The 105,157-nt window shown below is 40.5% G+C and overlaps 2 protein-coding genes and 1 non-coding gene across 4 annotated transcripts; 2 read left to right on the forward strand and 1 right to left on the reverse strand.

The window, feature by feature from the left end:
• Positions 1 to 28,268: 28,268 nt before the first annotated feature.
• On the reverse strand, positions 28,269 to 38,206 carry Vim (vimentin). The gene is made up of 9 exons (XM_042685968.1): positions 37,383 to 38,206; positions 36,602 to 36,662; positions 32,882 to 32,977; positions 32,635 to 32,796; positions 32,118 to 32,243; positions 31,091 to 31,311; positions 30,624 to 30,667; positions 29,812 to 29,897; positions 28,269 to 28,640 (listed from the first exon to the last, which is right to left on the reverse strand). Exons 1-9 carry the CDS (start codon positions 37,943 to 37,945, stop codon positions 28,599 to 28,601), a joined length of 1,401 nt encoding a protein of 466 aa, XP_042541902.1. The 5' UTR covers positions 37,946 to 38,206; the 3' UTR covers positions 28,269 to 28,598.
• A 24,363-nt stretch (positions 38,207 to 62,569) lies between these two features.
• On the forward strand, positions 62,570 to 104,393 carry Trdmt1 (tRNA aspartic acid methyltransferase 1). Of its 2 annotated transcripts, XM_042686298.1 has the most exons (11): positions 62,570 to 62,692; positions 76,350 to 76,459; positions 83,309 to 83,385; positions 86,611 to 86,682; positions 87,289 to 87,354; positions 89,890 to 89,959; positions 91,007 to 91,090; positions 92,768 to 93,111; positions 96,131 to 96,188; positions 97,581 to 97,710; positions 104,281 to 104,393. In XM_042686298.1, exons 1-11 carry the CDS (start codon positions 62,629 to 62,631, stop codon positions 104,379 to 104,381), a joined length of 1,176 nt encoding a protein of 391 aa, XP_042542232.1. In that variant the 5' UTR covers positions 62,570 to 62,628; the 3' UTR covers positions 104,382 to 104,393. The 2 variants fall into 2 exon arrangements, with proteins under 2 accessions (XP_042542232.1, XP_042542233.1); XM_042686299.1 differs by lacking the exon at positions 86,611 to 86,682.
• On the forward strand, positions 78,929 to 79,075 carry LOC122113335. The gene has a single exon (XR_006148417.1). It is a non-coding gene; the product is annotated as a U4 spliceosomal RNA (small nuclear RNA).
• Positions 104,394 to 105,157: the final 764 nt, after the last annotated feature.

Raw genomic sequence — 105,157 nt, forward strand, 5'->3', positions numbered from 1 at the left:
CTCAAGTGGTAGAGTGCTAGCCTTGAGCAAAAGAAGCTCAGAGACAGCAACTAGCCCCCAGTTCAAGCCCCAGGACTGGCACCAAAAAAAATGTGCATAGAGAAAAGCAAGTTCAATAACAGAGAAAATGCTCAATTTCATACCAGGAGGAGTTTCCCATTAGAAAAATATTACTACTGTAGAGGAAAATCTTGACTTCTCTATAACACAAGTCTATATTTGACATGGTTGGGGCATTTCCAAGGAGAAATCAGACATGGATCCTATATTCAAGAACATGACAAGAAGTGAAGTAAGACATATAAGAAGATTTATAATAAATATATAATAATATATGTTATGTAACATATAATAAATAAGATATAGAATAAGTGAGATATATAATAATTCTAATAAAAGGGGGCTGGGAAGGTGGCTCAGTGGTAGAGTGCTTGCCTTACATGCATGAGGCCCTGGGTTCGATTCCTCAGCACCACGTAAGCAGGAAAAAAAAGCCGGAAGTGGCACTGTGGCTCAAGTGGTAGAGTGTTAGCCTTGAGCTGAAGAGCTGAGGGACAGCGCCCAGGCCCAGAGTTCAGGCCCCACGACCGGACCCCAAAAAAGAAATTCTAATAAAATCTGGAATTAAGCTATGGTATGTGAGGGAAGAAGAGGAGCGACAGGCATGTGGGTTATGTAGATCTTCCTCCCAGAGGGTACCCATTGTGGGAGTGACAATGGCTAAGATGCTCAGGACCCATTCACCATATACAGACCATCCAATCCTGCCCTGTGCAAGACCCTAAGAGGCAATCTTTTCCATAGTATTCTTCATGCGCATCGTAAGTCCTCCTCTACATCCCTCTTCCTTATGCCTCCCTCCGTGAGTATCAGATTCCTAGTATGCTGAAGGCTCTGCTCACCTACTTTCACTCCGCTCCCCCTCCCATTTTGTGGGTAATTACCACACTAAATCTCTCGTATGTCTAAGTCTATCTAACATCTCTTTGCTGGATGATCAGAACTAATGGTCAAGGTTAAAGTACCTAGAAGGTTCAGAAGACTGCTCGATGTGTCGATTCATTCTTAGGAGATAAGGCAATATTTGAGTTAGCCTCCCTATGTGCTAGTGTTGAGTAAATTAAACTCTTTGGCACATTTAAAACTGAATATAAAGCTGAGTGCTGGTGACTCATGCCCATAATTTTAGCTACTCAGAAAGCTGGGATCTGATGATCATGGTTTGAAGCTAGCCTTTGAGCAGGAAAGCCAGTGATGCTCTGATTTCCATTTAACCACCAAACAGTGGAGATGTGGCCCCAATGGAAGAGTGCTCATCTTGGGCAAAAAAGAAAAAAAATGCTTAGGGTTAGAGCCTAGACACTGAGTTCAAGCCCCAAGACTGGCACAAAACAATAACAACAACAACAAAAAAACAACAACAATATAAGCCTATTGAATGGCTCATGCCTGTGATTCCAGCTTCTTGGGCGTCAGAGGTAGGAGAAACATGGTCCCAGGTCTACCTGGATAAAAAAAAAAACACAAGACCCTATCTGAAAAACAAACTGAAAACGAAAGGGCTAGGACTTGGCTCCAGCAGTACAATGCCAGCAAATACAAAGCCCTGAGTTCAAACCTCAGTACTGAGAGAACAGAAAAAAGAAAAGAGCATAAAATGGCTTATGATAGTAAATGCTAATTCCACCCTGTGAGACTACCGTATGGAAGCTACATTTATTTCAGCACCGATTCTAGTAAGAATCATCACATCCCTTTCTGTCAGGTATTCCAGCAGATTCTTGCCATTACATTCCTCCCCTCCTCCCCTGCTCTGTAGATCAGGAAACTCCAAAGCTATGAACAAGCAACCTCATGACAAGTGAGGGAAAGATGTCCCACCCATGATCTCAGCCTTGAACTCTTTCACTTGCCACGCTGGGATTTGTCTTTGAGAAGACAAACCCTTAGTCTCTAGCACCTCAGTTCTACATTAATTTTCTTGAAGTATTTACCACTCAAAAACCTCCAGAGTGGCAGAAGCTCAGAAGTAGAGAACTTGCTTAGCATGAACAAATGGTCTGTATTCAATCCCCCAGCATGGCAAGGAAAAACAACAATAGATTTCCCTGGCTTTCCATTGCCTTATGAAAAAGCCAAAGAGTACTAAAAGTCTCAAAGTGCTCCCTATCACCCAAAAGGGTCAGAGGGTGAGAGATTCTATAATGTTTTGTTTTGTTTTGTTTTTTGGTTCCAGGCCTGGTAATTAAACTCAGGGCCTATACACTGTCTCTGAGCATTTTTGCTCAAGGGCGATGCGCTACCATTTGAGCCACAGCTCCACTATCTTTCTGGTGGTAAATTGGAGATAAGAATCACACAGACTTTCCTGCATGGGCTGGCTCTGAACCATGAACCACAGATCTCAGCCTCCTGAGTAACTAGATTACAGGTGTGAGCCACTGGTGCCCTGCTGATTCTGTGGTCTTTGTGTGTGTTGGGGTAGAGGAGTTGTAGGGCTTGAACTTAGGGCTAGGGGCTGTCCCTGAGCTCTTTTACTGAAAGTTAGCACTCTACCACTTTGAGCCACAGTTCCACTTCCGGTTTTTGAGTAGTTCATTGGAGATAAGAGTCTCACAAGGACTGTTCTTCGTGGGCTGGCTTCAAGGTACCATTCTCAGATCTCAGCCTTCTGAGTAGCTAGGATTACAGGTGTGAGCCACTGGCACCTGGCTGATTCTGTGTTTTAATAAGATCCAGAAACATTTTGCCATACCCTGTACACATGCCCAAGGTTGAGGTGCTTATAATGCTTATGAAATGAAGCTAAAAATTCCTAAAGTCAAAACTAGCTATTCACATTCATTTACTTCAGTGTTTCCCCAACTCATTTAGTTAAGGAGTTCTTAATTTAGCTATCCTAATACAGATCTTAGAAAATTAGTCATCTTCGAAAAAGAAAATTTTGTTAGAGAAACTAAAATTTACTGCACGCCCCATGTTTATGTATCATTTTTCTTTTATTTCAGAAAAGGTTTTTATTCCAATCCTAAAATAACATGTTACTTAGACTTCTGATATTGCAAAATGTACGAGAGCGTTCAAACGGCCATTTTGACACCATATAATTTTGGAGATGTCTTTTGATACCTATACACACAGAAAGCAAGCATAAATATCATACACAGTTAGTACTCAGTTTCTCTCCCTTCACTTTTTCCTTTCTTTCCTTTTCTCTCTTTGCTTTCCATCCTTTCCTTTCAAACACTGGCCTCTCTATCATCTTCATCTATCACCAACTGGGAGCCTAGCACCTCAGTGTTGTTATCATCTCTTTCTGCGCCTTGCTTGTGAGGACATTCGTGCAGCCTTGCAAGTCTGGCTGCCCAACCCTGCCCATTCCCACGAGAGCCCTGTCCACAGAACTGGCTCTTATCTTCCTTTTGGGAGATAAGCTCTGAGCTGATGGCCTAATCTACTTCCTCAAGGTTCCTGCGTGACTTTGACCTTGGGCCACGTGGTACAGGTTTAATCGATAGTTGTGCTAAGCTGGTGATTTCCAGTGAAGGCTCTGCACTCAGGGACTGAGGTCAGTCTTGCAGGCACTGAATGTATCTATTGACAGACTCCCTTGAAAAGCCCTAGACAGCAAGGCCCCAGTGAGCTGCAGTAATTGGTAATATTTTAAATGTGCTGTTTCACATAATTGCTGGGAAATTTAAAATGCATCTGAGTGGTTCCAGTGATAGAGGATGCTGGAAGACTGTATTTATTTGGTTTCTCCATGATATCACTTCATGGATATTTTTCCTTTTATTGGTTTTAATACATGCCTTTCCCCCCCAAAAAAACATGGCCATTGTAAGTACAATAGTTTTTCTGAGCTCTGTGAATCCAGGTTATAATCTTCCTCTGAGTGTAGATTTCACTGTGTCCCAGAGGTTCTAGAATATAATAGTCTTTCCTTTCTCTACTGTTTATATTCCATTTTTTTTCTCTTATGCAATATTTATTTCAACACAGACATTTTATCTGCTGAGTAAGAGAGGCAAAATTTTGTGAGGTTTGGGTTTTTGTCTAATTTTATTGGTTTAATTGCAAGGACTGCGATGAAGTTGCTTAATATTTTGACTCCTGAAAATGCATGTTTTTCTCTTTGTGGACAAGGAATCGCATAACCAAATGTGATTTCTTTACTATGACAGGGAAACAAGCTAAGATTCCTATCGATTTCAGAGCCCCCTCACACAGTACAAAGAAGATAACTTCAGAATGCTTTTCTTCTTACCTAGCTTCTACCTGTCCCCTCAAGCCGTAGGTCTCTCTGAATTTATAACTTGCAGCACAAGGCTGGTGTTTGCGTTTCACTTACAGTGTATGGAAGAGAGAAAGTTGAGCTGTATGAGCATCACATTGATGAGAGGCAGCTTGAGTCCCTTCTCTAGTTGTTGGAAAATGAACTGGTTTTATTTTTTTTTTAAAGGCTCTGAAAAGCAAGAGAACAAATACACAGCAGTAGACTCATTATCCAAAGGCCACAAAGTGTGCATTCTGGTTCTGTATGGCAGGTTGTTGATCACATAACCGATGAGTTCATTTACAGCTGAAGTGAGGAAAATCAAATCCCTTCAACAAACATTTTCAAACGCAGTGGTTAAGCCTGATTGTTAAATACATGTTTCTCACAAAGGAGTGCTTTTTTCCTCTTAATTGTAAAACTTAAGGGCATTGCTAACTGAATTAGGAGATAATTTAATATCCAAGACCAGGAATCTTTTCTAGCAAGTTTCTAGCATTGTTGGTTTGTCTATTGAAAATGCTTTCTGCTGAGGGGGGTGGGGGGTGTGACTCAAATAGTAAAAAGCCTATCTGACAAGCCCAAGGACTCCAGTTCAAATCCCAGTACCATCACAAAAAAGAAAGAAAAAAAAAGAAAGAGAAGTAATGTGTTATAGGGCACTAATTTTGACCAGATATGGATAGAGAAGATTCTAAAACTGTCAATTATTGAATCCTACTCTATGGAAAAATAAATCAAACAATGCCCCCCCTAAAGATGTCATAATCTCAAAACCTTCAGTAGGTTAAGTCTTATCACAAGAAGAAAATAAAAGTGTAAGCGGAATTAATTTACTGGTCAGATGACTGAAAAGGGATGATCCCCCTGGATTATCTGGATGGATCCAATGATCTCAAGAATCCTAACAAGTGTCAGGAAAAGGTAGGAAATTCAGAGACCCACAGGTATTAAATAGCTGCTATGTTGGCTTTTGAAGATGAAGGGAGAAGCCAAAACCCAAGGAATGTAGGCATCCTCTACAGGATGGAGTAGACAAGGAAGTGGATTTTCCTTAGAACTCCCTGAAGGATATCAGCTCTGCTGACAGTCTAACCTTGAGTCCAGCAAGACCCATTTTAGATATTTCATTTCCAGAATCAGAATACAGGCTGCTCTCCAACTCCTGATCCTCTTGCCTTTGCCTCCCATGGACTGGGGTTAAAGGTATGTATCACCACATCTGGCTGCCTCTTTATAAACGTTTTCTGGCTTGACTTTTCAAATATTCTCTTGCCATTTCCTAGCAAAATATCTCCACATTAGCCCTGGGATTTTTGCATTTATTATAACTGAGTTACTGACTGTTCTTTACTGGTATTTGTTTTGAGTTTTAGTGTCTAATTAAATTGTAAGTGTAGAGGTTGCTGGCAAAAAAGAAAGAAGAAGAAGAAGAAAAGAAGAAGAAGAAGAAGAAGAAGAAGAAGAAGAAGAAGAAGAAGAAGAAGAAGAAGAAGAAGAAGAAGAAGAAGAAGAAGAAGAAGAAGAAGAAGAAGAAGAAGAAGAAGAAGAAGAAGAAGAAGAAGAAGAAGAAGAAGAAGAAGAAGAAGAAGAAGAAGAAGAAGAAGAAGAAGAAGAAGAAGAAGAAGAAGAAGAAGAAGAAGAAGAGGCAAAACTGTGAGAGATTTTTACTTTCCCTGAACTATGTATGTTAAGGCGGCTTCTGCCTGAGGTAAAACAAACAAATTAGTAAGGATGACTAAAATGACCTAGAGTTTAAAACTAAGACTCTGCTAGAGGAAATATTGACTGGTTGTATATACAGTCATGTCTGAGACTTCCAATGGGGAATTAAAAAGCAACAAATCAAATTATGTAGTCTGGTACAGCATTTAAAATTTGGAATCTGTTTGTTAATTATAAGCCTCGCTCTATTTAGCAATAATTACTACTGACTTGAAAATTACATATGCAGTAATATTCTTTTTAAATGAAGGAAATGTTCTCGCAAATATCCTTTTCTAGCAAAAGCTTGTGTTGCCATGTGTGAAAATAGGTAAGAGTCATAGGGATATGTTTTAGGATACCAGCATGAAGAAAGATAGTAGCTTAAAAAATGAAGAAAACAGGGTCTGGGAAAGTGGTTCAGTGGTAGAGTGCTTGCCTTGCATGCATGAGGCCCTGGGTTCTATTCCTCAGCACCACATAAGCAAAAAGAAAAAAGCTGGAACTGGCACTGTGGCTCAAGTGGGAGAGTGCTAGCCTTGAGCTGAAGAGCTGAGGGACAGCACCCAGGCCCAGAGTTCAGGCCCCACAACCGGACCCCAGAAAAAAAAAAGAAGAAGAAAACTGACATCAAATGTTCTGGGAAGTGCCTTGGGCCTTGCCTGAATTAAAATGATAATGCTTATGTCAAGCAACTGCTTTGAAGGAAGGGTTATCACTCCTAAGCCAGGCATGGTGGGCTTAGACCTGTAATTCTAGCTATTCAGGAAGCTGAGATCTAAAGATCCTCAGTCAAAGCCAGCCCAGGCAGGAAAGGAAAGCCCAGGAGACTCTTATCTCCAATTAACCACACACACACACACACACACACACACACACACACACACACACACACACACACACACACAAAACACAGAAATGGGGCTGTGCTGTGGCTCAAGTAGTAGTGATAGCTTTGAGCACAAAAAGCTCAGGACAGCACATAAGGCCTTGAGTTCAAGCCCCAGAACTCACACACATACACACACACACACACACACACACACACACACACACAGAGTTGTAACTCCTATGAATTTCCCCTTCTGAGCCTGGCCCTGTCCCTCAGGTCTTCAGCTCAAGGCTAGTGCTCTACCACTTGAGCCATAACCCCACTTCTGGCTTTTTCTGCTTATGTGGTGTTAAGGAATTGAACCCAGGGCCTCATGCGTGTGAGGCAAGTGCTCTACCACTGAGCCACCTTCCCAGCTCATTATTTTACATTCTTATCCATAAAACTAGAATAGAACGGATTCAAAACCTGCTGCTATCTGATTTCTAGCTTTAAACCCATTGTGAGCTCCCAGGGGGACCCCAATTACATCTATGTAAATTTGAGGATCAAATAACCCCCACCCCAAGCCTCCAGAGAAGAAGTCTCTCCTTACTAGTGTAGGGTGCTAGTTTGAGACTGTTCAGGTTGACAAAAAAAATGCCAACGGATGGCCAATTGAACCAAAGCACACACTCTACCCCAGTTGGCCAGTAAGATACCCAGTAATAGTTTCTGTACTACCAACAGATATGTGCTCTGGGTATGGTTACTGTGGACTGGTTGTTTATCTCCTCAAAGGTTTGGTCTTCACTGCATCTGGCCAAGCTTCCTAGAAGGATCAATTATTCCCCACTCCTAGAGAGGCAAGAGATCATCAGGGAAGGAGATTGGACAGTTTTAGTTGTTTTCTTTTGGTCTTAGACCCTTGACTGTCGAGGACAGCGCTAACAGAGTCTTACAAGGAACCTCTCCAGGATGTGTCTTCTCAATGGATAATCATGTTCTCCATGTCCATGGGGGCTGAGGTCCATCCCAGCCAGAATGTGACCACACCAGAGCCTCTGAACTCTCTGCCACACAATTATAACAGTAATTTAATATACAGCAGAATATTTAATCTATCCCATCCCAATATTAGTTTTCCTGTATCCAGACTCAATTTCTGTGGTCTTTCTCAAACCCTTTACCTCCATTATGATTATGTTTATGAGTTCTTTGAGGGTTCATTGCATTTCTCCTCTCTCATGGGGGTGAACGTTGTATTTCTTTTTTTTTTTGGGTCCGGTCATGGGCCTGAACTCTGGGCCTGGGCGCTGTCCCTCAGCTCTTCAGCTCAAGACTAGCACTCTACCACTTGAGCCACAGCGCCACTTCCGGCTTTTTTCTTTTTGCTTATGTGGTGCTGAGGAAGCGAACCCAGGGCCTCGAGCATGCAAGGCAAGCGCTCTACCACTGAGCCACCTTCCCAGCCCCTGGACGTTGTATTTCTAGCGGGAATCATAGTGGCAAAAGGATTCATGACTTGAGATTGGAGTACTTTGGGAGATCTATGCCCATGACAGATCCCATTGAGACCCTGTCTAGGCCTCAGAACCAAGAATAATCACCTTATGGAACTCCTCTCTGTAATGGACAAGAACCTGAACCACCCCTCTGTAGGGCTTTAGGTTTGGGGTACAGAACTCCAGTCTATCATTCCTTCTGATAGGAAGAAAGAGCAATCTTGATTAGCTGTAATGAGTCTGACCTTATGCTGATGCTGAAAAAGCTGTGTTAATTATGAACAAGACTTGATATTCTTTCCAGGTGGGATCAAGTTTCTCTTCTTTCCAGGCTTCTGTGAGGATGAGAGACTCCAGGTTGGTAAGGGTAAGGTGGAACTCAACAAGGGGTTTAAGCCAAAAGGCCTTACAACCAAGAGCTTTGGCATAAGGATTGGATAGGAAATAATTCCCCTCTTTCCCAGCCTGGGATTTTATCTCCCTTCTGGGAAGCTTTATATGCCATGATCATGTGGAACTTTTGAGAGCCACCTAAAACTTTCCTTGAGCTTGAGAATCTCGCCCTCTTTAATTATTCAAACCACTATTATCCATTAATTTCCTTCTGTGAGATTTTTTTTTCCTTCCCATGGATTATAAATCAGAGTCCATTCTTTCTAACTTATTAGTCATCAATAATAATGAGACATTGGTAGATGGATGGAACTTTGTAACTTTCAAGTAATTTTGCAGATGTCATCACCCACATAGCCCAACTAGGAGCCCTTCCCGATTTCTTAGAGAGAAGCCATAGCTCAGTGCGGTTCGGTGGTCTACAAGGAGACCCCCACAGGTGCTGAGTGACAGTGCCAGAACCAAATGTTAGATTTCCAGCCTTGAGGCTTCTAGAGAGATCTTATTTTACATGCTGACTTCTTTTTCCTCCTCTTCTTCCTCTCCTCCTCCTCCTTCTCCTCTTCTCTTCCTCCTCCTCCTTCTTCCCCCTTCTCCTCCTCTTTCTTCTTCTTTTATTGTGCCAGTCTTGGGGCTTGAACTCAGGGCTTGGGCACTGTCCCCGAGATTCTTTTGCTCAAGGTTAGCATTCTACCACTTGAGCCACAGTAACAATCTGGTTTTTTCTGAATAGTTCGTTGGAGATAAGAGTTTCATGGCCTTTCCTGCCCAGACTGGCTTCAAATTTTGATCCTGAAATCTCAGCCGCCTGAGTAGCTGTGATTACAGGTGTGAGCCACCAGCGCCGGGCTACCTGCTGACCTTTTTTAGGAGCTCCATGATATGATGTCAGCGATAAATAACTGATGATAATCATCACAGATTTTGTAACAAATATTCTACTGCCAAGGATCACTGATTATACAGGAACTCATGTGAGTCACATGAGAGGGACTAGTTCACCTTTGCAAGTATCCCAAAAGATTTTTTTTTTTTTGGCGCTTGTAGGGCTTGAACTCTGGGCCTGGGTGTTGTCCCTCAGCTCTTCAGCACAAGGCTAGTGCTCTACCACTTGAGCCACAGCGCCACTTCAGGCTTTTTCTGCTTATGTGGTGCTGAGGAATCAAACCCAGGGCCTCATGCATGCTAGGCAAGCACTCTACCACTGAGTCACCTTCCCAGCCCTGCAAAAGACTCTTAAATCTTCATTCTAGGGAATCTCCAGGGCAAAGATACTAAAGGAAATCTGCCCTAAGGAGAGCCTACCAAGCCATTTGAAATATTTGTTTAGTTTCACTGGGCACTGGTGGCTCATCAGCCTGTCATCCTAGCTACTCAGGAGGCTGAGATCTGAGGATCAGAGTTTGAAGCCAAACCAGGAGGGGAAGTGTATGAGACTCTTATCTCCAATTAACCACCAGAAAACTGTGGACCTGTGGTGCAAAGTCATAGAGCACTAACCTTGAGCAAAGGAGTTCAGGGGCAGCACCCAGGCCCTGAGTTCAAGCCCCATAACCAACAAAAAAAATTTAAAAAGAAAGAGAGAACAAAGGAAGGAAGGAAGGAAGGTTAGTATAAAAGTACAATGGTACAACTTACTCACTTTTAGACTACCATATTAGCAGGCTAGGTACTAAGCACTACTTTCTACCACTGAAGTATTTGGTCCTCCACTGCTGTTAGATTTTCATTCACCTACTTTACCTTCTGTTTCTCCCAGTGTATGAATGATCCATTTCCTCTCTGGAAATAAAGCAGCCCATTTACCAATGATCCTCACGTTTCTTATGCTGGATTGTCTCATGAAAAGAGACCTGTCTCCTCCCACTGGAGTTCTTTACTTAAAGAGTTTTTAATCCCCCCCCCCCTCTCTCTCTCTTCCTATGTTGAACTGTGAAGTTTTGGAAGACTGTATCTGATGGAACATGAATTAAACTGAAAACACTCACCTTCCTACCTACCCTTCCTCCTCCATAGCTGTAACTTAGAACTGCCCTTGCTCCTGACCTTGCTCAATCATCTCTCATCTCCTTCCCACTCCCCAAACATATCCTGCAGCTGTAAAAGGGATAACCTAAGAACCAGAGGATCAAACCATTAGTTGGCACCTCTGCTAAAAACAGACACTGAAAAAAAAAAACCTTCCCTGTAACTCAAGATAAGATTCTATCTCTGTCCCAAGAGCCCCTTCCCCATTCCCACCCTGCCCCTATCCCATGACAAACTACCCCAGACTCCTTCCCCACCTGACTTCACTCTCCCTGCCTAATAAAAAAGAGAGCTTAGTTGTTAGGTAATTATGCCATTTCTTCTCCAGCCAGGCTGAAGAAAACATATAAATGCCCTTCTCAGGTTTGGAGTCCAATAAACATGTTGGCCTGTGAGTTTTCTTTCTGATCTTTTCTTTATTCAGACTCCTGCCTGGCACTTGAAGTATTTCTTAATATTTCCTTACATTTGGTGACTGGAAACCCAGGACTCAGAACATTTCCTTACAACTTCACATCATGGAAGGGTCCAGCCCATCTTCGTTCTTCACATTAGGATGCTCAGAAATGTTGGCTGCTGAGTGGTGATTAGCCCATCTCTTCAGCTCCTGCTGACAGGCCTCAACATAAGACAAGTGGTAGAGATTAAGAAGGAAAGAGGAGCTGGCTCAAATCGTAGAGCGCTCACCTTGAGCTGAAGAGCTGAGGGACAGTGCCCAGGCCCAGAGTTCAAGCCCCACGACCAACCAAAAAAGAGATTAAGAATTAGGAGGTCATCTCTCTGGAATCAACTCTGCTGTCCCAAGTTAAAGTCCAGAGTAACCCTCTTTATCTAAAATGCTGGTGTGTGTTTGTTGTTATTTATCCCCAGCTATTCTTTGTACAATGTGAGCATCCATTAGAGATGACGCTGCTTGATGTTCAGAAGTTGTGGAAGTACATGTCACAGAATGAATGTCTTGAAGTATCAAGACATATCAGCCCTGAAGCTGGCTATAACCCAGATTCCATAGAGTAAAACTAAAGTCAAAACAAAGGAACCCATGGGAGAAAGAATTCCCTAAGTAATCTCTATCATATGCCACCAGGCAAAGGCCCAAGTGAGCTTCCTCAGGACCAAACGGCCCTGAAGCTGAAGTTCAGACAATTAGTTTTATATTCTTGAGACTCCTTGGTGAAAGCAGAAAGGATGGGAAAATAGGCGGATGAGAAACAGTTTGGTAGTTTGTCCCAATAGAAACCATTCATACCTAATAGTTACTATAATCACTATCATGATGATGTTCCCTGCTGAAAAATCTGAAGATTAGAATTGTTTTAAACAAAATAACTGTTCTCTTCTGACAAAATCTGGGAACCACAGTGTAAAGAGACAAGTTTAGTGACAGATTGTTTTTAATCCTTCAGATTGCAATCATAGATTTTCACCAGCCTCATACGGAAAAAAAGAGGGAAGAGAATGAATGCCTAGAACCAGCCCTTGGGAAGGGCTTTTAAATGTGTGTGTGTGTGTGTGTGTGTGTGTGTGTGTGTGTGTGTGTGTGTGTTTAAAGTGGAGGGGATATGAAAGAGGACAGAAAGAAAAATTGACTTAGTGCAACCAGAGAACCAAACACCTATTTGAGTTTACAGTTTGACTCTATGGCAAGGTAAAAAAAAAAAAAAAAATATATATATATATATATATATATATATATATATATATATATAACGTTAAACTAGAGAACAATCTTTTATGCCCCCCTCCGCTAAAATGCAATTTCTATTTAAACAACTAATGATCCTTAAAATGTCTCATCAAGGAAGCTACAGAACATTTTCAAAACGTGGAGTTGTTTTACCTTTCTTATTCTTTTTCCAGGTAATAAGCACTTGACATTTAGGAAATGCAGTTTTACATTTACAAAGCACACAGCAGTGTTCAACAGTATTGCAAGCTGCCAGTCATATACATAAATTTATCAAGCAGGCTTTCAAAATGTGCTGGTTCTTTTGGGGTTTTTTTTTTTAGAAATTAGAGAATATTGCCTGGCTCACAGAGTATGAAATGATATTCAAATTAATATTTTTCAGAGAAGGATAACTACTTTTTAATTCCTTACTCTGCCTTCCTTACTGCTTCATGCTCCTTACACAATAATGAACACGAATTATTGGCAGCAGCTTAGTTGCTTTAGTAAGGAAGAAAATGCAAAGGGACTGCAAATCTCTAGCGTGGTTAGTCAGGGGCTTGGTGGCAAGCCAACAAAATCTAATCCTGTCTTGAGCATAGAAAGAATTTACCCCAATGCTATGGATGCCAGAGGACAAAGTTTGGAAAAAGCAACTAAAATTGCCATCCAGTAGCCAGGCACTGGTAGCTCACTCCTGTAATACTAGCTGCTCAGGAGGCTGAGATCTGAGATCACTATTTTTTTATTTAATTTTATTGTCAAGATGATGTACAGAGGGATTAGAGTTACATAGGTAAGGTAGTGAGTACATTTCTTGACGAACTTGTAATGAGGGGTGAGAATCACTATTTGAAGCCAGTCCACACAGAAAGGTTCAAGAGACACGAATTTCCAATTAAGCACCAAAGAGCTGGAAATGGAGGTATGGCTCAAGTGGTAGAGCACTATCCCTGAGCACAGAAGTTAAGAGAGAATGTGAGGTTGTGAGTTCAAGCCCCAGTACTGGGACAAAATTTAAAAGTAAAACAAAGTGAAAGAAAGTAAAATTGCAAACTAGTAATGATTGAAAGGATTAGAATGATTGAAGAAGACATTGTGTGTGAGCTTCCAAGATAAGTCCAAATCGTGACACTTTCTTCTGGTGATATTGTCAAACAATGTCTACTAGGAACTTCCCTTTATCTGTAAAGGGAAAATTTTGAGCTACATCGTAGCCAAGATTCTTGTTGTTCTATTAGTTGGATGGTGGTCATTGCCAAAAGAAGAGATAGAGAATAAAAGGTAAGCATATGTTATATTCTCTGTTTTGGATAAGCTTGTCCTTGAAACTAAGGGACATATGCTCCCCAAGGCATTGTCCAACATCCAAACTAACTTTCTATTGGCACCCAATAATTGTAATAATTTTAATACTGCAATATGCAATTTCATGGAGCATTTTTACTAGCTTACTGCTCTTTTTAAATGTTTTTGATGTTTTAACTGTTTTTGACTGGGGATTGAACTCGGGCCTCACATTGAGAGGCAGGTACTATACAATTTGAGCCATGCCTCCAGTTCTTTTTTGTCCATCTGTGGGGCTCGAACTCTGGGTTTGGGTGCTATCCCTCAGCTCTTCAGCTCAAGGCGAGCGCTCTACCGCTTGAGCCACAGCCCCACTTCCGATTTTCTAGTGGTTTATTGGAGATAAGAGTCTCACAGATTTTCCTGCCTGGGCTGGCTTTGAACCGTGATCCTCAGATGTCAGCCTCCTGAGTAGCTAGGATTACAGGTATGAGCCACCGGTGCCTGATGCGCCTTCAGTTCTTAAACAGAGCTTTGTATCGACAAAAACCCTGCCATAATTTTTGCAAGAGTGAAGAGACCTCAGTTTATTATCTGTCAACTCCAAGATCTTAAATATATTACCTAAATATTTTTGTTTTCTTGATTGTAAAATATGCAAATTGTTCTTATCCTATTCTTATCCTTCCTACCCTATCCCATTTTTTACAAAGTAACTATGTTCATGCATAAGGAAAGTATTTGTACAGTTTAAAGACTATGCATGCCAGGCACCAGTGGCTTGTAATCCTAGCTACTACAGCTGAGATCTGAGGATTATATTCAAAGCCAGCCCAGGCAGGAAGGTCTGTGAGACTCTTATCTTCAATAAACTACTCAAAAAAAGCCAGAAGTGGAACTGTGGCTCAAGTGGTAGCATGCTAGGCCTTGAGCACAAAGAGGCTCAGGGACAATGCTCAGGCCCTGAGTTCAAGCCCCAGAACTGACAGAAAAGAAAAAAAAGACTACACATGTAGCCATCATAGGTGGTTATGCTTATTATTTTAGCTACTCAGCAGGCTGAGATCTAGAGGTTTGAAAGGCAGTAAAACTCCTATCTCCAATTAACCAACAGAAAGTTGTTGAAAGTAGAGCTGTGGTTAAAGTGATAGAGCTCTAGCTTGAATGAAAAAGCTAACGGACTGTACCCAAGCCCTGAGTTCAAGCCCCAGTATTGACACACGCATACCCTCATGTGCATACACACACACACACACACACACCTTACACACTGAAAAACACAGGGCTCTAGGAAGGGATAGGATGGGAAGCTCCAGGAACCAATTTTCTGATTTAGAAAGCATATTATTGATATTAACCTTAAGAGAAACTGGGCTGGGAAGGTGGCTCAGTGGTAGAGCACTTGCCTTGCATGCCTGAGGCCCTGGGTTCGATTCCTCAGCACCACAAAAGCAAAAAGCAAAAAGCCAGAAGTGGCACTGTGGCTCAAGTGGTAGAACACTAGCCTTGAGCTGAAGAGCTGAGGGACAGCGCCCAGGCCTAGAGTTCATGCCCCACGACTGGAACCCCCCCCAAAAAGAGAGAAACTAATTTTGAATGCTGATTATGTATGAGTATCCCAAACATTCTCACACACAAATGCACCCTCTCCAAGTTAGTTTCGTTTCTCTGTAGAGCAGGTGGATACTGAAGCCAGAGGTGTTATATAACCTTGCCCCCAGCCAATCCTCATGGTGGAGAACTGGGATTTAGACTGCATTCTGCATCCTCAAGCAATGCCCCACTCTGTATGCCAGCTACCTTGTCCCCAAGGCCATAGTGCCAAAATAAAGGGAAATAAGAGCTCTGCTGGTATGTCTGAAAACCATTCCAATACTATCATTTGCTGAGCAGTATGTGTGCTAACATCTAACCAGTGTCATCTGTTTCAACTTTCAGAACATACTCTGGAAAATCTAAGGCCTAGGGGGAAAAAAAATCAAAGAAGTTAGGCTGAGAAGGTGGCTCCATGGCAGAGTGCTTGCCTTGCATGCATGAGGCCCTGGGTTCGATTCCTCAGCACCACATAAGCAGAAAAAGCTGGAAGTGGCGCTGTGGCTCAAGGGGTAGAGTGCTAGCCTTGAGCTGAAGAGCTGAGGGACAGCGCCCAGGCCCAGAGTTCAGGCCCCACGTCCAGAAAAAAAAAAAAAAATCAAAGAAGTTGCCTACAATTACTTAGGGAGTGAGCTTGAAAAACCAGAAGTACAAACTTGTCTGAGATTCCAAATCCCACCATCTTTGTTGGTCCCCATGACTGGGATTCCACAGAAAACTTAACTTTGCAAAAGAACAAAGCAACTGCTGATCTCTAATTTATCAAAATCCTCCTATAGGAGCGTCACTGATTTAGAACCCAAATATCTCATCTCTCTGCTGCTAAGTGTAATCCATAAATTGGAAAGGGATGAGAATGAAGTTTTCACTTTTTATACATTGACAAAATCTATTTTCCCTACAACTATCTTCCCTCCTTCCCTCCTTTCTTTCTTTTCTTCCTTTCTCTTTTCCTTCCTCCCTTCCTTCCTTCCTTCCTTCCTTCCTTCCTTCCTTCCTTCCTTCCTATTTGCTTATCTTTTCATTTAGGCCTTGAAATTGCAATCCTCCTGTTTCATCCTCTTGAGGAACTGGGATTAAAGGAGATCCATACTGCACTGAGCTCCTTGAAGTATTCTCGAGCACTCCTCATCCATATATGCATTGAAATGACTAAATCTTCAGAACCATTTAACCTCATTTAAAAAAAAAAAAAAGCCTTACCAAAGAAGTTAATTTACAGGAACTACCTCCAGGCTCTTGACCACTAGAGGGGGTAGAAACCCAACAGATTCCTGCTACTCAGTTCTATCCTGGACTAGTGGCATCAACCTCACCTGGGGAGTTCACAGGCAATGGGACAGGTCAGGCCCTCTCTGACTGTCTGAATGATAACTTCCATTGTTCTGAAATTCCCTGGTGACTCATGAGCAAATTAAAATTTGAAAAGCGCTCTCAGAAATCACCACTTGATCAGTCAGAAAGCAAATGGTTCTGGACTGCTTCTCTACATTAAATGTAATAACAAGCCCATTGTTGAGGGTTTAATGTGAACAATGAATTTTGTATCCATTGTGTAGAGTTATTGGTAGAGTCATTCAGAGGAATCTTTAATCCCCCTTTTCAGCTGAGAAAAAAAATGAGTTTCAAAAAGTCATCTCATAGGGGAAAAAAATCCAATAAATGGAAGTTGGTGGCTTTGTCCATAAATCTACTTTCTGGCTATGCAATAGTACTTCACATTGGTCTTGCTGCTTCTTTGAAGTATTGTTTCTGATGCATTAAGTTCTGGGGTAATAAAGAAAACAGAATTTTGTTTAGTTTCCTCTTCTTTAGACAATGCTGCTATTTCAAGGATAGGGTTTTAGTCATTATCTGTCTTCCTGGTAGGTGATAGGTTGTAATAAATAATGAAGAATAGCAGTCTTAGTGGTTACATAAGTTAATATTTTACTTAAAATAAGTCCTCAGGAAGGCTTTTAAAGCCATTAGATTTCCCCCAAATCTAAATATGGCCCTTGGAAAGGGCTTGTGCTTCCTGGACTTACCAGCAGATGTCAGCATTTCTTTGGGCACCATGGCCATACCACGCCTTCCTAAGATCCATGATGTGTGAAGGGCAGATGACTTCTTGTACAATTTCCTCTTAATTGGAACACTCTCTGAGGTAAATATTTTCAAGGAAGTTAGTAACCCATAAGTAATCTCTTTTTTTTTTTGAAGTGAGGGACAAGGGGAAAGTGTTGCTAATAGAATCTAGGGACTTTGTGCATGCTGAACATACCACTGAGACATATCTATAGTTCCAAAAGCAATTCCTTCCTTCCTTCCTTCTTTCCTTCCTTCCTTCCTTCCTTCCTTCCTTCCTTCCTTCCTTCCTTCCTTCCTTCCTTCCTTCCTTCCTTCCTTCCTTCCTTCTGTCTCTCACTCTCTCTTATGCACACACATATACACATGCTATTTTCTCATCTTCCCCTCCCTCTTTCCCTCCATTCCTCCTTCTCTACTGTCATTTCTTCTCTGTGTCTTTCTCTTCCTCTTTCTCTCCCTACCCCTCTGCCTAAATTCTTAACTCCAAACCCATGCTCACTTTTTTTTAAAAAAACTTAATGGTGACTTTCTCCCATGAAGATACTTCTGTGTAGGTATTTAAAAAATGTTTGAAACACTAAAGCCAGCTTTTATGAGGCCTTCCACCTGGTAAACCAGCAGACCCCTCCCTCTAGGAATTTGGCAATCCCCTAATGTTAACTGTCCATCCAAAAAGAAATACCCTTCAAAGAAAGAGAAGTATTCATCTGCAGGAATAGATGGCTCATTTTGAATCTCATGAGTTAAGCCAGGGTAAGACTTGGCTTCCCACCACTTTATTTCCCAAATAACATTTCTCATGCAAATATTTCCTAGGCCCTGTTTCAGAGCATTATTAAATTGCAAGGCAGATGAATAATTGATCAGGTTAACTGATGACTAGAATTTAAGTTGACGTGCATTTGATTTTAGATGCTACTGTCTGATTTGTGTGGCTTTTGTGTAAGCCTGCCAGCACTGATGTGCTAATAACAATTAAATTCTTCCCAACCGGGTGCTCTTTCTTGTTTGCTTTCCAGAATCATTCTGGAACTTCTGCTTTAGTTGAACCACATAAAAATCATTTGACAGATGTCTGAAGAGACTCACTTATCTGACAAATAAGGTTATTAGTAACTTCTCAGTGAGTGGAAAAGAAATCCTGAGAGGGATTAAATAAGAGAAACACTTTCTGAGCCATTAGATACTAGACAGGTTAAAGTACCAGAAAAAAAAAAAATACACTGTAGCAGACAATTTGGCTCTGGGTAATGATTTAATGGTTCTCTAGATTTCTAATATGCTGTGAGGAATGTGTGAGCTCGTCTAAGCCCTGATTAGCACAGTTTTACTTTGCATTGCCAAAGAGCACGTAATCAGTTTTAGCTTGAAAATGCAGAGGTGTTTCAGGATTATTTGCAATGCCTATTTTATAATTTACCAATTATGTAGATTGACGGAGAGAATCATGTTCAAGAAGTTTGGAAATTGAGTGCGTTAAGATTTCTTGGAACTTCAGCTATTTACAAGCTCTTGGTATTATGTTGTGGGGGATGGTATTGTTGTTTTGTTTGTTATGGCTTGGGTTTTTTGGGTTTTTTTTTTTGGGGGGGGGGTCCGGTCATGGGGCCTGAACTCTGGGCCTGGGCGCTGTCCCTCATCTCTTCAGCTCAAGGCTAGCGCTCTACCACTTGAGCCACAGTGCCACTTCTGGCTTTTTTTTTTATTTTGCTTATGTGGTGCTGAGGAATCGAACCCAGGGCCTCAGGCATGCAAGGCAAGTGCTCTACCTCTTCCCAGCCCCGGGTTTTTTTTTTTAATTAGTGGTTTATAGTAGTTGGTAGCACAAACTTTAGAACCGAAGTTATATGTAAGCTTTGCAATTTCTTAGCTGGATGGCCTGTCAATGATTCTTACCTTATGTTCACCTCACCTTTCCATTTGTGAAATAGGTATTCTAGTGTTTGATAGCCACAATGTTTGGTATCCACAATGAAACTAGGAGAATAGCTTTTTCCAATCCCCATTTCCAATCCATGGGAATCAGAACCTGCCTGAGATTTGATGTACATATTCAGTGCTCATCTACCTAGCACATACGGTACGTCAGGCAATATTTGCTGAAGGTTGAACTAGTGCCAGTAGACAGAACAAACAGAGAAGGTTCCCGAGCTCACACAGGTAACAAGATGGGGCCTGCAGGGGAAGGCTGATGGTAGGTGAGGCAGATACAGAGCTAAGCCTGGTTCCTAGGCTGAGAGGGGGTCATAGTGTCATATGAAGAAGCCAGGGAGCCACCAGCACCATAATGACTGACAAGACCAGAAGAGCATCCAATGCAGCTTAGATGACAGAAAGTTGTGAGATGAGTCACAAAACACAGTTTCCTGAGAGGCTATTCAGCCTAAATTAGTCTATGATGTGAAAGTGAGTCCCTGGAAGAAAGAGGTAGTACGTAGCTCCCATAAGACCCCAGTGCCACATAGACTCTCCAGTTCTGAATGAAGTCTAGGCCATCTGCAAAGAATAATGTCATGGAGGATCAGGTTCTACTACTGGGCTCTTGTGAGGATATAAACTGCATATCCAAAATGGAACCTGTGCAGTAGCGGAGAGTACAGGTGAGCCCCATGAGCGGGAGCCCTGGCTCCCTTATCATCCACCACAGAGGCATGAATAGCCCTTCTCTAACTCACATCTGGGGCAGTATGGAGAGAGATGCTGAAGGAGGAGACACTTGAACTTGGTTTCCATGCGGCTTGGCTCCGTTTGTGCACAGAGGCTGAAAATATCATTGTTATCACACACACACACACACACACACACACAAAGCGGCCTGCAAGACAATGGGGGTGGGCGGGGTGACTTCCCAGGGAGCAGGATGCACCTGGTATATTTGGCATCAAATGGAGAAGAAGCCTAAAACTCAGAGGATGCAGAGATTCCCCATAGGAGACCAGTTGGTCAGGTACCTAGAAAGAGACATATGTAGGCATGTAGGGGGATTTTAAAAAGAGTGACAATTTATCCAGAAAGCATTTCACCACAGCCACCCTGAGGCACCATTGTCATGGGCCACCATGACAGGGGAACAAGGTGTACAGAAGTGGAGTGGACATGTTCCCAGACTGGAGGCTGACTCCCCCTGCGACCAACAACATAGACCGCCATTTGCCCGAAACAGTCCAGCTACCTCTGAGTCTGATTAGTAAATTCAAGAAAGCCTGACCCTCATGGGCCATGCTACAGTTTTGAGAGCCTTCTGCCTTTATTGTGTCTAATAAGAGATCTTGGATGATCTCTAGGTCTTCTATTCCATGCTATCCCTCATCTTCTGCCTAAACACAGTCTCCTCCCAGCTTTGGCAGGAACAGAGTTGCCACATGGTTTTAAGACACCCATCAAATAATGTCTGAAGTTTGACTTGACAGCAACCTAGCAGACTCAAATTTTAGAAACTCAAGATTCATTTATAAATATCTATTAGAGCTGGGCACTGGTAGTTCATGCCTATAATCCTAGCTACTCAGGAAGCTGAGATATGAAGATCGTGGGCTTGAAGCTATCCCAGGCAGAAAAGTCCTAGTGAGTCTCTTATCTCCAGTCAACCACTCAAAAACCAGAAGTGGAGTTGTGGCTAAAAGTGATAGAGCACTAGCCTTCAGCAAAAGAGCTCAGGGGCAGGGCCAAAACACATCTACTAGAAACAAGGTCTATTAACCAAATTAGGTGATTACAGAGTTGCTTTGGGATAAGTCACTTGTTTTTCTAATCAACTTCTTGAGTGTGTGTATGTGTGTGTGTGTGTGAGAGAGAGAGAGAGAGAGAGAGAGAGAGACAGACAGACAGACAGACAGACAGAGAGACAGAGACAGAGAGAGACACACAGAGAGAGAGAAAGAGAGAGAGAGAGAGAGTGTGTGTGTGTTCTGGGGCTTGAACTCAGCCTGGGCATTGTCTCTGAGCTCTGTTGTTCAAGGCTAGCCCTCTACCACTTGAGTCATAGTACCACTTCTGGCTTTTTGTGGTTAATTGGAATCTCATGGACTTTTTCTTGCTCAGACTGGACTCAAACCATGATCCTCAGATCTCAGTTTCCTGAATAGTTAGGATCCCAGGCATGGGTCTCTGGCAACCAGGTCTAATCAGCCTCTTCAAGATAGCTGTTTCCATTACCAAAGTCCCATTTTTGTTGTTGAGTTTAGCAGAGACACTAAACTCTCTTCCACATGTTATCAAGAGACCTTAAAATGAAGCCAAGAAATGCCATCACACTGTGGTCCTGAAAGCTGGTCATAGGTCTCAATGTGTCAGCTTCTTGAATCATACAGACTAGAGCTACATGGATGACAGTTTGCTTCTTGCTGTGCTCTGTCAGTTTGAAGCAAACGAATTCCAACGGTAACTCGGGAGCTTGAAAGGTGACGACTCAGAACAGGCAGAATGATTGGCTGAAGCTCATGGCGATTGGAACAAAAATTGCCTGTTTCTGTCAACCCTATAGGGAGAAACATTTTGAAATGAATTTTGCCTGCAGGAGATTGCATTGTTTCATAAGCTCTTCATCGTATCTCCCACCTGGGGACACTTCAACCTATCCATTTTGTTTTTTTCTCACCATAAACCAATTTGTGATCAGTGAGTCGCAGAGGGGAAGTGAATTTATCTGTTTGGTGATGGAAAGACTGCTCAATTACATTGCCATACCCATAATCCTACATATATTTGATCTCGTGACCACAGCTTCCATTCTCTGTAGTTCATTGGAATGGTGACACCAATTGTGGATGGTGCCTTTTTTCTGTATCTTATTGGAAGAGGAAAATAAGCTCCCTTGGGCTTCTTTAATGAGGATACTAATGCTATTGATGGGAGCTCTGCCCTTCTGAACAAATCACTTCCAGTTCTACCTGTCGATGTCAGCACACTGGAAATTAGGCTTCACCATATACATTTGGGCAGGACACAGCACTCAGACCCCAGCTAGAGTCAAAGTTGATATTCCTCTCCCTTCCTTTCTCTTCATTATTTGTCACCTTTACTCTTTTAATCTTACAGCTTTAGGTAAGAGATTTTTTGTTTTCTTAACAGCTTTGGTAAAGGCCAGAACCTTATAGGCTAAGACATTTTGCTTCAATCTCTTCCCTCTGTCATTACTGAGAGAAAACTCATCAGGGCCGTGCATTCATATTCCCATAGATGTCATAATCCCCTCTGTAACTTTTTCTTTTTGAGACTTACACATTATGTCATCATTTCTTTCTCCTCACTCCCTTTTGCATCTCCTTTAATCTTGGATTAATGTTATACATTGAAGAAACCAGCATTAATCTCTGCTTCACCCTAGGTGGTGAGAACATACTTCCTTTTTATGCATTTTTCAAAGTTTAAGATAAAGAAAATGCTAGCAGCATAATTAAAGATAAAAATAAAAGACGACTTAATGAGATATGAATTCCTGTGAGAAAGGCTCCTGGGAGACTTTTCATTAAGATCTAATTTCTGACAATCACAGATAAGAAAGGCCAGTTCCTTTTCTTTTTTTCCCCTTATTCTGGGTTGTGAGTGTTTTTTCAACAGAGCCATCAGGGATTCTGAAGGTTGGGGAACACTCTAATCTTAATAGGAATTGTTCTGAGTCCTCACCTCCACCAAAAATACATGGCTTGATATTTAATTTTTTTTTTTTTAATCTAGGGGTCATATGTTTGGGGAAAACCAACATGAGTCTGAGGGCCTCATCAGCCAATGTGAGACAGAAGTGAGAGGAGGAGAGAGAAAAAATCGGAATAGGGAGCTGAGAATGGCTACCAGACAGAAAAAGACAAAACTCAAACAGAAAAAGGTTATGTATTGATTTACTATTTATTTATTTACTATGGAAATGAGGATGGGATCCAGGGCCGTGTGCATGCTCCATCATTTGAGCACACTTGCTTTTGTTATGTTTTTGAGGATCTTATTACTACTTTATCATTACTTTTACCTAGTCTGGCCCAGAATTTCTGATCTTTTTGCCTTTACTTCCTCAGTAACTGGAACTAAAGACAGACATCACCATGCCTGGCTTCTTTTTATTCTGCCAGTCCTGGGGCTTGAACTCAGGGTCTGGGCACTGTCCCTGAGCTTTTTTTTTTTGCTCGAGGCTAGCATTCTACCAGTTGAGTCACAGCGCCAATTCTGGCTTTTTCTGTTTATATGGTAGTGAGGAATCAAACCTAGGGCTTCATAGCTTCATACATGGGAAGTAAGCACTCTACCACTAAGCCACATTCTTAGCTGCTTTTTTTAATGTTTTTTTATTGTAAAAATACTGTACAGATGGGTTATAGTTAGCCACTTTTTAAAAAATGCTTGTTGCCGGGCGCTGGTGGCTCACGCCTGTAATCCTAGCTACTCAGGAGGCTGAGATCTGAGGATCTTGGTTCAAAGCCAGCCCGGGCAGGAGAGACCGTGAGACTCCTATCTCCAATAAACCACCAGAAAACCAGAAGTGGCACTGTAGCTCAAGTGGTAGAGTACTTGCCTTGAGCTGAAGAGCTGAGGGACAGCGCCCACAACTGACAAAAAAAAAATGCTTGTTTCTTGTTCCATTCCTGTTTCATAATCTAATCATTATGAAGCCCTGTGATTGATAGAAAAACTTTTTTTTTTTTTGAATCAGTTGTGGTGGTTTAAGTCTGGGCCTGGGCACTATTCCTCAGCTCTTCAGCTCAAGGCTAGCACTCTACAACTTGAGCCACAGCGCCACTTTTGGTTTTCTGGTGGTTTATTGGAGATAAGAGTTGCACAGATTTTCCTGCCCAGGCTGCCTTTGAACCACAGTCCTCAGATCTCAGCCTCCTTAGTAGCTAGGATTACAGGCATGAGCCACCAGCACCTAGCTTGAAAAACAAATTTTTCATATATATTTTTATTGTAAAAATACTGTACAGAGGGGTTACAGTTACATGAGTAGGGTAATGAGTACATTTCCTATTGAGCATTGTTACCTCTTCCATTGTTTTTTCTCTACCATCCCTTCCCTCCCTACCTTCCCAACTCCTCCCTCCCTCCCTCCCATCCGAAATTGTAAAGTCCATTTTCAACATAGTGTCTTATACATCTCATTGTTAGAATGGGTTAACCTGTATCCTTATTTAAGCATTTTGCTATATCCCTTCCCCTCCCCAAATTACAAAAATGTGTATACAAGATGCAGGACATCGGAATCAGATACAGTGAAGATAGGGGTTATAACGTTGGGGAAGAACATACAAAAGAAACAAAAGAATCACATAGTACATTAAAAACAATAGCAAGAAAGAAAAACAAAACCACCTGTGTCCCTGTCTTGGGTTCATTTCACTTAACATCATCTTATCTGCTCATATGTACATAGCTTTTGGTCTTTTCTGCTTGTCCTAGACATGTACTAGTTACTGCAAATAAGGGAAACCATGGGACCTATTTTGGGGGGGCCTGGCTTCCTTCACTTAGTATAATTTTTCCAAGTCTTTCTATTTCCTAACAAATGGGGTGATGTCATTCTTTCTGATGGAGACATAGAATTCCATTGTGTGTGTGTATGTATGTGTATATATATATATATAATGTGTATATATTATATATATATGTATATGTATATATATATTATATATATATATAATGTGTATAATATAATATATGTGTATATATATATATATATATATAATTTTATTGATCCATTCATCTACTGGGGGGCATCTGGGTTGGTTCCATATCTTAGCTATGCTGCAATAAACATGGTTGTGCTGGTAGCTTTGGTATGACCTTGTTTATGATCGTTTGGGTAAATGCCCAAAAGAGGGATTGCTGGGTCATAGGGGAGCTCTATGTGGAGTATTTTGAGGAATCTCCATACTGCTTTCCAAAGTGGTTGAACACTCCCACCAACAATGCAGTAGGGTTCCCTTTTGGCCACATCCCCTCCAGCATCTGTTGTTATTATTTTTATTTTAGCCATTCTAACTGGAGTAAGGTAGAATCTCAATGTTGTCTTGATTTGCATTTCTTTTATGGCTAGAGAAGATGAGCATTTCTTCATGTGTCTAATGGCCATTTTCATTTCCTCTTCAGAGAAGTCTCTCTTTAAGTCTTTAGCCCATTTATTTATCAGGCAGTTGTTTCTCTGAGGATTTGTTGTTGGGGGATTTAAATTTTTGAGTTCTAAGTATATTTTAGATATGAGACCCTTGTCCATTTTATGGCTCGTGAAGATCTTCTCCCAGTCCGTGGGCTTTCTATTGATCTTGCTAGCTATGTCCTTTGCTATGCAGAAACTCTGCAGTTTCATGCAATCCCATTTGTCCAACGTTTCGTTGATTTGTTGTGTTTCTGGGCCCCTATTAAGAAAATTTCGGCCTGTGCCAAGGAGACTTAGGGTTTCTCCTATTCCATCCTGTAATGTTTTCAGACTGTCTGCTTTGACTCTGAGTTCTTTGATCCATTTGAAGTTGATTCTGGTGCAGGGTGATAAATTCGGATCTAGCTTTAGTTTTCCACGGTGTTTAGCCAATTTTGCCAGCACCATTTACTGAAGAGGCTGTCTTTCTTCCATTCTATTTTTTTTAGCTCCCTTATCGAAGATTAGGTGGCTATAGGTCTGTGGGTTCATTTCTGGGTCTTCATTCCTATTCCATTGGTCCTCAGGTCTGTTCTTGTGCCAGTACCAAGCTCTTTTTGTTACCATAGCTTTGTAGTGTAGTTGGAAATTTGGTATTGATATCCCTCCAGCACTGTTCTTTCAGTTAAGGATCGTTTTTGCTATTCAGGGTCATTTATTGTTCCATATGAATTTTTGGATTTCTTCTTCTATTTCATTGAAGAATGAGGTTGGGATATTGATAGGTATCACATTGAATTTGTATATAGCCTTTGGCAGTATTGCCATTTTCATGATGTTAATACTCCCAATCCAAAGCATGGGAGGTTTTCCACTTCCTTAGTTCTGTTTTAATTTCCTTTTCCAGGTTTTAAAGTTTTTATTATAGAGGTCCTTCACCTCTTTAGTTAACTCCTAGGTATTTTATTTTTTGTGGAGCTATTACAAAAGGGATTGCTTTCCTAATTTCAGCCTCACTCTTTTTGTTATTGGCATACAAGAAAGCCATTGGTTTCTGAGGGTTAATTTTATATCCTGCTACTTTGCCAAAGTTTTGGATCAGCTCAAGTAATTTGAGAGTAGACTCTATGGGATTCTTTAAATACAAGATCATGCTATCTGAAAAGAGGGAGAGTTTTACTTCATCTTTCTCTATTTGGATCCCCTTTATGTTTGCATCTTGTCTTATTGCTGTAGGTAGGCATTCTAATACTAAGTTGAAGAGGAGTGGAGAGAGCAGACATCCTTGTCTCATTCCAGAGTTTAACTTTATGCCATTAAGTATAATGCTAGCTGTAGGTTTGTCATCCATAGCCTTTATTATATTGAGGAATGTTCCATGGATTCCTAGTTTGAAAAACAATTTTTACAATAGCAGAAGTAGACACTTATATTGACTTTACATTTAAAATGTGAATCTACTTCACATTTATTTTTTTCCAGAAAATATTTCTTAAGGGCCTAAAGATCTCCATGTTTTATACTGGACTGGTACTGTTGATCACACGTTTAATCTACCAGTTATTAGAATGTGGGAGGAGATAAGAGGAGTGGATCCTTTGATCAATAGCTTTTCCTATTATTCTAAGACTAGGGCGACCACATAAACTAGTACACTTGGGAATCAGAAAGGGGCATGATTCCTAATTGTGCTGAAGCAATGAATATCATCTGACTGTGCCAGTCAAGCCAGGGTGTAATCACTAACACTAGAGGTCAGTCACCTCAGTAGCCAATCCTTTCTTTACTCCTGCAATGCCTATGGCTACTAAATGATGAACACAGCTAATGTCATTACCTTTCAGCAAGGTCTTAAGCAAACTACCTTACCGCTGCCCTCAACAGACAACAATGGTTACTAATTCAAAAATTACAACAGCCAGGCGCTGTTGGCTCGCAAATGTCCCTCTAACTAGTCAGGAGTCTGAGGTCCGAGGACTGTGGGTTTGGTGCCAGTCTGGGGACAAAAACAAAACACAAAAAAACATTCACTAGAAAATAAACAGCAAAAAGCCAGAAATGGAGCTGTGGCTCAAGTGGTAGAGCATTAGTCTCAAGCCAAAAAGCACAGGGACAGCTCATAGGTCCTGAATTCAAGCCCTAGGACCAGCACCAAACAAACAAAAAAAAAAGTAACTTGGAGCCAAAGCTTGCTACCACTGGCAAGTATTTCTTGAGATGATTGTAATGCACATCGTTAGCCTAGCAAACAAATGCAAACTTCAAAGTATAACTTCTCCTGAATGTGTATCACTTTGCCAACATTGTAAAATTACAAACTCTTAATAAGCTGAACCATTGTAAGCTAGGAACCGTATGTGTGTGCCCATGAACACACTAGGGTGAACAGGCTCATGTGAATGCTCTAAGATTTGAACTCCCTGGCTTTGCTCATGTGAAGTATACATCTACTAATAAGCGACACAAAAAGCCTATGTAAAAAATAGTGATAATAGCCATGTGCTGGTGGCTCACGCCTGTAATCCTAGCTACTCAGGAGGCTGAGATCTGAGGATCACAGTTCAAAGCCAGCCCAGGAAATTCTTATCGCCAATAAAACACCAGAAAACCAGAAGTGGCGCTGTGGCTCAAGTGGTAGAGCACTTGCCTTGAGCTGAATAGTTGAGGGACAGTGCCCAGACCCAGAGTTCAAGCCCCACAACCGACAAAAAAAAAAAATAGTGATAATAATAACAATCAAAGAAAATGAACTCTATCAAACTATGTCTTCAGTATAAATAAATTTCATTAAGTTACCTTAAAACCTAGAACTGATTTTAGCAACAAATTATCCAATAGGACCTAAAAGAAAAGTAAATAACACATCAGAAGAGTTTTTCCAAAGGTTTATTAAAGCAGAAACAGGTTGGTCAGGTATTTGCTGGGAAAAAGAAAGCAGTTTTAATGGTATTCAAAAATACTTTTTAAAAAGTATTCTAGCACAAGACTTCTTTGTAAACTAGATTATGTGTTGTAAACGGTTTTTCCCCCTAAATCTTTTAGAAGTGTCGGTTGTTAAGAACTAGAGCTTATAACTATTCCAAATCTATCTTGCGCTCCTGGAAAACTGCAGAAAGGCACTTGAAAGCTGTTTCTTTAAGATATGATTCTCTTTTTTATTCTTGCTGGTAATATATTGCTGCACTGAGAGTGTGCAATTTTTATTCAAGATCATCATGATGCTGAGAAGTTTCATTGATAACCTGTGAAGAGAAGAAATAAGCCTTAAATCAAATGGAATACTGCATGCAAATCTCTACATTATCCCATCAATCAGAGCAAAAACAAAATTCTACTAAGCATGGATCATGTGTTGTGCAAGCTGGAAGGTCATGCTGTTCTATGTGGCAAGGGTGACAACAAGGAGAAGCAACTACACATGTAAGGTCACCTTCACCTACAGCTAAAATAAGTGTCTAATGGAGTGCAGAAAAAAAAAAAAACAATATTTATACCTAGATGTGATGGCTCATGCCTGTAATCCTAGCAACATGGGAAATTGAAATCATAACAATTGCATTTCAAGGACAGTCTGGACCCAAAAGTTTGCAAGACTCCATTTTAGTGGAAGTAGTTGGACATGGTGGCATGCACCTGTCATCCCATCTACTGGAGAAAGTGGTAAACAGGAGGACTGCAACTCAGGCAAAATAACCAGTGCTAAAAGGGCTGCAGGAGACAAAGCTGGCTAGTGGAGTGCTTACCTAGCAACTGAGACTCAGAGTTCATGCCCAGTAATGGAAGGAAATAAGGAAGGGAGGGGGAAGGAAGGGAAGGGAGGGTGAGAGGGAGGGAGGAAGGAAGGAAGCAAGGAAGGAAGGAAGGAAGAAGGAAGGGAGGGAGGAAGGGAGGGAGGGAGGGAGGGAGAGAAGAAAGAAGGAAGGAAGATAGTGAGGGAGGGAGGGAGGGAGGAAGGAAGGAAGGAAGGAAGGAAGGAAGGAAGGAAGGAAAGAAGGGAGGGAGGGAGGGAGGGAGGGAGGGAGGGAGGGAGGGAAGGGGGGAGGGAGGGAGAAAGAGAGGGGAGGGAGTACAGAACTCATGAACTGAAGTAGTTTAACATGGTTATATTATGGAGGAACATGAAGTTTACTTCATATTTCCAATTAAGCACCAGAATAAATTAGTACTTTTGGAGTGCAGGAAACGCGCTAGCTCATCTTCACCTCCAGCAAACAAATAATTAGTTGACCCTATATATATGATTAGTTGCCTGTTCTTTTAGTAGACACAGAGAAACAAGAACTTCTCAAGGCAGCTAACTGTGCCTGATGCATTGACTTAAAAGAGAAAAAAATGCCTATCTGGAATGCTGTAATGTTTTTTAAAAATTTTTATTGATTGTTCTAGTTCATTTTTTATCCAAAAAATACCAACCTGTCCATCTCTAGTTTCCACTGTCTTGATCAGAAGTGTTCTTTTAGAATGGGTGTCCACCAGAGGAAGTGAATCCAGATTAGTTTCTGAATTAAAAAAAACATAAAAATGAATAATAATAAAAAATTAAAGTAATTATTATGATCTTTTTTTGCAACTGTTTAAAGAGCTACTCCAAAATATTTCTATAAGGCACTGTCTGTTTGAAAAGTTGGTGGCTAATACAGGCTAGTTTCTGGGTAAGCTAGCACTTGAATGTATACGCCCTTAGGAATAAGTAAAATAGAGTTTATACTAATCTTGAGGTAGAAAGCACAAGACTATACATAGATTAGAAAATTATGGCAGTTGGGATGGGATTATAGCTCAAGTGGTGAGCAATTGATTTTCATGCACAAAGTCATAGGTTTGAACCACATATAAGCAAAAATATAAGCAGGGTATCCATGGCTCATGCCTATAATCCTTCATTACTCAGGAAGCTAAGATCTGAGGTTTTAAGATCTTGGTTTCATGCCAACTTGGACAGAAAAAGATTGAGAGACTCTTATCTATACTTAACCAGCAAAAAACTGGAAATGGCGGTGTGGCTCATACGGTAGGATATTATCTTTAAGTGAAAAAAACAAGTGAGAATGCAAGACTGTGAGTTCAAGAACTCGTACTAAGTTCAAGCCCTGGACCGATGAATAAATAAAATGAAATCTATAATGAAAAAGGAAATGATAGATATTTTATGTAATTTTCCTCTTGCAGACATTTTAAAATGAGTCTGGTGATTTTTTTTTTCATAAATGAATTGAAGCACTTACCTCTCAGATTCAAGGAGGCAAAGTTTGGAAGAGGCAGAGAAATCCTATTTAAAAAAAAGATAAAGAAAATCAGCAAAATGAATGGATAATAGCCAACAAGGGATACATTTTTATGCAATATCTTTTGTCAAATAGGAAAATTGACTCTGGTAATTCATAGGTTGTTTTGTAAGCATTTATCCTTGGTTGATCTCCTTAAGTACATTTGAAAGATTTTACTCCAAGCATTTACTCCACCAAGGTGTGAACTACTGGGATTATAGAAAGGAAGGAGCCTTGGCTTTGACCAAGACTTGGGTTCAAATCCCAGATCTAACTATGGCAAGTCACTCAAGTCTGCATCTATACAGTGAGCTCTCTGGAAGAAATGTCCTAATGATTAGAGAAGATAATGGCCATAGCCTAGGAGACAAAGCACCTTGAGAAGGTCAACTATTCATTCATACATGCAAGTCTATGCCCTCTACCTGCTCTCCTCGCCCTCCAGCAGCTTCCTGTAGGTGGCGATCTCAATGTCAAGGGCCATCTTAACATTGAGCAGGTCTTGGTATTCACGAAGGTGACGAGCCATCTCTTCTTTCATGTTCTGAATCTCATCCTGAAGGCGGCCAATAGTGTCTTGGTAGTTAGCAGCTTCGAGAGAAAAGTTCTCTTCCATTTCACGCATCTGGCGCTCCAGAGACTCGTTCTACAAGAAGTGAGAGGGGCTGCTGAGGTTACTTTCCACAAGCAGCCAGCTATTCTGAGAACCTCTAATACACCATGCACCATAATTTACCTTACTGGCAATTGGTTCCCCCATCTAATTTGTGATGGAGAATAAAAGTACCAAGTCTTCCTTGGGTGTTGTTGCTTTGTTTTGTGAGGGTCGGGTCTCACTATGTAGAATAGGCTACCTTCAAACTCACAATCCTCCTACCCTGGCCTTCCAAGTGCTGAGATTGCAGGCGAACCACACCATTTAGTGGTTTCCCAATCTGTCCAGGCAATTCATTTTCTTTGGATTAAAAATATAAAAATTTAAAAGATACTGTACAGAGGGATTACCATGTCATAAGGCAGGTAAGTGCCTTTCTTTTTTGAAGACCCTAATAACAGCAGTAAATAGCCTTGAGAAAAAGAAGCTCAGGGACAGTGTCCAGGCCCTGAGTTCAAGCCCCAGGACTGGCAAAAAAAATAGCAATAAAATGATATATGTGTACATATACATATATATAATAGATAGATAGATAGAATTTTTAGTCAGATATGTGGTAGCTCACACCTGCAACCTGTAATCCTAGCTAGTCAGGAGACTCAGATCTGAGGATCATGATTTGAAGCCAGCCTGGGCAGAAAGTCCATAAGATTCTTATCTCCAATTAACCAGCAAAAGTATAATTTATATCATCTATAAGTTATACATATAATTCAATTTGAAAGTTTGCTCAGGAATCACCATTAGCTTGGTCACCAGCTCATTATGCCTCAGTTTCACCATGGCCCGGTACTTACAGTTCCTTTAAGTGCATCCACTTCGCAAGTGAGGGACTGCACCTGTCTGCGGTACTCGTTGGACTCCTGCTTCGCCTGGCGCAAGGCATCGTTGTTGCGGTTAGCAGCCTCTGAGAGGTCAGCAAACTGTCAGGAAGAAATCAGCATGAAGATCTGCCACATTCCAACCTTTCTGCTCACTTAGGAAGAGATCATAACACTCTGTGCTTTCTGGAATGGAACCAAACCCCTGTTTTGAAAGCCAGGGAAAGTCAGTGGAATGTTGAGGCTGGTAGGTTTTCGAGTAGAATTCAGTCTACTTCACTCACTTAAGAACAATAGTGGAGGTTAAAGGCCTGGTGAAAGCAAATGGGGTCCCTGCTGTTCTAAGGGAGGTGTTGGAAGCAGTTTGAACAAGTTAAAAGGCGGGCTTGGGAATGGAACAGAGCTGAAATTATATGTAGGAATCACAGAGAGGTATATAGTTGCAGAGGACAGCTCTTTGCTTGTGTTCTGGCCACATTGGTTATCTCCCTACCTTGGACTTGTACCATTCCTCCGCCTCCTGGAGGTTCTTTGCAGCCACACTTTCATACTGCTGACGGACATCCCTCAGAGCAGCAGTGAGGTCAGGCTTAGATACATCCATGTCGATCTGGACATGCTGCTCCTGAATCTGAGCCTGCAGCTCCTGGATCTCCTGAGGGAAGAAGAGACAAGCCAGTCATGTAGAGTTATGAAGGGAGCTTTGGCTTCATTCCTTCGCTCAGCCTTGGTCCACGTACCTCATCATGTAGCTTCTTCAAAAAGGCAATCTCTTCTTGCAACGATTCCACTTTACGCTCAAGGTCAAGGCGTGACAGAGACGCATTATCCACATCCTGTTTTGAACAGAGAAATGAAAACATGAAGGGGCTTTATATCATCTATCTATTATGAATTAACCATATGAACCTAGTATCTTTAACTGTGGAAAGGGTTAACTTTTTTGATCCTTGAATAAATGTATAAATCCTTTAATGTTTTGCTAAAATATGTTTTCTTTTCTTCACTGTGCATTTGCATCAGGAGCCACTGTGTTTAAACATAATTCATAAGCAAATGTATGCCAACATGGCAACACGTACTCAATTCTCCCAGAACCCACACTTTTACCATTGAGGTTCTATGGTCACTTCTTAAATCCTAAAAATCAATGACAACATTTTTAAGATTTAATTTTTGTAATTTAATGAGTTAACTAGAATTTAAAACTCCGTGAGTTTACAACTCAGGAGTTTGTTTCACATAGAAATTTACAGTTCGGAAGTTTCCTCAGATTTCTAAGGTCTTTTTGTTTTTTTGTTTTTTTTGCTAGTCTTGGGGCTTGAACTCAGGCCCTGAGCTTCCTTTGCTCAAGGCTAGCACTCTACCACTTGAGCCACAGCGCCACTTCCAGCTTTTTCTGTTTCTCCGGTACTGAGGAATTGAACCCAGGGCTTCATGCATGCTAGTCAAGCACTCTACCACTAAGTCACATTCCCAGCCCCTAAGGTCTTTAAAAAAAAAAAAAAAAAAAAAAGCAAACTGTAATGCAAGTCTTCTGCATTAATCTGACAGTCAGATAACATGTCTACATCATTGTCAAGTAGCAATTCCTTCCAGTTCAGGAAATGCACTGGTAAAAAGTAATTCAGGAGTAAGGAAAAGAAATGTAACTCTAAGTTGCATATACTTTTGGTGGCTTCTCCTAAAACTTCTCTGACTCATCCTTGAAGGGGCTGCCTTTCTCACTTGTCACATGTTCATTTTAGTGACTTAATTTGTATCAGAATGACTGGTTAGAATGTTTACCTAGAATCGAACTATATGCATAAAATTGTTTATAAGGTTCTACATCACAAACTAAATGTGCAACCTCACCACTAAGGTTTTATGTCCCATTAAAGGAATGACAGGAAGATGGCAATTGTATTTGCACTATAGTTTATGGCCTTACCATCTAAAGATGTTAAGATAGTCTTATGACCACCCTGGGATCATAATAAATAATAAAAAGGTATAATAATAAACAGAGTAGGAAATTTTATTCTTGTTGCTAAGTCTTAAAAGATATAAAAGATAATTGACTGTCCCTTTTATAAAGTTCAATGGGACATACTGTTTCATAGAAAAGAATGAAGTAGTTTATTTAATCTCCAAACAAGGACTATTTTGCACCCATTCATTTTAACTCAGTACTCTGCAGAAAACATTGCAGAAAGAATGGCTGTGAGCCAGGCGCTGGTGGCTCGTGTCTATAATCCTAGCATCTCAGGTGGCTGAGATCTGATGATATGGTTCAAAGCCAGCATGGGCAGGAAAGTCTCTGAGACTCTTATCTCCAATTAACCACCAGAAAACCAGAAGTGGTACTGTGGCTCAAAGTAGTAGAGCACTAACCTTGAGCAAAAGAGCTCAGGGACACTGCTCAAGCCCTGAATTAAAGTCCTGTGACAGATGAAAGAAAGAAAGAAAGAAAGAAAGAAAGAAAGAAAGAAAGAAAGAAAGAAAGAAAGAAAGAAAGAAAGAAAGAAAGAAAGAAAGAAAGAAAGAAAGAAAGAAAGAAAGAAGGGAGGGAGGGAGGGAGGGAGAAGGAGGGGAGAAAGAGGGAGGGAAAGAGGGAGGGAAGGAGGAAGGGAGGGAAGGCAAGCAGGCAGGCAAGCAGGCAGACCATAAATGATCAGTGATTGAAATGAACCATTAACTTGGCAATGTGTTTCCACTTTAAAATGTTAACTATAAGTCCAGCATGGCCTGTAATCCTAGCTAGTTGGGAGGCTGAGAGCTGAGGATCAAAGATCAAAGCCAGCATGGGCAAGAAAGCCTGTAAGGCTCCTATCTCCAGTTAACTACACTAGTGTCAGAAGTAGAGTTGTGGCTCATATGGTAGAATGCTAGAATTGAGAAAAGAAAAAAAAGCTCAAGGACAGTGCCAAGGCCCCGAGTTCAAGACCAACACAGACACACACACACACACACACACACACACACACACACACACATTTATCTGAAAGTGTTTTGTAGCTAATCCCAGTTAAGTGTTCTTGATTATAAACTGTACTGAGAATCTTCCTGCGGAGAACCTTCAGTTTTTAATTTATTTTGTTTAAAGAGACAGAGAGGGGCTGAGAAGGTGGCTCAGTGGTAGAGCGCTTGCCTTGAATGCATGAGGCCCTGGGTTCGATTCTTCATAAACAAAAAGAAAAAAGCGGAAGTGGCGCTGTGGCTCAAGTGGTAGAGCGCTAGCCTTGAGCTGAAAAGCTGAGGGACAGCACCCAGGCCCAGAGTTCAGGCCCCACGACCAGACACCCCCCCCAAAAAAAAGAGAGACAGAGAGTGTGTATGTGTTAAAAATGTAAGAACTCAATAAAAGAGACTTTCATTTTAAAATGTGAGAAATGATTGTAGATTTACAGAATTTTTCACATCATGTCCTTCCCAAGTCTGGGCTAGATAATAGATAACGGATGTTAGCAAATACTCTGTCCAATTAGAACAGTGCTTACATCATTACATATTCAATAAGAATGTAGCCTGTTGAGAAGCTGCTGTGGGAACACAAAGACTCCTATTATTTGCCAGAATGTCTGTATCTACATTCCATAGTGAAGCCCATAGAAACCATTAATACCCTTCAGACACGGGGGACAGATGGGTTCTTTTCACCCTCATTAGATCACAAAATAGTTTTGCATAGTGATACATCTATCTAACTTTACTGCCCCAACAGAACTTGCAAGGAAGAAAAAAACATGTTGGCTTCATTCCAGTTAAACTAAATTTCTTACCCTCAGTAAAATCTGCAAGTGGAGATGTGGCTCAATGGTTGAACACTAGCTTTGAGCAAAAGCAGCTCAGGGATAGCTCCCAGGCCTGAAGTTCAAGCCCTGGTGTTACACAAAAAGAAGGAGGAGGGGGTGGGAGGGGGTGGGAGGAGGAGGGAGGGAGGGTGGAGGAGGGAGGGTGGAGGAGAAGGAAGGGGAGGAGGAGAAGAGGAAGAGGAGGGGGAGGAGCAGGAGTAGTTGGAGGAGAAGGAGAAGAAGAAGAAAACTTTCAGGGACAAACTACTTTTTGTGGCCTTGAAAAAGTTAGCTACCCTGGATTAAACAAACAAAATCAAAGTCAAAATGTAGCTGTTTGAAATTGTTAGTTTGAAAATGTTAGTGTGTTTCACAAACAAAAGGGGGACGTTGCAATCCTCCTCTGGGAAGAAATGGGCGGGGGGGGGGGGGGGGGGGGCGGGGGATCTTGAAACAAAGGAGAAAGTCAGAAGGTTTTCTTTTTGTCCTTAGGGACAGCTGAAATCTCAGGGTTTTTGTGCAGAGAAACTCCAAATGGTAAGCTTTCCCTCCACTAGAGGGCGGCGCCCACGGTTGGCAAGCTAGGCACCTTCTTCCACTCGAGCGAAGTTTAACTTTTAGAATTTCTTATGGCTTGGTTGGGTGGGGTCCAGTGGCCACGAGTGGGGAAGAGAATCTACAAACCTGTCTGAAAGATTGCAGGGTGCTCTCGGCTTCCTCTCGCTGCAGCATCTCTTCCTGCAATCTGAAACAGTTTGCTTAGTAACCAAAGGGGAACTGGGGAACTGGCCAGGGTGGGGCGACCACACCCAACCTCCAAGTCGCCCCAGCCCGGAGACTCTGTCACCACCGGCGGCTTTTTAAAACTGCGCTCCCGGGGCAGGTTTTAGGCGGGATCCGATCGCTGGAAGTTGCAAGGTCCTTCCAGGCGACCCCCCCCCCCCCACCGGCTCGCCTCGAAGAAGCCTCAGCCACCCCCCCCCCCTTTGTCTCTCAGCCTTCAGGATCACCCTCTCCTCCCGCCTGGTAAAACTGGCAGCTCGCCAGAAAGAGCCAGAAAAAAACACAAAACACTTTTGGAAAGTTTAAGGGGAGCGCTCCACACACACAGAGAAAGGGAAGTTTTGTTTGTTTTAAAGTAATCTGATTTTGAAATGTTAAAAAACTCTGGGCGAGGGGTGGAGGGGGGGAGAGGGGATTGGAAGGGAAACAAGTGTCAGCTACAAAGTCGGGGTTCAGGGCGGGGCGCGCGACGCAGCCACAGCCCTGCTCCCTCCCCCTGTCCCCCGGGCAGCCACCGCCCCGCCACATCGCCAAGGGCGTGGCAGCCCTTTTAAAGGGGAGGGGAGGGAGAGGAGCGTCCCCACTCCCTGCCCCCCTCCTGCTCTCCCCCGCCCTCCCTCTGCCCTCCCTCCCTCTTCCCCCACCCCTCCCCCGCGATACTCGGAGCGGGACACCTCCTTACTTCTCCCGGAGCCGCATGATGTCCTCGCCCAGATTGTCCCGTTCCACTTCCACGCGGGCTTTTTCGTTGGTGAGCTGGTCCACCTGGCGCCGCAGCTCCCGCATCTCCTCCTCGTAGAGGTCCCCCAGCCTCGACTTACCCTGGCCCTTGAGCTGCTCCAGCTCGGCCAGCAGGATCTTGTTCTGCTGCTCCAGGAAGCGCACCTTGTCGATGTAGTTGGCGAAGCGGTCGTTGAGCTCCTGCAGCTCGACCTTCTCGTTGGTGCGGGTGTTCTTGAACTCGGTGTTGATGGCGTCGGCCAGCGAGAAGTCCACCGAGTCCTGCAGCAGGCGCACGCCGGGCACCGCGCTGCGCACCCGCACCGCCGAGGAGCGCGTCACGTAGCCGCCGCCCGGGGACGAGGCGTAGAGGCTCCGGTGGGTGCTGGGGCGCAGCGCGCTGCCCAGGCTGTAAGTGCGGGTGGACGTGGTCACGTAGCTGCGGCTGGAGCTCGGTCGGCTCCCGGTGCCGGGCCCGCCGAACATCCTGCGGTAGGAGGAGGAGGACATCGATCGGGTGGACATGGCTGAGGAGCGGGAGAGGCGTTGGGCTGGGCGGCTGCGGACCGGCTCTGAGCGAGCGAGGGCGCGCGAGGTGGCTGGGGGGGAGGCTGCTGCGTCTCTGGCGCGGGGACCCCGGAGCTGGAGCGGCAGAGGACGGGACCCCGCCGAGGACGCTGTTTTTATAACCCGGTTAGGAAAGAGGGGTCCCCTCCCACCGCCACCCCCACCCCGGAGCGCGCCAGCCAATGGGGACCCGGCAAAAAGTGAAGGAGGCGGGTGGGGAGCGCGGGGTGCGGTCCCCCCTCCCCCCGCCGCACACACCCACACCCACACCCACCCTCCCCAAGCCTTCTTTCTCGGCACGATCCCGTTACTTCTTCGTCTAGTCTGGGACTTTCAGGAGCTTTCCTGAAGATGGCCCCCACCCAACTCTGCTCAAGTTGGGCATGGGGGGGGGGGAAGGCATGGGCTGAGAAAGGACGGGATCGCCCGGCGTGGGGAGACACGAGTGCCCCGAAAGGAAGCCCCCAAAGTCCCCAAAGGGGCGTGGAAGGGAGCGGCCGCAGGGCTGAGGCCCGCGGGGCGTGGATGGGTGGACGGGTGTGTGGGGAGACCCGCGGGCAAAGAAGCAGGGAAGGGGCTCTGGGGCGGGGGGGGGGGGGTGGGGGGGGGGCTGGCGTAAGCGATCCAGCGGATCGAGAGATACAAAGAAGAAACAAAAGAAGCCCCGAGACCCGAGCGCGGGGCGCGGGGCGCACGCAGCCCGGCGCCCGACGTCGTCGCCGTGCGGTGCACCGCTCTCTGGCCCAGCGAAGGCTGCGGCTGCGGGCGCGCGCGCCCCCCGCGCCTCTTAGCAACTTGATCGTGGGCCTCGGGGCGGGGAGGGGGGGAGTCCTGATCTCCGGGGCCTCGTGGATTCAGTCCAGCCGTGGACACCAGAGCTCCGGGTGAAGCCCAGGGGACCGGGGTGGGGTCGTTGAGTCACCGGGCCAGTGACTCACTCACTCACGGATGCCCCGCCGAAGTTGCAGGCTCCCTAGCGGTTTAGGAGAAACCGTTAGATGAGATTGGTTGATTGACTTGGGGACCCTAACAGCGACCCCCCGGGGCTGCCGGGCTCTTAAGTTTTACTAACTTCGATCTAGGCTGTTGTTTGGATGTGGTGCGGGGGGGGGGGGGGCGGGAGGCCCGGTCCGGTCGTGGGGCACACGGGGCAGGGGGCGCGGGGGGGGGGGGGAGCCGAGAGCGCCCGGAATTCTTAAGAACTCTCCCAAGTCTGGCTTTATTCCTCTCTTGGTGTGAACCTTCTACACATCCTGGAGAGCCGCCAAAGGCGGGTCTCGGAGACCACAAGAAGGCCGGAAGGACTCTTCTTCTGAAGTTGCTTGCCGGCCCCCTCCCCCGCTCCCCTCTCTTCTCTTTTTGTCCCCCCTCCCTCCCCATCAAACCACACCCGACGTGGAGAGCAGGGACAGCGAAGTTCTTGGTGAAAGAGGAAACGCGGCGATTCGAGCTTCAAAAATCAAGTCGAGCGATCACTGTTTTATTTCTGTGAGTAGTGGAAGTCATTAAAAGTAAAAATCTGAGCCCATTCAAGAATTAAATTAGATCTTTAATCCCCACCCTCCAGTTTGATGAATGAGTTCAAATGAAAGGCAGTTATATAACTCAAACGATAGAGTGTTTGGAGGAAATAGATTTATGTGTTAATTTGAGGACAGCCATGGACAAGCCAGCAATCTGGTCATCTGTCTGGGTAATGTCACAAGGTCCTGTTGGCTACAAGAGTTTGTGCAATCCGATTTTGGAATGATGGAGCTGAAACTCTCCACAGAGCCTGGGGGTGCAGGACATGGAGCGTGTCCAGACCCAGCCACCTTCATGTTCCCAGGGAAATAAACCCTCCAGGACTGCGGTCTGGTTTCATGCTGTGATAATCACAGCAGGACTTGGAAGGGTCCCTGTGATTGAGCAGCAATTGGAGATCTGGCACTGGTGACTCATGCCTGTAAGCCTATCTAGTCAGAGGGCTGCGATTCGAGGATCAAGATTTGAGGCCAGCTGGGGCCTCCTATCTCCAATTAACCATCCTTCCCCCCCCCCCAAAATAAAGCCAGAATTGGAGGTGTGGCTCAAGCACTAGCCTTGAGCAAAAAGGTTCACACACACACACACACACACACACACACACACACAAAAGAAACAGAAAACACATGAAGTTTCTTTTTTCCCCCCATTTCCAGAGTATTTAGATTTATGAAGTACTGGAAGAATTGACTTGAGAAACAGTATAAAGTGTGTTCTACAATGAATAATTGAAGGGAGGGAGAACTAAGTTTCCCAGTTTGAGTGGGGGCAGAAAGTACTGGAGATTATTTGGCATTTAAAAAAAATTAGCCACATGAAGGATTTATGCTGACTCTTTTTTTTCCCACCAAGCAACAATTTGTTTACCTCCTGTCAGTGAGTTCTGCTGAAAGTCTCTGCCACGGTTGAGCTGTGGGACCCTTTGGGACCCAGCTCTTCTGCTGTGGCTTTATGCTCTCTTTCATTGGGAGTCTTTCCCAAAGAGCATTCCTGGGGAGAACTCTGCTTCACATTACCATCTTGCTTACTGAGAGTCCTTTATTTAAGCCACTGGCCAGCAAATGTCACCATTGTGAGATTGCCTGGAACCCTTAGGATGAGAATAGCGACTTCCCTGGGGTGCCTGGGGAAAGGCAGGGTGGGCCTTCCTCCCACATGAAATGTGGATTGCAGGGCAATGCAGTGGCATTTTCAACGGAGGCTTGATGACTGACTCACTATGGAAAATGTGGAAAATGAGGGCCAGGCCCTGGTGTGGTGTGTGGCAGGGTGCCATGTGCACACCCATGGCAAATTCCTTATGGCTGTGATGGCTTCTGGGATAGGCTCTAGTCTTCCTCAGAGCCTCACCCTCAACTCCTCTCCCACCTGACTCCACGCTCCAGTGTTAGCGCTGTGTGGTTGCTGCTTTCGCACAGCTGATAAATTTGCTTGGTATCTTTTTTTTCTTTTTTTTTGGAGGTCATGGGGCTTGAACTCTGGGCCTGAGCACTGTCCCTCAGCTCTTCAGCTCAAGGCTAGTGCACTACTGCTTGAGCTACAGCACTACTTCCATTTTTTCTGGTGTTTTTTTTTTTTTTCTTTATTGGACATAAGAATTTTATGGACTTTCCTGCCCGGGGTTGGCTTTGAATCATGATCCTCAAATCTCAGCCTCCTGAGTAGCTAGGATTATAGGCATGAGCCACTGATGCCCAGCCACTTTGCTTGATATTTTTAGGATATATAAAAGTATTTATCTGAGTGTGTGTATATGTGTGTGTGTGTGTGTGTGTGTGTGTGTGTGTGTGTGCATCTGTGGGCAGTCTCCAATGTGTTTTTCTATTAGCAGTTGTCCTTGCTTATAGAGTATGGGGAAGTGAAAGTTTAAAAACTGCTTTTATTCATTTCTGGAGAATGCATGAGACTTGAGAAAGAATTTGTTTCATGCTGTGGTAAAATACACAGTGCCGAGCCAGGCTTTGGTGACTCATACCTGTCATCCTAGCTACTCAGGAGGCTGAGATCTGAGGATCCCAGTTCAAAGCCAGCCCAGACAAGCATGTCTGTGAGACTCTTATCTCTACTAAACTATCAAAAAAAAAAAAAGTTGGAAGTGGAGCTGTGGCTCAAGTGGTAAAGGGTTAGCCTGGAGCACAAAAAACTCAGAGATAGTTTCCAGGCCCAGAGTTCAAGCCCCAGGACTGGCATGCATGTATGCGCGCGGGCGCACACACACACACACACACACACACACACACACACACACACAAATACACAGTGCCAATGGAGCACAGTGGTGCTAGTTACCAGAGAAATCAAGTCAATATGTCTGTATGGACTCCTTTAGTACCCAACTCATCTGTCTAGCTTTACTACCAATGTACCATTATGGAAATAAACAAACATAGGTGTCTCAGTTTTCATATTTATTTTTTGATTGCTATGAAAACCTATCTCAGAAGTATTTTTAAATGTTATACCACACATGATGTAAGTTGTGTATAAATAAGGACATGATGGTATGATATGTAGGGCAGGCCTAAACACCACCACTACTAAAGCACTAATACTGACACTGGAATTTGCAAGCTGTGGTGATGTCAGTTGAATTGGGTGACTTGAACTGACAAATCAGCCAGCCGTGTGGACAGGAGCTTAGTGGCCTGTAGAGCCTCTGGGAAAGCGGTACACTACATCCAGAGGACAACAGCTAACAGTTCTCTGGATGGAATATTAGAAACAAGACGATAGATAAAGTGAGAAGTTGGGAATTTCACATAGAACTCGATGTATATATTGTTTTCTTTTTACCAGTCCTGGGGCCTGAACTCGGGGTCTGGGTGCTGTCCCTGAGCTTCTTTTGCTCAAGGCTAGCACTCTATCACTTAAGTCATAGCTCCACTTCTGGATTTTCTTTTCTGATTAATTGGAGATGAAAATCTCACAGACTTTCCTGCCCCAGCTGGCTTTGAACCCCACTCCTCAGATCTCAGTTTCCTGAGTAGCTAGGATTACAGTCGTGAGCCACCAGTACTCAGCTAAATACGTATAATTTTTATGTGTCAACTTAAGAGTTACTTTTAAAACAAGAAGGTGGAGTCTATAACAAAGTATAAGAGGCTTACTGTCAACTAATTCGATTCACAAATAACACTTAGGTGTCTGAAGTGTTGCAGAAACTGAAGAGTCAGGATGGTTAACATGGTTCTTCCTTCAAGGGAACAGATTGCTAGAAGAATTTGACAAAGAGCTCTTTTATGTTGACATTGAAATGATGTGGGACTGGCAAAATGCATTAAATAACAAAATAAAAAGAGATAACAGATAAGAGAGAAGAATGGTATTGGTGTTAAGGGCGGCATTTGCAGGTCAGTGGTAAAGCACTAGTCTAGCATTCGTAAGGTCCTGGGTTCAGTCCTCAAACTACCAAGAAAAAGAAGTGAGATTTATTTTTACTTATGATGTACACATTTTTACCTCAACTGTATTCTGTCTCTTACAGGCATCCCAATGAAAATTAAATGTGGCTCATCACATACAGTAAAAAGCCATTGGAAGTAGCTTCTTCTTCCAACTTCCTTTTTTTGGGCAGTACTGTACAGAAAAGTAGCAAAACTGAAATTTTTCGTTATTGAACCTCCATGAGTATATGCATGTACTCAAGTAGAGGAACAAATAAAAATTTCAAGCTGCAATTTAGACTATGAAGAAATCTGCTTCCAAAGAGCTTGAGGTTCATAACTAACTCAAGTATTTGAAATCTAAACTGAGTATAATCTTCCTCATTTTCCACTGTTTCCCGTGAAGGAGCAATTTCAGTGAGACCCTATGCTCTGTGCCATTTGTGTGACCTGTTTTCTCATCCTCAGATCTTTCTTCTTATCTCCTCAATAGATTGCCATACAGTAGGGCCTTTCTGAATTTTCACTTACCCTTGGTCAATTGTGGTCATAATTATGGTACAGTACAAAAATATGGTATTTTAAGTAAGACAGAGACCACGTTTATATGATTTCATACTATATAAAGTATATTATTGTCATTATTTTATTATTGTCACTATTAATCTCTTAGAGTGCCTCATTTATAAATTAAACTTTATTATAGATGTGTATAAACTTTATTATAGATGTATATATTGGTTTTCACACATCCTTTGGGTGATCTTGAAACATATCCTCCAAGATAAAAGGGAATGACTATTTTCTTAAGTCTGAATCATTTCTTAGTACATTCTGATAAGTCAGAAGCTTTTTGTGCCTCTAGGAGAGGATTAAGATCCACATGAAAAGCTAAACTACCTAGCAGCATATGGTAAGAGTGTGCCATAGTGGACAGGTAAATGGAATGCTTCTGAAAAGAAATGTAGAAAAAAAACATTATTTGCAGAGTGTACAATATTTCTGCACTTTATCATGATAGTGAATGGTGTCTTACACTGACCATGGAGTATAAACAAACATTTCATAGATGAGAGTGCTGGGGAATTTTAGAGAGTAATAAGAATCCCAGGGTTACTGGATTGTGGAGGAGGTGGAGGGGAGAAAAGGAATTGGAAGTTAGCATGGGACTTTGTGTCGGAGGACTAAATGTCAGAGAGAAGGGTTGATTGTTAATATGGTGGGTAGTGAGGGTTCACTGCAGTTTTTCATGAGAAGAAAGGCATGCTCGTAGTGGTATTTCAGGGAGTGGGGGCTGCTCTAGCATATTTTGGAGGATGAATTGTAGAGGCTGATTGGAGAGGAATAGTGGATGGAAACTAAAGTGATGATTGTCAAAGGAAGGTTGGGTAAAATTAAATGGACCCTGAGCTTTCAGATATGGAAACTCAAGAGTATAGACACATTCTAGAAATATTTAGGTAAGGCTGGGAATGTGGCTTAGTGGTAGAGTGCTTGCCTAACATGCTCTGGGTTCAATTCCTCAGTACCACATAAACAGAAAAAGCCAGAAGTGAGTGGTGCTGTGGCTCGAGTGGTAGAGTGCTAGCCTTGAGCAAAAGAAGCTCAGGGACGGTTCCCAGGCCCTGAGTTCAAGCCCCAGGACTGGCAAAAAAGAAAAAAGAAATATTTAGGTGAGAAATTAATGTCAGGTGGAAGATGATTAATTTGGATCCCGTCATATGAAATTCTCTTCCCTACTCTTGTCTATGTAAACTAAAATCTCGAAAGGATGAGGTGTAACTGATCATGCCATCTTACATGCTACAATATTTCCAACCTGTTCTCTCACACTAGTCGCTAACCTCCATTGTCATGTATTGTCTCTTAGCTGCACTGAGTGTGTTAGTTTGTTCATCGTAGCTAGTGTAAAACCAAGGACTTCTTTGACAATTCTCTAAAATAGCCTAAAAATGAAACCTAAAGAAACTTTCTGGGATACTTGAAGGGGAAAATAAAACAGACAATAGTTTTCCATGCAACTATATATGAATTCTAACTTCATGAAAGTCCACAACGGATTAAGAAAAGTAGTAAATATGTAGGAGGTTCAAAAATGTTAATTAACGTTAACATGCTGAGGAAACATAGTGCAAAAAATACCTCAGCTGATGTTGTACAAGGAAATGAAGCTGAGTTTGCAGAATTGGTTCACTTGTGGAGGAAAAAAAGGAGAAAAGAAAAGAAACAAAATCTCCCCAGTAGCTCAGAAATAAAAATGAGACATCAATTGAAAGCACACTAAATAATACTGTCACAAGTACAGCTATTTACTGAAAAAACCACAAGAAAGCTAGCAGGTATTTGCCCAGTGACTTATAATGGTTTGCCACTTTTCTAAGCCCAAGGAAAGGTAGTATTACTGCTAGAAATTTTGCAAAATGCAAGGCATTCTGAGAACATACCCTTCCTTATTTGAAGGAGTTCCCCCAGGAGTCTCCCCACCCCTAAGAAACATTTAAGTTAAGGATCAAATAACACTAATTTTGTTTTTCACTAGCACAATTTTCTTTTAAAAACCTGAAACAATTTTGTAAAACAAATAGTTTCTAATTTTTTATTGGAACCTATTAATTTAGAACATTGTTCATCTATGTAGCCATCAATTATTTTTTTTTTTTAGATTTGATTTTTTGGTCTTTTCTTTTTTGGTACTGGGGAATCAAACCTAGGACACTGCATTTGTAAGGCAAGTGCTCTGCCATGGAGCTGCATTCCAGCTCTTCTTTCATATTTCAGAACAATAACTCCATTCTTTATCTCAAAACAGATCAAGGAATTCACCAACCTTCCCAAAATGGGCAATGGAGAATTCTTAACTCTGGCATATCACATCCACTCAGAGAGTGAAAATCAAGCTTTGGTTTCTAAGGTATAGGGATAGGGATCAATATGATTTGTAGACATTAGGATGAAAATAAAGATCTGGTATTAAAAAAATAAAGATATAGCCGGGCGCTAGTGGCTCACACCTATAATTCTAGCTACTCAGGAGGCTGAGATCTGAAGATCACAGTTCAAAGCCCGTGAAGGCAGGAAAGTCTGTGAGACTCCTATCTCCAATTAACCACCAGAAAAACGGAAGTGGTGCTGTGGCTTAAGTGGTAGAGTGCTCACTTTAAGCTGAAGAGTTGAGGGACAGCACCCAGGCTGAGTTCAAGCTCCAGGACCAACAAAAAACACATGTACATTCATTCATACATACATACATACATACACCTACATGACAAACAGAAGGAAATATAAAAGTGGCATAATAATAAAACTATGCAAGGCAAGAACATAAAGGAAATTCACCAAAATCACAACACATTAATAAAGGAAGTTCATTCTGTGTTACCTGTAGTAGAATAATGATGATTTCTAAAATACTGGGTAAAGTTTTCTACTTGTAATTAGCAAAGAACTAGAAATAATTTTCTGTATGTGACATGTAGAATAATGTACTGAAATTTTTATAAAGTCTGACCTTATTGTAGGTTAAATGTGTGTTCTTTATAACAAAAAAATTACAAAAAGTGTTGTTCTGGTACAGTACTATAAGTTACTCATTTGTCTTCTCTAGTTCTATAGGAAGGCTAGATAGTGTGTATGTGAGTACACATAAGTGTTGCTTGCATGTCTGGATTAACATTCATTTACAACCTGGGCTGCCTTTAAAATTCTTGATTAGTGAGCTCTGAACAGTAATAAAAGTGGAATATTTTGAAATTGTTCATAGAGTTGGAGTCTGACTCAAATCTAACAACACTAGCAGTAATCATTGCTTATATATAATTAGTGCCTACTATAATAATTTACTTAATTCTCATGACTACCCTAGTTGATATATTTGATTTGATTCATTTGAAGAACATAGAGCAAAGACAAATTCAGTAACTCACTCAAGCTCACCCATCCAGGAAGTAGCAGCCTTGGGGCTTGAACTCAGGATTTCCAGCTCCTGTTGGTATACTTTAAGTCTCACTATAGTATGCTATCTCATTTTGCACTATGGTGGGTAATGACTCAAGTCTCTGACATTTATATCATGGTATCTGTGTCTTCACATTTTTCTTTTTCTGTTCTGAGGTACCAATAGGACTCATTTTAATTCAAAGAATATGGTGCCTTTGAGAAAGAAGATATCTAGGGACATTTTTAGGAGTTTCTGTGTGTGTGTGTGTGTGTGTGTGTGTGTGTGTGTGTGTGTGTGTATAGATCTCATTTCTTTATTCTGACTCAGCATACCAGAAGAAATGGCTATGGAATTTGACTCTTGAATACAATTAAATGAGTAAAAATGTATAACTATATTTGATAGAGGAAAAGCAACTAACCACAGTTTTGGAACACATTCATTTCACAAGAACCACTCATGTTAATCATCATTCTCTAGAGGGTTGAATTTTAGGGAAATTTGCTAGCATTTTAGCCCTTTGGGATACTAATATTGTGCAATCTAAGAATAATGGGAGTGTTGTGGGAAGCAGAGGGAGACTGGAGGCATTCAAAAGACAACCAAGACTTTAGAGGCCAAAGCAAAGCAGTATTAGTGATGGTACTGCCCATATTTTTTTTTCAAGTAATACTGATCTCCTTGCTTTTACAGATAAGATTTTTTTTAAAGAAATGCTCATCCACATCAACATTTTTTTAAAATAGAGCATGCTGGAGGTGGAGACATGGCTCAAGTGATAGAGTGCTAGCCTTGAACAAAAAAGTTAAGCTAGTCACTAATTCCTATAATCCTAGCTACGCAGGAGGCTGAAATCTGAGGATTGATCCTGGTTTGACGTCAACTAGAGCAGGAAAGTCCATGAGACTCTTATCTCCAATTAACCACTAGAAAGCTGTGAATGGAGCTGTGGCTCAAAGTGGTAGAGCATGAGCCTTGAGCAAAATTAGCTCAGGGACAGCTCTCAGGCCCTGAGTTCAAGCCCCATGAACTACAATAAATAAATAAATAAAATAAGCTAAGCAAAAGATCATGGTCATGAATTTAAGCCCCGATATTAGAGTTAAAAGAGAGAGAGAGAGAAAGAGAGAGAAAAAAAGAAAAAAGAAAATGAGACTGGAAGTAATTCGTGTGTGAGGAACCATAGCATTAATCTTCACAATTCCCGGTGGACATAAAGGGGAAAGCTCTCATATAAATGCCAAAAAGCCCCCATGAAATCCTATAACAGTAGCTCCAAAGATTGGATTTTCTGTAAAAAAAAACAAAAACAAACAAAAACCCAGCAACTGAGGCTGGAGGCGTGGCTCAGTTGGTAAAGAGCTAGCCAATGAGTAAAGGCGCCAAGTACCAAGTTTATGGCTTGGCCTTGGACCAAAAAAAAAACAAAAACCAAGAGGGGGAGGGAGAAAAAAAGAAAGAAAGAAGAGAAGGAGGGAGGGAGGGAGGGAGGAAGAGAGGGAGGGAGAAAGAAGGAAAGAGAGAAAGAAAGAAAGAGAAAGAAAGAAAGGAAGGAAGGAAGGAAGGAAGGAAGGAAGAAAGAAAGAGAAAGGAAAAAAGAAACAGCAACCCCACTCATTTGATGTATTTTGAATCCTGTGCATTGGGTTGCCCGCTCATTACTTAGTACACAAAAACGAATTAAACTCCTTCCTTGTGCTGTGAGGGGGCATCTTTTGTACTTCTCTCTTCTCTGCTAAATACTTCCACCTCTAGGTCTTGCATAATGGCATGGCTACATTGAGATCTATGTGACAACCTTCATCATGTGCTCCTCAAGTTGGAGGGCCTTCGTGAAATAATATTGACTTTGACTCCAAATTCCATGGAAATATAAAGTTTGTTGTTTTGTTCTCCTTGATAAAATACAACACAATACCTAGTTGCTGGGTTACTACATAAAACACACATCCCAGACTGCAGCTGGGAAAAGCGGTTAGCAATTAAGCAAAGGAAATGACTAGTAGGGTTGAAACTCAACCCACTACCCTATACTCTTTCACATAGCAAGGCATCGCTGTTACCTAGGCAACTTCTCTCACTAAGGAAGTACTTGTGACTCATCCTCAAACAAAGGACTTATTTTAAAATTTGTGTATTCAGTAAAATTATCACTATTCTGTTTTCATTTCTTTGGACTAAGCCTGAAGTGAAAAATAAAACACCCTATATTTGGATGATATTGATTTTACTACTTGGTAGCCTATTCTTCACCAGCTGGCTCATATGTTGAAATGTAATGGCCTTGTAATAATCAGAGTAAAATCTCACTAACTCCTACAATATATTTGCATATTAATGGTAGCTCTAACAGAAATGCTATATCTCATAGTAGAATGTTTCATCAATTATTTTGTATGGAATGTAATGGTGCTATTTAAAATACAAATGATATTTATGATAGTTAGAATACTGGAATAACTTAAGCCTTATTTTCCCCCCAAAGACATGAAAACTGCAATTTTAAAATATCTAAGAGATAGAGCTGGGAAGGTGGCTCAGTGGTAGAGTACTTGCCTTGCATACATGAGGCCATGGGTTCAACTCCTCAACACCACATAAGCAGAAAAGGCTGGACATGATGCTGTGGCTCAAGTGGTAGAGTGCTAGCCTTGAGCTGAAGAGCTGAGGGACAGCGCCCAGACCCAGAGTTCAGGCCCCATGACTGACAGAAAAAGAAAAAAAATCTAAGAGTTGTCTGTGTAAAAGCATCCTGGCTTTGACTCTGGGTTTATTTGTTGTTCGTTTGTTTGTTTTTGGAATCTCTCTGGGGCTCAGATTCCAGTGGGGTCAGAAAAACTCACCTGAATTGCCATAATATCTTTTGTCCTGATTTTAGCAATAGTGCTATCAGTTTTGGAATTTAGATCATGTAATTTATTTGTTTCATTGTATTTTCTATGTGGTGCTGTTCTGTTTTTAATTTTGTAGGTGGAAAGTATTTTTTAAAAAAAAAAAAAGCAATGAATCTCTATAAACATTTCTCCAAATAGAAACCTTTGGTGTAAGTTCAAGGCACTGAGTATAGATGGCCAATCTTGGCATCTGAACCATTTTCTGGAAGGATTTGTTGTTGTTGTTTTAGTCGTGGGGCTTGAACTTTGCACCTAGGTGCTGTCCCCGAGCTCTTCAGTTCTTCAGCATGTGCTTTACCACTTGAGCCACAGCGCCACTTCTGATTTTCTGGTGGTTGATTGGAGATAAGAGTTTCACAGACTTTCCTACCCAGGCTGACTTTGAACCAGGATCCTCAGGTCTCAGTCTCCTGATTAGCTAGGATTACAAGTGTGAGCCACCCGTGCCTGGAAAGAAATTTCAAGAGAGTAGAAGTACTAGCTCAGTGGTTCTCTAAGGGTGGCACCCTGATTGGCATCGTTGGCATCATCTGGGGATTTGATAGAAACTTAAATCATCAGTTCTTACCATGAAAGAACTGAATTAGAAATTCCAGAAGTGGGTGGAGCCCAGCAATCTTGTCTTAATAAGAATTGCAGGTGATTTTGTGAAGAACTATGTTATGTGGACTTGTAGATTATGAATAATATAATGCTCAGAGACTTGGGAAAACTGATGAGTCTTTGTTTATGAGGGAATGAAGAAATGATAGAAAAGAATGCTTTCATGTCTTGAGTTCAACCAAGAAGAACACTTTGAAAGCTCAGAGTTTAATTTGTGAGATTAATTGCTTGTATGACTGCTGTCTCACAGGAAGGCAATACAGATGATGAGGTCAGTATGAAATAGATTTGGCTTGGTTCTGAAATCCTAGAATAAATCTCTCTAGTAAGGAAATAGGATGCCTTTCCATATTAGGACATAAATTTAACTCAGATTCTTAAAAATCCTATGCAATTTTTATATTCCACTGACTTGGCCAACTTGTTTGTCTCTTGAGACCCCATTTTCTACATCTGAAAACCATATGCATTGTTACTCTCCATGAATTATCTCATTGGAATGATTCAGCATGTAGAGTTTGTGAAGTATTCTGATTAACAAGAAGAGAAAAGCATAAGGATTCATATAAATGATGATGAACTGTTTAGAATTGGATTCAAAATTAGTTGCTTTATTTTAATAGTGCTTTGACATATATATATATATATATATATATATATATATATATATATATACATATCCTGACTCAATCTCAATCATGTTTGATTTTTAAACACATTGCATTTTCACAAGCTTTCACTTTTACTTTCTTCATTAAAATATTATGTTAATGCTATCTCCTCACTGGGTTTCTGCAAAAAGATAAGAAAACATAGTTTTTAAAGATCAAACATTGCCATCTTTAGATATGATTCTTTTGAGCATTGTTATTTCATGTATGGGTCAAGTATGCATCATGATTGTTGACATGATGACATCATTCAGGAATTTAGGATAAGTATATATGCATCAGCACATTTTATGAGTGGGAAATGCAGCTATGTTTACTTGTCTGCTAATTCTCCCCCCCCCCAGCAGAATGTTTCCATCTTCTCATGCAATGGGCGAGAGGCAAATATGCTTTATTAAAGAAAGCAAAGTCTAATATTTCATATCCTTTGAACTGGAAGACTACAGTTCATTTCTTCTTTCAAAAACGATTGGAGAGGGCTGGGAAGGTGGCTCAGTGGTAGAGTATTTACCTCGCATGCATGAGGCCTTGGGTTCCATTCCTCAGCACCACATAAGCAGAAAAAGCTGGAAGTGGCACTGTGGCTCAAGTGGTAGAGCGCTAGCCTTGAGCTGAAGAGCTGAGGCACAGCGCCCAGACCCAGAGTTCAGGCTGAACAACCAGCAAAACAAACAAACAAAAATGATTGGAGACTCTAAAGTCAGACTGCCTGAGTTAAATTTTTGACAAAAAAAAAAAAAAAAGCAAGAAATAGAGATGTAGTTCTGTGGTAGAGTGCTTGCTTGGCATGTATGAAGGTCTAGGCTCAATTCTAGCACTGCAAAAATTTAAAAATGGCAAACACAGAAAAAGAAGACATGAGGTCCCATGTAGATGGTGCTAAATAATAGTACAGTGTGTTAAAAAAAAAAAATAGAAGTGGACCAGGAATATGGCTTAGTTGTAGAGTGCTTGCCTAGCATGCATGAAGCCCTGGGTTTGATTCCTCAGTAACACATAACACATAAACAGAAAAAGCTAGGACTCAAGTGGTAGAGTGCTAGCCTTGAGCAAAAGAAGCTGAGGGACAGTGCCTGGATCCTGAGTTTAAGCACGAGGACTGGCAAAAAAAAAAAAAAAAGAAAGAAAGAAAAGAAAAGAAAAAGAGAAATATCACAAACTAGTGTAGAAGGAAAAAAAACTAGGTATTTTGAAGAAAGTAGGGTCAAACCTTGAATATGAAACAGTCATAAAATGAGCTGAAAATATAAATTTTGCTTACCTAGGGCAAAGCATGAGATCCTAGCTGAAAAAAGTAGAAGTGACTGCGGGGCTGGGAAGATGGCTCAGTGGTAGAGCGCTCGCCTTGCATGCCCGAGGCCCTGGGTTCGATTCCCCAGCACCACATAAACAAAAAGAAAAAAAGCCGGAAGTGGCACTGTGGCTCAAGTGGTAAAGCGCTAGCCTTGAGCTGAAGAGCTGAGGGACAGCGCCCAGGCCCAGAGTTCAGACCCCATGACCGGACCCCTCCCACATCCCCCCCAAAAAAAGGAGTGACTGGATGGCTTCGTGGCAGAGTGCTTGCCCTGAGTTCAAAATTTAGTACTATCCTAAAAAAATATAAAAAAGTGTAGGTGATAATAAGCCCTTTTGGACAGCAACTTCATTTTTAGACTCTATCTGATGAAACTATCAGAGAGCCTTGAATATTAACAGACAGAAATGTTCATTCCACATTCTTCTTAGAATAAAAGGCTGACAGTTCCTTAATATTCACTGCTGAATAAATAGGAGAATAAATTACTACTGTGTATATACCACAAACCAAGGCAGGTTTTTAACATAAATGTGAAAAGTAGTAGCTGTGGGGGCTGAGAAGGTGGCTCAGTGGTAGAGCGCTTGCCTTGCATGCCTGAGGCCCTGAGTTCGATTCCTCAGTACCACATAAGCAGAAAAAAAAAGCCAGAAGTGGCGCTGTGGCTCAGTTGGTAGAGCGCTAGCCTTGAGCTGAAGAGCTGAGGGACAGTGCCCAGGTCCAGAGTTCAGGCCCCACGACTGGACCCCCCCCCCAAAAAAAAAAGAAAAAAGAAAAAAAAAAGTAGTAGCTGTGCAGAGAATAAACTGTAATCAACCTTTACAGGAAGGCAAATATCCATTATTTTCTATAGTTGTGTAATTTGTTTTTACCCTTAACAATGAGGTTATATTATTTCTACATTTCAGAAACAATAAAGATCACATTTAAAAATTGTGTATCTTATCGAATGATTCCATGATAGGTTAAGAGTATAATAGGATAAAATAGGTAACATAGCTAAGAGAGTTGTTGGTTTGATTGTTTTTTTGTAGTGGTATTGGGGTTTGAATACAGTCGCATGTTGCTAGGCAAGTGCTCTATGACTTGAGCCATACCCTCACTCTTGTAAAATAAACCAGAGAATCAAAATACCACTCTGATTTTGGTAAAAGGTGTTGACTACAAAGACTGAAAGGAGGAACAGCAAAGTGGCACACATGGTTCTCTTGTGGTTTCCGTGTTCTTTTTTCATACAGGTTGTTATATTTGTACAATGGGCAAATAGTTTATTATTACCTAAAAAGAGAAAGAATGGTCAAAAGAGTGACTTTTTGCAGTTGCATTGAGCTTCCAGAATTTTAGGTTTCTCTCAGGTATGTTAATTCAGTCACTTTCATTTTAGGCTGTAGCTGTACTGAAAAATTTGTTTTGCTTTTTTTCACATGTGTCATCCCTATAGAAAGCAACTTAATATGTATGATTCCTCCACAAATCCTACCACGACATATAAATAATGCTTGCTGTTGACTCCTTTTCCTCCATGTTTAGAATTTAGTCCTAAAATTCTAGGAGTAAAGGGGGTTATGACACACAGATTCCTGACATTCTTTCCTATCCAGAATCATTTTGAACTCCTAAGGAAGAATTCTTCCGCAAAGTTCATGCCAGCTCCATTTCAGTTATTATTTGTTGACTTCCAGACCTTTAAGGGGGAAAAAAAACCTGGCGTTATCCTTTTTTAAAAATGTGTATATATTTACTTACCAATGCATGTTAGCTGAGAGACTTTGGATGTATTTGACACTGAGCAACACACATGGTGCTTTCTACTTTTTCTTATGGAAAACTGAATGTTGAAGAAAAACAGACAGAGCTAACGTTGGTTAATATGCAATTTAAATATTTTCAAAGTAATTCGAATCACATAGTTTGATATTGTCTTAGTTTTCCTATTCTGCTATTAGTGAACTATACTTTGCCATCTACAGAAATATAGTCTATTTTAGTCAACCAGTATTTTCTGAGTGACTAAACACAGGACAGATCCCTTTGGGGAATTTAGATACTTTAACTCAGTGGTAATTACCTTAGATGGAAAAGAAACTCTCAGTGGCTCTGCAGGAAAAGGCTTAACTCAATAAAGTAAGGGTTGAAGGTCTCTGCATTCCACATATGAAAAGAGAGTTGGACAAATCAAATGTGTTTGTACTGGACTCACATAGTGACTTTGAAATTAAAAGAAATTACTCTGTGTGTGTGTGTGTGTGTGTGTGTGTGTGTATGTGTGTGTGTGTGTGTGTGTGTGTGTGTATCCTGGTCCTGAGGCTTGAACTTGAAGCCTAGGTACTGTCCCTGAGTTTTTATGTTCAAGGCTAGTGCTTTACCACTTGGGCTACAACTTCCCCTTCCAGCTTTTTAGTGGTTAATTGGAGATAAGAGCCTTATGGACTTTCCTGCCCAGGCTGGCTTTGAACTGAGATCCTCACATCTCAGTCTCCTGAATAGCTAGGATTACAGGCACAAGCCATTGGCCTCTGGCTGAGATTACTTTTAAGACATATACAAAGTTTTTCCTTATATACAGTGAATAGATATAGTAGGACATCTGTTGTTATATTTTAGCTATTTTTAGAATCAGTATTAGAGGATATTAAAAAATGATTCAAAGTGAAACTATTGCATATCTGAATTCTGGCTTTTTAAAATCCTAGACTGAGACTCTAACTTGGTAGCTGACACTTTCACTCATTGGCTAATGCTCTACCAAGTGAGCCATGCCTCTAATCCCTATATCTGTATTCTGGACACAAACCAGTACTAATTATTTTAGGCACATTACTAATAAATATATTATCTATATAAATATATATGCATATACTATCTAATAATTAATTAGATAGTATATACATCTGTCCATGTATAACTAAAAGTTTTATCTATGTAAATGTATTCATGTATGTGTGTATATTAAGAATAGACAGTTTTTCTTTTTCTTTTTTGTCAGTTGTGGGGCTTGAACTCTGGGCTTGGGCGCTGTCCTTCAGCTCTTCAGCTCTTCAGCTCAAGGCGAGCGCTCTACTGCTTGAGCCACAGCGCCACTTCTGGTTTCTAGAGGTTTATTGGAGATAAGAGTCTCGCGGACTTTCCTGCCCCTGCTGGCTTTGAACCTCGATCCTCAGATCTCAGCCTCCTGAGTAGCTAGGATTACAGGCGTGAGCCACCAGCACCCAGCTAGACAGTTTTTCTTTCTAGCAAGCATTGTATGTTTCATAGGAGAATTGAATAATATGGGCAAGATTTATATTAATCCATCTTATTCCAAGGGCCATTTTCCTTGCACTGTATTGAATGATCTGCAGGAGTGACCTGGCAGATAATGTATGGATGTTAGTAATTAGTCTCTAATATTGTTTCTGCTCTACGAAGCAATATAAAGTCTGACATCTGAACCTTATAACACACATTGTTATGTCGGTTGAGGTTGGCTTCACAGCCTGCCAAAGCTGCCCTCAGTGTTCAGGCCAGATCTGTTTTAGTTTAGATCCCTGGCTTCGCTTCTTTGAAAAGGCTTGGGGCAACTGAGCCAATTTAGAACATCTTCTACTATATTTTGGTGTAGGCAGCCATGGAAAGGCCCCTCAGGGAGTCTGAGTTGAGTTTCCCTCAGTTGTGGAATCAGCTAAGATATGCCAGCTTGTGTGTGTGTGCATGCCTGTGCACACGCATGTGTGTGCGAGTGTGTGTGTGTGCCCGTGCACACGCACATGTGTGCTGTTTTTTGTTTTTGTGTTGGTCATGAGGCTTGAACTTGGAGGTTGGGCACTATCCCTGAGCTTTTGCGTTCAAGGATAGTGTTCTACCATTTGAGCCACAGCTCTACTTCTGGCTCTGTGTGTGTGTGTGTGTGCACACACGCGTGAGAGAGAGACAGAGACAGACAGAGACAGAGACAGGGACAGACAGAGACAGAGGGAAGAGAGATTAATTGGAGATAAGAATCTCATGGACTTTCTTGTCCAGATTGGCTTTGAACTGCAGTCCATAGATCTCAGCCTCCTGAGTAGCTAGGATTACAGGTGTGAGCCACCATTGCCCTGCCTTTGCCAGCTTTCTGTATCTCCATATCTTTGCCTCTAAAACTGAGGTGGGATGGAATCCGTGATTTGTAATCTAGGTCTTCCAGTGCTATTTAGAGACGGCCATGCAACTGGGTGAGGGTAGAGGTGTGATCTGGCATGGTTCCAGGCCTACTACCACCACCCTTTAGCAACGTTCAGAGGGTTTGTGTGTTTGTGTGTACGTGCACTGCCCACATGTACTGATCTACTTCTCTGTCTCGCTCTGCACTGATTCTAAATGAGAACTCGTTTGAAAGACAGGCTCTGTCTCTAAAAATAGTTTCAGAAACACTGGACCAAATAGCACTTAAGTTTCCTTTTAGCTCTAATTTTCTTGGAGCTTGTAAAAGTGGCTTTAAAGAGAGAATCCTACTACCTTTAATTTAACTAAATCATAATCTTTAAAGTGTTTTTGCAAAACACTTCACCATTAAAATTTCAGAAATAACAATGGAGTCAAATCAATGTCAAAATTCCCAAATGAGGACACATTGTCAGACACCTTGGAACTTTCTTATGTCTTTTTTTTTCTTTTCCAGCAGAAACTATAATGAATTTTCCTCTTGACTTTAACTTTTTAAATTTTTTCTGTCCTTGTCTCCTTCTGAGGTATGAGATCATATCATTTGTAGTTGCAATTCACTAGAATACCAAAAAGTATTGCTCTGGAAAGAGGCCAGGAAGGCCCATTTTCTGTCTGTCCTTTTTTTTCCTGGGAAGTTTGTCATCTTGTCTTTGACTCCATATTTTATGGGATACATATTAAATGTGTTGAATATGTGACTATTAAATAATTAAAGGATATCCTGATCCTGTTCCTTTAGGGATGGTCTAGCCATTAATCTAGAACAGGTGGGCCCAATGGAATCTTCTGTGATGATGAAAATATTCTGCATCTGTGCTAAGCCATAGGGTGAGCACTAGCCATGTGGGGCTACTAGGTATTTTTTATGTGTCCAATGGCACTGGTGAGCTAAATTTTTACCTTAACTAAATTAATTTAAATTCAAATCCTCAGCTTTGGCCAGTGGCTACTGAACTATACAGTATAACACTAGAAAAAAAGTCTTTTGTTTGGAGTTTGAACACAAAGCTTAGTGCTTCTTAGGTGGGTTCTGGGTCATACTTCCAGCTCTTTTTTTTTTTTTTTGTCCGGTCGTGGTCTGGGCCTGGGCACTGTCCCTCAGCTCTTCAGCTCAAGGCTAGTGCTCTACCACTTGAGCCACAGCGCCACTTCCGGGTTTTTTCTTTATGTGGTGCTGAGGAATCGAACCCTGGGCCTCAGGCATGCAAGGTAAGCGCTCTACCACTGAGCCAACTTCCCAGCCCCTCCAGCTCTTTCTTATTCAGTTGCTTTTCAAGTAAGGTCTCATGATTTGTTTTTGTTTTTGCTGGTCCTGGGGCTTGAACTCAAGGCCTGAGCGCTGTCCCTGAGCTTCTTTGTGCTCAATCACTTAATGATTCTTAGTGCTCTATCACTTAATGCTCTATCACTTGAGCCACAGCACAACTTCCTGCTTTTGCTTAGTTTATTGGAAATGAGAGTCTCATAGATTTTCCTGCCTAGGTTGGCTTCAAACCGAGATCCTCCAATCTCAGCTATCTGAGTAGCTAGGATTACAGGTGAGAGCCACTGGCATCTGGCTTCTTGTCTTTTGTTTGTTCGTTATTTTTTTTTTTTTTTCAGGGTGCTCACCTGGTCAGTGATCCTTTCATTTTGCTTTTAGGGCTGGTTTTGAACTTCAGTCCTCACATCTCAGCCTCCTGAATAGCTTAGATTACAGACATGAACCATACAACCTGGCAGTGGAAGGCAATTTTAAATATGCGAGAGTCCCTGAGTAGCAGATGAGCTCTGGGGACTTCTCCAACTCCAATTTCTTCTGAATATAATTTCATCTCCCAAGTATATTTTGTTTTAAATTTATTCCATATCATGACATTCTCATTTTCTATGCAATTCATAAAGACCATTCTCTTCCTGTCTAAAACCAGGACACAGATTTTTTTCATTACAGAAACTGGCAGAGCAGGGTATTCTCTCTTTGTGGGTGAGCCTGTAATAAGACTCCAAATTACATTGTGCTGGTAAATAAAATCCATGCAAACTCAATGATAATTTCCAAACATACTTTAAGCATTTAAAAGACTTTATTTTTATAAGACATTCTCAAGCAGAAGAGGAAAGAGGAAATGGTGTTAGATTCTAAGTTAGACAATGAATACTTCTGTCAATGAGAGTCTGCAATTATTAGTCTAATATACCTCTTGTAATTTCATGTACGTTAATTATTTCTGTTACTCTTTAGACTTCTGACTTTTGATAGTTAATTGGAGATAAGAGTCCCATGAACTTTCCTGCCTGAGCTGCCTTCAGATCTCAGATCTCAGCCTCCTAAGTAGCTAGGATTATAAGTGAGAGCCACTGGTGCTTAGCAATGCTCATTAGTACAAAAAAAAAAACCCTACAAATTGTTTTAGGTTTCTCTAATTAGAATGTAAGTAATACTCAATGTCATTGAGGCGAACTTATGGGAAATTATGTGACCAGAGAGCTATATTTTTTCCTTTAGAAATATTTAAGATTCCATTTGGAGAGAAAGGTAAACAATAAATATTTTCTTTCTCTATCTGCTCACCTTGCCTTCCTCCTCAGCTACTGCTTATTGTAGCATGACTGTCCACCCCACCCTATTCTCCCTCCAAATCACACAATTTATAATAATGACTGGTATAAATTTGAAGGTCTGGAAAAGAGTATATGTACATTTCTCTAAAGGAGCTTACCTCTTGGAAATACTTATAAATTACGATTAAAAAGAAAATTTCCTTTCTTTTTTCTCCCTTTCCTTCTCTCCCTCCCTTCCTTCCTCCTTCCCTCCCTCCCTCCCTCCCTCCCTCCCTTCCTCCCTTCCCTCCCTTCCTTCCTTCCTTCCTTCCTTCCTTCCTTCCTTCCTTCCTTCCTTCCTTCCTTCCTTCCTTCCTTCCTTCCCTTCCTTCTCTCCATCCTTCCTTTCTTTCCTTCTTTCTTTCTCTTGCCAGTATCAGGGCTTGAACTCAGGGCTCTCCTACAGCCCTGCTCTTTTGTTGGTTAGTTACAGAGTCTTGACATATTTCCCCAGGCTGGCTTCTAAAGGTTATCCTACCAGGTCTCTGAATCCTGAGTAGCTAGAAGCCATTAGCACCCAGCAAGTTTCCATTCTAAAATGATTGCAATGTCATAAGTTTTAGACAGGAAATGTCAAATGGTGCATAGGAGAGATGTGGTTCACATGAGGTTAAAATTGAGCTAGAAGGAATAGAAGGGATTTAGGTTTAGGAATGGGGTATCTGTGTCTCAGTAATGAGGGAAACCGAGGACTTGAGATGAAGCAAGGGTCTAGCAGTAAGGCTCCACTTGAAGAGTAAGCAGACAGGTAGAGTAGCAGTGCATTTGGGGAAGACTGAGCAGGTCAGTTTACGGCAAAGTTCAAGAAAGCTGGGTTTGAGAAACAAGCTGGGTATCAGTGGCTCACACCTGAAATGCTAGCTACTCAGGAGGCTGAGATCTGAGAATTGAGGTTCAAAGACAGCCGGGGCATGAGACTCTTATCTCCAATTAACTACTAACAAAGTCAGAAGTGGAGCTATGACTCAAGTGGTAGAGTACTACCCTTGAGCAAAAAAGCACAGGGACAGCTCTCTCTCTCTCTCTCTCTCTCTTTCTCTCTCTCTCTCTCAGGATGAGGATGGGCATTCCCTACCCCTACCCCAGATAAAAAGGGGAGGACAAAAGTTAGGAGAGAGAAGTATATTTGTGGCCACATCAGGAAGACTCTCAAGCATCAGAGTGAAAAATTTGTAATCAGCCTCTGTGCAGTTTAATTTATCCCTTTGTCTTGGGAGGCTGTATTTCATCCACTCTGCTGCCATAAGTGTATCTAATACCTTTCCCTCACAGGATAAGATAGTTATGTTTATTTTGATTTATAACACTAACAGTGAATAAACTCTAGAGTTATTTAATATATTGGTTTGCTGACTGTATGTAAATTGCCAGGACTATATAGCTCTTGTATATTTTATGTATCGATATTATTTATGTTACTGATATTGTATAATAAATATTAGAAACTTCTTCCATGAGTTATGCATTTATTCGTGTGTACATACCTTCCCTAAATTGGATTGATTTAAGAGTATATTTCTAATTGTTTATGTGTATTTTGATTTAAACAGAAAACTGGCAGGGAGCCAAGTCAGAGCATAGTTTTGCTAGCATGAATTCATCCCTGTGATTGTGGAGCTACAAAGCCCTCAGCTATATTGCTCTCTTTTCTTCCTCTTTATTTCACAGATGAGGAAACCCAGCTTACCTCAGTCACACAACCAGTTACTGACAATGCCAAGGCTGAAACCCAGTTCTCTGGTATTTTTCTACCATGAAACCTCTTCTCATCTGAAATAAGTGACCAATTAAAGCAAAACATTGAACGCCTGAGGCATATATGCTATTTAAAAAGTTAATTTCCAGACCACATGGAATATATTGTCAGTTCTATAATTCAGATACTGTACTTTACACTTGTTAACAGCATGGCATCCAAGTTTCTGATAGACCAGTAATTTTGATTATAGGCGGAACCTGCAAATTTCTCTTAACAAGAATTAACCGGTGGTAGTATTGAGAAATAGAAGGATGGAGGTGGCTCTATTTAGAGACACATCAGAGAGAGAAATATCAAAGGCCACAACTGTCTGCCAAAACAACGCATACATAGGCAGGGACATCTCTATGACCCTTCCCAGTTTGAAGGAGTTACAAGAAGATGAACTGATCATCACATTAAAATCAGGATTTTTTTTTATTATTCTGTCAATGTCTCTGTGGAGGGTATGGGATGGAATGGAAAGGAGCAGTGAACCAAGTGGGTGAAACTGGCCAAGTGAAGGGCAAAATGAATCATGGTTGAGATATGGGCCAGATGAAATACAGATGTGAAGACTCTCAGGATGGTCCACCATTAGGAAGTTTGAACTAAGGTCCAAGAAACAGACAATCAGTCAACAGGTTCCACACACACTAAAAGAAAACAGCCTGTCATCCAACTTCCCCCGAACACCATAGAGCCTTGTCCAAGCCCCATAGAGCAGTAACAGCCACACAGATACGATAAGCTCCCTTGCCTACCTGCCTATACTGTTCATTAATGCCTTCCTAATAAGTCTTTGCCTCTCCCCATTTTCCTGTGTTGGAAAATTCTTTTTTTCTTTTTTCTTTTTTTTTTTGGCTGGTTGTGGGGCCTGAACTCGGGGCCTGGGCACTGTCCCTCAGCTCTTCAGCTCAAGGCTAGCGCTCTACCACTTGAGCCACAGCGCCACTTCCGGCATTTTTCTTTTTTCTTATGTGGTGCTGAGGAATCGAACCCAGGGCCTCATGCATGCAAGGCAAGCGCTCTACCACTGAGCTACCTTCCCAGCCCCAAGGAAAATTCTTTTTCACTTGGCTGCAACGAACAAATGCTACAAGGACAGTCTTCACAGTGCAAACATTTCTTATTTTAGTTTTAAATGGCCCTTCTAACAATTTGGCCACTGGGCACCAAATCTAGGAGCCCCTAAGTGCTATTAATAGCACATAATACGTGTTAAAGGTGATTAACCCTAATATCGACCACAGCACACATACAACAATGACCACCCAGTCAGGGCCCTACTCTGATTATTTGTAAGTTCTGGGACTTGCTCTCAGAAGAAGCTGATGGGAGGGATTTCTCTCCCTCACACCACTGAGCCTATGGTATGATCTTAAGATTAGTGGAAGGAATGCTTGACTAGTTCACACTTTCAAAGGATCCACAAAGCTCCTCGCCTAAAAGAAAAAGATTTTTTTTTTTAACTTCTGAATTCTGATCAGTAATTCCCTTTGAAGTGAAAAGACCATTTCCCCCCTCTACTGAGTTTCCTGTTCTTCTCCCACCCAAGGCTTCCGAAAACTCCAAACAAGGGCGCAGCCGTTCACTCGGGAGTACTCATTATGTTCTGTCCTTTGTCCCGCTGCTGACCCCTGCCAGGCCCCAGGCCCCAAGGCGCCCTGCGGGGTCCAGAGCCAGCGCTACCGCAGGACCCGGGGGGAACCGAACAGCCGCGGAACCACAGGCCAAGGGAGCTGCGCGGAAGTGGGGAAGGGGGAACGAGGGACCGAGCCGCAGAGGCCTAGCGCCCAGGCTTCGGCGGCGACGGCGGCGGCCCGGGGATGGAGCCCCTGCGGGTCCTGGAGCTGTATAGCGGCATTGGCGGCATGCACCATGCGCTGAGAGGTGAGAGCTGACCCGGCTGACCGAGCTGACCAGTCCCGACGCTGGGATGGAGGCGGGGTGAGGTGGGGGAGGGCGAGGGGGCGGGACTCGGTTGTCATGGAAACCACTCGGGGCGGCGTCTCGGGGCCTGGGGTTAGGCGGAGGGGGCCCGGGGCGGGGGCCGGGGTGGGGTGGAGGGGGCGCCTGGGCGGGCCTGGCGTCTCCGCGGCCTGACAGTGAGGCGGGGGTTTGTGGGCCTGTGAAGTGTGACTAAAGCGGCCTGGACAAAGTTGGAGGGAGGGAAGAGCTCCTGGCCCAGCGCCAGGCCTCCCCTCCCCTCCCCCTTCCCCTTCCTCTTTCTAAGGTGCTGTCTGACCCTCAGAAGTTGGGGAGACAGTGCTTTACCCGAACGGAAGTGGCAGCGCGGGGCGGGGTGCGGGGAGGCGGGCGGAACTGGGTGATGGGTACAATTGTAGGTAAGAGCCTGTACCAGTCAATAGGGCTGCAGGGAAAACCTGAGTAAGTACTTGCAAAGAAACATCACCGTCTTCTTCAGTTAGAGGTCAGGGATCTGGGATCAAATGTGAGTTCAAGCTTGGCTGCACACTCCGACCCGGGGCTCATTCCTAATAACCCGTTTCCTGGTTTTAGGCTGTAAAACAATCCCCTCAGATATTCTATTGACAGGACTAAAATTAGAACGTGTTTAGTCGTGCTTGATACATTTGTAGACTCTGAAAAATAGATTATTATGACCTCTTTTACTTGGTGCCTTTAATTTCTTCATTGTTAAATTGCTAGTAAAAGATTCAGTTGGTAATACTGATTTAAAAATATTTATTAAGGGCTGGGAATGTGGCTTAGTGCCTAGCATGCACAAAGCCCTGGGTTCAGTTCCTCTGTACCACAGAAACAGAAAAAAACAAGAAATAGTGCCTCAAGTAGTATAGTGCTAGTCTTGAGCAAAACAACCTCAGAGACTGGCAAAAAAAATTCTTTTTTTCATTGAGAAAGAATATGTCATTTGCAGGAAATGGATAGACCTAGAACAAATCATGCTAAGTGATCTAAGCCAGGCTCATAGAGACAAAGGCCACGTTTCTCTCATATGTGAAGCTAAATCTACAATACAAATATGCACAAAAACATATACAGAGCTCAGCGCATTTACACACAAACTGACTAAAGGATGGTATACTTAGGGATGGAACCCAAAGGCATAACTCCTCTAAACAACTAATGGACTGTTTATCAAAATGAATGCCAGGAAGCACAGACATGATTTGGAAGGAGGGGGGGGCGCACATAAGTGGAAAGAGGAAGGGTGAGCATGTGTAGTCATTATATTCAATGTACACTATGTGAAAAATGAGATAGTAACTTGAGGGGAAAAAGGAGAGGAGAAAAATGGTCGAGAATGAAGGAAGGGGTGACATTGGCCATGAGGCATTGTACTCATAACCTGACTTATGGAATTGTAACTTCTTTGTATAACCGCTTAACAGTAATAAAAAATGAACATAGGAAAAATATTTATGGAGTGAGTTCTGCCTGTTCTGTGCCAAGCTGGACACTTGGGATACAAAATGACAAACTTTGAACGTGTATGTGTACATGCTAATGATTAAATTACCAAGACAACCAGAAAACAAACTTTCCAGCTTCTCTTTTTAGTACCAAGAGTAATCAGAAGTTGACAGTGTAGGATAGTGACACTATTTAATGAATTGAGCACTACTGATTTCAAGTGGTTATATAAAAAAAAAAGTACATTTAATTTCTTTCACGTGATAGATTTGCTCAGACAAAATGCATATTTTAGTGTCTCAAGTTTTCATTGTGAGACTGGGAATGATAGCTCATGCCTTATGATCCTAGTTTCTTGGGAGATAGAGATTAGAAAAAATGTGGTTTGAGGCCAGCAACAAAAGTTAGCAAGATCCTATCTCAATCAATAAGCCAGCTGTGGTGGTTCATATCTCTGTTTTCAGCTACATGGGAAAATGTAGATTAGGAGGATAGCAGTCTGAAGCTGGCTCTAAGCAAAAACCATAAAATGCTACCTGAAAAAATAAAGTGAAATACATGTGTAGGGGGGTGGGGAGGAAGGGAATGGCTTGAGCACAAGCCTAGAAAGTGTGAGGTCAGAGTTCAAACCCATGTACCATCAAAATTCTTTCATCCTTAGAAGCTTATGTGATGTGCTATTACATTGTTACAATAACTTATACAAATGTCTTAGAAAATTCAATATTAATATCTAACGTTGATATTACCTGGCTTGGCTCAGTAGAAAAAGACTGATAGATAATTATGTGGTTAGGAGGAGACTGGAAAGGGGAAATGAGGAAGGAAGCCACAGCAGAACATATACGTACATAGCTGGCCTACTAAGAAATTGTACAACTTAACTTTTTTTTTTTTTTTAAAGAGCTGCCCATAGCAAAACTTATACCCATAGCGTTTTGTAGAATAAGATCTGAAACTGCAAGTCCATATAAGGCAAGAATAAGCTTTCAAGAAGGGTTAACAGTAAATCAAAGAAGTCTCAGAATGGCAGGTCAAATGTAGATAAGATTTTTTTTTTTTGTCGGTCATGGAGCCTGAACTCTGGGCCTGGGCGCTGTCCCTGAACTCTTCAGCTCAAGGCTAGCACTCTACCACTTGAGTCACAGTGCCACTTCCAGCTTTTTCTGCTTATGTGGTGCTGAGGAATCGAACCCAGGGCTTCATGCTTGCAAGGCAAGCGCTCTACCACTGTGCCACCTTCCCAGCCCTAGATAGGATTTTTGTAGGTTGATTTTGCAGATTTCTTTGAAAAAAATATATTTTTGTAACAAATCTTTTTTGTTACAAATCTTTTTCGGTGAGTATCTGGGTCACTTCCCAGTGAGTGTCTGAGTATGTTTTATATAAAACTTTTTTGTTGTTGTTGTTGGTTCTGGGTCTTGAACTCTGGGCCTGGGCACTATCCCTCACCTCTTCAGCTCAAGGAGAGCGCTCTATCACTTGAGCCACAGCACCACTTCTGGTGGTTAATTGGAGATGAGTCTCATGGACTTTCCTGTCTGGGCTGGTTTTGAACTATGATCATCAGCTCTCAGCCTCCTGAGTAGCTAGGATTACAAGTGTGAGCCACCAACACTCGACTATATAAAACATTTTCATGTTACAAATTATAAGCATCAGCCAGAAAAATTGTAATGTAATCACATGGCTGGATCATATGTATACTTGTTAATTAAGTAATTTATATCTTTTAAGTTCTATATGTATGTGAATACGTAGCTTTCAACATGGGAACTTTAGTCATATTCCACTTACTTGGTGGTCTTTTTTTTGGGGGGGGGTCTGGTTGTGGGGCCTAAACTCTGGGCCTGGGTGCTGTCCCTCAGCTCTTCAGCTCAAGGCTAGTGCTCTACCACTTGAGCCACACCGCCACTTCCGGCTTTTTTCTTTTTGCTTATGTGGTGCTGAGGAATCAAACCCAGGGCCTCAGGCATGCAAGGCAAGCACTCTACCACTGAGCCACCTTCCCAGCCCCTTACTTGGTGGTCTTTAAAAGACTATAACGTTGTTTAATTTTTATATTTCTTTTGATATACCTTTTTTTTTTTTTTTTTTTTTGCTAGTCCTGGGAGTTGAACTCAGGGCCTGGGCACTGTCCCTGAGTTTCTTTTGCACAAGGCTAGCACTGTACTACTTGAGCCATAGCACCACTTCTGGACTTTTCTTTTTCTTTTTATGTGTTACTGAGGAATCGAACCCAAGGTTTCATGCATGCTAGCCAAACATTCTACCACTAAGCCACATTCCTAGCCCCCACTTTTGAGAATGTATCCAAACATTATCTATATTTATACTTGCTTTCATTTAGTTATTTCTCAATCTCATAACCAAAAGAAGTATTAAATTATTTTGTTCTGGGGCTGGGAAGGTGGCTCAGTGGTAGAGTGCTTGCCTCACATGCATGAGGCCCTGGGTTCGATTTCTCAGCACCACATAAAAAAAGCCGGAAGTGGCGCTGTGGCTCAAGTGGTAGAGTGCTAGCCTTGAGCTGAAGAGCTGAGGGACAGCTCTAGACAGGCCCAGAGTTCAAGCCCCACGACTAACAAAAAATAAATAAAATAAATTATTTGGTTCCATGATAAAAATAGGTTCCTTTGTCTGTTTGCATTGTACTAATTATAAATGTGGTACATTCTGCGAGCATGGTGGTCTTGGCACTTGGGCTAAGGAGGAAGAAGGATTGAGAGTTCAAAGGCAGCCAAGGCTCCATAGTGAGACCTGTCTTGAAAAAAAAGAAAACAAGCAAGCAAAAATACATTCAAGAGTCAGTAAATATTTATTACAGTATCCATTTTGTACTGACTGCCCGACAATAGCACATTAGTACTCTATTTAAGAAGTTTACAAGATAACTAAATTTCATAGGCTAGCCTAGGAACTTCAGTGTAGGTGTCTTCAAGGTGAAAAGTTTGACCTCTTATTAACCATCTACTTTAAGGTGAACCTTTAGGTAGATATTCTTGAACGTGTAAGTATAGGCTTATTAAACCTTTTTTTTTTTTTCTCTAACAAGTGGTATTCTTAGGAATAGAAACACAAAAAACTGAGAGCTGAATTTAGAAATCATAACTCACTCTTATGCACAATTAAGAGGCCCTTACTGGGTGCCTGGCTGTACTAGTTAACAACCATATTTAAGTACAAGGAGTACCTAGATGCAGGGAGCATGGTCTGGCTCTTTCAGATAGTTTAGTCTAATGAGAGACATGCTGCCCTTGGCAAAATGTGAACTAGACTATGAACAGAGCCTGCAGGACTAAGAGGCCTTAGTGGAAGAGGTCATGGCTGAGCCCAGTAAGTCTCGAGAGACCAATAATAATAAAAAATAAAAGAGATAGAGTTAGGGGTTGGGCAACATGAGGTGAGTCTCGATACCGTATACAGAATCAGGATTGGGAAATATGACGAACCAGATGCTACTTGTCACTTGGTGTTCTCTGAAGGAAAAGTGTATGTGTTTGAGTGTGGTGCCTGCAAGTTGGAAGAACACAGAGTACAGTGCCAAAAGAGAAGGGTGGACACAAGTACACAGGGACCAGATTGTGCTAAGGAGTTTGGATCGTATCAAGAATGTAGTGGTGAACTTTGAGAAGACTTTTGAGCCTTAGCTTTAAAACCTAGAAAAAGCCCCAGAGAGACCTATATGTACTAATTTACTAATGTATGTTAAGAAAAATGAGTATTTCATGCTGCTTTTTTTTTTTTTTTTTTGTTCATGGGGCTTGAACTCTGGGTGCTGTCCTTGAGCGCTTCAGCTCAAGGTGAACATTCTACCACTTGAGCCACAGCGCCACTTCTGGGGGGTAATTGGGAGTAAGAGTCTCATGGACTTTCCTGCCCAGGCTGGCTTTGAACCAAGATCTTCAGATCTCAGCCTCCTGAGTAGCTAGGATTATAGTCATGAGCCAGTGGCACACAGCTAATGCTGTTGTTGTTTTTTTTTAAATGCTTTTATTTTCCCATATTTTTATTAGCATCAAGTGGCTGCGCAAGTGGGTTTTATTTAAACACATTCATACAGTGTACTTTGATTAGACTCACCTCCTCCATCTTCCTTCATTTCCCTTACCTGCAAACTTCATTGCTCTGTCTTCCCACATGTGCAGAAAGTGTTTTCACCCACCTTCACCCTCTCCACTTTTGCTCTCTTCCTTCCATACCCCAGATAGGACGGTCTCACAATCTTATTCATTTTTTTAAAGTGTGTGTTAATTATTCACTGTGGTACTTGACATATGCATTTATAGCACTTCAATCAGACTGAGCCCCTCGCCACCACTCCCCCCGCCCTGCCCCCAGTTATGCTCTTATTCAGCAGCATTCAGTGATTTTGGTTATTGATGCTGTCATTTATTTTATTTTATTGGTGCCAGTCCTGGAGCTTGAACTCTGAGCCTGGGCACTGTCCCGTTAGTGTTTTTGTCCAAAGTTAACATTCTAACACTTGAGCTACTGCTTCACTACAATTTTTTGGTACTTATTTGAAGGTAAGAGTCTCACAGACTTTTTCACCTCTGCTGGCTTCAAACTACAATCCTCAGATCTCAGCCTCCTAAGTAGCTAGGATTATAGATGTGAGCCACTGATGTCCAGCAGTGCTGTAATTTTTAACTGACATTAGGCATTATATGTACTGGTATGTGTAGTTTATCATAAACATGTTTATTTAATATCTTTGAACGATCACATCTCTTTTCATGAGGTTTCTAAGATAGGGCTTTCTATAAGAAACAATCCCTATAAAGATTGACTTTTTCTTTTAATACACATGATTTGGAAATAAATGATCTCATCACTTTCCAGGTGAGTTTTCTCTTAATTGTTGTCAAAAGTTGATGGAAGGAGGAGTCTCTTAATTTCAGGGCAGTAAGTTATCTAAAAATACCAAATGCTATTTGTAAGAATTAGGGCTTATGAATTAATAATTACTCAAAGACAAGTTAAATGGAAATCTGAGAAGTTAAAGGAGTTACTTCTGCGGGGGTGTTGTTGGTAGGGTGCTTGATTAGCAGGCACAAGGCCTCGTAGTAGACCAAACAAGTGGTAATGACCCTGGATGGAGGACAGGCTGGCTCTACCTCCTTTGGGCTTATCATTCCAAGGATTGGTAGCAAGGTCAGGAAAGGCTTATCACTGCTGCTCTCTTGGGATTATATTTCAGTCCATTTTTATTTAGTATTTTTATAGCAAAGGTTAAAATCATCCACTTTTTGTCATTTGTGAAGATACTGTCCTCTTATATTACTCTAACATCTTTTGAAGATGTTTCTCCTGATCTGTCTCAAGACAAGTAGCTTATAACTCTGAACATTATCTCACTAGTCTCATTTCCTAAATTTAATAAAAATTAAAATCATCCCCATCATTAACTTATGTACTAAGTTATCTGTTAAATTTACCTGAAACATATTTCAGGTAAATGCCAAGTAGTGAATAGAAGTTTCAGTAATTGCTGAGTATCTTCATGTTGACAGCTATTTTATAGACTCTCAGTTTAATTATTAGCAGCATTTACTGCTGTAAAGCTGTTTTCCTGTGAGTTCCATTGATGAAGAGATTGAAGCTTAGAGATGATAAATGAGTTTCCCAAGGCTGCCCAGCTAGTGAGTGGCAGCAATTTTCCTCCCTCTGTTTTCTCCACTATCCAGTTGTGCTTCTATTCAGGACTGTTGCTGTGGAACCTAGTAACTGTGCTATACAGTATTGTAGCCACAAGACAGATGTATTTACATTTAAAATAGAGATGGAGTTCCTCAGTTGTACTGTTCACATGTTGCATGCTTAGTACTCATCTACAACGTGAGTGACAGCTGCCACATTGAGCAGCATAGATATAGAACATTTTTATCACTGCAGAAAGTCTTATTGGATGGAGCTACTGACGTGTCAGGTTGACAATTTCAACTACCTGTATATGGAAACAAATCATTTTAGAGATCAGTGCATGTCCCTGGAAGCTGAGTCCACTCAGATCCTCAGGACTGAGGGTCCTGGCAGTGTTGTTTAGTGTTCTGTAGCCCCTGGCCAAAATGAGAGAGGACGGGAGAAAGAGACTGAAATGGGGAGGGGAGGCAGTACTGGCTACCTTAGCACACCGACACTATGTTAAATGGACTTTCCTGGACACTAGAAAGATTTCTTGTGTCTTAACTTTCTTTCTCAAGGTCCTCCTCAAAACCTGTTGCCTCCTTGCCTCTCTATTTCTCTATATTTCACTGTGTTTTCATGCAAATCTTGTGTGCGTGTGTGCGCGCGCACGCGTGCGCGCATGCACCCGTGTCATGTGTCATGCTAACTCCCTTATTTGTGTGTGATCTATTTTTACATTTAATATTACTTTGACATATTTCTCTTCTGTATCAATTCTCCAGCACTCGTCTATCTTCTGGTAATTTGTTGAAAACAGTGTTTCAGTTTTGTAAGATCAGTGCCGAGACTGCCATCAGTTCACAGATGAGAGTCGCTGCCCAGCCATGTCTTCGTGGCCTCTAATGTTTACTCAGATGTTGATAACAGTAAAGTATGTCTTGACCCAAAACATTTTTATTTCATTGAATAGTAGCTGAACTTCTAAGGAGACTTTTTTGTTGTTGTTGTTAGTTGTGGGGCTTGGACTCTGAGCCTGGGCGCTGTCCCTGAGCTCTTCAGCTCAAGGCTAGTGGACTACCACTTGAGCCACAGTAACGCTTCCAGTTTTCTGGAGTCTCATGGACATTCCTGCCCGGGCAGGCTTTGAACAGCTATCCTCAGATCTCAGCCTCCTGAGTAGCTAGGATTACAGGCGTGAGCCACCAGCACCCGGCTCTAAGGAGACTTTTTAAGGAAATTGAATGGTCATTGCATAGTGTTTAAACTCATTTTATATTTTATTCATAGAAATATCATTAGTGAGTTTTGAAATGCAGAAAAAAATTAAGATCCAAGAAATGTACTTTGCTTTGCTAACAGCAGTAAAATATTTGATGCTTGCTTACTCACTTTATTTACCTACTTATTTTGCCTGTAGTACTGGGAGTTGAACCCAGGTCCTCCCTTGGTTCTACCACTTGATCCATACTCCTAGTCCTTTGCTACTGATACTAAATTCAGAATCGTTGCAGATATGTTTGTGTTTATCCTTCTATTCCTAATTAAGCTGACACTTGGAATGAAAGGAAATAGAAATTAGCTATACTCAACCAATTGATCTCCCATTTCACAACTAGATGTCAGTGTTAACCTACCTGATTAAATGTCTCAGGTGTGCTTATAATGAGGCAATTCAAATACTTAACCTATATGGGATACAGATCAGAAAGCAAACCATGTACCTTATTTCAAAGTGGGAGGATTAATGCTATATTTACATTTCAATTTTTTTGTGCTTCTCTTTTAATCATTATGCATGAAAATTAAAATTCTTGATTTGGTTCGGAAAGCCAGGCGGAGTATAAATTTGTACCTTTTTACTATTCCAACCAGAAGTCCTTCCCTATCAGAAATTGTAATCCCCTACCAGCTTTACCAGAAATCAAAGGAAAAGTATTCACATTCAAATGTAAATTTGCATTTTAGCAATCAGTTCCCTTAAACAGAAACATAATGTCTTTGTCCTTTTCTTGTAGATTCAGTGTGGTAATCTTTAAACACAATGGAAATTGTTTTCTCTTATCTAGAATGTCTCACTGCATTTCTCAGCTTTTTAAAAATCTATGCTTCCTATTCCTAAACCTCAAATCCAGGAACTCAAATCTCATGAACAAAAGCTGGGCAAAGTAATGTATTAAAATATTGAAAGCACATCCCTCCTTTCACCTTTACCAAAAGATCCCAGTGGGTCCCTTTTCAGTTTTCTCTCTCCTTTGAGAATCCATGGACCATGTGATCCAGTCTTATTCTTGTATCCTTTATATGAGAGAGTTCCTATGAGAACAGTTCTACAGGAGCATCTCCACTTTGACATTTTTAGAAATATAATTTCAAAGTATGTATCTTCCACTTAAAGGTTTTTAAGCTATATGCTAGGAAATACTAAAACAAGTTGTCTTTGGGGCTCACTTTAACATTTTGACAAAAATGATATGCTTTCTATTGTTACTTATAAGTTTACTTTTTTCCCTTAAAAATGGATTCATATCCAGGAGCAATTCTGTTTTGAAAGACAAGCTGAATTAGTGTAATAATCTTAGTACTGATTGAATACCCTAGTCCCCAAACTCCAGAACCCAAGCTTTTTGAGCATCAATATGAAATCATGAGTGGAAATTCCTACTCCTGATCTCATGTTTTGGTTACAGTAAAAATGCAGGTGCACTAAAATTTTCTTTTTATAAAATTACCTTTAGCATATGTATACAAGGTATAAATAAAACACAAATGAGTTTTGCATTTAGTGTTCCACTCTGAAGCTATCTTATTATGACTATGCAAATGTTCTAAAGTTTGAAACACTTTTGGTTCTGGCCCCAATAATTTTGGAATTAGAATATTTAACTTGTATACTGTATATCTGCATTTTTGACCCTCTTTTTTTTTTTTTTTTTGGTGGTACTACAGGGGTTTGAATTCAGGGCCTCACCCTTTCGGTATTTTTTTTTTTTTTAATCGGTCGTGGGGTTTGAACTCTGGGCTTGGGTGCTGTCCCTGCACTATTCAGCTCAAGGCGAGTGCCCTACTGCTTGAGCTACAGCACCACTTCCGGTTTTCTAGTGGTTTATTGGAGATAAGAGTCTCATGGACTTTGCTGCCCAGGCTGCTTTGAACCATGATCCTCAGATCCCAGCCTCCTGAGTAGCTAGAATTAAAGGTGTGAGCCACCAGAGCCCCGAGCCTCACCCTTTCTGGAAGCAGATGTTCTACCACTTGAACCGTAACCTCAGCCTTTATATCCATTTTTGTTTACTAATGGAAATAACTTTTTGGGTCATGCTGTCTAAAATCTGTGCATCAGTCTGTGAAACTGTATGTTTATTGACTTTAAAATCCATTTGTTCCTGAGAAAGAATTTTCAGTTCATCAGTTTTGGGTCTCCACTAGAAACACTCACATACAATTGCTTTTTGTCAGACTTTATGACCTGCAGGCACATAATGCACAAACATAAAATTAACTATTGATTTTGGTATAGATTTAGTACATCACTCTGAATTTTTAGTCAGCCTGAGAAAGAGGTGAAACTCATGTTAACCAATTCCAGGCAGACCTGTGTGCTGCATAAATAGTGAAAATGTAAGCACAGCAGACTGATGAAAGTAGATCTGGTTTAGAAAACAATAAAATACTATGGTGAATGTTTATTTAATCTGTTTGTTGTTTTTTTCCAGTTCTGGGACTTGAACTTGGCCTGAGCACTGTCCTTGAGCTTCTTCTGCTCAAGGCTAGCCTCTACCACTTGAGCCACAGCACTTCTTCTCCCTTTTTCTGTTTATGTGGTACTGAGGAATGGAACCCAGCGCTTCATGCATGATAGGCAAGCACTCTACACTAAGCTACATTCCCAGCCCCTAATCTTGAGTGTCATACAGTGATTAGTAGTAGTTTACTTGTTGACCTGAATTATACATTTTGTGATTTTTTTTCAGATTAATCTTCAAATAATGATTTTTCTTTGGTTGAGAAGCCTTCTTAATTTATGTCTCAAGATCTTTCTGTTGTTTTTGACAAAGATAGAATTCATAACCTATTGTTTATACTCAAGCAATTAAGCACCTGTTCAATTTAGATTCAGTTGGAGGTGGCTAATTGTGGTATTACTGATTAGACTCAAGGTTTGCAATTTCCCATAAGCATAGGGGATGGTACTTTCTAGAAGAATATCTAGGGAATCTGAGTTATTTAAACCTAAGAGGCACTGGTAAGTATTTTCCTGGAGACATCTATGCTCTTTTTTCCTCTGGCTTCATCTCTTCTAGAGTTCAGTGTAAGGTCACATTTTTTTTTCTTTTTCTGATTAGATGTGAGCCTTTCTCCTGCAATCTAGTTTTATTTCCAGCATTTGTTGCTTACATTCTAGATCCTTACCCTGGAATTTTTCTATCTGCTTTTTAAAAAATGTTTGTTCTGATTTAAGGTCACCACCAATCAGTAGATAGCTATTATTAAAGAAATAACCACTATGTCTGTGAATATATGCTCCAACGTGGTAGCTATCCAGGAAAAAATTAGTGAATACTCAGGATATGTAGAATTCAGTACTGTAAAGTACTATTAGTACAGTAGCTCTGAACATCCATATCTTGAAACTGCACAGTGTCAGGAGCATCACTGTCACAAAGTTACTGTTGTCTCATTAAAATGGCTCTCCAGAGATAAGATCTTATCTCACGCTCTTGAATACTTGAGCGCTGGATATATCCTGCTCCCCAGTGCTGCCCAACTTCCACTAAAAATACACTTCCTCTCAACAAATGCAAAAAATTGCATTTTGTCACTCTAATTCAGCACATTATGGGCTCTTTGGGGTTTGGGAGAGTTACTATAATTTTTATTTTGTTTTCTGGGCCTCATTTGCTTTGATGGAGGTGTAATTTTCATTAAATTAAAGGCAGAAACATATCAGATCATACAAGGATTTAAATATAAGAGACTACAATGCAGGATTGACCTAGCACTTCTCCACATCAACTGAGCTGTGTAATGCATATGCAGGAATGTAAAATTTTTGTTTCTGAAATTTCTTTTGGTTTTTAATTTTTTATTATGTTTTTGACCATGCCTGGTTAAAAAAAAAAAAAAAAACAACCTCTTATAATTCCACAAATAAGGTAGGCTTACTGTATTTGAATCTATTGTTGTAACATTATAGTGTTGTCTTTAATGATTTGCTTAACTTTTCAAGTATTTTTAGTTTCTAAGCTTTTCCTATTGTGTCCTGATTTTGCACATGGTCTGCATAATTGGTTTTATATAGATTTGGGGGAAGAAGGTGGTGATTGCAAAGAATAGCAGCAGCTGCAATTACGGAGTTCAGATTGTGACTGCAATCTAAGAACATATTACATATTGAAATTCTCAGCATCTGAAGGCTAATGATAGCATTCCTTGACAGTTACATTCCATATTCTTGTATTCTCCCCTCTATGTCAAAATTTTAATGTCTCTGGATGGTTTACACTGGCTACCAATGAATTCCTCACCTTATTAAAAAATTTATCTAGGCTTCAAACAGGTAAATTTAAGCTATGGTAATTTTATATCAATAAAGCTCTTATGAAAAAAGCCACAGGGCTGGGAAGGTGGCTCAGTGGTAGAGCACTTGCCTTGCATGCATGAGGCCCTGGGTTCGATTCCTCAGCACCACATAAGCAAAAAGAAAAAAGCCGGAAGTGGCACTGTGGCTCAAGTGGTAGAGCGCTATCCTTGAGCTGAAGAGTTGAGGGACAGCACCCAGGCCCCGAGTTCAGGCCCCCCCGACCGGACCCCCCCAAAAAAAAAAAAGAAAAAAGAAAAAAGCCAAAAAACTTACACAGAAACATTTCAGATGTATTATAGATGGGCTTTGTGTTAATGTGAGACAGAAACCCATGATATTTTATTTATATGAAATTTCAATTAGAGGGGCTGGGAAGGTGGCTCAGTGGTAGAGCACTTGCCTTGCATGCTCGAGGCCCTGGGTTCGATTCCTCAGCACCACATAAGCAAAAAGAAAAAAGCTGGAAGTGGCACTGTGGCTCAAGTGGTAGAGCGCTAGCCTTGAGCTGAAAAGCTGAGGGACAGCGCCCAGGCCCAGAGTTCAGGCCCCATGACCGGACCCAAAAAAGAAATTTCAATTAGAATATACTTTCATTTAGGATATATTATGTTTATTTATTTGTTTTAACTTAGGAAAAATTTCTAGTTGTCTCATAAGTATATATCTTAATGAGAGAAGAAGCTAAATATAAGAAGCAATAACTGCAATTTAAATCTTATTTTTGGCCCTGAAACTCTGGTAGAGAATTGAGCCACAGAATATTTTCCAATATTTTGTTTCATGCTTGGCTTCTCCTGGCCTGGCTCCTCCATTGATGGGTTGACAACTGGCTAGATAAAATTAAGGAAAGCCATCCATTCCTAAATTCTGCACTTTTAGCTTTTCTCTGTGATGAACCTACGGAGTATTCTTTTTACGACATTCCATTTATCATTACAGAAAGTTGTGTCCATGCACAAGTGGTAGCCGCCATCGATGTAAACACTGTCGCTAATGAAGTCTACAAGCATAGTTTTCCTCACACACAGTTGCTGGAGAAGACAATTGAAGTAAGTAATTCGTATTATTAAAAAACATATGTAACCAGAAAATGGATTGAAAAACACTCCCAAATCCTGGTTTCTCTTGGCTTAATTGGATGATGCATCGTGAAAATCATAGAAGTTTAGAAGGCAATTAATGGTTTCTATTTTATTAGAAGATAAAAAATGTATCTTTGTTCCCCATAGTGGGATATTATGTACTACAATATGTAGATCTAGTCACATGCTTTTGTTTTCTGTTTGAGGCTATTACTAATAAAGTTGCTATGAACATTCATGTACAAGTTTTTGTGTGAATTTTTAAATGTTCATCTTATGGGTAAATATTTAGGAGTCGAATTGCTGTATTATGTGGCAATTGTCCTTAAACGTATGAGAAGATAAAACTTTTCCAAAGTTTACTTTAACCATTTTACATTCCTATTGTCAATGTTTCAGGAGAAATTTAATTTTCTTGCCAAGATTTGTTATTAGTCATCCTGTTTTAATCATCCAAGTGAACAGAAAGGGTGTGTGACTTAAATTGCATTTCCCTCATGGCAAATAATATTGACTACTTTTTCATGTGTTTATGGGCTATTTTTGTGTTTTCTTTTCCAATAAATTTCTTGGATATCTGGCTTCCAGAACGTTCTTAGTACTCTAAGAGGTAACCTTAGCAACATTCTCTTTTCCTACTTCAACTCCTACAGGACAGCAATCTATGTCTTCTCTTGATGGATTTTTTTCTAAACATTTGATATAAATGGACTAATATAAGCCCTATTGTCTAGGTTCTGTTGCTTAACATGTTTTCAAAGTTCATTTGCATTGTAGCATGAACAGTATTTAATTTCTTTTTATTGATACAGTTTCGTTTATGAACTTACTATACTTTTTGAAAAAAAATTGTTTTATGCTTTAAAATTTTTTTCTCAATTACTGAAAAATGGGAACATATTGAATGCCATGGATCATGCTTGTAATGTTAGCTTCTCAGGAGACTGAGATTTGAAGCCAGCCTGGGCTTTGTGAGATTTTTATCTCCAATTAACCAACAAAAGGCTGGTAGGGGAATTGAGGCTTGAGTGGCAGAATGCTAGCCTTGAGCAAAAGTGGTAAGGGACAGTACTCAGGCATTGATTTCAAAACCCCAGTACTGTAGTAACTAATCAAATAAATAAGTAAGGGGAACATATTTCAGCTGTATGATTAGCAAAAGATAAAAGGTAGTAAGATTTAGTCATTCATTCATTCATTCATTTTTAGTCATGGGGCTTGAACTCAGGGCCTGGGCGCTGTCCTGGAGCTTTATCTCTCAAGGCTAGCACTGTATCATTTTGATCCACAGCACCACTTCTGGATTTCTGGTGGTTAATTGGAGATAAGAATCTCACCAATTTTTTTGCCCAGGCTGGCTTTGAAACTCCATCCTTAGATATCAGCCTCCTGTGTAGCTAGGATTACAGACATGAGCCTCCAGTGCCTGGCTAGTAATATTCATTCAGTGAAGAATTTTACCCATGGATATCATAGAGGGTACATGGTTCGCATCATCTTGGTAGTAACTAATAACAATGCATTTCAGAAACATCATGTCAATATAGCTTTCTCATGAAGATTGAACAAGTTTATACATGGAAGGAAGAAAGATACTATTAATGTATAATTTTGAATTGACTCTAATACAGATTATTTAGATTCATATATCTATAATATATTCAGTGTATTACATAATATTCAGTATATATTATATATATTATATATATATATATTTTTTTTTTTTTTTTGGTCGGTCGTGGGGCTTGAACTCTGGGCCTGGGCGCTGTCCCTCAGCTCTTCAGCTCAAGGCGAGCGCTCTACCACTTGAGCTACAGTGCCACTTCCGGTTTTCTGGTGGTTTATTGGAGATAGGAGTCTCATGGTCTCTCCTGCCCGGGCTGGCTTTGAACCAGGATCCTCAGACAGCCTCCTGAGTAGTTAGGATTACAAGAGTGAACCACCAGCACCCAGCAGAAATACATTTTGATTCTAATATTTCCACATAAGAAGTATATTTTATATATATATATATATATATATATATATATACATATATATATATATATATATATATATATACACACACACACATATGACATATAGTGGTTGAATCAGGCTAGTTGACATATTCTCCACCTCACATTCTTACCATTTTTTATTGTGTGATCCTTTCACAATTTCAAGCACAGAACACATTAATGTTAACTGTAGTTCCTATGCTGTACAGTGGCACTCCCACACATTTTCCTACTGTGTGCTCTTTGACCACCATCTTCCTACCCTCCTTCCTTAGGTCTAACCTCTGGGAACCACCCTTTTATTCCCTGGGTTTGATTTACTTAGATTCCATGTGTGAGACGGTGTAGCACTGGTTGTAAGTTTTGTGGGTTTTGTTTTGCCCTGTGTCTTCAGGTTCATTTGTCACCTCCTGTATCTTCTAATTTCTTCACTCCTAGCTTTGCGCAGTGGCAGTATCATAGCCAATGAGGTTTATCCGAGGCGCGATTATTGCTAATTGAAAACTAATTTCTTCACTCCTGCTCTTTGTAATGAAATCCTTGAAGGGAAAGTGTGGCATGTCTATGTCTAATATATAAAAATAACTCTGAGGGCCACATTCAAAAAGAAGATAGAGGGCTAATGGAGAACTTAAGAGTAATGAGAGGTTTAGGAATCTCAAATTTTATACAGCAACATAATAATCATTTAAATAGTTACTTCATTCAATGAATTGAATCCTTAGGGGGAATACAAACATGAGTAACATATATTCTTTGCTATCAAAAATATTTACTAGGGCTGGGAAGGTGGCTCAGTGGTAGAGCGCTTGCCTTGCATGCATGAGGCCCTGGGTTCGATTCCTCAGTACCACATAAACAAAAAGAAAAAAGCCGGAAGTGGCGCTGTGGCTCAAGTGATTGAGCACTAGCCTTGAGCTGAAGAGCTGAGGGACAGCACCCAGGCCCAGAGTTCAGGCCCCACGACTGGACCCCCCCCCCAAAAAAAAAATTTACTGTTTAGTTAAGAAATTATACCAATAATTAATTCTTTTGGGGGCTTCTGATTGAATATGACATCATAAAGATATTTCTAAAATTCTAATCCTTACATAAGAGTAATAAGAAAAAATGATGGGAAAAGATAAGGATGAAAATACAATGTTAATGAAGATGTGGGTTTAGTCATAAGCAGACACAAAAAAAGAAAACTTCAAGTAAATGTCTCAAATGCTATGAAAATAGGACAGAATTAAAGATGAGAAAATTTCCTCTACATATCTTGTGCAAAATCAAAAAAGAAAGAATGACAATTAACAAGCGGGGGAAAAAATACTCTGTACTTTTTTGTCAGTAACAACAGGAGACATTTCAAACCCCAATCACTAGGCTGAAGCTTCATCTCAACACGGATAGCCTTCACACTCACCCTGAAGGTAAAAACATAGATTAGACACAGCCTGTTCTTGTTAAGAAACCTAACAGGCTTTTACCAGGGACAAAGGATCTGAGAGGAAGCTCATTTTCCCCATCTTGAGCCTTAACTCTTTACTTTCAAGTGGCCTCCATTAAAAAATGAATGGTAAACCAAATTCTGTTAGCCTGAGGCCTGATCATGGTTCAGTCCCAGCCTGTGCAGAAAAGGTACCAGAGACCCATCTCTCAAAGAAGAGCTAGACACTGCGAAGTCTGACATAGGTGGAGCCTGTTCATGCTTGCACATGGGCAAGAAGCAGCATCCTATCTCAAGAATATTATGCACAAGTCAGGGGTGGAGGTATGACTCAGGTTCAGAATCCCTATTTAGCAAGCATAAGTCCTTGAGTTCAAATCTCAATATCATCCAAAAAAGTGAATATAATTAGAAAGGAACTAGTTGGATGTTATGGTTGCTATTTTAATTTCTATTATTTTTATTTTTCATAGTACAGGGGGTTTGAACTTAGGGCCTCACTCTTTCTTGACAGGCATTCTACCATTTAAGCCACTCCGTCAGCCTTTCTTCTGTTGATTACTTTTGAGATAGAGTCTTACTTTATGCCAGAATCAGCCTGGCCTGTCATCCTCCTGTTTGTATTTCCTTGTCTTGCTAGGATAACAGGCATGTACCATTGCACTCAATTATTGTACTTCCCCTATAGCAGGGATGACAGGTATACATCACTGTGCCCTGCTCACCTGGGCTTCAACCATGATCTCCCAGTCTATATCTCCCAAGTAACTAGGATTAAATGTGCCTAGATATACTTAGTTGTTTATTTTTATCTTTATTGTTTGGGATGGTCCTGGGACTTGAACTCAGGGCTTAGGAGCTGTCCCTGAGCTTCTTTGGACCCAAACCTATCGCTCTCCCACTTTGAGCCACAGCACCAAGTCTGGTTTTCTGGTGGTTAATTGGAGATAAGAGTCTCATGGACTTTCCTGCTTGGGATGGCTTTGAACCATGATCCTTAAATCCTAGCCTCCTGAGTCTAGGATTTCAAGCGTGAGCCTACTCAGGCTATATTCTATAGTATAGAAATAATGTCAATATTGGATAAGAAGGGGAAGGAAGGTTCAAAATATGCTTCTAGCAAACAGACGAAACTGTCAGCTCATGAAATCAATATTGTCAGAAACTCAGAGAGACCCGAGCTGGCAGGGGTCAGAGCAGTGGAACAAAGCAATAAGTCTGAAATGAAAATTAAGTTTTATTCACTGTGATTGTATTAGCAAGAATTTAAAACCAGAGAAAACACCCACCTTCCCTATTCCATGCAGTCCCATGGAATAATGCAAATGTACCATGGAGGTTAGGAGAGTGAGGAGGGTAAGGCACTGAGTTCAAGAGCAAAACCATTCTCAAGGTATCTTCCTCCTCTGGCTGGCTGCGGCCTTGGCAGGTGACTGCTGCTCTAGTCATTGGTGGTTTTTATATTTCCCGTTTAGTACTATGCCTGGCATGTAATAGGTACCCTAAAATATGAATCGTTTGTTAGCATTGCTTAATGAATAATAGATTGTCCCTATAAAATGCACAAAGAAATAACAGGCAATTCTGATAAAAGATACAAGGAATTTCAAAGTTGATATTACATCAGATGGATTTCATCACACACAAAAAATAGAAGTAGGGGAGGATGGGAAGGGATGGGAAGGGGAAACAAAGGAGGATGCTACAATGCCTGATAAGAAATGTACTAATTATCTCGCCCATGTAATTGTAACCCTTCTGTACAGTATTTTCACAATAAAAAATAAATAAAAATTAAAAAAAAACAAAAAATAGAAGTAATAGAAAGTTAAGTTATAGTGATAATTGGTAGTCCTCACAAAAGATCTAATTATCATATATATGCAAATATAAAATAACTTCAGAGTTCCTAGGGCAAGATATCCCCTCGGGCTAGGAAGGTGGCTCAGTGGTAGAGTGCTTGCCTTGCATGCATGAGGCCCTGGGTTCTATTCCTCAGCACCACATAAGAAAAAAGCCGGAAGTGTCGCTGTGGCTCAAGTGGTAGAGCACTTGCCTTGAGTTGAAGAGCTGAGGGACAGCGCCCAGGCCCAGAGTTCAGGTCCACGACCCGCAAAAAAAAAAAAAGATATCCCCTCAATAAACTTTTATTATATACTACAAAATATGAATAAGATGATTATTTATATATGATTATATGTTACATATAATTTATAATATATTATTAAATAGGATCATTGAAATCTTGTTTATAATCTAGAAGCTTAAAATTTGGAAGTTCTTTTCCTTCCTTCCTTCCTTCTTTCCTTCCTTCCTTCCTTCCTTCTCTTTCTTTCTTTCTTTCTTTTTTTCTTTCTTTCTTTCTTTCTTTCCTTCCTTCCTTCTTTCTTTCCTTCTCCCTCCCTTCCTCACTCCTTTCTTTCTTTCTTTCCTCCTTTCTTTCTTTCTTTCCTTCTTTCTTTCTTTCTCCCTTCCTTCCCTTCCTTCCTTCCTTCCTTCCTTCCTTCCTTCCTTCCTTCCTTCCTTCCTTCCTTCCTTCCTTCCTTCCTTTCTTTTTCTGTTTTTATTTATTTATTTTTTGGGTCCAGTCGTGGGGCCTGAACTCTGGGCCTGGGCGCTGTCCCTCAGCTCTTCAGCTCAAGGCTAGCGCTCTACCACTTGAGCCACAGCGCCACTTCCGGCTTTTTTTCTTTTTGCTTATGTGGTGCTGGGGAATCAAACCCAGGGCCTCAGGCATGCAAGGCAAGCGCTCTACCACTGGGCTTGAATTTTGGGCCTGGGCATAATCCCTGAACACCTTTTGCTCAATGCTATCACTCTACCACTTGAGACACAATGCCACTTCCAGCTTTTTCTGTGATTACTTTGAGGTAAGAGTCTCATGGGCTTTCCTGCCTGAGCTGGCTTCGAATGTGATCTTCAGATCTCAGCTTCCTGAGTAGCTAGGATTACAGGCATGAACCAACAGTGACTGGCTTCTTTGGAAATTGTTTGTGCACCGTGTCAAAACAGTAAAGTAATTGTAGATAGCAGAAAATGAGATCTTCTTCTATTTCTGACAGATCAGAGATTACATGACAATGAGGATAACTGAGCAATATATTAGCAAAATAAAAGTCACTGATAAATAGATACTTCTCTTCCTCCTCCTCTTCCTCCTCCTCCTCCTTCTTCTTCTTATATGGTTGTACAAAGGGATCCTAAGTGCCCAAATCAAGTTATAAGTACAATACTTCTTGGTCATTGTCACCTTTTATTTATTTTTTTGCCTATTTTGCCGCTCTTGTCCCTTCCCTCATGTTACATAGTTCATTTTTTAACCTAATATACATTGAGTATTTGTGTTTTAATATTCTTTTCCACCCATAAATGTTTGCTCTTTAGGGTATTACATTGGAGGACTTTGACAAATTATCTTTCAATATGATTTTAATGAGCCCACCGTGTCAGCCATTTACAAGGTATGGTAATTTCTTTCTCTATTCAGAAAGAATGCTTAGGGTGGAGGTGGCAAGCTGCTTAGCATGCTGAGGCCCTGGGTTTGATCTTTAACATTCCCTACTTCCTCCCTACTAAAAAGAAGAAAGGCGCCAGGTGCTGGTAGCTCATGCCTTTAGTGCTGGCTACTCAGAAGACTAAGATATGAGGATTTTGAAGCCAGCCCAGGCAGGAAAGTCCATGATACTTATATCTCTGATACTAGTGGAGGTAGAGCCATTTCTCAAGTAGTAGAGTTTTAGCCTTCAGCAAAAACAGTTTAAGGAAAGCACCTAGGCCCTGAGTTCAAACACTGAGCTCCCTCCCGGCCACACACTTATGTATGTGTATTTATGTACATACACACAAACACAAAGGAGAAGAAAGGCACAAAATCTATTTGGGGAGGTAATAAATTGTATTTGTTTTGGGGGGGGGGATCCGGTTGTGGGGCCTGAACTCTGGGCCTGGGCGCTGTCCCTCAGCTCTTCAGCTCAAGGCTAGTGCTCTACCACTTGAGCCACAGCGACACTTCCAGCTTTTATTCTTTTTTCTTATGTGGTACTGAGGAATCGAACCCAGGAACTCATGCATGCAAGGCAAGCACTCTACCACTGAGCCACCTTCCCAGCCCCTAAATTGTATTTTTATATTTTGAAAAATTTTATAGGTAATTCTTTTATTCATATTAAATCAGACTCAGTTATAGTCAGATGAGCAAAATAATTTGATTATCAATAGATATGCAAGAATATACTCTTGGGGCTGGGAAGGTAGCTCAGCGGTAGAGTGCATGCCTTGCAAGCATGAGGTCCTGGGTTCGATTCCTCAGCACCACATAAACAGAAAAAGCCGGAAGTGGCGCTGTGGCTCCAGTGGTAGAGCGCTAGCCTTGAGCTGAAGAGCTGAGGGACAGCACCCAGACCCAGAGTTCAGGCCCCATGACTGGCAAAAAAAAAAAAAGAATATGCTCTTTGTGTCTCCCTAAGCTGCAACATTCTTTTTATTATTATCATTATTTATTTTTTTTTTTTTTGGTGCCAGTTCTCAAGGCCTGGACACTGTCCCTGAGTTTTTATGCTCAAGGCTAGTACTCTGCCACTTTGAGCCACAGCTCCACTTATGGTTTTCTAGTGCTTAATTGGAGATAAGAATGTCATGGAGGGCTGCGAATGTGGCGAGTGCTTGCCTAGCATGCATGAAGCCCTGGGTTCGATTCCTCAGTGCCACATAAACAGAAAAAGCCAGAGGTGGCGCTGTGGCTCAAGTGATAGAGTGCTGGCCTTGAGCAAAAGAAGCATAGGGATAGTCCCAAACTCTGAGTTTAAGCCCCAGGACTAGCCAAAAAAAAAAAAAAGGGGTCTCATGGACTTCCTGCCCAGAATGGCTTTGTACCTCAATCCGTAGATCTCAGCCTCCTGAGAAACTAGGATTACAGGCATGAACCACTGGCATGTGGCTTGCAACATTCATTTCTGATCCAAATCACCTTAATTTATTTATAAAAAATGATTGAGTATTCTAGTATTAATAAAAATGAATTTCTATAATATTTAAGTTGCAAATTACTTAGCTGTAAAATTTAGCTAGTCTAGAGTGCATTTGTGCATTGTACATTCCTTAAATTGACACATGTATTTAATCTAATTTTTCTTAGCAGCATTATAATTGTTCATTAAAACAATTACATTGTGGTTACTTAGCTATGTGTTTCAAGGAATCACTTTTTACAAAATTTTTGACTAATTCATCTTCACTTAGGCATTTAAAAATATTTTTATTATTTAAATACTAATAATAGTAATCCTCTAAGTGTCGTTCGTAGAATATGTCATTTTGTTTAATAAGCGTATGGCAGGGCAGACATTACTGTTGTTATTTTACATGTGAGAAACTGAGACATAGAAAGGTTAAGGAACTAACCATGTTAATGTTTTAATGTACATTACTTCAAATGGAAGATTACATGTAACAAATAACTGTTTCTAGTGATAGTCTCATGCTCTCTTACTGTGTATTTATGTTCCATACATTGCTTCTGGTACTATAGTTCCTGTCCTGGAGTGAGGCTTATAGTCTAGTAGAAGAAAATGATAAGTAATTTTGATATAAATTATATAGTGTCAGAATATTGAAGGTGCCATGAGAGCATAGAGGCAAAAATGGCTTGCTGCCTACCAGAAGAAATTCTTTTAGGTGATATGTGAGCTGTCAGAAAGCAGATTAGAAGTTTATCAGAGAAGGCAGAGAACATTCCATATAAAGATGGCTCAGTGCATGTGCAAGAATGTGGCCTGTTATGGACATAAGTAGAGATACATACTTACATACCTCAGCACTGTAGGGCAGCATACATTACTGCACACATATCACATCTGTATTAGCCCAACTCTAGCTGCTGATGGCAGCAGCAACTGACTCTGTACTTGTCAGCTAAAAATTGAGAGCTAAAAATTTCCTCAGAATCTGTTTATGTCCCATTTAATCTCCTAGCTAAGCTCCAGATCCACTGGTGTTTTCTGCCCTGCAGTATGAGGAAATTGATAAGTGATGTCAAGTAACTTATTTAAGATAGGAGGCTAACAGGCACCAAGGCTTTAAACCCTAGTCCTCTGTTCCTGTTATGCAGGCCCATCTAAGTCTTCTTTGAACCTTGGTCATGTCATGAACCTTCCTTGGGAGATTTATTTGCTAGCCCAAGTACTACCTGTTTACATGACTTGATCTGATCCTAGTTAGTCTGACCAAGTTGTAACTCTGCATATAGAATCAAGCCTTCAGATTAAGTGTCTGTTTACATTGGACAAAAATACCTCGGTATTGCTTATTATTTAATCTGCTTAAGTGGTGGTTATGGCCAATGCCATAGGTAATGACCTCCTTGCTCTCTTACCCAGTCACCTCTTGCTGTCTTACCTGAGTAGAGCAAAAGATGCCATCATCACATTATACATATGTATGTGAATTTTCCCTAAATAAATGATTTTAAGAGAGTAATTGATTTTTCTTCCCATTGGTTTCTTATTCTTGTTTCATGTAAGTTTTTTGGACAGATTACTTTGTAAAAATGAATTTTCATCATGTTTATTATGTGTGTAAGACTGACATTTATTTTTAATTCCCAGTTTTGATTTTTTTAACTCGGATTAAAAAACTGGTATATTTATATGAAATTATTGATGAACTTCTTTGTTTTTTAATCCCTATAGAATTGGCCTGCAGGGTGATATGAGTGATCCGAGGACAAATAGCTTCTTACATGTCCTGGATATCCTTCCAAGGTGAAAACTTAGATTTTTTTTTTAAAGACTTATCTTAAATGTATGTAAAACTATAGCTCTGGAAGAATGTGATGCTTGTCATTTTATAGGTATTTAGGAGTTCATATATACTTCCTTCAGATACTGTGTTTTTCATTTATCATCTTTTCAATGACTAATTAATGTAACTGTGAATGTGCCAGGATTTAGTCAGGGTTTGCCATCACAGTGAGAGATGAATCTACACTAGCTAAATTGCATTGCCTCTGCTCATAGCAATGCAAATGGTGTTAATATCAGGGAATGTTGTTACCCAAGGCCTAGAAACGCCTGCAAACTCTAGGTGCATTATATTCTCTGTAAATAGCATCCCTTTGAGTAGGGCAATGCAGTGGCTTGACTCTGCAAACCCAGGTTCAGAGACAAGTTTGAATGGAGATTAACATTTTCAAGTGTGAACTTTGCCAAGTGTGCCATGTTTATGGCGAAAAATTAGTAAAATATGGATTATCTCTATCATAAAATATTCATTTATAATAAAAAAATTCAGAAAATTACCTCATTCTTATAAGTAGTGATTTTCTTTTTTCTTTATCATGAAATATCTGTAACTGCTTTGTTTTTTAGATTACAGAAATTACCAAAATATATTCTTCTGGAAAATGTTAAAGGGTTTGAAGTATCTTCTACAAGGTAAGAAAATACCTGTCAGTAGGAAGTGTCATAAATAAAGATCTCAAAAATGAACATGTATATTCTGATATTTTAAATAGGTTACATATTTATTAGTATTGACTTTGACTAACAATTTGCAGCTTTGCAAAGTTTGATTCTACTTATTCTTTCCCATTTTGAAATATTATCCTTTTTGTAAAAATGATATTTCTAGGATGCTCTTAGTTTTAGTCACTTACATTAGTGCCTATCTCTTTTGAAGTAAAAATGTTCTGATTAACATAAAACCTTGTTTCCATTTCTTGGAGTTCATTTCAATAATCATTGTTTTATATCATCATAGGCCCATAGCTATTGAACCTTTGTGATCGTCTCCTAAGAATACCCTCTTTTCGGGAATATGATTTAGTGGTAGAATGCTTGCCTAGCATGCATAAAGCCCTGGGTTCGATTCCTCAGTATCACATAAACAGGAAAAGCTGGAAGTGGCACTGTGTCCTAAATGGTAGAGTACTAGCCTTGAGCAAAAGAAGCTTAGGGAGCTGGGCACTGGTGGCTCATGCCTGTAATTGTAGTTACTCAGGAGGCTGAGATCTGAGGATCACGGTTCAAAGCAGGAGAATCCATATGAGACTCTTATCTCCAATAAACCACCAGAAAACCGTAAGTGGCACTGTGGCTCAAGTGGTAGAGTGCTAGCCTTGAGCTGAAGAGCTGAGGGACAGCGCCCAAGCCCAGAATTCAAGCCCTAGGTCTGGTAAAAAAAAGAAAATAAAAAAATATCCTCTTTTGGTCTGTGTGAATCTCTAGAGTCCTGTATAATTTATTATGTCCACATGTATTTTTTTGTGTTTTACCATCCAGTGTGTTTACCTGTAGATTTATAGGCACTTTTTAGTTACAACAAATGAGGGAAACATGCAACTGATGTTTCTTTGGGTCTGTCTTACTTTGCTTAATATAATTTTTTCCAAGTCTTTCTACTTCCTTACAAATGGGGCAATGTCATTTTTTTCTGATGGAAGTATAGAATTTCATATTCTTGATCCACACATCTGCTGAGGGGCATCTGGGTTGATTCTATATTTTGGCTATGGTCAACAATGCTGCACTGAACATGATTGTGCTAGTAGTTTTAATGTGGCCTTGTTTGTGGTCTATTGGATAAATGCCTGGGAGTGGAATTGCTGTCTTAGAAACAAGAGGTTTTATGTTATTTTGCTTCTGGTTTGTTTTTTTCTTTGTCACTGCTTTTAATTTCTGTACCTTTTGTCTTGTATGTAAGTTTAGCTGTGGAAGAGTAAGGGGGAACACAGAAATGGTGGGACAAAGGGTGAACAAATGCAGCAGTGACACTTGCTAGACACTATGTTGAAAATTAACTATACAGGTCGAGAGGGGAAAACTGGAAGAAAAGAAGGAGAGAGGAACCTAACTGTAACTCCTCTGTATATTACCTTTACAATAACAATAAGGTAAAATAAAAATAAAAATAATTTTTAAAGTAATAAATATAATCAATTTGCTTGCAAAAAAAGTTCTGATTAAGAACAGATTGTGAGCTGGATGCCAGTGGCTGAGGCTGCAATCCTATGACCAGTGTTTGAAGGCAGCCCCAGCAGGAAAGTCCGTGAGACTCTTAACTTCCAATTAACCTCCCCTCTACCCCCATACCCACACACATTAGAGCTGGAATTGTAGGTGTGGTTCAAGTGGTAGAATGCTTGCGATTGGCACAAAAGTTTAGAGACAGCTTCTAGGCTCAGAGTTCAAGCCTCAGGACAAGCAAACAACAACAAAAGAACAGATTGTTTCGGTAGGATTTTTCTGCCCTATTAATTAGGGCCTCCACATTCCATGAAAAAGCCCCATATCTGGGTTCAGTGAGATGGCAGTTTAGGGAAAAGATGTCAGTCTGAGTTAGTGCTTTGGTCTGTAACTCCTGCTGCTCACTAAGGGTTTTCCATTTAATCTCCTGCTGTGAAGATGTCATTCCCACCCCCTTGGCAAATTCATCATCAAATGGTTAACAATTTGAACCTTCATTAATGTGGGTACATCTTCTGGTAGCTTCATTTACTTATAATTCAGAATTATATATATGTTTATTAAAATGTAATTTTTGGCCTGGCCAAGGTGGCTCACAGCTATAATCCTAGTTACTCAAGAGGCTGAGATCTGAAGATGGTAATTCAAGGCCAGCCCAAGATTTGAGCACAGTGGTTAAGGGCCAGCCCAGGATGTGAGATTGGTGGTTCAGGGACAGCCCGGGTAGAGACATCATTGAATCTCCTGTCAACAGTTGTCCAGCAAAAAGCCAGAATAGGAGTTGTGTCCCAAATGGTAGAGTACTCCCTGTGTGTTTAAGGCCCTGAGTTCAAGCCTGAGTACTAGGTCTTACACACAAAAAATGTAATTTCTCAAAGATGGATCTGATTTAGTAGCATTGTCTTTCTAAACAGCTTGTGTAGGGTTAACCATTTTACTTATGGGTGAAGTTTTCTGCTTATTTACTATAAGAACCACATTTCCATTTTTTCTCTCTCTTTTCAGAGACCTATTGATACAAACAATAAAAAATTGTGGCTTTCAGTACCAAGAATTTCTATTATCTCCAACCTCTGTAGGTACCACACTTTAAACCATTATATAAATTATAATTTAAATAGATGTTTCTAATAATATTTTATGTAAATCCTAAAATTTAGACATGAGTCTTATTTTCTATAGAATTTAGTGTCTGCATGTAGCTTTTTTGATGGAAAAATATATAGTTCACATGAAGCTCATAAATTATATTTTTCTTTGTCATGCTTTGAAAATATATGATATACGGTGATTCCAAGTGAGGTGTTATTTAGTGATACTTTAATCCAAAACAGAAAATAAAATGATTATTTTCTAATTATATTTTTGTCGCATAACATTAAATTATAAACATTTCTTTCATTTCATTTTTAAGAAATCAAAGTAATTTGTTCTAAAAAATTTTTTGGCAGATTTTGATTTTATAAGTGTTGCCGTTTTTGTTATTGTTATGTTTAGTTTCTAATCTTCTTTAGCTAGAAATTAAAACCTACTTAAAAATTAGATGTACAATAAACTGTGGAAATTAGCAATATATCTAATTTCTTTAAATATATTTCATATTTATTGGCTTTTAACTTTTAAAATATTATATCTTCCTTTTTAATAAAATAATAAGTAACCAAGAATTTGAACTTAATTTTTTTAAATGTTTACTGTATTGGCAAGAATAAATGTAAAAATCCTCTATTTCATTTTACTTGGGAAATATAAAATGAAAATTATTTACAGACATATGATTTACCATATTCAAACTTCATTCAGATAAAAGTACAGAAAAGAACTTTAAAAGTTTTACAATAGCTTGAAAGAAAATAAACAGAAGAAGCCAGAGGTAGTGCTGTGGCTCAAGTGATAGAATGCTAGCCTTGAGCAAAAGAAGCTCAGGGACTCAGTACCCAGGCCCAGAGTTCAAGCCCCAGGAATGGCAAAAAATATAAAAAAGAAGAAGAATGCTTCCAAAAACCAGCAGCATATAGTCTACTCCAGCAGAATCTAGATATCTAGATGTAGACTAGGTGCTAAAGTTTGTAGAAATCTCTTTAATTTGGTATCCTGACTAATTGCTCTGCTCTATTTATAGCTTGGCATTCCAAATTCAAGGCTAAGGTATTTCCTCATTGCAAAGCTTCAGTCAGAGCCACTACCTTTTCAAGCCCCTGGTCAGGTACTATTACTGTGATTATTGTTGTTGCTGTTGTTCATGTGTTCCGGATATGTGTCAGTTGGCTAATTCCTTTTCAAGAACCTCTTTGTGTGTGTGTGCTGTGTTCCTTATTATAGACTACTCTCCATATCCATCTTCAAGGCCTTTTCCTCTCCTGATGCCACTTTTACTTTAAACAAAACCAACACACACAAAATATATTTTTAGTAGGAGAGAATGTTACAAGTAAAAAAAAAATTACCATTACTGCTATTTCCCTTCTCACCATTGACTTTTTGTTATTTTTTAATTTTTAAATTATTCATTATTTGATTATTAAAACTATTGGTTATTTTTGTTAAAATATTATATACTTGGGGCGGGAATGTGGCTTAGTGATAGAGCACTTGCCTAGCATTCATGAAGTCCTGGGTTTGATTCCTCAGTAACATATACACGGAAATGCCAGAAGTGGTGCTGTGGCTCAAGTGGTAGAGTGCTAGTCTTGAGCCAAAGAAGCTCAGGGACAGTGCTCAGGCCCTGATTTCAAGCTGCAGGACTGGCCAAAAAAATAAAATTAAATAAAATTTTTAAAAAATCATATGCTTTCCTAAAAAGAGCTTAAGAGTATTTTAACACAATGGTTGCATTTTTTTTTTTTGGGGGGGGGGGGGGGAGGTCTGGTCGTGGGGCCTGAACTCTGGGCCTGGGCGCTGTCCCTCAGCTCTTCAGCTCAAGGCTAGCGCTCTACCACTTGAGCCACAGTGCCACTTCCGGCTTTTTTCTTTTTGCTTATGTGGTGCTGAGGATCAAACCCAGGGCCTCATGCATGCAAGGCAAGTACTCTACTACTGAGCCACCTTCCCGGCCCCATTGGTTGCATTTTTTAAGCCAATACTGTTTAGCCGAATTGATTAAAATCTAGTAATAATTAGTATAACTGAAATTTAAATACTCATTGCCTATAGATAGGAGTGTAATTAGGTGAACAATTTTATGCACTTTGGTTAAAAATGAGGGTGGAGTAGGGCACCAGTGGCTCACACCTGTAATCCTGGTGATTTAGGAGGCTGAGATCTGAGGATCGAGGCTCAAAGCCAGCCCAGTCTGTGAAGACTCATCTCCAATTAAGCACTGGAAAACTGGAAGTAGCATTGTGGTTCAAAGAGGTCAAGCACTAGCCTTCAGCAAAAGAGCTCAGGGATAGCACCCAGGCCCTGAGTTCAAGCCCCACAGATGACAAAGAAAAAAGAAAATAGGGGTGGTTAATAAGTTTCAGTGGTTCAAGGAAATGGTCAGTAATCACTAATAACTATGCAAATAGAAGATGGGTTGTGTCATTTGAATCACCTGTATGCAGTATGCACCTTATCGCCCTTTCCCTAGTATTCAGTTCCAGAAACAATCTATACCGTATATTCAGAAAGGCATAATCAGTAAAAATGCATGATTTTTCTTTCATATAATAGGACTTGGTACAGGTTATGAGTTTTATAGAAGTTTTTCCTGTGGGCCTCATGAGCAGAAATAACTTTTCATGATGAAAAGTGGTTTTCTTTTTTTAATTACTAGTTTTCTTTTAGATCATGAGTATGTTCCAATATTTCTTTTTTAATGAAAAGAATATGGCAAACTCTTATCCCAAATACAGACTTTGGAATGTTAATATTGCTTTCTAAACTTTTTGCTTAATGCCAGGTACTGATGGAGTTTCCCAAAATGGAATGTGGGCATCCACAAACATATGCAGTAGATGCAGAAAAGAAAATTAAAGAAGAGAAAATTGAAGCCAGTGCTTGCTTAGAAAGCAGCACACACTGTTCTGGAAAGGATGGCATTCTTTATAAACTTGAAACAGCTGAAGAAATTGAGAGAAAATACCAACAGAACAGCGATCTCTCTGTGAAAATGCTAATGGATTTTCTCGAAGATGACATTGATATGAGTCAGTACTGTTTACCACCCAAGTCATTGCTACGATACTCCCTTTTATTTGATATTGTCAGCCCTACTTGCAGAAGGTCCACGTGCTTCACCAAGGGGTAGGTTTTCAAGCTGTTCCATCTGTCTTTTATACAAAATAATTAGGTTTTAATAGATATTCTTTTAGTTCTTCTCAAAACAATGAATGTTTCATAAACCAGAATGATTTTTCCCCCTAATTGCCTGCCTGGTGCCTCAGTAGAGAACATGAGTGAAAATTCCTCTGGCGGAACATGATGTGCACTACCCACAAAAGAGTTCATAAAAGACAAGGGCATTTTTCAGTGACTTTCATGGGAGTTTCAGTGCCGTGGTGTAGGCATGGCCTCCCTAGCTTGTGAATTGCTGACTTTTAGCACCCCTCTTTCACGACATGTTAAGCCTGAGAGAGTTATGTCCACTCTCATGATTAATGTGTTAAATAAGAAGCAATTAAGTGATAACCTAAAGAAATGAATTGAGTCATCTGCAGCCCATTCAGATAATTTTTAAATTTAAATTTTACTTGGTGTTTTGAATAAGTAATATATTCTCATGGCTCAAAATTCAAAAGGTGCTAAGATTGTTAAGACTCCTGGCCTCTTTCTTTTTTTATTTTTAAGTAAGTTTTTTATTGTGAAAATACTGTACAGAGGGGTTACAATTACATGAGCAAGGCAATGAGTACATTTCTTTCTTTTTTTTAATTTTAATTTTAATTTTTTGTGAACATACTGTACAGAGGGGTTACAATTACATGGGCAAGATAATGAGTACATTTCTTATCAAGTATTGTTGCCTCCTCCTTTGTTTTTCCCTACCATCCCTTCCCTCCCATGTCCACAACTATACTCCCCCTGGCCTCTTTCCACAGATATCTCTTGTCCATCTAATATCTCTCCCTACATGTAATCTGTGGTAGTGATTTGTTAGGTAACCATATGTAACCACTTGGATGTTTAGTTCATGAGGAGCTGTTGAAGTATGCAAGTAGAGTTTTATCCATGCTTTAAACAAATGATAGCCCACAATATATGTATTATGTTTCCTTTCTTAGCTACACATCAGTACATAAAATCTCCCTTATTTTCATGGCATAGTCATAATTTGTTTTTCTACTTATCTATTGATAAACTTTTAGGGGCTTCCTTTTCTTGAGTGTCTAATATATTTTTTGCAGTTTTTTTGTTTTTTGGGTTTTTTTTTTTAGAATGAAGAGGCAAACTGGACCTTTTTGGAAAAGTTTTGTCTTAACACCCAGACTGCTCTATGAAGGCCATTTGCCCTCATTTGATGGGAGTTGTATGATTTGACAATTTAGACCTTCTCTTTTTACCTATTAGCTAGTATCTGTAACAAGACTCTGGGCAGCTGATACAACCATATCAGACTCATCTGATTTTCTACTCTGCCCTTGAACTTGTAGGAGTGAGGATTTATTGCTTCACTTTACCTTAGATGATCTCTCTCAGCTGTTGTCTATTACCAAGTTCAAGAGGTTCTGTTTAGGACTGTCATAAAACAAGACTTATCAATTTTGAGATAAAAAAAAACCAACCTTGAGATTCTTTTGTAATTATGAACATGATATAAAGCAAGCTTTATTAGAGAAGTATATTCTATTGTAGTGAATGTCCACACATACATTTCTTTGTAGGTGGGGGTGGGAGTGGTAGGTAAGGGATAGGATGCTTGAATGGAGCTTGAATTCAGGGCCTGTACTTCTTTTACTCTAGGCTAGCACTGTGCCATTTGAACCAGAGCTCCACTGCAAGCATTTTGATTGTAAATTGGAGATAAGAGTCTCGCAGACTTTCTTGTGTTAGCAAGTTTGAAACTGTAATCCTCAGTTCTCCACCTCCTAAGTAGCTAGCAGTGCCCTGCTCACACACTTATTTCTATGTGTAATATATGTGAAAATAATTTGAAAAACTTATTTTTTTTCAGTTGTCTTTTTAAATTTATATTCTTAAGTTCTTCTATTATGAAAAAAATAATACTTACATGTTGAATGGCCAGGTTGACAATTATACTGGAAAAAGAAACATGCTGTACTTTTGATTTTTGAAATAATTTATACAATTTTTTTTTTTTTTTTTGCCAGTCCTGGGGCTTGAACCTTGGCCTGGGCACTGTCCCTGAGCTTCTTTTGCTCAAGGCTAACACTCTACCACTTGAGTCACAGTGCCACTTTTGGCTTTTTCTGTGTATGTGATACTAAGGAATCAAACCCAGGGCTTCATGCATGCTAGGCAAGCACTCTACCACTAAGCCACATTCCCAGCCCCAACAATTTTTTTTATATAATTAATTCTTGGGTGAAAATGGCAACAAAAACATTGGGTTAAGCTGGGCGCCGGTGGCTCAGGCTGAGTTCAAGCCCCATAATTGAGAAAAAAAAAAAAAAAGGGCTAAATGAGGGACACAAGAAGTCTCAGTGGACCTGTTTCTGTGGAATTAGCAGGGTTTGGGATCCTGAGAAAAAAATGATGGTTCAGGTATTAGTAAATAAAATAGCAGTCTGTTTTACTTTTAACTCTTAATATGGAAGACTTGTTAGAATTGAACATATGAATATAAAATACATATTCTAATGATGAATCTTTTTTTACTTTTGGTCGATTGTGGGGTTTGAACTCTGAGCCTGGGCACTGTCTCTGAGCTCTTCAGCTGAAGGAGAGCACTCTACCACTTGATCTACAGTGCCACTTCTGGTTTTCTTGTGGCTAATTGGAGAGTCTCATGGACTTTCCTGCCTGGGTTGGCTTTGAAGCCCAATCCTTAGCTCTCAGTCTCCTGAGTAGCTAGAATTATAGGCGTGAGACATAACATTTGATACGAAATTATAACAACACATAATTCAGTGGCATTTATGCAACTCAAAAACTGCCACATTTAGTTACCAAGAAGTTAATTAAATAGAATGTCTTTTACCTAGTCATGTTACCTAGTCATTTTTCAATTGAAATGCATATTTCAGTCAGGATATTGCAGAAGGATGTGTAACTATGTGTGTATTAAGTCATTCGAGAAATCTGTAAGAAATCTAGCATTACCAAATAGGTTGCATACTGAATAACATTCATGTTAACTTTCTAGTTATGGAACCTACATTGAAGGGACAGGATCTGTGTTACAGACTTCAAAGGATGTGCAGGTACCATGTATGTTTAAAACTTTTAAGCAATCTTACATTTAATACTTAATTTGAGAATGTTAAAAATAATTCAGAATGTTCAACTGGGAATGTATATACATGTATATACGTATGTGTATGCATATATTCTATTCACGTATGTATGTATGATCATATACATTTCTTCAATGTCAAGGAACGTTTGTTGCTGTGTATGAATTTTGCATTTCGAATGTTCCATATTTTTCTTTTCTAATTTTTATTGTTGTATTTGCATTTCTTTTTATTCCATAAATAGCAAATTCAGGTTTAACCTACAGTCATTAGCACTCTAAAATTTTGCAGATCGATCTTAATATTGAAATTGTCCTTTGTAGTCCATACTTTCAAACTTATTTATAGGCAAGATATATATGTTCTAGCAAAGCACATTATTCATTTGCTGTCAACTTTTCTTGGTGTCATGGTTTAATATTACTTGATATACAGAACTAAAAATTTTTGAATAATTTCAATGTCAGATCATATTATCTTCCTTTATACTCATCAAATTCTTGGTAAAATTTACTCATAGTAAATATTCTACCATAGGCAAATGAATGCCTAGATTTGAGAAATCATATTTAGTATATTTTCTTCATTTATAAGGTACCATGTTAATTGGATAAAATAGATTTACAATAAACTTTCCTTTATTTATTTTACTTTTATTTTTGTCCATAGTGGGGCTTGACCTCAGGGCCTGGGCACTGTCCCTGAGCTTCTTTTGTTCAAGGATAGTACTCTATCACTTGAGCCACAGCGCCACTTCTGGCTTTTTCTGTTCATGTGGTACTGAGGAATTGAACCCAGGGCTTCATGCAAGCTAGGCAAGCACTCTTCCACTAAGCCACACTCCCAGCCTTTAAATTTTCTTTTAGTGTAGCATTGTGAAGTTCACTTTGTTGATTTCCTTTCATACTTTTCACTGTATTATGTTTTATTATCATTATGAATTATGATTAATTTTAAGGATTAAAAATAACAGCTGAACTGAGAAGTATCCTAAAGTGTTTAGTGTCAACCCTTTCTTTGCTTCTCTTTTTCGTTTTCCTTTTTGGGATAGCCATGTTGCTTGAACACAGAACCATGTGCTCCGTTCATCTTTCTTGCTCACTGCTGACATTCTACAACTTGAACCATGGCTCCACTTGTAGCCTTTTCTTCTTTCCCAAAATCTATGTTATCATTATAGAGCCAATTATATAATTTATTGTAGAGACATTTTTCTTATATATCGTGTTACCATGTGATATAGCAGACATGTTACACCTCCAACATTTGTAAGCTGTTATTATTGGAAATTTGATCTTAACAAATCTGGTTGCACTCACTATATTCCCAGTTATACTGATTGATTGATTGATTTCACAGATTGAGAATATCTACAATTCCCTTTCCAATTTGCCAGAAGAAGAAAAGCTAACAAAATTGGCAATGCTTAAACTGCGATATTTCACGCCTAAAGAAATAGCAAATCTCCTTGGATTTCCTCCAGATTTCGGTATGTCGGATCCATGCAGATCACAGCTTTCGTTTACTAAAGCTCCCCCAATTTTTTTCTTTTCTTTCTTTGTCATTCAGGGCCTGTGCACTTTCCCTAAGCCTCTTTGTATTCAAAGCTAGTGCTCTATCACTTGAGCTATAGTATCATGTCTGGCTTTTTCTGTGTAGTTTATTGGAGGTAAGAGTCTCACAGACTTCCCTGCCCAGGCTGACTTTGAACCACAGTCCTCAGATCTCAGTCTCTTGAGTAGCTAGGATTACAGGTGTGAGCAAGCTCCCCAAATTTTATCAGAGACTTACATGTATTTCATAAATAAGACCTTGCCCAGATAGGTCAGTTCAGAAACCTCATCCTTCCCTGATAGCTCCATTTGGGGGGGGGGGGGGGAGGCGTGGCGGACAGGGTTATTCCTCTTTGTTCCCTTTCCCTAATGCCTCAGTCCATTCCCTTCTGACTCAGTAGCAGAGACTCCAGTGTGTGTCAGTTTCCCCAGGCAGGAGGCACAGATGAGCAGTTCCCTTCATCCCCCAGAGGCTTCTTTATAGCATTCTCTTTCCAACTTACTTTCTGGCTTCCAAGTTCTGAACCTAATAACCCCTCACTTGTGAAACGGTGCTTCCATTGGCTTTTTTAAATGAAGAAATTTAAAAGCAGTTCAGTTGAGGACTTTTCTTTTCTCAATGAGGGAAGGTTTCTTTCTATTTATTCTCCTCCAGCAGAGATCCATCCTTATCAGTTGTATGCCTTTCTCTTCCTGCAAGGGTTAATTTTGTGGAGAAAAGAGTAGGTGGGGAGGCAGTCTAAGAAGGAGTTTTCCAAAGGAAAGAAAAAGATTAATAAAAACCACAGAAACCAGCACTGACCAAAGATTAGGGGATCTTCAGCAGGGTGCCTCGAAAACAAAAGCAAAGATAGACAAAGTCCTACCTCAACGGCACTTCAGGAAATCCAGGAATTTTTACCACTAAGAGAGATTGGACACACTGTCCTGGCAGGCATGGCGCAGCCTGGCCCCCTCTTCCTAACTCCATTGCTGGCCCTGGCTCTCTTCTGTGAAGGAGTCTGGGAATGGTGTGATATCAGTGCCCAGCTAAGGGGCAGAGGGAGGGATACCATGCCTTCGGAGCTACAGGAGGAAGAAATGTACATTTGAGGCCATGACTGGGAATTTGAATGTAGAAAAGGAAAACTTTACTAAATTCAATGCTCTTGTAATATGAACACCGTACCATTCTTAAATAATGGGTGAAAGGAATGGGGTTTCACATTCTAAATGGTAGATTTACCACTGAGGCTTTGGAACACAATCCTTTTGTACACTGGATACAAACACATTATAATCTAACCACTCCCTTGGTAGATGACTGTCTGCGTATAGTCACAGCAGCCAGCTTTCTTTTCTACTCCCTGCCCCCCCCTCCACCTTCGGTGATCTCATTCAGGCCCAAATATCTTGGGGAGTATTATTGAAGAAAAACACAGACGTCCCTTGTCTTGGTTTATGTCACAGAGTGAGTGAGAACATCATAGCACAAAGAACTGAGAGTTGGACTCGATTCTAATTTCCAGTTGCTTTCTTGGTGACTATATTTCCTCCTTTTTGAACAGTTAGACATGCTTTACCTACCACTTGAGAGAGAAAAAAAGAGTGATTATTCAATAAAAAATGAAGTCTTCCTACAGTGCTCGTTTATTCCAGGAGCTACAGTCACTTTGGTTATCCTGAAACTCCATGAGGCGCACAGACAGAGGCAATATAGTCAGAATAAGTTAGAATCCTCATTCCACTTCAACCTGTCTTAGTTTAGTCATTTGCAAAATGGGAAAAATCATAGCACCAATTTCATAGGGCTAGGAGAGTTTAGTGAGTACTATATTATAGATGTCTGCCTGGTATCTGAGACAATGCAATATTTGAGTTATTTTTATTTTCAAATGATACTTTATAACTTGATAATTTATCATTTTAAACATTTTAGATATGTTGAAATAGACATTTTTTTATTCTCTGAATATGTATAACATGTATGAGAAAAGAGGCTTTTAAGTTGCTGAATTGAAAATATATGCTGTGTTGTGTGGACAACTTGCCCTGATGCTTCCCCTAAGCACCTCATGTATGTTTCCATGGTTATAGGCTCTGGACCCCAAAGTAGCCTTAGTTTGATCTGTTTGTCCACTGGCAAAGACAGATAAGCATCAATTTCTATGTACATTGTGTCCTGATTCTTTGTGACCAGTAGTATTCACTTGTGAGGCAGCAGGCTTTGGAAGAAAGGGACCGAACCTACACTCACTAGATGGGAGCTACCATCTTGACCTTGAGAGAGACCTAACTTACACTCATTAGATGGAAGCTACCATCTTGATCTTGAAAGGGACCTAACCTACATTCACTGGAAGGAAGCTATGGTTTTGGCTTTGTTAATTCATGCTTCTTTTCAAGAATTATGGTCTTTAAGTTTTCTTTCTTTCTTTCTTTCTTTCTTTTTTTTTCTTGCCAGTCCTGGGGTTTGACCTCAGGACTTGTACACTGTCCCTGAGCATCTTTTGTTCACAGCTAACACTCTATCACTTGAGCCACCGAGCCACCTCTGGCTTTTTCTGTTTATGTGGTACTGAGGAATCGAACCCAGGGCTTCATGCATGCTAGGCTAGCACTCTACTAATAAGCCACATTCCCAGCTCTGTCTTTAAGTTTTAAAAGTCTCCTGTAAACTTGAAAATTAACATAATTGGGCTGGGAAGGTGGCTCAGTGGTAGAGCGCTTGCCTTGCATGCTCAAGGCCCTGGGTTCGATTCCTCAGCACCACATAAGAAAAAAGCCGGAAGTGGCGCTGTGGCTCAAGTGGTAGAGCGCTAGCCTTGAGCTGAAGAGCTGAGGGACAGTGCCCAGGCCCAGAGTTCAGGCCCCACGACCGGACCCCAAAAAAAAAAAAAAAAAAAAAAAAGAAAATTAACATAATTTTCTCCCGTAAGACAGTTTGAACTTTAATATCAGTATATAAAATATATTTAGATACATAGCACATAATTTTTAAAAATCTTATTTGTTCCAAAACTGTTCCTTCTCAAAGCTTCAGAGTAATCTTTCATTTTTTTTTTCTTTTTTCTTTTTTGTGCTAGTCCTGAGGCTTGATCTCAGGATCCAGGTATTGTCCCTGAGCTTTTGTGCTCAAAAAACTAGCCCTCTACCACTTGAGCTACAGCTCCACTTCTCAGTTCTTTTGATGGCTAATTGGAGATAAGAATCTCATGGACTTTCCAACCCAGGCTCTCTTCAAACCACAATCCTCAGATCTCAGCCTTTGAGTAGCTAGGATTACAAGTGTGAGCTGCTAGCATCTGGCCCTTCAATGCAATCTTAGCACTATAAAAGATTATCCTTAGGATAGTCTAAAAGCTGATTTGTAAATGCTCCTGTACCTCTGTCTATTTTCAACAAAATATTTTTTTTTTTTTGGCCAGTCATGTATGCTAGTCTATCACCAAGCCATATTCGCAGCCCCTTAACTACATAATTTTTTTTTTTTTTTTTTTTTTTTGTCATGGGGCTTGAACTCTGGGCCTGGGTACTGTCCCTGGGCACTGTCTTCAGCTCAAGGCTAGCACTCTACCACTTGAGTGATAGCGCCACTTCTGGCTTTTTCTGTTTATGTGGTGCTGAGGAATCAAACCCAGGGCCTCATGCATGTGAGGCAAACACTCTACCACTGAGCTACCTTCCTAGCCCCTCAACTAAATAATTTTTTAGATGAATAATATGCTTATTTTAGGATATACACTTTACAATCACACTTGATTACAAATGACAGTTCTCTTATAGTAACTATTATTATGGCTAGGTTTTATCCCATATTAATGAAGCAACTTTACCATAGCTCTACCTTTTGGCTTTTCCAAATAGGTGAAATTTTATTATTTTTTGTTGTTGTTGTTGTTGGTCATAGGGCTTGAACTCTGGGTCTGGGTGCTGTCCCTCAGTTCTTCAGCTCAAGGCGAGCACTCTACAACCTGAGCCACAGCACCACTTACGGTTTTCTGGTAGTTATTTGGAGATAAGAATCTCACAGACTTTCCTGCCTCAGCTGGCTTTGAGCCATGATCCTCAGATCTCAGCCTCCTGAGTAGCTAGGACTACAAGTGTGAGCCATGGGCGCCAGACTAAAATTTTAGTGCTCTTTCATTATTTCCCTCGTTTCATTAACTAATTTGCTATTTCTTCAATTACTTATTATGTCAAAGTGTCCTGAATGTGAAGAGAAGTCCAATAAGAAAAAGTCAAGTTGTAGAAACACAGTATGAAAAGCAACTGAGAGAGACTTGCATTCAGAATATTAAAAGAACAGCCAGGCACTGGTGGCTCATGCCTATAATTCTAGCTACTCAGGAAGCTGAGATCTGAGCATCACAGCTCAAAGCCAATCTGGGCAGCAAAGTCCATGAGACTATGATCTCCAATTAACCACCAGAAAACCAGAAGTGGCAGTGTGGCTCAGGAGGTATAGTGCTAGCCTTTAGCTGAAGAGCTCAGGAACAGTGCCCAGGCCCAGAGTTCAAACCCCATGACCTACCAAAAAAAAATGTGTGTGTGTTTGTGTGTGTGTGTGTGTTTAAAAGAACGCTATAATGTAACAATAAAAGCCAAAAATAACCTAACTTTAAAATGTACACAGAAATTTAATGTGCATATTTCTGAAGAAGATAGACAAATAACCAATAAGCATATGTAAGATATTTAACATCATTAGCTACTAGAGGAAATGTAAGTCAAATTACAATGGAAATTACTTCATACCTGCTCACATGACTGGGAATAAAAAAGCACAGAATCAGCAAAACTGGAGAAATTAAAACTTATGAGACTGTTGATGGAAATTCTAATAGTTCCACAAATATTAAACATAGAGATATTTCATACTCCTAGGTATATATATATCTAACAGAATTGAAAGCTGGTGTCTACACAAAAACATATACAGGGATTATTTATTTATACAGCGTTATTTATCATAGTCCAAAGTACAAACAGCCCAATTAAAATGTGTTCTATCCTTAAAGGAGAATATCATACAGGTATGAAAGTAAGTATTAGTACATACAACAATACTAAGAAACCATGAAAACATTATGTGAACTGTAAGGAGCTAGATATAAAACAGCATATTATTTGGTTCCATTAATATGAAATGTTCCAAATAGACAAAGTCATAAGTACAGAAAATTAGATTGGTTGGGAGGGTGAGGAAAAATGGGGAATGACTCAATGGTTACCAGTTGTAGGGTTTTTTTTCGCTTTTTAAAAAAATTATTGTTATTATAAAGGTGATATACATAGGGGTTACAGTTACATAAGTCAGGTAATGAGGACATTTCTTCCTTTCTTTCTTTTTTTTTTTTTTGTCGGTTGTGGGGCCTGGGCTCTGTCCCTCAGCTCTTCAGCTGAAGGCTAGTGCTCTACCACTTGAGCCACAGCGCCACTTCTGGTTTTCTGGTGGTTTATTGGAGATAAGAATCTCAGTCTTTCCTGTCTGGACTGGCTTTGAACCTCGATCCTTAGATCTCAGCTTCCTGAATAGCTAGGATTACAGGCGTGAGCCACTGGCACCTGGCTAATGAGGACATTTCTTTTTGGACAATATCACTCCTTCCCTCACTGTCTCCCAGTTGTTTCTTTCTGGGATAATGAAAATGTTCTAGAATTAATAAAGGTGTTTAAAATACTCTGTACTAAAAACTAGTCAGTTGAGTTTTGGAGTCTAATTTCCATTTTCTGTGAGAGAACAGAAAATAGTTCTCTCCTATTTCTTCCTACTATAACACTGTTGCCCTAAAACAGTTGCTAATTTTTATTTTTATTTTTTTGGTCCAGTCGTGGGGCCTGAACTCTGGGCCTGGGCACTGTCCCTCAGCTCTTCAGCTCAAGGCTAGTGCTCTACCACTTGAGCCACAGCACCACTTCCAGCTTTTTTCTTTTTGTTTATGGGGTGCTGAGGAATTGAACCCAGGGCCTCATGCATGCAAGGCAAGCGTTCTACCACTGAGCCACCTTCCCAGCCCCCACAGTTGCTAATTTTTTTTAAAGGTTGAATAAATAAAAATGGTAGCCACCACTTTCTATAGCATATTTACTGTGGATACATGCACACACAGATGATACTATGTAATATGATGTGATATTTATAGTTTCTCATTTTGTGGACAATATACTAATATTTTGGTCTCCAAATTCTCATTTATGAAGAAAACTTCATGGAAACTTTTAGAGATTTATTGTGTTATGTCTCTTAACAAAGAGCATCCATTCTGAAAAATGTTTCCTGAATTACTTTCATTGTTGTGAGCCATAGAGTACTTAGGTGAACTAAGACAGGTACAATATCAGTCTCCTTCAGTGAATTGTCACCCAGGACCATCAACATGTCTGTAGTTGATTGCTCACCGAAGCATTGCTGTGAGGCACATGACAGCATTTATGAGACGGCATTTGTGCTCTTACAAAAAGATCCCTTGTACCTCTGAGAATTAGAATTACAAATGACTATTATTGTTGCCTCTCTTTTCTAGAATTTCCTGAGAAGATAACAATGAAGCAGCGTTACCGTCTACTTGGAAATAGTCTCAACGTGCATGTTGTAGCTAAACTAATCAAGATCCTATGTGAATAATTCTGAAATAACGGAAACGAAGGTCACGATATTACGTCACTTGCCAAGGCAGTAATTCTGAAATTGTTTTGAGCTAAACCTGATTAAGATTCACCTAAATTATTTTACTCTTTCTTTGGTAAGAAATTTGGAATTTTCATAAAATATGAATGTTTTATTAAATCTATATTGCTATATTTTGTAAAGCATTAGATTATTGTTTTGCTTTATGAAGGATATATTTTTATATGAAACTTAACTATGTCTGTGAAATACCTTTGTAATCTGGTATAAACAAATTTCATCTAAACAAATACATTTTAGATCAAATTATCATCATTCAACTTAGACAATAGTATGATACTTCTAATTTTTATATTGTCTCTATCAGGAGACCTCAGAAAATGTAGGCACATGTCAGCTAGTTATCTTTTCAGGTCAAAACCCAATGTCCTTTCTCCGTTTCTATAAGCTTTCTCATAATTATCAGAGCTTTAACCTGAGCTGGCTCTGGTCTACTCAGCTTTTGAATTCACTTTCCCACCATCACCTTCTAAGGCACATAATGTGGCATTAAGGTTTTAGGAAGTAAACAGTTATCTGACCCCATTCTTTTTCTTTCTTTTTTTTTTTTTTTCGGTTGGTCATGGGGCTTGAACTCTGGGCCTGGGCATGTCCCTGGGCTCTTCAGCTCAAGGCAAGCACTCTACCACTTAAAACCACAGTGCCACTTCCGGTTGTCTAGTGGTTTATTGGAGAAAAGAGTCTCAGGGAGTCCTGCCCGGGCTGGCTTTGAA

The sequence above is a fragment of the Dipodomys spectabilis genome, unplaced genomic scaffold (assembly GCF_019054845.1).
Source record: "Dipodomys spectabilis isolate Male_0828 unplaced genomic scaffold, ASM1905484v1 ptg000096l, whole genome shotgun sequence".
NCBI lineage: Eukaryota > Metazoa > Chordata > Mammalia > Rodentia > Heteromyidae > Dipodomys > Dipodomys spectabilis.

Coding starts and splice junctions, on each gene's coding strand:
- Vim (XM_042685968.1), bottom strand. CDS start 37,945: ATGTCCACCCGATCGATGTCCTCCTCCTCCTACCGCAGGATGTTCGGC. Junction 31,312..32,117: donor TGGATGCACTTAAAGGAACT/GTAAGTACCGGG, acceptor CACTTCTTGTAG/AACGAGTCTCTGGAGCGCCA. Junction 30,668..31,090: donor CTGGAGGGCGAGGAGAGCAG/GTAGAGGGCATA, acceptor TTTTTTAAATAG/GATTTCTCTGCCTCTTCCAA.
- Trdmt1 (XM_042686298.1), top strand. CDS start 62,629: ATGGAGCCCCTGCGGGTCCTGGAGCTGTATAGCGGCATTGGCGGCATG. Junction 62,693..76,349: donor CATGCACCATGCGCTGAGAG/GTGAGAGCTGAC, acceptor TTATCATTACAG/AAAGTTGTGTCCATGCACAA. Junction 97,711..104,280: donor TGGATTTCCTCCAGATTTCG/GTATGTCGGATC, acceptor TCTCTTTTCTAG/AATTTCCTGAGAAGATAACA.